This window comes from Haematobia irritans, chromosome 5 (assembly GCF_050003625.1).
Source record: "Haematobia irritans isolate KBUSLIRL chromosome 5, ASM5000362v1, whole genome shotgun sequence".
Classification (NCBI taxonomy): Eukaryota; Metazoa; Arthropoda; class Insecta; order Diptera; family Muscidae; genus Haematobia; species Haematobia irritans.
In genome coordinates, this window is record NC_134401.1 from 176,312,825 (window position 1) to 176,443,356 (window position 130,532).

The following is a 130,532-nucleotide window of genomic DNA, read 5'->3' on the forward strand; positions in this document are numbered from 1 at the left end:
CCATTCAGTTTGTAATCCAACACACTACCCACTGGGCTACGTAGCTGTTATTGTCATTAATAGAAAATTATCGTTATAAGTTATATTTTAAATAGCATAGTTTGCGACGCCCAAGAGCCGATTAAACGATTTTTTTTAAACAGAAACATAAATTTAGTTGGGCACCGTGGAGTAGTGGTTAGTACGTCCGCCTTGCATACCAAGAGGTATGCATAGACCGAACACCAAAAGGTTTTTTACATACACCCAGAGAAATGGTTGGTTGCAATTCGATCGTTACAATGAGGAAATGATGTCAGTAACTTATTTTTTGTTACAAGAACAATGTTTTGATTATTTTCCCCTTTATACATCCAACACGACCATAAAAAAGTTCACAGGATCAAAACGAAATTCCCATAACCATTCAATTGGTTACAATAAACAATGCCGATAAATTTGGTTTTATGCTGCATAAAATTGTTGAGCTAACCACCAGCATAGTGAGACCTACATCATGCGAATCAACAAATGGTTGGTACAACGTAAAGTTGAGTATACTAATAGAATCTTAGTTCAATTATAGGACGGGCGTAAGGTAGTTGTTGCAACAAATAAATATTTATATCAACATCGACATGGTAAATGGTATGACGCTACAAAATTTGCAAAACGGGGAACAGCATTTTCTTGATAATAGTCCGCAATACATTGAATAAAGTTTATCCCATAGAAAAGAAGTTGCCTTCAGGTAAGTATCGCACCGATTTATAAAAAAGGAATATTACAAAAGTTTCCATAAAAATTGCAGGCTTCATACACCAACAAACACAAATACTTTTTACGGCAAGCGAGCTTTTTTTATTGTATGAAGCATAGAGGAGGATTTATATCTAGAGGCTTAAGGAAGAAATTTCTGGCAAGTATATATTGAATTAGGTTCTGTAGTTTGACCACATAATTGCAACCTAATAACCATCATTGGTATACAAACATTACCTATAAAAAATTGTAAGTTGTAATGTAAATTGATCTCACATATATGTAGATCAATAGCCTTGTTGTTAACACTTTTTGTATTTATTTTCGTAGTTTATTATGATTGTAAATCTTGTAATAAATTAATAAAATCTCAATATAATCTGCCCTTTCATTTAATATTGAAATTTGGTTAGGATAATAATAAAGAAAATCGAGAGCGGTTGCACCAACAAACAAAACAATCAATATGAGATTGCGACAACAAATGCAAAGTTGATCCAACATACTATCATGCAGTTACAATTGCCAAATGTTAGTTGTGCTGACAGATATCATTGATAGTTGACGGAACCACCTGCTTTCGGTTGGCAAATAATTCGGTTGAGGCAACGAATCTGTTTTCTGAAAATGAAATAAAATTTTAAGGAAGTCACTAAATGTATATCTCTTTGCCGAAAACTAAAATTATGGATTCTACGTTCTTGAAAACATTAAAAAGCTGACCGATGAAAAAATGTTGGACAATTAAGTGGAACTGCTTCAAATAGTTTATAATAATTGGTAATTCAATATGAAAAATTAAATCAACATTTTAGTGAAGTCACTAAATTTAAATATTTTTGCAGAAAACTTAAATCTTTGGATACTACATTCTTGCAAACATTATGAAGCTGGCTGATGAAAAATGAATGGCTTATCAGAAAAGTTTCCAGAAAAATTTCAAAGTGCAACCAATTAAAATTGTTAAAAACTTGATATTATTCCATATCATTAACTTCTGGATGAAACTGTGCATCACATTGTCACTTTAATTTACATCCTATTATCAGCCTAAAATGGATATTATGTGAACTCCTTCTGCTGGAAGTCTATGCCAACACGCGGTCTATCACGTTCCTAAAATTTCAAATTGCCCGCATATTAATTAATTTCAATGCAGTTTTATGACACAAACAGGAATGAAATCGAATTATCTATGCAAAAGTGTTTGCAAATAATGTTTAAGATATTTAAAGTTTTGTTGTTTTGTTCTTATTTATTGATATGTTTAATAAGATATTTATTTTTCAATTAGTATTGTAGTATATTGTGTAATGTATTGTTATATATTTTATTTTGACGAAAATGAATAAATTATACAAAATTCATAGAATTTTGGCTTTGACTTTCAATTAGAAGGGGCGATATCATTTATACAAATTTTGGTTGAAAAGTATTTGCAACAATAGGGATGTTTTCTTTTAGCACTGGATATACTAAACAGTGAAGGACTAAAAGAAAACAGAGTACTCGTTTATCCAGGACATCTCCAAAAATATGCAACACTGTCATCAGCTGTTTAAAAACAATCACAGAAAAGAAGTGAAATCTTGCATTTTTAATGTATGAAATGCTCAAATTAGTAATAAATATTTACTGCTGCGATTATTTATGACACTGTACCACTTTGAATTTCTTGTTTTTCGATAAATTAGTCACAATAAAGTACTATTGTGAATCTAAGAAGCGTCAATTTATAAAAATACAATCTGGCAACATCGGCGCGACTTGCACCAAAGATAATTGAGTATAACAAGATTAAGCATTGTGCTCTTATAAAGAGAAAACAAATGTCAAGGTGTAGAGGGCTATGAGAAAAAATTGTTTTATTTGTCAATTTTTTCCAAAGCAGCTCTGCCCAGGAATAAATTTAAAACGGCAATATTCACATAAAACCATAATGAATATTCGCTTTAAAATACACATATGTTTTATTTTAATTTTCTACAATCGTTTTGGTATTGCTTTTGTGGGTTTTTATTCAGAAATTTATGAAAAACGCTAATGTTATAACATTTTCCGACGCAAACGGCAGTACATTTGAGAGACACGTCGACGCAAACTTTATGATATTTTGTTGGCAGAGTCCTCTGGTGCTTCAGTTTTGCTATGACAAGACTGCATCTTCTTCTCAATTATCTTTGCTTGCACTGATCCCAATAAAACATACCGTTTGAAAAATACTAAAATTCAATAATTTTCAAACATTTTTTCAAAGGATTAGGGTAATATTCAAGTTGAGAAATTGTTGAGAAAATCGCGTTCTCATCAAAAATCAGGCATTACCTTCAACAATAAAATTCAACACAATAGCAATAATTTCTCAATTGTAATCCTCAAATTGAAATGCATCGCTACTCAATAATTTCTCAAACAGTTTTCAATGTGATCAAAATAAAAAATTAGCATTGTTGCGAATACTTTCAAACCACAATTTGTATGAAAGTCAATCCTAGTTCTAACTGAAAGTCAACACTAAATTTCTAGAGATTTTGTAAATTTTATTATTTTTTCGTTAACAAATATAATAATCTAAAAAATAACATTAATAATATATAAAAATAATAATATAATACCAATCAAAATGTAATTATCTTATTAAACGTATTAATAAATAAAACTATGAATACAACTTTAAATATCTTAAACATTTTTAAATGTATAATTTCCTCCATAATGTTGGTGTCAAATAACTATTAATTAATATGCTGGCAATTTGAAATAATTACTATCGAGGAACTTGCTGGCTTGTGTGTTAGAATAGATTCCAGCAAGAGGAAATCACAAAATATCAAACTGATGACGGGATGTAAATTGATGTAATGCACATTTTCATCCAGAAGTTCTTGATATAGGAATTGTTGCACTTTGTTTTAATTGGTTGCACCTTGTAAGTTTTCTGAAAACTTTTCTTTGTTGCTCCCTTCATCGGTTTTTCATCGGCCAACATCTTCCAAGAATATACCATCCAATGATTTTAGTTTTCTGCAAAACAATCGATGATTTCCATTATGTTTTCATTTCACTTTTTATTTTGACTTACCAATTTGCATTTCTTCCAACTGACCACGTACTACGTACCACGTGATTTCCTCAAGAACGTTGGTGTTACAAAATTGTTGTTATTAAAATACTGGCAATTTTCAGGAACTTGATGACCAGATAATTGGAATAAATTTCCAGCAATTTCAATTCACAAAATAACAATTAAACCGATGATGCGATGTAAATTAAACTATCGATGTGATGCGAATTATCATCCAGTAGTTGTTGATATGGAAAAGAATAAATACCAAGTTTTTTTGGTTGCACTTTGATTTATGGAAACTTTCTCTTCTCGATAAGCCACTATCATTTTTCATCGGCCAGTCTCTTAATGTGTCCAAGAATCAGCATCCAAATATTTTAGTTGTCTGCAAAGAGATTTGATTTTAGTGACTTCCTTAAAGTTTTCATTTCGTGTTTTAGTTTTACTTACCAATTATTATAAGCAATTTCAATTGATTATTAAAAAATTTCCACATTTTTGTATTTCTTCCACGAACTTTGTTGTCCAAAGTAGTATTGAAAACCATGTGGTTTTTTCGTTGCATTTCAGGGTAGTGTTTTGTCAAAGTTTTCTCCAATTATCTTCAACACATTTTCAAAGTTTTCGTCAACATTTTGCCAAATTGGTTGTAATTCGCAAACAATTTGAAGATGTATTGAAGATGAGCTGTTTCAAGTCAAGTTGAATTTATGTTGAAAATGATATTTACCCTCAAACTGAAAAGGTGTTGCATTTGAAAAACGCTCATCCTGTGTTTATTGGGATGAGATGTTCTGGATAGAACACCAGTGCAACGGTGTTCTGGATAGCTTATACAAATGTTGCATTCAGTGCTAAAAGAAATCAGCCCTAATGTTAATTTTTAATTTGACTCCCATCGAAAATTGTTTGAGAAATTGTTGAGTAGCGATGCATTTCAATTTGAGGATAACACCTGAGAAATTATTGCTATTGTATCGAATTTTACTGTTGAGGGTAATGTCTGTTTTTTGTTGAGAAAGCGATTTTCTCAACAATTTCTCAAATTGAATATTACCCTAATCCTTTGAAAAAATGTTTGAAAAATTGTTAAAATTTAGCATTTTTCAGACGTTTGTGTTTATTGGGACTAGTTGCCTATGTATATGTAACCATTTCGTGACATTTTGCGATGTTGTCAATACATTTCGATGAAATAAACGTGAGAAAGTTCCAAAATGGCTGTTTTTTCCTTCAAAATATATTGTCAACACTATCATTTTTCAACGCGAAAGAATGGTTAAGTGAAATTCTTTTCGAGTCAACAAACGTAATACCCACCCTAAAGGTGGGTTCGAGTTTAGCCGCTAAAATCGTCATTTTTTCACGATTACTTTTCTTTAATAATCCATTTTAAGGAATACAAACTTTGCGAAAATTTGCTTTGGGCAATTCCCCATCAAGTTATAATAAAATTTGCAACAAATATGTGAAAACGTGATCTTAGTACTAGGTTTTAGGGTGGGTATTAAGTTCGAGTTTAGCCGCTAAAATCGCCATTTTTTCTCGTTTACTTTTCTTAATTAGTCCACTTTAAGGACTACAAACTTTGTGAAAATTTGCATTGGGCTATTCCTCATCAAGTTGTAATAAAATTTGTAACAAATATGTATAATTTTATGCTTTATTTTTACTGATTTAGTTTTCACTTTTGCGACTAAAGGTGAGTACTAAGTTCGAGTTTTGCCGCTAAAGTGAAAACAAAATCAGTAAAAAAGGCATAAAATTATACATATTTGTTGCAAATTTTATTACAACTTGATGAGGAAAAGCCCAAAGCAACTTTTCACAAAGTTTGTATTCCTTAAAATGGATTATTAAAGAAAAGTAATCGTGAAAAAATGACGTTTTTAGCGGCTAAAGGTAAGTACTATGTTCGCTTTTCGCGTTGAAATTTTCGCGGTTACTTTATTAAAACAGTTCAATATGAAGCAGATAAATTAACTCAATTGATGTGCAATTTCTTGTTCCTCTATATTTCGGCAAGACTTTACAGGAATATGTCTGTTTTCATTTATAATTTTGATTATTTCAGGAAAAGTAATCGCGAAAATAAAGTGATTTTCAATTCGAAAACCGAACATAGTACACACCTTAAACTCGAACTTTATACCCACTTTAATGCTTCAAATCTATTGGAAAATTTGTTGAAAGCAAGCAATTTGCAAGGCCATTTGAATTAATATTGAAAATGGGATCCACTATCAAATTGATATGGCGTCGTTACCTATGTAAAATGCTCATCCTTGTGTTTGTTGGGATAGATTTTATTCGGCGACACGGCACAAGCATCCGCGGTATTCCGCCGCGCATGGGTTTCCCATACGCACGTAATCAAGTGCTTGTCCATCGCATATCGCTGTGGTTATGTTTACACATGAACGGTGCCACTGTGCATCAGCGTGACTCCGTAGTGTAAACTTAAAATCCAAATAAAGGAAAATTAATACAGGCACTACAAAAACATCATCTGAATAATGGCGGGATTATTTGCTCCAGAATTCTTCTCCATCGCACCTCCTTTAATGGACTTTGAACAAGAACTGGTATGGTTTAACCTAACCGAATCGTTTGCCCAAACAGTGCAATACGAGAGAGTTACTTCATGCTGCAATACAAGGGAATTGATGGATTTAGCATTCGTACAATCTTTGAGTTTACAAGACCAAAAATTGCTTTTAAATGAGCTGGTAAAGAATCCTTTTTTTGTGTATCAAATACGTCTCACTCCTGACAAGGTATGGATCAATGAGATAATTGATTGTGTTCGCAGTACAAGGGTTATAATTTAATTTGTAGTTGCCACGTCTTGTGGAAAATAATCCTTTGATTTCCATAGAAATTCTTTTGAAACTAATGAACTCTCCAGAAATCACGGAATATTTTCATGTTCTAGTTAATATGGATATCACGCTGCATTCAATGGAAGTTGTTAACAGGTGAATATGTTGTACAAACGTATGAAAAAACGAACATCTAAACTTAATCATTTTAAGGGAATCTTTACCAGCCTCAAATTATCTATTTACATATGCTGTTTGTAAGTTCTTAGTTAAATTCGCATATACATACAGTTGTGCTCAAAATAATAGTAGTGCTGTGCTGAATTTTTTTTCTGCTTCTTCTATTCCTTCCACTAAAGGTTTATTTTATCTTTGTATTTTACTATATCATTGTTTGGAGTGTGCATAATAAAAAAATACCGTTGGTTTAACTTCTGATGCTATTGTTGTTGTAAAAAAATCGACATAAGAATCCCTTTGCAAGCTCCGAAACAAATAAAAGGGTTATAAGCTAGCTTACAAACAATTAAAAGACGAAAATAATTTAGCTGTCCATAGTCCAAGAAAAGTCACTCTCCTTTCAAAAAAACATGTATCGAAAAGAATAAAGTATGCCCAAGAGGATTTCCATTGGTCAGTACAGAAATGGAGGAACATTCCCCAGTACAGAAATGGAGGAACATTGGATGGATGAGTCAAAAATGGTGCTTTATGATTGAAGAGGATCCCGTCTATATGTTCGGCAACCTAAAAAAACTGAGTACAGTACCAATTTTACGACAAAAACTGTAAATCACGATGGTGCTTTAATTTATTTGCTACTACTATTATTTTGAGCGCAGCTGTATGTATATATTTGTAAAAATTTTCTTCAAATGTTTCACGCGACTAGAAAGTGATTCAATTTCTGGCCGAGCGAGTAGCAAACTCAAATACATATAGTGTTTTTCTATTGATTTCCTCCTTAAACACATCAATATTAAAATTTCTACAAAATAATTTTGCTTCCAATTCGTGCTACACTCATAGAAAAATACTACTGTTTTTCAGCAGACTGCTATGTTAGCAGTTTTTTTGTTAAACGAGTAATCTGATATATTGGAAAAGCAGACAGTAGTTTGATGACATTTTCTGCTGATTCGAAACTATAAATTCTCTTCGGACCATTTAATAACTTCAAAACAAAAGATCGTTATTAATTTATTCACGTAAAAAAAGGTTATTGCGAGGATAAAAATGTCAGCTATTTCAAGTAATGCAGTGATATTTCAGCAGAGATGTTTTAAAACATGTTTGCTAATTCAGCAGTATTTGTTTCAACTAACGAATGATTTTTGAAACAACTACATTGACTGTTTCCCTTTTTCAGAAGACAAAAACTGATATTTTATATATTTGTAACATATTTGCTGTTATGAATAATTTTTTGTTTTTGTGTATATTAAAAGTATTTATTTTATTTTAGTTTATTTTACTTCTTTTTAACAATTCGTGAAAACAAAAAGAAACTTCAGTTGTGCTTTAAGTGATTCCCTTCATAAATACTTGTAGTCTCACTAGCAAAAATTTTAGCAACTTTAGGAAGACATTTCGATTCACAATTTTTGTTCTAATAGATTAACCACTTCGGTCAACCTTCCCACGGAATTTCTTCACCTGTATATATCTAATTGCATTTCGTCATGTGAGAATGTCCGAGATAAATTCCAACAGTCCAGGTTAGTGCGTTTAGTATGTGTGTTCTTACAGTCTTTGATAAGAAACAAGATCATAAATGTAAAGGTAAGTTATAAATAAATGTAAAGAATTGCGAGATTTACCGAATTGCTTTCTTAGGAATTATTTATAGAAATCGAAACATTCTGCGTAGTTTTTAATCGTATTAAAGAGGCCGTAGCCTTGTATCGCCTACTCAAACATCTGGAAATGGGAGACCAAAATACGAACAATGGAGGCAGTACATCTTCATCATCGTCTAACAAAAGTGAAAAGAATGCCACAAATAAATAAAACACATCGAGTAATTAGACTTGTCATAAAATTTTTATTTTAAATTGATTTTATTAATAGGAATAGATATTATCGAAAATCTTATTAAAAAGGTATGCACTGTGTTAATTGTTAAAGAAATTGTTTAGGCGGACTCCAATTCAGTAGCCGTGCTGCAACATGATCGTCTGTAATACTCTTTTAATTTGAGAAGTGGTATTCAATTTGGACTTAAGGCCTAAAGCAAAGGAAACTGACAATATCTCGATAGCATGTTCTTGTAGAAGCAAGCACATCTCGCTTAAATTATCAATGGCTGTTGCAGCCACTGAAGAATTGTCATCTCGCAAACATTGAACGTATGCATTTAAAGTGCAACGATTAACATCCGAACGTCCTGGATTATGTTTTAAGTGACGTATAAGCAAAATAAACGCGTTAGATCTTATTTGAGCACTGGAGGAGAATATAAGTTCTAAGAGACGGTCGAAAAGTTCACTTAAAAAGTTGAAACGTTTCGATGTAAAACTTTCAATTTCTTGTAGGGGCCCTAAAATAGTATCTTCAGCGTTAGAATGCTTAACTATCTTTAATAAATTTGCAAAGTGCGGCGAAATAGCCGATGTCTTATTTAGTGACCCAGATATGGCGAATGTGACGGCCCCTCGAGAATTAATGTCTAAATTGGACAATTGATAATTGCTTGAAGAGTCGGGGGTATCTGCTTCTGTCGCTGATGTCTGTATTTTGTTTTCAACTGCTGAATACGACTCCTCAAATTCGTATTCCTGTTTTACATCTACATTGCTGGAGGTTGAAGTGTTCGATTTTTGTTGGAGAAGAGTTATACCTTGTACTAGCTGGTGCAACGAAGAAATTGAATTGTAACGATTGCCCAAATCCGTTAAAACATCTACGTACTGTTCAATAAACACTAGGGCAGAGGAAGGATTAGTGTTTATATATGACTGCAAGAGTTCTATCAATTTTATAAGTATGTGATATGCTTCTTTTACATGACTGTACTGCTGGAAGAATGTAAAGTAACATTTTAACGCTGATTGGAATTCTTCTTTGTAAATGTCGTCGAAGCATATTGGCTGTAATAACTCCAATGTCCTGAGTATTTGTATGAATCGATGCATGTGGTACTCATCTCGTATCATTCTCAAGCTCAAGTGGCCCCGACCTTGTATAAGAGACGACAATACACCTAATTGTCGTAAGAACAATGCTGGGTGAGAGGCTGCAATTTTTCTAATCAATAACTCAATGTCACTTGAGAAAGCTTCGAAATCTTTTTTCGTAAATAGATTACCCAAGCAAGTGATAAGATTAGAGGAAATCTTATCCGCCTGGCATCCATTAAGATTTTGAAGTTTGTCTGTGTATGAGTCTACCTGATGCGGTCGGATGAACTTTATAGACGGATACATTAAATACATTTGCCTCAAAACATTTAAACGTAATTTTTCAGGACTTCTGCATTGGTATACGAACTCGATGAATTTTATTAGATTGGAAGTAGACTTCCTGCATATACGGAAGAGTAAATTGATACGACAGCATAACACAAAGTGATATTGTGATGTGGATTTTAGCTCGAATTCGCCCTCTTTTAAGATAAATTCAGTGAATTTCATTAATTCCGCATCGGAAAGAAAGATTGCATTATCAGAAAGGTCCGTTTTTAGGACTGTACGATCCCTACCTTGCCACAATTTCGGATTATTGATAAGGGCTTGTACGAAATTAAGAACGGTGGTATAGTCTAAATCTGGTGCATTGCTTTGTAGCATGTATTCCAATGTTGATATTAGGGTGCTCCAATTGGACTCATGACATATCCAAGATAACAAATAGAAACGAAAATCTCCAGAGCTTTTCGAGAAAAGTAGAGGTAAATCTTGTTGCATGAAGTCGCAACATAGTTCAGGATCGTTAGCCGATAAAAGATCAACAAGCATTCCGTTACTGTAAAAATTTCTAGTTAAAGTAGGAGATTCAATTCTATGGTTCCGGAATTGGGAAAGCATCTGTTGTAATGTGATATTGGGAGCTTTTGTCATGCTTCTTCGTTTGGAAAGATCATGCCAGTTTGACACTAAATTCTTCATAGTATCAAGAAACATTGGCTGACAATTCTTTTGACTGTGCATAAAGGGTATAGATTTCAAAAATATTAAGGGTTCACTAATGGGCGTTGGATTTAACCTTATTATGGTTCTGAAAAAGGAGACTGCTTCTTTTATGTCCAATACGTTTAAAAGAATGTGGTTAAAATTGGGATGATTCAATATTTTACGAACTATGTCAATCTTTTCCAGAGTATGCATTTTGTGTAGTAAGATATGGAAATCATCTTCATTGAACTGATCTGGGTTTGACCAAAGCATAACTTTGTTTATAGACTCGTCACTGTCATAAGTACTCTTTTCTGCAGAATGAGCGGAACTTATTTGCGTTGGCTGCGTTTCTGGAATAAGCTCCTCCAAAATAATTGGTTCTAAAACATCGCTTCTTATCTTTGGATTATCCTCAACTGTCTGTGAATGAGAATATAATCCAAGCGCCCGAACAGTAACATGACCATTCTTTGCTCCCCTTGCTTGCTGTATTTCTATTAACTGAGCTAAATAAGCTTTGTTCAAAATTGCGTTCTTAACTGTTTCAAATTGCTCAATAACCGCATGATCCAAAAGGGCTAGCAATTTAGACATTGAATTGATGGGTGTTCCAAAGTTTTGAACAAATAACACAATTTGATCGGGTGTAAGTTCTCTGATAGCCGCCTCAATTAAACGATCGACTGAAGACCGTATCATCTTCAATTTAAGCCAATCCGGTAATAACTGTACTGGTTCTTGGGTCATATTTGGTATGAAAGCGATCGGAACATTCCCACCTACTGGAAACCAATAGTCCAAAATTGGAACTGACTCTGGCATTTGATTACTTGAATGGGTCAAGAGTATTATAAAGGCATGTATGATATTCAAATGCAGGGGCAATTGAACACCATCATTGAATTGAACCATTAGCAAGTCTGGATATTCATTCCACTGGTATGTCTCACGATGATCTCTTAATTTGATAATGTAGTTATTGAACATCACAAATAAACACTTAAGCGTCTGTAGACGATTTTCCTCCTCCAATTTACTTTGTTCGTCATGCCCCACTAATTCGCCACACTCGTATACCGGTATGATGTGTTGGAACATCGTACTTCTTTCCACAATTAATTGGGCCATATCGATAACATGGTCTAGCATATCTGTGACTGAGTCATCCAATGTGTTTGCGGCTATGAACTGTATATAAGACATTACCAAATCAGGTGAATTCTCCACTTGACAGGCCGATCTCAATTGGGGAATAATAAAGACGCGAACGTCATTAAAATGCGGTATCTGTGGAATAGAACTTAAAAGCCACTCATTGCTGCTCGTATCGGAACTCTTGAAGATTATCTTTAGGCCTCTAAGCGCAGATACTCTCGTTTGCTTGACTGTTGAACAAAGTCTTCTAAAAATATAATCTAGTATCTCACACACAGTATGCTTGTTGTAGGACGGATCCATGATAACGTTTCTCAAAAAGTTGACCAATTCCGCATCACGGCTATTTTCTTCATTGATAATGGTTGCATTAAACAGCAAAAACTCGCATAGACATTGTACTGGCAAATGGTTGAAATCTCCGTCACTATTTTGTACCAAATCCGATAGCCAAGGCATGGATTGTGAAGTTCCTTGTCGCTGAATAATATCAAGCAAAAGATCTGGTTTGCGACTTCGGCATAAAAGATGGCCAATTTTTAATGATTTATTTAATGATCTTAGCTGCTCGAAAACGCCGCTAGGTACTCGACGAGCAACACCCATTGGATCCATCAACATAAGTTGAGATGTGAGGATCGCATTTTCTTCGGTTATAACGGCTTGGGACGTTTGGGCGGCCAAATATGATTCAAATTCTACAATGTGATCGCGTTCCATGGGTATAATCTATGTGAAATAAAATAAATCGTGTTTAAACTTATGATATATGCTATTATACATTGGCCCTATTTCTGGGTAATGTTTCTATTATCTGTTATTTGGATTATTTGTTATTGGATATTCAAACTAATGTTCCAAGTCTATAATTTCCAGTAAACAGTTTATAAGACCAGTTTGTCTTAGTGTTTACCTGTAAAATTTGGTCTTAGTGTTTACCTGTAATTCCTCCTTGGACATCGCCGTTTCATTGAATTGATTTGTTATGCACATTTCCATTAACATCTTCATAGTTGGGTAATGGTTCCAGCAAAATGCACCAAATGTTGATGGATTGTGGGCTGAAATCATAAGCATGATTAGCCATGCTTTCCAATACAGAACTGTAATTGCCAATTTTGGGGGCTCATAATCCACGGGTAGGTTGATGTTTTCAGGATGATGGTATTCCGCCATACTGAATAGGAAATCAATTATGTCAAACTTATTGGCCTGAACGACAGGGCAACTTGAAATACGCATCGTGGATGCTCTCTTTATCAATGATATTGTTATGTCAAAGGTATCAGGGATTGTGAAGGGTATTTCTTTCGTGATACCGATTAATATTATTCGTATTAGCGTATCTTCATGTATTGGTGTCTCTGAAACCAATCTCAATAGTGTAGTTCTTTCTGGTTCCGACGGCCACTGGTCGTAGCGCGAATACTGTTCAGCATTTTCCAGAAGTAGAACTTTGTGTAACCCCTGGAAGTATTCGGCTGCTTGAAGCTTAAATAGGCCTGGAACAATTTCGTACATCCATGATACGCAATCCAACTGAATTTGACACATTTGGTTATAGAATTTTAGTAGTATAGCATTGTTAGCTGCATTGTCTTTTGAGACTCTCAAGGAAATGCTTGCCTCTCTGACCTGCGGCGAAACAGACAAGAGCATACAAAGGCAAGCTATATCAACCATAGAATGGAAAACACGATCGCGAAACTCGGAACTCTCGATTTGTTTGTTAAGCTCCGGCCGACCGTTTAGAAACACTTTGCAAAATACGACCAAATTTATGTCGTTGCGTAACATTCGCACCAACTCACGCAAAAAAACTCTCAATGTTCGGAGACAGTCTTCCCGTTGTAATAAAAATTCTTTGTAGATTTCAGCTAGATATTGGGCCGAATCGTCTGGAGCCGTCTGGAACATTGTAGCTGGAAGAAAATTACATGAAAGCATAAGAACCAAATGAAACAAAATAAGTAAATTTACCAAGCATTCCCATATTGTTTGGATTTCTAGTGTTTGACAATTCGTTCTGGACCACTAGCTTTAGCACGATATTGAGAATACCAGGTTCGAGGCGTATCATTTCCTTAATACATGCCATGTAGAAGTTAATTAGAGGCTTCGCTTTCAGACGCATTTTCACTAAAATTGCCAATACCTCGTGGTCTTTGATGTGATTAGCTCGAACATTGAAGCATATGTAAGATAGAAGTTCTTGAGCAAATTTTACCAATTTACCATTATGTATCCAGAGTTCTAATCGGGAAATACAGAGATGACGCACCTCAACCAGGCCAGAAGTAATGCACAGGAATTTAAGAAAGTTACGTGTATAGCACTCCTGTTGTTGACGTTTATTAAGTTGTTCTTTGATAGCCTCTGTAACATATTTTTCGACAATTCGCTCCGAATCGATATATCGGTTTTTTGCATCACAATAAGTATCATTACTACCGAGCTTAAACTCAGAAGGTTTTGCCGAACCACTGGCTTCGGAATTGTCGCAGGAATCGTCGTCAATATTTATCGGCAAGCTCTGTTGATTACCGCCGGATGCTGGTGTGCTCATAGTTGGAGTGCCAGCTCCAGAAGTGTTTCCATCTGATTGGAGGAATGTCAATTGTGGTTGGCGAGTGTTAAATGCCGCGGCAACATTTTTTATGAAGGGCGCACAAAGGCTATTATCCGACCAGAATCGATCATTGATAGCGTCATCGATATAAATTCGCATAAATATTTCTGGCCACTGTCGTTTATCGCTAAAGACACGCACCAATATATTACAGGCTAGAACATGGGAATATGAGCTTTGCCTCATTTTTAAATTAAAATCTCGTCGTAGTATGTGCAATAGACCTGAAGTAATGATATCATTCGAAAAATAGTCTGGGTGTACTTTAGCCATATACATAATACTCAACATTGCAATCATGTCGGGTTTCGATTTTGCATAGGACGATATTAGATTTTTTATGCAACCACAAATAAGACGCACCAAAGTCTCAGTGTCGTGTTGCTCCGCAGCTGTTTGGATAGTATCGATGATATCTACGGAATCACAATCCGTACCCATTTGTTCCCAAAGCTCATTCGAAGGAGCGACAATACCTACACTGTCACCACCGCTCCGTATAGTTGGGGTCAATTTTGGCTTTTTAGCGGCTGTCATCAAAGACGTAGTGGTCTCTCTTTTGCGATCTACGCTTGTAGACGACGATGGCTTAGCTATAGGCATTTTTCCCTTCGCTTCATCTCTGTATCCTTTAGAGCCAAGAGCAAAAAATTCGCTGCCAGCATGTGAGGAAACCTTCTTTGGTGCTCTTGTCGAAGAGGACGGCTGTTTACTGCGGTCCATATTTCACCACCAACAAAGATCTGATTTATAGACGTGTTGCGCCCTTCGGCTTGAAAAGGAAATTTGACTCCGATGATACAAAAAAAAAAATAAAGGCTCCTTATATGTCTCTTTTTCAGTTTGTGCAAAATGTTCGCTCTCCTTAGGATTTGTTTTTGACACTTCGAAATGTTTTGTTTTCCTAGCTACTAGTGTTGGGAAAGTAGCGAGTATTTGATTACAAGTACTCGTTACTGGCTAATTTTTTGAGTACTCGTTACAAATAAATGAGTACTCAGCATGTGCAATACAAAAATGCTAAAATTCAAATGTTTTCCAAACAACTAATTAATTAATTTCAGGTCTTAAAATTAATTTTAGTAATCAAAAGACCGACATAGATAACATCTAACTCAACATCAATCTTTTATTAATGCATAAAAATATTTGCCGATGATGTATTCCTACTTTATAAATATGAACGTTCCGATTTATTTATTTATTTATTTATTTATTCAGTCTTTGGATAATTCACACTATAATCCTTACAGACTCGCTAATTTCTAATTTGTATATATACTTCCAAAATGTTCTACTTAAAAATGTACTAATTTCTAAAATAAAATACATCCAGAATTTTATCAAAATCTTTTAAAGGAACGGATAGATCAATATTACAATTTAAATTTATTGAATTAAATTCTCTCAAAGCTCTTGTAATATGCTCATTGCAAGCATAATTATTCCTATGCATAGGTACATGAAAGTATTGGAAAAATCTTAAACTCCTAGCAGGAACATTGAAGCCAATTTCACGAAGCAAAGGCGGGCAATCAATATAACCGTTAATTAACTTATACAAAAATAATAATTAATCTTTCTTTCTCCTATTGGCCAAAGTCTCCAAATGTATGAGCCTACATCTGGATTCATACTCAGGAAGAGGTTCAGTAAAACGAAGACTTATTAGTGCAAATTTTATGAATTTCTTTTGCAATCTCTCAACTCTATCAGAAATACCAACAGTATACGGGTTCCAGACCATTGACGCATATTCCAACTTTGATCTGACAAACGAAGTATATAAAATCTTGCGGGTATATGGACTGATGAAATCCTTACTATTCCTTTTTATAAATGCAAAATTAGAATATGCCTTAGGCAAGATATAATCAATATGGGATTTGAAATTTAGCTTACTATCAAAATAAACACCTAGATCTAAGATCCTATCAATCACTTTCAAAGACTGATCATGAATGCAGTATTTCAGTATGATATTAGCGACACTTTGACTCGTTTTCTTGAATGGTCTGAACTCAACTCGCTTTGTGTGAATCGATCTAAAACTAAAGCCCTCTGTTTTGGTTTAAATGAGCTGTTTCTTCATGACTTTACAATTTCTTTAGGAAATACTCCAATTGATTTTGTTGATCATCATAGATGTCTTGGTGTTGTTCTTGATACGAGGTTGAACTTTGACCATCATGTCAATTTTGTATCAGGACGTGTTTGGGCAGCATTGCGACGTATATATGCTGCTAACATATATTTACCTCTTCATGTCAGATTTAGGGTGGCGAAATCTCTCCTAATGAGTCACATAATATATGGGTTGGAGATTATTTCGGATTGCGGTTCGAATGTTATGAACAGGATCAGGGTAATTGTTAAAACGATCGTACGTTTTGTTTATAATGTGGGTAGAAGGGAGCATATCACAAGTCATGTTAAGCGTTTTCTCGGTTGTTCCTTTGCTGATTTTGTGAGATTTAGAAATTTGTCTCGTTCTCTAACAAGTTGGCTGATAAGTCCCCGGTCTAACAAAGAAAAACACATTTTTTGTCAAAATTCGTTTTTATTATTCAACATAGTTCCCTTCAAGAGCGATACAACGATTATAACGACCTTCCAATTTTTTGATACCATTTTGGTAGTGCTACTTCGGTTTTGCCTCAAAATAGGCCTCAGTTTCAGCGATCGCGTCTTCATTGCAGCCAAGTTTTTTCCCTGCGGGCATCCTTTTGAGGTCTGAGAACAAGAAAAAGTCGCTGGGAGCCAGATCTGGAGAACACGGACTTTTGAGCTAGCGGACTTTTGAGTCTTTCCACGCTTCGGAGACGGTTCACCGGTCGCTGTCCACTCAGCCTGTCGATTGTATTCAGGAGTGTAGTGATGGAGCCATGTTTCATCCATTGTCACATATCGACGGAAAAAACGAGTTAACAGCTGCAAACACCGCTCAGAATCATCAACACGTTGTTGTTTTTGGTCAAATGTGAGCTCGCGCGGCACCCATTTTGCACTGAGCTTCCGCATATCCAAATATTGATTAATGATATGACCAACACGTTCCTTTGATATCTTTAAGGCCTCTGCTATCTCGATCAACTTCATTTTACGGTCATTCAAAATCATTTTGTGGATTTTTTGTGGTTTTCGTCGGTAACCACCTCTTTCGGGCGTCCACTGCGTTCACCTCCTCCGTGCTCATTTCACCACGCTTGAATTTTGCATACCAATCAATTATTGTTGATTTCCCTGGGGAGAGTCCGGAAACTCATTATCGAGCCAAGTTTTTGCTTCCACCGCATTTTTTTCCCCTCAGAAAACAGTATTTTATCAAAACACGAAATTCCTTTTTTTCCATTTTTTTCACAATAGCAAAAGTTGCTTCACAAAAGACGCTCTATCTCACAAACTAATTGACTTACAAACGTCAAATTTTGACACGAATCATTTGAAGGTTGGTACTATATAAAAATAATATGCATTTAATACTAGCGACGCCATGTATGTGTCAAACCGGGGACTTTTCAGCTAACCTGTTATATGGGAAATTTAAAATTCAAATAACAAACAAAAAAAAAATTACGATTTTAGCCGCTAAACTCGAACTTAATACCCACCATAATTCAAAAAAAAAAAAAATGAATCAAAAATAATAAAACAAAAACAAAATATTTTATTATCCACAAAGAGCTCACCATAAACTAATCAGTTAGGAGCTAACTCACAGTATTAACAATTTATTAACTTAAAGTCACCTCAATTTCCTACAGGGACATACATAATACATGTAAGTAACCCAGCAAAAAAAGCATTGCCAAAAAAGTAGTGAAAATGTTCTTTTTGGATCCGGAAGTGGTTCCAAATTGACGTAGAAGCGATGAATTTAACATGGGCTTGTCATAGGACGGATTTCCACTATTTCACTGAATTTGCATCACTTCTTAAGGTGTGAGGCGAATTTAGTGTTTTGGATGTGAATTAAGAAATTTTGTGATATATTGACAAATAAATGATTTTTAAAATTTTTTTATGATTTTTAATGCATTATAACGCTTGTCCGGAATGTTTGTCATCAAATATTTTCAAAAATTCGCAAATTTTCTAGAAAGGATTTAGCATTTTTTTCGGCTAAATTAAAATAATTTGTACCATTTTATTAATTCTTACCCCCATTTTCATAAAGCTCCGTTAGTGTTCCGTTAACTAACCAACTTTTAAACCGTATTATGGACGAAGCTGTCATCTTGCATATATATTCCATATGTCAGATAGGAACTTAACTGACGAAAATTTTTCAGTTAAAGTTAACTGGAGAGAAGATATTTGCATTTTACTTTCTGTTAACTGGCAGTTAAAGCCTAACGGAGCTACATGAAAATGACCGTTAACCTATTTGAAACAAAAAATTTTAAATTTTTCATTAAAAATATGAAAAAAGCCAGTTATAAAAAATTGACTCAAATGAACTTCCTGTGCAGTTAAAATAAAGAACATCTTTGGGAGGGCATTTTTGGAAGTTATTTTAAAGTTGTGTCTTGAAAAAACTTCAAGTTTTTTTTTGCTGGGTAAACAAAACAAATACAGTGAAATCTCCCATAACGGACACCCCCTTTGGACGGACACAGTAGCTATAAGAAATACATCGCAGCTACTCTCCCTTGAGCGGACGCTCTCTTGAACGGACGCGGACAGCTATTTGACAAAAAAAAATCTATTGTGCGGACATCTGCTCCCTTGAACGGACGCTGACAGGTATTTGACAAAAAAAAAAATCTATTGTGCGGATATCTAGTTCGTTTTTCGCTTAAGCGATTTATGGGATTCCCCAAATAATACAGCCACAAACGCATTAACAACATTTTAAATTGCATTTGTCATTCGTTAGTATACATTCGTGCGAGCCAGACATTGAAAATGGATAAAAAGAGGTCTATTTTGACACTACATCAAAAAGTAGATGTGCTTGAAATGTACAATAGAGAAAAATTAAGTGTGAGAAATTTATCGAAGCGAAGAAATTTATCTCTACATATACAGAGGCTATGGATAAGGCACGAGATCTTAAAGCGTTTGTCGAATACAAAGGAGATATTGAGGCTATGAATATACTTTCATCACTTGAATTACATTTTCAATATGTTATTGTTAAAACCAACACACGACAAACGACAATGAATGAATATTTATTGAAATAAAATATGTATTCTAAAAACATTGTTAAATATTATTTCTTTACACGATTTTTTTTTATTTTTTCTGTTAATGAATAAAACCTTTTGAATTCTTTGTTTTTTATTGTAACATAATCATTTAATCAACAGTCGCATTATGAAATAGTCTGCACTGATTTAACTTTTGGAGTTGTCTCTTGAAAGGACACCCCCGAAATGTAAAAAGCACGAAATATATATTATAAGATGGATCCTCTTTGGAAAGAAGAAAATATTATTAAAAAATACATAAAAGGTAGTTTTTGATTTTTTTTATTAAAGTAACGAGTTACTACTACGAGTACTCAATTCAAAAGTATAGAGTAGTAACGAGTAGTCAAAAGTAATCAAAATTCCCAACACTGCTTCAAGATGAAGGAAGACGAGGGAATACAAGATAAGTGGAGTACATACTCATTAGATAAAATGAACACTCGACTTGCGCCAACAAATGTATGTATAATAAACAAATTAAAATACAAAAAAGTGAACTTACTTGAAAGGGATGATGTAATAATTCGAATCTAAACACACTAAACACTTTTCTACACATTTTAATATAAATAAATAAAGCACACACAAGTTTGACCAAAAATTTCACTTTACTGCCAAATGATCGCAACACCTAAAACCAACTGAACTATTTATGCAAGGGCTAGAATTAAACTGCTTGTGTGATTGTTGAGTTGCTAAATAAAACCTGTTGAGCAAAGAGAGAAATCCGAATACTCACCACTTTGCACTCAATCATAATGGAAACGGAAACTCAATCGGCTTTAGTTCGCTCCTTTATTTCATAGTATTTGATTGGAGTGAAATAAAGAAAATGGTAAATAAATCTCGTTCCATAGAGTTCCATTCAGTTTTAAATTGTAACCAAATCAGAACAAAACAGGTAATACTTAATGCTTATCTCTTTCAACTAAAGAACAGGAAACGGAAACTCACTCAAACACGAGAGAGCAGAAAAGGCGAATTAACTTTCAGTCGAGTAGATAGTTGTTTCTCAGTGATGCCAATTTAGTTATTTTATAAATAGATCTAGCTATTTTTGATGTTGAGTTGCTAGAAAATTTCTGAAATTGCTATTGGCTAGAAATCTATTCATTTTTGATTTGAATTCTGATATTTTTGCATTTGTTCTTGTTTTGATTTCAGTTTAATAACATATTATGGCCAAATTTGGGAAAATTGAGTGATGTATATATATGGGAGCTATATCTAAATCTGAACTGATTTGGGCAAAATTTTGCAGGTTTGATTGAAACCACAGAAGGTTACCGATACATGTATATGGGAGCTATATTTAATATAAAGCCGATTTCCATGATTTTTGGCACATATAGGTAATACTATGGAAGATTTGAGTAAGATCTGGTATAAATAAGAGTTTTATGGTCAAATTTGGCACATATAGGTAATACTATGGAAGATTTGAGTAAGATCTGGTATAAATAAGAGTTTTATGGTCAAATTTGGGTGATACTATATATGGGAGCCAGAATCGATTTCCATGATTTTTTGCACATATAGTAAGTGCTATAGAAAATTTGATTTGGCCAACTTGGAGTACGATCGGTTGATACATAAGGGATTTATGGCAAAATTTGAGGAAATCGGGCGATACATATATATGGGTGATTTATATAAATCTGAACCGATTTCGATGAAAATTTTCACACTTAAAGGTGAGTATTAACTTCGAGTTTAGCCTCTAATTTTCACTAAAGTGAAAACTAAATCAGTAAAAAAAATCATAAAATTATACATATTTGTTGCAGAATTCATTATAACTTGACGGGGAATATCCCAAAGCAAATTTGTCACAAAGTTTGTATTCCTTAAAATGGATTATGAAAGAAAACTAATCGTGAAAAAATTACGATTTTAGCGGCTTAACTCGAACTTAATACCATATATATATATATATATATATATATATATATATATATATATATATATATATATATATATATATATATATATATATATATATATATATATATATATATATATATATATATATATATATATATATATATATATATATATATATATATATATATATATATACACTTACTTTGTCAATACCAGGAAATGTTCGGAGGTCGTTACCAGCAATGTTCTATTGCATCATATTAAAAACGGTTTATTTTTGTTCCATCTGACCATTTAACTTATTTCCAGTCACAAACGGCCCAATCTTTGTGGGCCTTACTAGACATTTTCTATTTAGGAAATATTGCAAAAAGTAAAACATGCACTCCGTATTGCTCCCCACTGTATGTATGTAGCCTTAAAAGTGTATTCAAATCTTACTTAATTTATTCAATATTTCATTATTTTTATTCATAATATATAGGCTTAGTTTAGAAGGATTTGTTATACTTTTTACAACATAAAATATCAATAAGACATAAATAATTTCTATACATGTTTATAGTACATTGTTTATATGATTTTATGAGTGCTTTAGTTTTGGGAAAAGTGAGAAAAACCAAAGCATATTTAAAACAGTGCATTCTCGCTCATTTGAACATTTTAACTTATTCTAAAAAAGATAATAATCTCAATTTTAAATTTTAGTACATATCGGTATATTGGAATAAATTGAAGATTGATAATTTTGTGTAAAGCGCATTTAGGAAAGTCTAAATTTAGCACTTTCGTCGGTCGTTTCTGCAGGAATTGTACATAGATGTTAGGATAAATACGTAGCGCATTATATGCAACACGATTGGGCGAGACATGGAGTTTTACTACGGGACAAATAACAATCAAAACGTTCTTTTAAAAAATTTAGTTTGGCTGGATGAGAATGACGAGGGCGAGATGGAGGTAGGAGGATGACTGTTTATTTTAATGAAAAATGTAAATAATTTAGTGATACATTTTTTTGTTTTAGTTTTGGGATGTGGATTCAGAAGACTTTACATTCTAGAGATAATTGTAATTTTAGCACTAACACGCATCAGACCGTACGCCCAGTTGGTTGGTTACACCCTTAGGAGGAGAGGTTTACTTGTTTGCAGGAACTGCTTGTTGACCCATGCAACGTCGGGTTTAATGAAACGGACTGCTTGTCCTTCTCCACATGCATTCTCTACACTATAAATGCCCTTAAGTAAGACGCTGCTGCCAGTTCCACAGGCCAAGGCACTGCCAGAATCAAATTGGCATGCGTCGAATTTGGTGGTACTACAAACTCCACTGTTATCGGCCCCACAATCACCTCGAGACAAGGGAGTAGTCGTGGTGACATGCATTATGGCACCCTCTTCGTGGACTGAAATAATAAATGCGTCAGAATTAAGGAGATGCGCATGACTACTGATCTTTGGACTTACTACTTAACGCTTGTTTGCCCCATCCTGTAGTGACGCAAGTTTCTGATGGACTAGGGTCTTTGTCGCTAATGCAAATGGGCTGAATATGCGACGCAAACTGTAGTCGTTGAGATAATTGTAGGACAGCCATATCGTTTGATCCACTATTAGAATCATAGCTTGGATGGATATCTAAACCCTTCACACCAACTAATTGGAATGGTAGTGGTTCGTCAGTGTTACCCAGTTGCCATTCCCCTGCTTTAACACGCAGGTCACCCACCGAAATTCTGTAAAATAGACAATGATGAATTAAGCATGATGCTATAGAAGTTTCCTCTTACCCCTGGACACACGAAGCTGTCGTTAAAACAACCGAATCGCCAATAATTGCTCCACCACACAACAATGATTTAGAGGACTCCTTTAAGATCATTGCTTGCCAGGGAATTTCGGCGAAGTTGGCGTCTATATCCTTAATTCCTTGAGGTTTTGTATTCTAGCAATAAGAACATTAATGGTTGAGAATGTATTAATGAGAATGATAAAAAAAAATCGCTTACTTTGTTCTTTTGTGCACATACACCAGCCAGATTAACAGGCCAAGGATCAACATAGTTAGCATCACGGCAACACTTTCCTGGCGCTCCAGTGCCTTCAATAATACAATCAGTTAAGGGAACTCTGAATGGGGTGATTTCAACTGGCGTTTCGCTAATAACACCAATCGAACTGCAGTAGTTTTCAGCTGTGCACACTAAGGCCGATGCACACTTTGCGGGTGTAGAACCAATTGATCCGATTGGACCAATGGGTCCAGGACCAGCTGGGCCGACGGGACCAACAGGGCCAATTGGACCGGGACGAGCTGGACCACCGGGACCAACCGGGCCGATCAGACCGGGACGAGCAGGGCCGACGGGACCAACAGGGCCGACTGGTCGAGCATCTTCCGCTACAAAAGATCCAGGTCGTTTGTTTGTTGGGAATATTTGAGGAGATAATTGATCTTCTCCTCGCATTACTATATTGTTTTGGTTTGATGATTCCTCACGGTGATCAACAGGAGGCAAATATTTAGGTGGTGAGGTTGATGGAATCCTGCGTGGTGGTGTGGGAGCTGTTGTAAAGGGCTGCCTGTAAGGAGTTTCTGTGGTCGATGGTTGTCTTGATGGATACCTTGCTTGAGTAGGTTGCGTTTGCCTCACAGGGGTGGGAGTTGTCGATTTAGGCTTTGCGGGCTGTGGTTTAGGTGTAGTCGTTGCTGGCGGCAAATAGTTATTGCTCACTGCAGTGGTCGTTCTAATGGGTTCTGGTGACGGATATGTTAGAGGCGTCGGGGGAGTCTTGGAAATGAAGTAGTAGAGTAGATGTGACCTATTCCAATTACAAAAGCTGTTTATATCTTACCTTCAAAACATAGCCATCCTCTGTTAACATCGTTGAGGGCACACCACAGCATACATTTGGCGACAAACATTTTTTGGACTGCAAAAATAAATCCAATTAGTTTAACTTGTTGACAATGATTCCTTGTATATGAAACAGTCTTAGAAAAACTTTTAGGTAACGATTTTGCTTTGAGATGATTGGTCATTGAGAAATTCATCCCCTAATAAGTACGTTTTTTTCTGCCACAGAAGAAATACACCATTACGATGTACTCATTATGGGAGGAAATATGGCATTCGCCACCAATCATGTGCTGTCTATGATTCTGGCAGTCTCTTCTCTGAATCGTCGTATTTCATATTAATATCAGGCGGGATGGTAGGGTTTCCATTAAATACATCAACGTTCCGCCAAATGAGCCATAATGGCTCTGCTTCGTTGACTGATGTAAGCGTTTAATGTCTTAACGACCCTAAGTGAATTCAGTCAGTGGCCGTCCAATGACTTGTAATTAAAGACATTATTAACACTTCACATATTTGGAAATATATTGTGAATGCCACAAAGTGCACTCATGAGGAATTATAATTATCACAGGCTTTAATGACGAATTTTACAGGCTGTGGGCATAAAGCTAGGCCGACAGCCACTAATTAAATGTTCGATTCTAATAGAGAAAACTTCAATGATTCTGTCAATGGCTAACTGTCAGAATGTCGGGTGTTATTTTAAAACAAATGGTAAGAAAGGAGTAATGCTAAAGTAGATAAATTGATTCATGTGATTTTTTCATATCAGAAATTGCATGCCAATGGCCCATGCATTTGATAAAGTAACTTTACGTACATCCAAAGAAATTTGTAAGAAGAGCCAACAGAAAAGTCTGCTAAGACAGCAAAAAGTCTGCTGAAAAAGGGAAGGCAGCCACTGATTGCTGAAATAGCAAACTAGCATTCTGCTATTTTTTTAGCTTGATTACACTAAAACATGTTTTATTTTGGCTGAAACGAGTAAAAATGTCATCTTAGGGGATATCAACACAATATTTTATTAATATATATAGTATTTGCCCAATGGCCCATGCATTTGATAAAGTAACTTTACGTACATCCAAAGAAATTTGTTAGTAGAAACAACAGAAAAGTCTGCTAAAACAGCAAAAAGTCTGCTGAAAAAGGGAAGGCAGCCACTGATTGCTGAAATAGCAAACTAGCATTCTGCTATTTTTTTAGCTTGATTACACTAAAACATGTTTTATTTTGGCTGAAACGAGTAAAAATGTCATCTTAGGGGATATCAAAACAATATTTTATTAATATATATAGTATTTGCCCAAAAATTTGAATATTTATCAAATTGAGCCATAACAGCTAACAAAATGTTTACTGATCGCATTTAGGAGCATATAAGTATATTACAATGCAAAAATATACCAAAAACAATTTTTGGTTCATAAATACACTTTGGGGAATAATTTATAACCTACAAATTTTATGAATTGTTGTTCGTTAGACCCTGAAGTGCAAAAATATAACAGCAAACATCGACTGCTGTTTTTATCAGACTTTTTTTCTATGAGTGTAGAACAGAGCTTCCCAACCCAATTTGCTTCGCGCCCCCCAAAAATTGTATCAATTTCGTTTCGCAGAAATAAATATTAACAAAAGCTGAAAATATGATTAACAATAAATAATTAAATAATTAAAAATAAAAATGTTAGTGAATATTAATATAAAAGAGTTTATCAATTAAGGTGGGTATTAAGTTCGAGTTTAGCCGCTAAAATCGTAATTTTTTCACTAAAGTGAAAACTAAATCAGTAAAAAAGGCATTAAATTATACATATTTGTTGCAGATTTCATTATAATTTGATGGGGAATAGCACAAAGCAAATTTTCACAATGTTTGTATTCCGTAAAATGGATTATTAGAGAAAAGTAATCGTAAAAATGACGATTTTAGCGGCTAAATTCGAACTTAATACCCACCTTTAGTTGGAAATTTGGCAATTGTTCCTTCCATTAGCTAGATTTTTAATATTTGGTACTATTACTGATAAAGTACGCCTCAAATTAGTTTCAACAGATAGTTTGACTTTATGTCTAAATGTGACGAAAATGGTTTCAAAATTTTTAAAATGCGTGAATACAAAAGTGGGTACTGGTTCTGATAATTTAGCAAGAAATTTAGCCGTTGCAAATAAAGTGAACGACTAATAACGGAAAACCTACAACAAATTATAGAATTGCATGTAACTCCTATTCTTTTCTCACTGTGCTTAACAGGTTGGCTGATAAGTCCCCTGTCTGACACATAGATGCCGTCGCTGGTATTAAATGCATATTATTTTTATATAGTACCAACCTTCAAATGATTCGTGTCAAAATTTGACGTCTGTAAGTCAATTAGTTTGTGAGATAGAGCGTCTTTTGTGAAGCAACTTTTGTTATTGTGAAAAAATGGAAAAAAAAGAATTTCGTGTTTTGATAAAATAACATATAAATGAACATTTCGAAATGTACGAATGGTATGCTCTTTTGTGGTATATTATTGATGTTTTGTTGAACTTAACAATTAGTGTTGTTTTAACAAATTTAATGATAAAAACCTGCTCAACAAAAAATGACGCTGCGCCCCACCTGGAACCTCGTGGTGCCCCCTAGGGGGGCGCGCCCCCCATTTGGGAAGCTCTGGTGTAGAATGACTTTAGATTAAAATATCTGCGATACTTCTGCATTTAGTTCTTTGGCAAATGCAATTGTAATAATTGGGAATGTAGCACAAACCAGTTAATAACATAACTTTCTAAAATGAGTCAAATTACCCTAAATTGTGTACGCCATAATTTTTGTATAGCAATAAAGAAATTTATTAAAAAAATTCTCCAATTTTTTGTTCAAAATTAAATTTTCTTAAATAACAGCAATTACAAGTTAAGGTCGGTACTATGTTCGGTTTTCGAGTTGAAAACCACTTTATTTTCGAGATTACTTTTCCTTAAATAATAGAAATTATAAATGAAAACAAACTTGTTCCTGTAAAGTCTTGTCGAAATCTAGAGAAACTAGAAACATCGCATCAATTGAGTTAATTTATCTGCTTTATATTGGACTGTTTTAATAAAGTAACCACAAAAATTTGAACGCGAAAAGCGAACATAGTACTTACCTTTAAACTCAATAAATGATTGGAATAAAGGTTCATGTTAACTTTTGTAACCTATATTTTCTTTATTTGGAGTGTGTTTGCACACTCGGTAAGAACAGATCTTATTGATGCGTGATGAGTTTGCAGTTGTCCCGTTAGTAGTAATAAGTTTGAATCAGAAAGTGTCTCTTTATGTACAGTCTGCAAGCTACAAAAAATATTATCCCATAGAGTTCATCAATTACGGGTAAGGTATGTATGAACGTTCTTTTATAGCAGTTTTGAACGAGAATTGTTTCGTTCTTCATCCACGATATTCGTACAAAGATTCGTTCATTCTGTTGTTGTTCTGCACTCCATGAAATATGATTACATTTAGAATTACAAAAGAATATGTTAGTTAACATTTTGCAATTTTTTCTGATTCAATAAAACGGCATCTTGGGTTTCAGTTGGAAACTCTGAAACGTTCTTTTTTTGGCCAGATTTGTGCAATGCAACACATCAAATCTACTCTGTACACAAAAACAACAATGCAAAATAATGCTGTTGCTTTGGTTTTATTTATTTAGTATTTCATTTGTTTGCCTCGAAAAAAGAAACAATCTATTAATCACACAGTAAACCCAAATTGAAATACAAGAAGGTAACCACTCTGCCATTGTTTTGGCATTCAAATGAATGAAATTTGAATGCTTCAGCAGATCTACGAATACCCACCCCACCCACTAAACTAGCGATGCCCTGCTATACCCATCATGCACGGAATCTTTGAGAAAATTTACATTGAAGTCGCTACGTGTTTATCAACAACTCCCATGTCTCTGTGATTTTGAGGCGTATCTCGGTTCCATTAATATAAAAAAGAAAAATTGTCCAATTAAAAAATGAGAGGTGTGCGCGTGAGTAAAACCGTACTTGAAAATTTCTACTTTTTTGAATATATACAAGATAGGAATGGTAATGTGTAAAGTTAGAATTTTCTACAAAGGGTCAATCCTACACTGAGAAATATATTATCATGAGGCCAAAGATTTCATGTCTTTAAAATACGAAAGTGAATTCTGCTTAGTATATGAGACGCAATTCTCTGTTATAAAGTTTTTTTGCTTGTCCAAAAGTCGATAAACTTTTCGATGAAGTCGGTTTGTCCTTATAGTTAAGTGATTCGACTTAAAATTGGGTATCCTAACATGAAAGAAAAAATCGTTTTACTAAGGTCAACTTGACTTTAATACTTCTGAAAAAATCTTCAAAATTAATGAAACCGTCTCTAAATTTGTTGAATTTTTGCATTTAAAGCATTTAAAAATAGGATCAGCATAATTTCTACTTGAAGTCGAGTCTTAATTAGGAATTTTTGTAAAAAAGTTGTAGTTAACACATGTACTTTGGTAGCACATGAAGAAAAACGACGAAAACATTAATAAATTAAAATTTGTTTCTTAGAATTAAATACGCAAAACTCAAATTAAGAAGAGAATTGTGTCCTTACTTCAATTCTCCGCTTCTTTGGCTCCGAGTCAATACCAAATCAAGACTGTAAAGACAATCTTTGGAACCGGACATCCTTTTTTCAGTGCAGTTTTGGCCAAATACCAAAAATGTTTTTCAGCCGCAGGTTATCCTATCTTTGCTATACTGGTGACATTTCTGAGCATTTCAAAGCTTCACTAAGTGGTTTCATATATAGATTTCCACATAGACGATCCGTTTCTCTCCGCGAAAAAAATGTGTCAGCTCCAAAGATTAATATTGTAGAATTTTGTTTTGATTTTTCAGTAGAAAGTCAGTTCCAAACATTTTAATCGGGCATTTGATTTTGTGTTGTTCATAAAGAGCAAGGTTTTGGTGAAAATTTGTTGTACAAATAGAAATTTTTAATTAATCGTCTGGTGCATCATTAATGTTCAAATTTTCGGTAAAATGTTGAAAAAAAAAAGAACGTAAACGTGATCCTATTTTGCTGTAAAATAGTTCTGTTGTCAGTAGTAGTACTCATTGATAAAAGAGAAGTTAGCCACCTGTGTAATAACAATGGATTGAATTGTTTAGGTGATCCTAAAACAATGGGTTGGCACTATAAAATTGGTACACCCAAGGTCTATTACGGAAGGTGCTCTCAGTATTACAAAAAATGTTCGCCGCCATACTTCCCTTTTTATTTTCAGTCGAATTGAAGCATTGTGGGGAACGTAAAACAAAGCAACAATAGAAATTTATCCATGTTTATTTCGAAACAATTTAGGTTCGCAAGGATAATTGAAGTAATTCATACACTTTTAGAAAAATATGTTCCGATATAAACAAAATGTGTTTCGGGCACAATTTTAAAACACAATATATTTAAGTGCAAACATGTAATGTTCCTAAACTAACACTAAATGTTTGGGACATCTATGTTAATATGTTAGAATATATTATGTTTGGGGCATGAATGTTTCATAAAAATCATATGTGTGAATGCAAGCATGTATAAATTTACAAATTTCGACTAAACATAGATATGTTGTGATATTTTATTCAAAGCGACAGAGAGAGTATAGAGAAAGAAATAGAGATGGAAACCGGGAGAGTTGACAAAAGATATCAACATAACACATCGAAAGAATCAAAAGAGAACAATTTCTGCACTGAAAAAAATATTGTCGTGAGGTCAAAGATTTCATGTCTTTAAAATACGAATACAAATTTTGCTTAGCATAGAAGACGCATTTCTCTAAAATAAAGTTATTTTCCTTGTCCAAAAATAGATAAACTTTTCAATGAAGTCGTATTGTCTTTATAATTAAGTGATTTGACTTAAAAATGGGTATCTTAACATGAAAGAAAAAATTTATAGGATAAGGTCAACTTGACTTTAATAATTCAGAAAAATTCTTTAAATTTAATGAAATCGTCTTTAAATTTGTTGTCTTTTTGCATCTTGACTACAAAGCAAAAAATCGTTCAAATATAGGACATGTTTTTCAAAACTTTATTTTAAAGAAGTTTTTTACTTCAAACATAGCATAATTTCTACTGGAAGTCGAGTCCTAATTTGGAAAATAAAGTTGCCGTTAACTCGTTTTTAAAGGACTTTGATAGCATATGCAGAAAAAAAGCTGAGTAAGCGAAAAATTAACATTTGCTTCCTAGAAGCAAGTACACAAAACTTAAATTTAAAAGAGAATTGTGTCTTAAAAGTATCCTTACTTGTATTCTCCGCTTCTTTGGCTCGGAATCAATACCAAATTTTTTAAAGTAAAGACAAAATCTTTGGAACCGAGTATGCTTTTTTTCAGTGTGTGAAACCGCTTGTATGTTGTTTCGGAAAACTGTTTTATGATACGGCCAAAAATTTTATATGCTTAAGTCTAAATATTATTTAATTTGAATAAAGAGAATGGACATTCGGAACCAAGAGAATAGACATTTGAAAAACAAACAGCATATGTTTTCGCCTTGAGAGCAGCATTTTATGTTATGTATGTGTGGACATGTGTTTTGTTTATCATTTTGGCATTATGGCACAATTTTTTTCTTGGTTCGTTAAAAGAAATCAGGGGTCTTCATAAAAATAACGAAAGGGCACTATACTCTTTTTAGAGTTGGGACAGTAAAATGAAATAAGGAGGAAATAGTGAAAAATTACACAGTAAAATGTATAAAAACAAAGTTTAGTTCCTCTTTATTAATAAGTAGTCCACGAGGAGTTGACGGACACCTTCAAATATAAAAGCGGGCATTAAGTTCGAGTTTTGCAGCTAAAACAATTTAAAAATATTATTTTCTTTAAAATGAATTATTAAAGAAAAATAAAAGGCATTTTAGAGCGATGGTGTTAAATGCTAGTAAAAAACTGTTCACGCCTAAATAAATTTATGTTTATATTATAAAATTATGTATGTTTTTACTCGACTCCACGTTCTTCTTTTGTTAGAGTTTTTGAATTCCTTCCAAATTTTAAAGTTTTGTACGAAAAACAGTTTTTTGTTACAAAATTGTTATTTTTGCAATAAAAAATAATATTCTATCCAAAAATCAGTAAATTTCGTTTATATCAAGCACTGTTACTGACTATAAATCTTTAATAACCCACATTTCCAAGTTTCATTATAAAAATTTAATATAGTATAAATATAAATGTGTAAATTAAAAAAAGTGTTCGGTCGGAGCAGGGCATATCATACTTTGAAGAAATACAGCTTGGTATTTGGTAGGGGGAGATGGCAAACCCCTCTAGCTACGCCAATTTCAATTATAAAATATATTTTAATATAAACAAATTTTATATCTTGAAAATATCTTCCAAAATACGTTTTGGCTACACCAAATACCAAAAGGTGGAGCTATCATGAAAGAAAATGTTTTATTTTAGAAAATTAATTTCATTAATTGCAACATGATAGGTTAGTTTTTTTTTTGTCAAATTGAAGAAAATTTGTTGTCTAAGGAAACTTTGAAGGGAAACAGTGGAGTTAAAACTAAGATTCACTTTTCTCGGAAATTACGTATACGACTTGGAAAGCATGTTTATTTTTGGCATAAATAGACTGAAAATAGCATTTTGATCTTGAAACATGTTTGAGGTTATCATATTTATTTTCTGCGTGGTAAAAGTTAAAACTATTTGAACTTGTCAGATGCTGCTCTAATTCTTATGACTTTCATCTTATGAACATTAGCGGTCTTCCACACTTGGGGTGACACCTTCTATTGTTCATTGTTGTGTATCATTGGGTGGGTCGATTGTATCATCTGCTTATTCTCTGATATCACTTGTGCTTAATCGAATATGAATTTGTAATTCACCAAAGCAAATTAAACAACGGTTTAAGCTACCTTGCTAGGCTACAGTATATGACAAAACGTAGAGTTAAGGTTACTTGTATTTAGGAAAATTAGCCTTTAGTTGAAACGTCACGGAATCATCAGTTCATGTATTTACATTGTCAGACTCTTCGTTTCTATTTCTTCCACTACGTATGTGTCTGGGTCGTTGGTGAGGCCCAAAAGCCAGTTTATAGCTTTCCATGCTCCAGGCAAAGCGTTTTTGGCTTGCTTGGTGCCAGTCTCGGCATTCAACGACCTTGTTACGAATTCTTCACATAATTCATGGGCTGTGTGTGGAATATCCATCCAGCTTGAAAGCAGCGCGCACTGCCGCACAAGTCTCGCCAACCTGCCGACGGGGTATGCAACATTGACCTATCGCCACCGTAATATTTGGACTATATCATACCTGTTCGCTATCCCCTTCTGGATAACATACCCGCATACGCGAAATAGTTACATTTGCAGTTAAACGCAAATTAGTATTATAAAATGAAAGGATGGAGCGAAATGAAAAAATAACATTTAATCAAAATAATTTTCTTATATACTAATTATTTTTGAGGGAACACCATTTAGGATACACCCAGAAAAAAGGGGCTCTAATGCCAACTGAACTTTATTTTAGTTCATGAAGATTACTCGATTTTAGTTAAATTTTGCACAATATAAGTAAATGTTCCTTATTTGAATAATTTTTTGCAAACTTTAATGACGTGACGTTGTAGGTGCTGTTACTTGTTTGTTGTTGGTTGGGGAACCAAAACATATATATATATATATATATATATATATATATATATATATATATATATATATATATATATATATATATATATATATATATATATATATATATATATATATATATATATATATATATATATATATATATATATATATATATATATATATATATATATATATATATATATATATATATATATATATATATATATATAACAGTTTTGGTATATATAGTGCACAATTTTACTAAAAAATGAAATAGTTCATATTTTCTTAAAATGGTAGAAGTATGCTTAAATTGAGTTCATAAGTCTCTCAAATGAGTAAATTGGCCAATAGGCTTTCGTATTACAATGAATAAATAAATAAACAAATAAAATGGTAAAAACTAAAATTTTACTTGGCCAAAGCGAATATTACAACAATAATATATTACTTCATTTTAGAAAGGCACGAATTCTTAAGATATATTGAGTGAAAGCTCTAGGGTTTCCGCTCTTTAAATATTTCAAGTATCGATAACAATAATTCAGTTGGATTGGTAATTCAAGACAATTCAAATATTTAAACGTTATTGAAGATTAATTCATTATGAGAGTATGTTAATTAAAATTATTCAAATCTTGCACTAATATTAAATTTTGGAGAACGGAGTTCAACATCACAAATCTGACATTTAATGAAAGGTTTATGTCGTGGTATTAACCTTTTTATAATTGAAAAAGGCATCTCCGACGAAGAAAGCCATTTTTCCCTTAATAAGGTATGTGAAATTTGTGAATTGTTCGATATTGTTGTTATTAATTTTAGTGCGGTGTGACAGTGATAATTTCAACTTACAACCATATATTCTGTTTTTTTATTTAATTTTTAAATTTAAATTTTTATTTCACAAATGTAAGTTTGTCTACGAGCCTTTGTGAACCAGATATTTTGGCAGCTATTATTTCGGTGTCATCTGCATCCGGTATGTTGTTTATTAATATTCCTTGCAAAAATATTCCTTCATTTTCTAAAGCCTCGTTAAATATTTTTGGGAATAAATGTTGACGAGCATATGGGACAATATGAATCCCTGTCTCACTTCTATTAATATTGTAATTTTGTCTGTAGTTTCACTATTTATGCATCTTACTTCATTCTCTTCAACTCCAATATTATTTATTAATATTATTAATTAATTAATTAGTTTGCCGTGTTGGACACTGTCAAACGCAAAGAAATGCATCATTATGGACACTTCTGCAAAACATATAATAATTTCCTTTAATTTAATACGCGAATTTTTGCTTTGTAACAAAGTTCAGAGAAGATTAACAAGATCTTCCTATGAGGATTCCTATTTTTTTTTTTTTTGGTTAGACGTTTTAAGTACGACATCTGTCAATGCTTTATAACCAAAGAAATTTTTCCTTACACAAAGGAAATGTGTAGAAATGAAATTTGTTCTTCCTAATTTTATGAAAACCTTTTGTACTTTTAATGGATATTTTGAGTTCTTTCTATCAAACTATTTCGATAAAGGGTGATATGGTCAAAATTTTGTCAATATAAACTTGACGTATTTCTTTCAATTTTGCATTTAAAAAACCTGAACACCCCTCATTTTGAAGGTGTGTGTAGAATTTTGCTCCTATTTTGATTTTGGAATTCACTCTTCAGTTGTAAAAATGCCGTCCAAGCAAGAAGAGCAGGGTATCAAAATTTTGCTCGCGCATCGCGAAAATCCGAGCTACTCGCTAAAAGTTGCCAAATCAACCGTTACAAATGTAATTAAAGTGTTTGGGGAACGTTTGTCGACAGCCAGGAAGTCTGGATCGGGGGGAAATCGAAAACCGGAAGCCGCTGAGACGACAAAGAGAGTTGCCAGTAGTTTCAAGCGAAACCCTAACCTCTCTCTCCGAGATGCCGCAAATAAGCTGGGTGTATCGTCTACAACCGTGCATCGAGCCAAAAAACGAGACGGACTATCGACTTACAAGAAGGTAGTGACTCCAAATCGCGATGATAAACAAAATACGACGGCCAAAGCGCGATCCCGGAGGCTGTACACGACGATGCTGACGAAGTTTGACTGCGTGGTAATGGACGACGAAACCAACGTCAAAGCCGACTACAAGCAGCTTCCGGGACAGGAGTTTTATACGGCAAAAGGAAAGGGAAAGGTAGCAGATATTTTCAAGCACATAAAACTGTGAAAGTTCGCAAAGAAATATCTGGTTTGGCAAGCCATCTGTACCTGTGGCTTGGAAAGCATCATTTTCATAGCTTCCGGGACTGTCAACCAAGAAATTTACGTGAAAGAGTGTTTGAATAAACGTCTGCTGCCTTTCCTGAAGAAACGCGGTTGTTCTACTGTTTTGGCCGGATTTGGCATCTTGCCATTACGGTAAAAAGGCCATGGAGTGGTACGTCGCCAACAACGGGCAGGTGGTTCCCAAGGACAAGAACCCTCCCAACACGCCAGAGCTCCGCCCAATTGAGAAATACTGGGCTATTGTCAAGCGGAACCTAAAGAAGACCAAAAAAAATGCTAAGGACGAGCAGCAGTTCAAGGCAAACTGGCTTTCTGCGGCGAAGAAGGTGGACAAGGTGGCTGTACAAAATCTGATGGCAGGTGTCAAGCGTGAGGCCCGGCAATTCGGATTTGGAAAAGCGAAAGCCTAACTGAATATTTTTCCTGAATTTTATACTAATTGAACTTGAAAAATAAATTTAAGTTAATTTTTTAAATAAACGATTTCACCGATTTACACGCGTTTTCCCTTGACCAAATTTTGACCGTATCACCCTTTATTTTTATGAGCAAGTTTCGTACTTCTTGTGAAAAGGCTTCTTACTTTTTGGAAGAGTTGTTTTAGAAAAAAGTTTGTTCTCAGAGGGCAATTGGTTATAGTGACATCAGTGAAAAATATCAATTGGTGGTTTCCGAAAATCGTTGCATCAAGAAGCCTTTGTTCAGTAGTGGCATTTCAATCCTCGTTAAAGTTGTTTTTTTTTCACTACACACAAAAAATTATCACCAAAATTTTTTCAATTAAACACATAATTGAATTTGGAAACGGATTCAATTAATATGTTAATTGATTCAATTAATTATTTAATCAAATCCGAATAAAAACCAATTAAAAAAATGATTGATATTTGTTACGTTTCCAATTAAAATATTAATTGATTCAATCAATTTGTTAATCAATTCGGAAATAATTTTCAATTACAAACGTGATTGAAAATTTTTCCGTTCCCAATTAAACATGTGATTGATACAATCATCTTTGTGATTGAAATTGAATAATTTTGAGCTATGGAAAGAGCGAAAAGAGAACAAGAGAATGGGTATTTATTCACATTGTTGAATGATGGAGAGATCAGTCTGTGGAAGTAACTCGTAGCGAACGGTTGGGTTTTTCTTTTTCGCGTAAATTGTAAAACATGATTGGCGACATTCTGTCTGCTGCGTGCGAAATGTGTGCATAAATGCATTGAACGCAACAACAAATCATAGCAAAGGGTTGAAATAAATAAAGTGTGCAACAACAAATGGCCACGTGGTAAAGGTTTGAAAAAATATATGGCAGAACGCATTTGAAATTACCTGTGTGGTATTGTAAAAATGGAAAACAATCTACGATTATTGAAGGTAAGCAATTGTGAAATGTGAATACCATTTTCCATTTAAGCCTGTTTACATTAAACGGACTAAAATAATATATTTTTATTCATTTCTTTTAACATAGTAAGCAATTTTATTTCGTGAAATTGACCAATCAACTCCATCGTTTTATAAAATATGTAAGAATATAAGAATATGTTTGCAATCAAAGGAACTTTTAAAATTGTAAATTTTTTTTCACTCCTAGTTTTCTTAAAACCAAGAGCGGTATGGGTTTGTTGGAAGAGTCACCTTGATGTTGCGAAGTAGCGTTTGGATTAAATTGCAGTTTTGTTTTACCTGCTTTTTCAGTTTGTACCCAAGTAGAGAGCAATTATATAATTGTAAAAAGTTCTCTTTTGGATTTAAAAATATGAAAAATATCCGACAATAATAAATATATGTATTTTCCATTTATATTTTTTTTCTATTACCAGAATTTCAAATCATCAATATAATACCAAATATTACATTGCTTTCCTATTATTTTTGTCTTTGATTGATTCAAATTTTAATAGACGATTTCAATATGTGGACATTTTGCAAAGGAATTGTTACTAAAATTAAATTACCGAGCTCCTTAATACACCTTTTTATGCTAGAAGACTACAACTGCAAAGGAAGATTATAAATCTGCAACCTGGAATTAAGAATTGAACTTGATATTCTATGCAGGTAATGTTAAACAGAATTAACTTTTAATTGAACAAAATTAAATTCGAATTATTCTGTTTACTTTCAGAAAAACTAATTTAGCTTACAGGCTGCTGATTTATTGCGCATCTAAATATGTTATTAGAAGGAACATTCTGATATGGTTATTATGATAAGGAAGATAATGATTTATAAATTTTATTTTTTCACCCTTTAGTTGTTATTGATAGTAATTGTATGTGTTATGTTAGAGCAAAACACACAAATGACAAGAACCAAATTTATTTATCTATTACATAATTAAAAAAATAATAAAATATTGAATATGTTTTATAAGAAATGCATATGTTTTTTATTTCAAATAAAACTAAATACGATTCTGGGGGCGTAATATAAATTTTTTGATTGAAATTTATAGCCAATTTCAATTAATTATTTAATTGAATCAATCAAATAGTCAAATAGATTGATTTTTGTCGCGAAATTAATTAAATTTTTAATTGATTCAATTAAAACTGTGATTGAATTTTATGTTAAAAATCAGTCACGTTTTTAATTGATTCAACACACATTTAATTGATTCCGTGACAAAAGTCAATTAAATTTTTAATTGAAAATCGTGTTGGTTTTCAATCAAAATGGGTGATTGATACTATCATTTTCGTGATTGAAGACATTTCAATTAAAAAAATGATTGAATCCGCGATTTTCGTGATTGAAATCAAAAAATTTTGTTTGTGTACTTTTGTTGTTATTCATTGTGAAGTAATTTTTGCATTTCGCTAAAGCCATAATTTACACTTATGCACCAAACAACATAACAATCGTAAAACACTAGGTGTCGGCTCGTGGAGACGCTGCAGAGAAGTTGCTGTGCTGCACACATGAAGACGTGCAACATTGAAAACAACATTATGCAATTTCATAACAACAACATCAGCATAAGAGGTAATAATGTGCTAACAGGTTGAATGCATGGTAGTGTGGCAGTGATGCTCCTCTTAGTGGAAGGCATGGCCCTTCAACAAATGTTCATAACAGAGACGTATGCAGGAATGGGATGAGCACCTGACTTGAAATGTTTTGCCCAACCAAAATCGATACAGCAATTGCTGGACAAATATGTTTCTATGATAAAATATTGTTAGTTTCACTGAAAAAAGCATGCGCGGTTCCAAAGGTTTTAGCTTTACACTAATGATTTTGACAATGCTTCCGAGCCCAAGAAGCGGAGAATTGATGTAAGGATACATTTAAGACAAAGATCTCTTTTAAGTTTGAGTTTTGCGTAATTGGTTCTAGGAAACAAATTTGAAATTATTTGTTTTTTTTAGCTTTTTTCCTCAACAAATTTAAAGACGATTGCATTAATTTTGAAAAAAATGCAACAAATTTAAAGACAATTTCATTAATTTTAAAGAATTTTTCTGAATTATTAAAGTCAAGTTGACCTTAGTCCAAAAGTTTTTTCTTTCATGTTATGATACCCATTTTCAAGACAAATCACTTAATTATAAGGACAACACGATTTCATTGAAAAGTTTATCGACTTTTGAACATGAAAAAAAAACTTTATAATAGAGAAATGCGTTTTCTAAACTAAGCAAAGTTTGTATTCTTATTTTTAGGACATGAAATCTTTGGTCTCACGACAATATTTTTTTTTCAGTGTACTCTTTTTAGAGTAGTGTCAGTAAAATGAAAACATTGGGAAACAGTGAAAAATTAAACTGTAAGATCTATAAAATCAAAGTTTCGTTCCCCTTTATTAATAAGTAGTCCAAGAGGAGTTGACGGATACTTTCGAAAATAAAAGCGGACATTAAGTTCGAGTTTTGCCACTAAAATTATTTCTCATTTTAGCGGAAAAACTCGAATAGGTAAAACCAGAATAACATTCTAACCTTTTTCGGCAAATTGTATTATAACTTGGTGGGGAATGATCCAAAGCAACAATTGAATAAGTTTATTTTATTTAAAATAAAGCAAACAATTGTTCAAACCTAAAAAATGTATGTGTTGGTTGTAAAATTATTGTTTAGAATTTAAATATAATGTGCCAGTGTTGCCAGGTAATTTTTGATTCTTCCCCCCAAATCTTAAGAAAAAAGCCCCTAAATTGGTCTAGACTTTTTTCAAAAACCCCCAAAAATTTTAAGTATGTAAATAGTACAAAAAAAGGTCCAAAATTTCATTAAAAATCCTGTAGTGATACACTTTAAAAATTAAATTTAACACAAATATATAAACTGAAACAAGATTTTTTCTGAGGAACAAAATCTTAGACAAAATAAGTTTTTTTAATGCTAAAAATTTTCTTTTGAAGTAAATAAAAATCATCGAATTTGTGACAAGTGGGGTACTTGTCACAAATTCGGGTTCGATTCCTGCTTCGACTGAACACCAAAAAGTTTTTCAGCGGTGGATTATCCCACCTCTGTAATGCTGGTGACATTTCTGAGGGTTTCAAAGCTTCTCTAAGTGGTTGCACTGCAATGTGGAACGCCTTTCGGACTCGGCTATTAAAAGGAGGTCCCTTTACATTGAGCTTAACATGGAATCGGGCAGTGATACGTGAGAAGTTCACCAATGTGGTATCACAACGGACTGAATAGTCTAAGTGAGTCTGATACATCGGGCTGCCACCTAACCTGACCTTGTTTTTAATTGTATCAAATATTAAATATGCCCCTTCAACAGATGGGCTTAAAAAATAATGTCATTGCATACTTGCTTGTATTTAGGAACATAGGTTGACTTCCCTTATTTTTTTCTCACAATTCATGCCAGAATTGTTCCAAATTTTGTTGAGAATTGCTCCACTTAATAAGATCCAAGATATTTTTTACTCTCTGTAATGTGCTTTTGAATGGTTATCGTTAACTTTAGGATTCGATGGAAAAATATTTATATATATACTCGACTTCACGTTCTTCTTTTGTAAGAGTTTTTAAATTTCTTCGAAAATTTCAAACTTTATACAAAAACCTTTTTTGTTACAAAATTTTTATTTTTTGCAATAAAAAAATAATATATGATTTGAACTCAGTCCATTTCGTTTATATCAAGTACTGTTCTTTTCTGACTTTAAGTCTTTTATAAGACACACTTTACAGTTTCGTAGTAAAAATTTAATGTATGTAATGTTTAACACCTTTTTGGGATATTCCGAACGTATCTGGAATTTATTTAAAAATATATATAAAAAAAATGGTGTCGGTCGAAGCAGGGATCGAATCCAGGACCCTTGGCATGCAAGGCGGATGTACCAACCACTGATCCACGTCGCCAACAAATGTATGTTTAACAATGTTATGTTGTTAAACAATGTTATGTTTGCATCGGCTCGTGGGCGCCGCAAGCTATGCTATATAAATATAATTTATAACGATAATTATCTCTTGATGACCATAACAGCTACAGCCCAGTGGATAGTGTGCTGGCTTACAAACTGTGTGGTCCGCTGTTCGAATCCCCGTCCGGCAAAAGGTAAAATTTAAAAAAATTATAAAATTGAATAATTTGTTTGTATTACAGAAAAAGGTGCTAAGAACTAAAAAAACTCGTGGACGTGAGAAAAATGTGAGGGCATATACAATTAGGCAGAAAAAAATTTTTGAGCACAATCTTCTTTGGAAAAAAATTCTTCTAAGCATTTTTGGGTTCAAAATATTTCCAAACATATATAATATTCAAATAATAACATATAGTTTTTTGGAAGACAACATTATTGAATTTGGATGGAAAAATACATAATGTTTGGAACTTAGACTACCCAAACATATTATATTGTTTAGACCAATATGCTTTCAAACATATATATTGGAGGAATCACAATGGATTGAATAGTCTAAGTGAGCCTGAAATTTAATCGGGCTGCCACTTTAACCTAACCTATATTGGAAGAAATCAAATATATAAATGTTTGAGCAATACCCAAAAATTTATATGCTTGAAGCAAAATGTGTTTGGGAGTATATGTTACAGAAGCGATTTTTTTTGAGGGTGTAGATTAAAGTTAAAAACATTCAAATATAGGCTAATATTTATTTCGAAGACGTTGCGTTGATTTGTAATTGTTATACCCACCACCATAGAATGGTGACGGGGGTATAATAAGTTTGTCATTCCGTTTGTAACACATCGAAATATCGATTTCCGAGTATATAAATATATATATTCTTGATCATATATATATATATATATATATATATATATATATATATATATATATATATATATATATATATATATATATATATATATATATATATATATATATATATATATATATATATATATATATATATATATATATATATATATATATATATATATATATATATATATATATATATATATATATATATATATATATATATATATATATATATATATATATATATTCTTGGAGAAATTCTAAGACGATATAACGATGTCCGTCTGTCTGTCTGTTGTAATCACGCTACAGTCTTCAATAATGAAGCAATCGTGCTAAAATTTTGCACAAACTCGCCTTTTGTCTGCAGGCAGGTCAAGTTCGAAGATGGGCTATATCGGATCAGGTTTTGATATAGTCCCCATATAAACCGACCTCCCGATTTGGGGTCTTGGGCTTATAGAAATCGTAGTTTTTATTCAATTTGCCTGAAATTTGAAATCTAGAGGTATTTTATGACCATAAAGAGGTGTGCCAAAAATGGTGAGTATCGGTCCATGTTTTGGTATAGAACCATATATAAGATTCGGCCCGGCCGAATTTAGTGCTGTATATACTTGTTTTTTTTTTTTTTGTAAATAAAAAAAAACTTAGTTGCGCAAGGTATTTTGTCTGTTAAGGTGAGTACTACGAGTATGTTCGATTTTTCCACCAAAAAACTAAATTAATAGTACAAATATATTTAGAAGACGATTATACTTTGATCAAGTTTTGCTAAATAATCGATGGAAAAGATCCAAGGTATGATTGCAAATAATTTTGTATTTCTAAACTAATTAATTAAAAAAAAAATAACCGTGAAAACAAGCTAGTTTTCAGCTTGAAAACTACACATAGTACTGAGCTTTAGACTCCTTCTTGCGCTGAATTCGTAATTACATGACGAACAGCTAGCTGGTGCACCATCAAAGCAACGCAACTTCGAATATGCCAAAACGCATTGTGGAAATTAGTATTAGGTAAGAATACGAGGGCGGTTCGGAAACTTCTTAGCCTATCAATGAAAGAGAATAGTTAGTTTTTCAAAAATATTTTTATTTTTCAATATAATCTCCTGAAACTTCAATACACTTAGTCCAACGCTTTTCTAGCAATTCTATCCCTTGATTAAAATAGTTTTCCTCAATGTCTTCAAAATAGTGGTTTAGAAATGTAATTGCATCTTCATTTGAGGTAAAACGCTTGCCAGGAATTTTTTTAGATTTGGGAACAAGTAAAAGTCACTGGGAGCTAAATCAGGAGAATAAGGTGGGTGGTCAAGCAACTCGTACTTTAATTCCTTGATTTTAGCCATTGTTAAAACACTCTTGTGCGCTGGTGCGTTGTCTTGATGAAAACTTATTTTATATTTATTTGTGTTTTAAGCCAGGACGTTTTTCTCGAATTTGTACATTTAATTGATCCAAAAAGTTGCAATAGTACTCTGAATTTATTGTTTTGCCCTTTTGCAGATAGTCAATCAATAAAATACCTTTGAAGTCCCAAAAAACCGTTGCCGTAACCTTACCTTTTGTGCTAGGCTAAGAAGTTTCCGAACTGCCCTCGTACAACTTCAAAAAAATTTAAATCTATCCCCAAGCTATTTAATTTCCTCATCATTAATAAGTCATAGAACTTACCTCCAAGTTGACAACAGCGTTGCTGAGAATCTCACCATTACGGCAATCTCGGGGAGATACACAAGCCATATTCGTTGAACAGGTGTTATATGGGATTGGTGTAGTTGGTTCGGGTGTGGGTGGATTATAGGTACAGCATACATTGCCTTCAGGAGCGCAATTCTAGAAGTAATAAAGAAAATAGGTCAGATAAGAAAAGTGATGCCATTGCAATATAAAAGAAATATCTCCTGTTGTTCTCAAACACGTTACATACAACTTTTTTTTAAACTTTAGGCTCATGTTTGACAGATAACGTAAAATGACCTACTGTTGAACACATAGTCAAATTCACATCATCAATCTTTCAGAGCATTTCCATGGTAATTAAATCTAACAACCCAATCCATTGCAATATAATTGAGAAGAGAAGCCAGTGCAGTGTCCGCCTTATTTGTGCCAAGAATATATCTGCCAGGCCCCCTATCCTCACTTATTCATCCGTTGCAAAAATTGTTTTGTATGACAACAGTGCTATTTTAGTTGGTACATAATTCTGAGTGTCTAGGTTTTGCTTTGTGTGTTCGTTTGTGACCACTGAGTGTAACAACAATTAATAACCATTCTATGTTTGGTGGCTCTCCTATTTGGCCATTTAAACAAACGCCCGTAAGTTAATTAAAAACGGGTTAAAAAGGTTAACCGAAAACCATACAGAAGAACAACATCGTAAAAAACGATGCAACACAACTAATAAATGATCTGTCATTGGCAATCCGAATGTTTGGACGTTAATTCTCGGAGACTGGTTGTAACACTTTACATTCAGAGTCCGCCACAGCCCAACAAATGCCACCGGGCATCCGAAAACCGACAAATGTTAGGCCGCATGCACCATTCGACCCCTGTGCATTGTGCGCGGGATTGCAATTGACCTCCCTCAACACAATATAAATAAATAATAGTTACAGCAACTGTTCATGTAATTAAGAAAGAGTAGATGTCTTTTTCGAGAGTTCTGGTGAAGGTAGGATGCTGATTGAAAAGGAGCTGCTTTGTAGCATGGCGAGATCCGTCAATTACGCCAAAAAAAAAAATAACGACATAAAAGCAAATGTACCTTTGGATTTATATGTAATATATACAAATTTAATTTGTTAATTTTCTTATTACACAGAAAAAAAAGTAGCTTGTATTTTGTAACAAGTATTGAACTTCAATTTAATTCTAGTTTTAGGTAGTTCAGTTTTCCAGAAATTTCTGAAATTAGTACTTTGAGCTCTTTTGTAGTTTATTAAAATCGACCAATACATAGAATATACAGTGAAACTTCTCAAACTTAGACAATCGGCAAGCCTCTCAGAAGTAAACAATTGTTGAAAGACGTTTGCTATATTAACACAAAAATCAATCTCTCATAACTGGATCACGGTTAATGCAGTTGGTAGAATTCTACCAAAAATGATAGATTTCTTACTGTTTGGTAGATTGGTAGAAATTTTGATGTTTTGGTAGATTTTGCAAAATATTCCTGTTCAACTAAAAGGTACTTAAATTTTCTGCAGAAATAAAATTTTGACAAAACATTTAAAATCCGACACATTTACAATTGAAGGGATATTTATACACCCAAAAAATTGTCACTAATAATATATAACATTGCAATTCTTCTTTCTAAGAAAATTAATATTCGTAGAAAATTAATATAACCATCAAATAATAAATTTACAGGAAACGGAAACAGCTCAAAGCTATGTTTATTACAAAAAATATATATGGCTTTCTTAAGTAGTATGGGTAAACATTATACTCTTCTCGTTTTTCATATGATTCGTTACATTATTTTTAAGTGCAAGCATATAATGTTCATAAACTAGTAAAACATGTTTGGGACATATATGTTAATGTATTAGAACATATTATGTTTGGAACATCACATTTTCTTAAATATCTCTGGATGCAAACATATATAAATTCAGAATTTTCGTATTATATGTGTTTAGAAACGTCAGATAGTGAAAGAGAGATAAATATGGTGATGGAGTGGAGATAGATAACAAAAACATCAACGTAACACAGTGAGAAAACTAAATGAGAATGGTGCTCTGCTTGAGAGACATATTTTTTATGTTGATAAATAAGCTTGCATTCATCAACATCAAAAATATGTTTGGAAGTCAATTATAAACTTTCTTTAATACTGGGAAAATGCCTCTTCCGACACTTGTTAATCGGTCTTCTAAACACTTCTGAGTACACTCAAAAAAGTGAACTCTCTATTTCACTAAATCCAATTTAACTTTATTTTAGTTCATGGAATTATTATGTTTGGAGAAAGTTTCTTTCACTCAAATAATTTTTTGCGTACGTTAGTTAAATTAACTAAAAAATGGGGAAAAAATTATACATAAATTAAGCATAAAGATTTACTAAATTCGTATTTCTCACAACATAGTTCATTATTCATGAACTTCGTATGTCACTAAAGTCATTCTTGCAATTTTGAACTCCAATTTTTTCCTTCAAACTACAAAATTTTCTTTAACAAATGAAAAAACTTAATTATGTCTAATAAATGTTCTTGAATTTGTTGAAAAATATTTACTTAGTTTTGAGATATCGGCGTGATACCAGCATTTGTAATACTGTTTAGTTAAAATTTACTAAAATTAATCGAAAGTTTTCTTTTCTGGTGGGTTCACTGTTTTTTCAGTGTAGGCACTCTGAGAAGCGGACACATCCCAAATGTGGACAAAATGGGGGCGACCGTGGCTGTCCCCTTCTGAGAGGCATGACTCGATATGTTTTATGTTTATATGCCTCGTTATTTCCATGATATCCACAAACAAACATGACAGAAGAAGTAACGCTCCAGCATCGCATAGTGTTCGAGCATCTGAGGTCTGATTTAATACCATCAGTTGTATGTGGTACTTCCCAGCAAAAAAATTGGAAGCTGTTCCCAATGATGAAGCACCCAGTACTAGCTTTACTAATGCGCTTTACACACTATCAGTTATTCTGGACGACAGTGCTCGTGCCGAACATATCCCATATATTGTGCACATTATAAGTTAAGTCCGAAGGCATAATCGATACTGCTGCATGTTTATGCACTTTTAGAAAAATATGTTTTTCATGTGTTCCGATATAAACAAAATGTGTTTCGGGCACAATTTTAAAACACAATATATTTAAGTGCAAACATGTAATGTTCCTAAACAAATACTAAATGTTTGGGACATCTATGTTAATATGTTAGAATATATTATGTTTGGGGCATGAATGTTTCATAAAAATCATATGTGTGAATGCAAACATATATAAATTTACAAATTTCGACTAAACATACATATGTTGTGATATTTTATTCAAAGCAACAGCGAGAGTATAGAGAAAGAAACAGAGATGGAAACCGGGAGAGTTGACGAAAGATATCAACATAACACAGCGAAAGAATCAAAAGAGAACAATTTCTGTGAAACCGCTGGTATGTTGTTTCGGAAAACTGTTTTATGATAAGGCCAAAAATTTGATATGCTTAAGACTAAATATTATTTAATTTGAATAAAGAGAATGTACATTCGGAACCAAGAGAATAGACATTTAAAAAAAAGCATGTGTTTTCGCCTTGAGAGCAGCATTTTATGTATGTATGGACATGTGTTTTGTTTATCATTTTGGCATTATGGGCACAATTTTTTTCTTGGTTCGTTAAAAGAAATCAGGGGTCTTCATAAAAATAACGAAAGGGCACTATACTCTTTTTAGAGTTGGGACAGTAAAATGAAATAAGGAGGAAATAGTGAAAAATTACACAGTAAAATGTAGAAAAACAAAGTTTAGTTCCTCTTTATTAATAAGTAGTCCAAGAGGTGTTGACGGACACCTTCAAATATAAAATCGGGCATTAAGTTCGAGTTTTGCAGCTAAAACAATTTAAACAGTTTATTTTCTTTAAAATGAATTATTAAAGAAAAATAAAAGGCATTTTAGACCGATGGTGTTAAATGCTAGTAAAAAACTGTTCACGCCTAAATAAATTTATGTTTATATTATAAAATTATTTATGTATGTTTTTACTCGACTCCACGTTCTTCTTTTGTTAGAGTTTTTGAATTCCTTCCAAATTTTAAAGTTTTGTACCAAAAACAGTTTTTTGTTACAAAATTTTTATTTTTGCAATAAAAAATAATATTTTATCCAAAAATCAGTCAATTTCGTTTATATCAAGCACTGTTACTGAATATAAATCTTTAATAACCCACATTTCGAAGTTTCATTATAAAAATTTAATATAGTATAAATATAAATGTGTAAATTAAAAAAAAAAGGGTTCGGTCGGAGCAGGGATTGAACGCACGACCCTTTGCATGCAAGGCGCACATGCTAACCACTGCTCCACGTGGCAAACAAATGTATGTTTCTGTTAAATAATGTTATGTTTGCATGGGCTCGTGGGCGCTGCAAACTATGCTATATAAATGTAACGTATAAGGATAATTATCTGCTGGTGACTATAACTGCTACGTAGCCCAGTGGATAGTGTGTTGGCTTACAAACTGTATGGTCCTCGGTTCGATTATCCGTGCAGGCGAAAGGTAAAATTTAAAAAAAATTAAAAGTGAATAATTTCTTCAACATTATTTGTATTACAGAAAAAGGTGCCAAGAATTAAAATATTTCGTGGAAGTGAAAAAACCGAGTATGTTAGGGAATGAGCACAACCGTCTTTGGGAAAAATTCTTCCAAGCATGTAATATTTTTGGGCCCAAAATGCTTCCAAACATATAATATGTTCACATACAACAAACATATTAATGATTCGGCAGTATCCAATAATATATGTGCTTCCTGCAAAATATGTTTGGAACATATGTTAAAGAAGCGATTTTTTTTGAGGGTGTGGGATCGATAACACATTTACCGATTATTTAGTCATCGCCGACAAGTCGTATCGATCCGACACACTGTAAGAATCTTTACAAACACCGACATTCCGTCCGGAATAACTGATAGTCTGTAAAGCGCATTAGGGATGTAAATAAGTATTGGTACTCTTCAACGACCTGCGATGGTGGCTACAGTATATGTTTTATGTTTATATGCCTCGTTTTTTTCATAATCTCCACAAAATGCACATGAACATGACAGAAGAAGTACCACTGCAGCATAGCATACAGTTCGAGCATCATTCGCAGGTCTGATTTAACACTCTCTGTTCGATTTTGTACAGTGGTATGTGGTAGATTTTGGCCACAATAAATGTTTTGAGATTCTGAATTTGACACACGTCAGTAATAAAAAAACAACACTTTTGGTCAGCCAAATAATAATTTAATATAGAGAAGCAAAACGTCACATATTTGTATGTCGTTTCCATGTGTAATGGGATGTATCGAATTAAACAGTTGCGTTGGGTATGATTCAAGAATTGCTATCACAAAAAAATGGTCTTTTCCTTTTGACATATACTAACAATGTGATCTACAGATAGACATATATAAAGTTAACGTAAATTTTAAACGTACTATTACCATACAAATTCCTTCGATAAATCTACAGTAAATTATTATGAATAAACCTCCAAAAAAGTGAACCAAATTTTTATAGCTGATTTAAGTTTATTTTAGTTCGTGAAAATTGGTTGATTTTAGCCAATTTTTTTTGCTTACTTCAATGTGTCCTTCAATAAACTATAAATGAAAAAAAAGTTGTATAAAATGAAGTACAAAATTTTATTAAATGTGAAAATATTTAATATTTTTCCTAAAATGTTTAAACCCTTAAATGCACAAGATAACCGATTCTTCCTAAAACAATATAATATACAAAATGATTAAAAACTAACATTTGCATACAACAAATAATTTATGTTTTTTTATAAATAGAGGTTGTATCTTAAAAAAAAAAAAAACAGTTTTTACAATTCACAAATACAATTTTTTTTGTCAAAATTTGATTTTCAGTTTTGACTGCAAATTACTCAGAAGTTCTACAAAATTTCCGGGAAAAACATATTTTAAAAATTGAATTCAGTTAAAATTTTAGGATGTTAGCATCTTTTCTCTTTGTATCTTAAAAGAATGCGCACGTTATTAAGGGTTAAACTTTGTACACATGTTTCTGAAATGAATAAATTTTCCTAAACTTGTGTTTGTGTTGAACTTCATATAGCTCTAAAGACATTTCAACTACAATATTTTCCTTCAAAATATGAAATTGTCTTAAACAACAAAAGAAACATTTTTATTTTTAAAAAATTTTCTTCAATTTGAAAAAAATTATAAACTTAATTGTGTCATGTTGCAATTAGTAAAATATTTTAGTTCAAATTTTCTAAAATAGAACTACATTTTCTTTCATGATGGTTCTTTCATGGTTCACATTTTTCTGGTTGTAGGCAATAGAATTCGGAAATTTCGAAATAAATTTGAAACTATTTTATAAACTTTCATGTCTCTAAGAAAAATCTGTTAGATATAAATATTAGCTTTGAGGAATAATCTGTGTTATAGTCATCAATTGGCAATTTGAACAAAAAGAAGACCTCTGGGATACCCTATTGCGATTGCGATTATACCCACCCTATTATTTATAATGTGTTTTCGGAGAAAAATGCAACTAAGTTTCTGACAATTTGTTCTACACTTCTGATACATGATGACGATGCATTACATTCGGATGAAAAAATTGTTTTTGCCCAGATATGCATGCCAGTTCATTCAATTCACCAAAATACTGGTTAAATGGTCGGCAGCCAAAGATCAATTATTTACACCTTCAGAACTCTAATTAGACTCAGGCTTTACTAAAGCTACGATCGTCACCGGCTACAGTAAAAAATGGAAAAAGAATAACATTCAATAGATATATATATATGTATGTAGATGTTCACTCAACAAAAAGGAATGGATGTATGGATGATGCTTTATAGTTCTTTGTTGCTGTTGAGCGTTTTGTCTATTTTGTTTGATTCAAGATTGTATCGCTTTTATATGGCGTTCCATTTGGTGGTGTGGTGATGCTGAGAAGCTGCTGTCTGCCAAGTGCGCTGTCGCCGATATTGATACGATCATTTATGTATTTATTTACATATTTATATTTGTTGTCATTGATTAATATGGCAATTTATTTATTGACAGTTTAATGTTAATGTGAGCATAGAATTGCATGTCAACGGTGGAATGGGCAAGGCCTCTCCCCCTCAAATAGACATGTCAAATTCATTGGCCGTTCAACCTAATGTAGGTGTAGGAAGACTTAAGCAAGTAAGTAAGAAAAGAGTTCTGCTGGTATTTTCAGAAGGACATTTGAAGTGGATATGTTTTCTCGTTTATTTATCTCACATTGAAAGTACTCATTTTATTTTAGCCCTTAATAGATATGGATATTCAGTTCACATATGTTTTTCTGATTTATTTCCTCGGCCAAATATGGAAAGCATTACTCAAAGCAATTTATTACAATATTAATATTAAAATCAAAACGAAATGTCTGAAGTGAACCTTTAGTGGTCATTGTAACGGTAGCATAATTTCGAGTCTGTTGATATATTTTCGCTATTTGTAGATTGTTTTCGCGGATTATGCCATGATGGATGCAAAAATAAACAAACGGAAGCAATCACCCAGAAAAAAGTGCCTTCGAAACAAAAGGAAATTTTTTTCATCAATGTAGTTTATCCATTTTATTTCCATTAAGGTAAATTTTTGTGAGAAATAATAAAATTTACTCGTTTCAGTAAAAAAATCCTAAACTGGAAGCAGTTAGGAATAGTTCATTAACTAGAATAAGGCATGGAATTTTACTCATACTGTTTTCTTCGCTGGGTATAAGAATTTACTACTGAACAAGAAAATTTTATTCACCGATAACAAAGCATTCGTAAAAATAAACAAAATCCGAACTAAAACCAAGTTTCCTCAAAATTAGTAAAATTTCTTATAAAATGATAATTGCGACTTCCTTTATAATAGAAAGTTTTTCATACATACGAACAAAACTTGGCATAGAAAAATATTTTAGTTCATTCATACTAAGAAGTATGCAATCCTTTCAAAACTTAAGGAAACACACTTGTTAGAATATAGGAAATTTTCCTATATTTCTATTGTCTACCTGTAATCGATACCTGTCATCGTAATCGATGTGTTTGCGCGTGGGTGTAATCGATATGTTTGCGCGTGGGTTGTTTTTTTAGTTGGAATCGCGTTGTTGTGGTATACGGAGAGATTGTTAAAAAATAATATGGTAAAATAATATAATAAATAACAAATAAAATATATAAAATATTTGTTATTTTAAATTAGTGAAAAAATGTTCGTTTTTTGAAAATAAATCTATCAATGTTCATTTCATTTGTCTTCATTTTGGAATCTTCAATTATCAGGTAATATTCGGTGACGCTAACCTTTTGTATCAAAAATGGTTTATGATTTTTTATATTTGTAGGTATTGAAATTCTAAAAGGAGGACAAAATCGTAAGGCAGCAACTTATTAAAAGTGAAAAGTACAAGAAGAAGAAGAAAAAGTGCGTTTTACAGTTGATCACATGGAAATTGAAAATAGTGGAATAATAAACTAATATTTCAAGGACAGTCGATGCTGTTGATTCTTAATATATATATATATATATATATATATATATATATATATATATATATATATATATATATATATATATATATATATATATATATATATATATATATATATATATATATATATATATATATATATATATATATATATATATATATATATATATATATATATATATATATATATATATATATATATATATATATATATATATATATATATATATATATATATATATATATATATATATATATATATATATATATATATATATATATATATATATATATATATATATATATATATATATAAAACTTGTCTTTTATTGAAGATAAAATTGCTTATATAAATAAATAAAATTATATTTAAAAACGAAGGTAAGCAGTTCTAATTATGAAGTAAAAGTTTTACCACAAATATGTAAGATTTGTCCAAATGAATGAAAAAATTTCAATAAAATCATTCCATATATGAATTCAAATCAGTTAATTTTTTTCATTCTGTAGTATAGTGGTACATAAATATAGGAAAATGTTAACTAATATATGGAATGCATTATACCTAATTTCTACGAAAATCACATCGTTCAAACAAATAAAAATGTCTTTGGCGCTATACGAAGTTCAACTTTCTTCACAATGAGTTCATTTTAACTTAAAGAAGGGGTCACTTTTTTCTGGGTGATTGATGTAGTTTATATACATCAAAGACAATACACTTTACAAGATGGGAAATTGGCTGCTGAGAACATCAAACCAATGGCGGCACTAGGTCCCTACTTGTCGTTTACGCGTTTGGTTCGACACATTAAAATAAAATAAAAAATATCTTGGAACAAACGGGAAAATATAACTTTTACTTTATTGCCCAAAATTTAACATTTTTCAATTCAAAAATTTAAGTTTTTCATTTAAAAAACGCAAATAAAAAAATTGCAAACATGTATGGACCTAGCGCCAATGCAACATTTGGCATGACGCAAGCCAATTTCCCGTCTTCTAAGGTTTATTGTCTTTGATATACATATATAAATATATATTGATTGATTTTCACAAATATGGCGATATACAGCAAAACCTCTCAATCTTGGACACTCTGAAAAGCGAACACCTCTCAAATGTGAACAATTGTCGTGAGACCTTTGCATACTACCTTATTAAAGTTAACCTCTCATAAATGGACACCTCCCAGATGTGGATAAAATTGAGGCGACCGTGACTGTCCACTTCTGCTTTCATTGTATCCTTATTTGCTTTCGATATCATTAAAATTTGTCACAAGGTTATTCTTGGTCGTACACGCAAACACTTAATTTCTTTTCTTGGAAACGAAATGTTTTGCATTGTTGTTCAAATTATTTCTTACAGGTCAAACGAAGTTCACTTACGACAAAAAGTGGCAACTTGTTTATTTAGATTTATTTAAGAGGGTTACCACTTGTTCCAATCGATGATGCATGACCTGACTGATCAACATTTTCGATCTTATAAGGATGCCAAAAATTGGGTAAATTCTCAAACAATTGAACAAATCAACCATTTTTAATTTGCGCTCCCAACATTACTGGCATTGTCAAGAATTTTGTGTTATAGTTGCTTAGTGTTATTAGTCAACATTTTTACGGGAATTTACGTGTCAATGAACACATAAAGAACGAACATAAAACTATCATATGCATGGCGTCATTTTTAAGTATTCCAGATTCGTGGTTACACTCACGACATGATCCAACAATCATTCCATAATGAATTGCGTGGGAGCTCTATTGACGCCTCAACCGCTTTTTTAAGAAAAGCCATACACACCAATTCCAATGGCATTTATCATTATTTATTTTTATTGTTTCTTCTGTGTAATCTCGTCATCGCTTAACAAATAAATCGTTGCTGGATATTTATTTGTCCATCGATGGATAATTCAAACACTAATGTGGTTCTCGTTTCTCCAGCGTGAAATTGGAATTTTCCTTCAAATAATAAAGTCTACGCGAATCTTGGATGGCGCGAGTAAATTTGTTATGTCTGCTGTGGTGGTCACATGAATCAACGAACACATCTGACAGTGAAATTATACAAACAATAAACACCTATATTGCATGCTTCTGTTTGGTTTGTTTGGCGGACTATCTTCGATGAGAAGTCAGCTTCACATATCGGATACGGTCATAATTATTGTTTTATGATTACCTGCTGTTGCTGCGCAAATATGATTTGTTCTGAAGTGTAATCTGAGGATTATTAGTGAAAACATCAAAAACTGTGAGAAAACGCCATTTGTATGCATTAATGCTACATTTCATTGAAATTGGTGCACCCAAAGGGGAAATTACTAAACAGAGAATAAACAATAAAATAGGGGAACCCGGTATTGGAATCACTTTTGCGGAATTTCAAATTGTGTAAATTCACACATAAAAATTATGGCTTCTATGATAATATCTGAGCTTTACACAAATTAGCATTTCCACGCGAATTGGTTGGAAGCCTCATTGCATTTCACAATAAACGCCATCCAAACTACAGTGGACATGGCAAGCAGTAACAACATTACACACAAAAAAATGATTCTCTCCTGCGAAATTAAATTTTAGACAAAAGACCATCGTTTGCCATGTTTATGTTATAGAATTGGGCAAAGGTTGACGTCTTTTTCATGGATGTGAAAAGAACTAGTTACATTTTTGATTTCTAATTGCATCTTCTCCCCCAGCAAAAAAAGTAGTGAAAATGTTCTTTTTGGATCCGGAAGTAGTGCACATTTGGCGCAGAAGCGATGAATTTAACACGGGCTTGTCACAGGACTGATGTCCACTGATCCGAATTCAGTGTTTTGGATTTGAATTAAAAAGTGTTGTCATATTTTGCGAAATAAATACTTTTTATATTTTTTTTTATCATTTTTAATGCATTCTAACGCTAGCCTGAAACGTTTAACCTAAATATTTTGAAAATTCGTAATATTTCTTGATTTGATTTAGCATTTTTTTGTCAAAATTTAAATAATTTGTACAATTTTATTAATTCTTACTCTGTTTTTAAACTTTTTGAAACAAAAAAGTCAAAATTACTCATTAAAAATAAGAAAAAAGCGAGTGACAACAATTGAATTAAAAGAACTTCCTGTGTAGTTAAAATAACGAACATCTTTAGGAGTGCATCTTCTGGAAGTGCTTTTAAAGTTGTGACTTTGGAAGAATTTCCAAATTGCTTTGCTGGACCATAAATATACCATTTTACGTAGCTCTCATCAAAATTCAGTCAATTAGACATTAAAAATAGGAAAACAGCGAGTTATAAAAATTAAATTAAAAGAACTTCCTGTGTAGTTAAAATAAAGAACATCTTTGGGAGTGCATCCTCTGGAAGTGCTTTTGAAGTTTTGACTTTGGAAGAACTTCCAAATTGTTTTGCTGGGCCATAAATATACCATTTTACGTAGCTCTTATTGTCACTAATACACAAATATCCCTATAGCCACACTCTGATATTGGAAGTATATATCCAAAAAGGTAGTTGGTTCTTCAACAATAACTTTAGAGACTAACTCTAACTTTTACTTGCAAAACGTACTAGTTTAAAAATGTAAACAGTAGACACACCCTCACAAAAAATCGCTTCTGTAACATATACTCCCAAACATAGTTTGCTTCAAGCATATACATTTTTGGGTATTGCCCAAACATTTATATGTCTGATCTCTACCAATACATAATATGTTTGAAAGCATATTGGTCTAAACAATATATGTTTGGGTAGTCTAAGTTCCAAACATTTTGTATTTTTGCATCCAAATTCAATAATGTTGTCTTCCAAAAAACAATATGTTATTATGTGACCATATAATATGTTTGGAAGCATTTTGCACCCAAAAATATTATATGCTTAAAAAAATTCTCCCAAACAATATTTTGCTCAAAATTTTATTTATTTATTTATATATTTACAATCATAATGAATTATGAAAATAAACAGGTAATATAGGTGCTAACAACATAGGTTTTCGACCTGAATGCCCAAAATTTTGTTTCTGCCCAATTGTATATTCCCCGACATCTTTCTCACTTCCACGAGATTTTTTAGTTCTTAGCACCTTTTTCTGTAATACAAACATTGTAGAAGAAATTATTCAATTTTATGATTTTTTTTATTTTAATTTTACCTTTTGCCGGACGGGGATTCGAACAGCGGACCACACAGTTTGTAAGGATCAAAGAAGTAGCTGATCAATTGCCCAAGGAAAAATAAAATGTTAATTTTGTAATAACAAGCAACAACCACCAACTTAATTCAATATCGCTCCCTGTTAAATAGCGCTCCAAGCTACTAAACACATATATGTTTATAGGCTATTTCTAAATTAATATATGTTTGCATCCAAGCATATTATATTTACAAACATTTTATGTCCCAAACATAATATGTTCTAACATATTAACATATATGTCCCAAACATGTTATGCTAGTTTATGAACATTATATGCTTGCACTCAAAAATATTGTGTTTAAAAATTTGTGTTCCAAACATATAATGTTTATAGCCAAACATATGAAAAACAGTCTTTTTCATCCGTGCAAGTGTAGTGGTTTGGGTTAGGAATATAATTGGACCTTTTGAAAGCCAAGGGTATGTATAATCCTATTTTAGTTTGAAAGTAATAAAAATTATTTACGGTTCTACATATTAATATTAATTTATCTTCTTACAACGGAATAGTAAATTCGAATATAAACAATAACCTGGCATTTTTTCTCAATAACTTAAGAATATCAATTCCCTTCATATTCTTATCCACACGGATGAAAAAGACTGTTTTCATATGTTTGGCTATAAACATTATATGTTTGGAACACAAATTTTTAAACACAATATTTTTGAGTGCAAGCATATAATGTTGAAAAACTAGCATAACATGTTTGGGACATATATGTTAATATGTTAGAACATATTATGTTTGGGACATAAAATGTTTGTAAATATAATATGTTTGGATGCAAACATATATTAATTTAGAAATAGCCTATAAACATATATGTGTTTAGTAGCTTGGAGCGCTATTTAACAGGGAGCGATATTGAATTAAGTTGGTGGTTGTTGCTTGTTATTACAAAATTAACATTTTATTTTTCCTTGGGCAATTCATCAGCTACTTCTTTGATCCTTACAAACTGTGTGGTCCGCTGTTCGAATCCCCGTCCGGCAAAAGGTAAAATTAAAATAAAAAAATCATACAATTGAATAATTTCTTCTACAATGTTTGTATTACAGAAAAAGGTGCTAAGAACTAAAAAATCTCGTGGAAGTGAGAAAGATGTGGGGGAATATACAATTGGGCAGAAACAAAATTTTGAGCATTCAGGTCGAAAACCTAAATAAATAAATAAAATTTTGAGCACAATATTGTTTGGGAGAATTTTTTTAAGCATATAATATTTTTGGGTGCAAAATGCTTCCAAACATATTATATGTTCACATAATAACATATTGTTTTTTGGAAGACAACATTATTGAATTTGGATGCAAAAATACAAAATGTTTGGAAGTTAGACTCCCCAAACATATATTGTTTAGACCAATATGCTTTCAAACATATTATATATTGGAAGAGATCAAACATATAAATGTTTGGGCAATACCCAAAAATGTATATGCTTGAAGCAAAATATGTTTGGGAGTATATGTTACAGAAGCGATTTGTTGTGAGCGTGCAAGAAGTTCGTATCAAAATTGTAAAAATATGTAAAATAATTTATTTGAACATACAACAAGCGTACATATAAGGCTAAAGTAATAATAAGTATAGTTTTTTGCTTTGTAGCATATCCGACAAGAATCAATGGGTAAGTAACATACACGGATGAAAAAGACTGTTTTTCATATGTTTGGCTATAAACATTATATGTTTGGAACACAAATTTTTAAACACAATATTTTTGAGTGCAAGCATATAATGTTCATAAACTAGCATAACATGTTTGGGACATATATGTTAATATGTTAGAACATATTATGTTTGGGACATAAAATGTTTGTAAATATAATATGCTTGGATGCAAACATATATTAATTTAGAAATAGCTTATAAACATATATGTGTTTAGTAGCTTGGAGCGCTATTTAACAGGGAGCGATATTGAATTAAGTTGGTGGTTGTTGCTTGTTATTACAAAATTAGCATTTTATTTTTCCTTGGGCATTTGATCAGCTACTTCTTTGATCCTTACAAACTGTGTGGTCCGCTGTTCGAATCCCCGTCCGGCAAAAGGTAAAATTAAAATAAAAAAAATCATACAATTGAATAATTTCTTCTACAATGTTTGTATTACAGAAAAAGGTGCTAAGAACTAAAAAATCTCGTGAAAGTGAGAAAGATGTGGGGGAATATACAATTGGGCAGAAACAAAATTTTGAGCATTCAGGTCGAAAACCTATGTTGTTAGCACCTATATTACCTGTTTATTTTCATAATTCATTATGATTGTAAATATATAAATAAACAAATAAAATTTTGAGCACAATATTGTTTGGGAGAATTTTTTTAAGCATATAATATTTTTGGGTGCAAAATGCTTCCAAACATATTATATGTTCACATAATAACATATTGTTTTTTGGAAGACAACATTATTGAATTTGGATGGAAAAATACAAAATGTTTGGAACTTAGACTACCCAAACATATATTGTTTAGACCAATATGCTTTCAAACATATTATATATTGGAAGAGATCAAACATATAAATGTTTGGGCAATAGCCAAAAATGTATATGCTTGAAGCAAAATATGTTTGGGAGTATATGTTACAGAAGCGATTTTTTGGGAGCGTGTATACAGTAGCAATTCTATACATCTGGTTGTGAAAGGAATGTGATTACTACGAAGCCTCAAAATGTGTCAGTTTCTTATTTACGCCAAAAATAAAAATTTGGAAAGAACATTTTATTTGTGTTAAAAGGTTGAACTCGTAGAAATTTCAAATCAAATTCGTTCGCTATGCTGTTTTCAAATTCAAAAGTGTTTATTGTAACAGAAAAACTGTAGTATCACTATGAACTGAATTTGGAGGGGGAATGGTGTAATTTAAAATAAGAAATAACCTTCATATGGTAAGTCGACAGTTAGGGAGCCACTTCAGTTTGAGTGCTTTTTTTATAGGAAATAAGAATTCAAAATGATGCCTGTCTTAATTAAAGATTTACTCGAAGCAATTCAAGAGGCAATTGATGGTAAACGTCATGATACTCGTAAGCGTTTCGCTTCCTTTTCTAATTGCCCGCAATCGATTGCATCTGGCGAAGGTTTGAGTCAAGTATCGTGCTGCTGAAAACATCACAGTTTAGAATGTCTATTAAAATCTCATTGTGATACCACGACTTTTATTACGACTATATTCCATTTGTTTTATTTTTTGGGAAATATCCAAGGGTGATGGCCAAATAAAATTCCTAATTACGTCTCCATTTTCGATTGCCGTCTGGTCACTGTGGAAGGGGATTAATGTGATTTAAATGAAGAAATAGCCTTCTGCTGGCAAGTCGTCGGCGGGGGAGCTACTTCAGTTCGAGTGACCATAGGTTTTCATCAATTCAAAAGCACAAATGTTGATTTCCGCATGACGCAAGCATGAGTGTCGAGAAATGGGTTAATTAAAATGTTAATAGCAGTTGGTTGCTCATAAAAAAGACAAAGCACCCAAGATGGCAATAAAACGACGACTGCAAGGCTTATAGTCATCGTTGGTCAGTGATGTTATCATTCGTCTACAATGCGTTATTAGGAATCACCTATCTAACACCTCTTCTATGTTCGGTTGGGTAGTCATAATCGTTTCCCATCAGCACCACAATATACGGTGAGCATTCAAGCGGAGCTCGACCTTTTAGAATTCTGACAGAGGAACATCTGAGAGTTTAGAAAATCTTCTCAAACACATAAGCACGCGCGATTTTATTGTTCACCACTAGAATTTACACATAGGTGTGTATCTCAGGGCTATTTCCACAATTATGACGCTAGTGGCTGCGAACCTTAAAGTAAATTTTCAACAGGAAATTCGCTGTGGTGGCTATGTGTGGATATTTATGCGCTTATGTCTGCGTGGAAGATCATAATAAGGTGGTGGTTATTAATAGCGATGATACTAAAGCCGTTTTAGTTTTGCCCGTTTCGAAAAACAAAAGACCAAACCTAGCCATCCAAGAAAAAATGAACGAAAAACTCATTCAAATACGAGTTTGTTTGGAACTTTTTTGTTAAATGGTTTCTATGACAATTACATTCAAATTATTGTCAGTAACTCAAGCTACGAATGAGCTCTTATCATACCATGGTATTCTGAGATGATTTACTTCGTAGAACACAAATCTTCACAACGCCAGATACCAGTTGTTGTTCGTTGTTTTTCTTTTTTTTGTGCACTCAGCTTATCCCCCTCCCCCCCCATAGGCTGGCAGCCCATGTATCGCAAATTTCAACATGAGGTGTTTGGGGCTGGTTAAATCATAAAATATAAGTATGTAACGTCCAGTTTCCGGTTGTCCAAACTACGGAAGAATATTAGTTACAGCTACATTTCCATGATCTAAAATGTCAATTGGACACTGTAGGATTGGACCAAATAACATTCAGCATTTGTGATAAAACCTGCTCGACATTAATATGCGTCTTGGAAATGGTGCTACACGAAATAGGCTTTACTAATATGTTGTTCCAGATTACGGTTTGTTTTGTTGGAAGATGTCAAGTTATCGAATGAAGTTAAAGGTTATGATTTCATAGGCCAAACCATTGGCAAATGGATCAAATATTATAGACATATATGTAAGTGTAATGCCGGTGGAAAGTCAATGTTAGATACATATATTTACGCGGTGACGGATGATTCTTTCGTTTTAATGAAAAGGCAAGAGAAACTTTTGAAAATCGAGAGAATTGTCATCCAGTATTTCTAGCATTACAAAATTGTGTCATTGTTTTTTTCATACCTAAAAAATCGTTGCCAAGGTTTCTTGGGTTTCCCCAATCGATGTATGCTGCAAAGGCTTTATCATCAGACAACCAAAGTAATTGCAAAAGGGTCCTAATAAAATATGAACAAACAGAGTTGTGTGGCTACTAAGGCAAGTCATTTATGTTCGTGGGTTGCTCCTTATAAGATTCTTATGTAATATTGACCCACTGATCCGTTGACCCAGAGCTTTGTATTGGTGTATGTGGATGACATATTTGTTTATGGAATTTGCATAATGGGCTATTTTCGTTAGTGGTCGCCTGAGAAACCAGTTTTGCAATTAATAATTAACTTACTTCATCCAGGAGAGCAAATAAAAAAAGAAACTACCTCACACTTTTTCACAGAAAGGTTTGGCTGGGTAAACCGCTAATTGTCATATTGAGTGTTATTATCAAAGAATGCGACAGCCGATTCTAACTGATTTAAAAATCGACTTAATTACACAGCAGGAAAGCGTAGCCGAAACGGCAACGAAAATGTTCCCGAAGTTGAGCAAAAGAAGCTATGGATTTAAATTGCGCATGTCTATGGATTTAAATTGCGCATGTCATAGAGCGTTGCATTGATTTCGTATTAGTTATTCATATGCGACGCTGTTTCTTTATTTCAGATTTAAAAACAAAAACTAAGATAAACGTAAAAAATTTGAATTATTCCAGCCATTGAATTGAGTTGAGTCTTAAGTAAAATAATCTATCATTCCGTCATTCTAAAACCAATAAAAGTTACTCGATTACTCCGGCGGAGTTACAAGCAGTACTGACAGAATTATCCCTTGGTTAACGGTGATATATAAAGGATGTATAAACTTAGCATATATTCCAGAAAAGTGGAGGGAAACAAAAGCCGTTTTCATACCTAAAGCAGGAAAAGACTCTCACTCGAGTGCGAATGATTTCCGACCAATCAGCTTATCCTCATTCCTACTTAAGACTCTGGAGAGAATTATAGATATTTATCTTAGAACTAGCGTCGATTCAAGTTTGCTCTCGAAACGACAGCATGCATACTCGAAGGGCAGGTCTACTGCATGAACTAGTCAGCTTTATCGAAAGCTCACCATATGTCAATGAATACACAATCGTGGCGTTTCTAGAAATCGAGGGGGCATTAAATAACATCCATCCGAGCTCGATATTAAATGGACTGGATGTTGATCAAGGTATACATAGGCTGCTAGACGAACTGCTAATGAGGAGACGTATTTCAGCCACACTAGGACAAGCAAACATGCAAAGGTATGTGAACAGAGGCACTTCCCAAGGAGGAGTTCTATCACCTCTTCTTTGGAATGTTGCTATAAACAACCTTCTGGTTTCCCTAGAAAAAGAAAGGATAAAAGTGGTGGCGCAGACGATGTGGCTCTAGCAGTCAGGGGAAAATTCCCATCCACAATCAGAGATGTTATACAAAGAGCCCTCCGGATGACTGTGAAATGGGCGAAAGAGAATGGTCTTGGAGTAAATCCTGTCAAGACAGAATTAGTCATGTACTGCAAAGATTGCAAAACTCCCAGGAAGTTTTGCGATCTTTGCTGAACTTTAGGCTTAATATTGAAGAATGGGCGAGGAAAGCCACGTTAGCAAAAAGGCAATAGGAAAAAAGTGGGGACTAAAACCGAAAATTGTGCATTGGCTATACACGGCAGTGGTTAGACCTATAATGCTATATGGTGTTGTAGTCTGGTGGCCGGCACTTCAGAAACCGACTTGTTTAGATAAAGTTCAGCGTATGGCGTGTTTGTGTATTTCAGGCGCATTCAGTAAGACAGGAACAGATTCCCTTAATGTCATGCTGCATCTATTGCCTTTAGACATTTTGGCCAGTCAGCTGCAACAACGGCTGTGCGGTTGCGCGAACTATCGCTGTGGTCGGAAAAAATGTACGGGCACAGTTCGGCCCTTAAAATAATGCCACATGTGCCTAACGTAGTGGATTACATTCTGGCGAAAAAAAAAACTTTTCGACAAAAAGTTTGAAACTCTAATTCCCAACAGTGATGTGTGGTGTACACAGACCCCGGGGAATAAAAGATATATAGATTAGATTTCTACACTGATGGATCCAAATTGGATGGACAAGTGGGTTTCGGAGTATATTCTAAAGATCTGGAACTTCTAATAGCGAAAAGATTACCTAATCACTGTAGTGTTTTTTAGGCTGAAATATTAGCAATAAAAGAGGTGTCGAATTGGCTGATAAGTAATGTTCCAAAAATTGTTGGCATTAATATATACTCAGACAGTCAATCTGCAATAAAATCCTTGGACTGTGTGTTCCTTTACTCGAAAACGGCCATCGACTGCCGCAAATCTCTCAACGAGATGGCTAAGCAGTACAATATTCACTTAATATGGGTGCCTGGCCATAGGAACATATCGGGGAACTGTCAAGCAGATGAGTTAGCAAGGCTAGGAACTACCTTACATATTCCAGGGGAACTAGAATCTGTTAGTATGTCTCTGGCAACCTGCAAGCTCTTACTGCGTGAGAAGGCCGTCATGATGGCAAATGTTCGATGGGAGAATTGCAAAGGTTGTAACGACACCAAGCAAATATGGCCCCATTTAAACTTGAACCGCACACTAGATAGTGTTCGCAAGACGTCAAATATCACTTGTGATAACTATGCTAATAGTAAAATTTAAACCTTTTAAACCCCAAAAATACAAATGACGGTGGTCAAAATCGTCTAATCCCCTTTTAAACTCCAAAAATTTAATATTTCTAAAAATATTTTTTATCCCATTTATCCCATTATATCCATTATACATTGAAGGCTATACACTATGCCTTCATATATACAAATTGCGGCGCTGGAATACATTGTTTGCCCGAGCTTGCATTACGAAATTCATCCATGAAGATCTTCTTAGTATCGTTAATGCGATGAATGTTTGTAGTGAGACCAAAACAAACAAACAAACATATATCGAAATTAAAATTGGGTTGATGTAAAAAGGGGGCTTTAACCGGAAATTAACGGTTTTAAAAAATGAAATTGCTACTGCTGCGCGTAAAGTAAGCCAGTGCCTGTATGAAAGGTCTATAGCATAACCAATACCCGTGAATGAAACACCTACCAATCCATCAATCCCACAGCACACACATCGGTAGGAGGATGTTTGCGCCTTGGATTTCGGCCTGGTTATCTGCATAAATTTTATAAAAATCGTTGAATTGATAAGCATTCATTGCAAAATGGCTCTATTCGTTTTTTTGCTGATTTGGAATCTTGTTATTGTTGTTTGTTTGTTTTGAAAATATTGTATGGGTAAAACCAAAATCAATTCTGATTATGTAATTGAGAGGCACACACACAAATATGCACTAAGGGGCTACCAAAAGGTATCCAAGCACATTTATTTTAAATTAATCATTGGTGCTGTTTTAGTCGAAAAAAAATCCGTAAGGAAAGAAATAACAATAAATAAATTGTGGAAACCCGTTTGAAACCGTACACTTGTACCATCTTCTACCCTTACACTTTACCCGCCACTTATTGGCTTTAACGAAACACTACTGTTCATTCAGGAGAGGCAAATAAACAAAAGTGTATCCAATGGGTCAGTTATGGTGCCAATAGCTTCTTAAAATTTCGATAGATGTTTTGAATGAATATGCTTTGGAACATCCTTCTTGAATTTGTATTTTAACTATTGGCTATATTTAAAAGTCTTTCTCACCTGTACTTTGGGTAGTTGTTCTGTAAAGTATCCGTTAATGCACTTGTCTTTGGGTACACATTGCTGCGCCCGTCCTCGACACTCTAGCAATGTTGGTAGATACTGTTGGCCCACAAAAGCTGCAGCTCTCTTGCTTAGCATCGAAATAAAAGCAGCAGCTGGATCCGATCGGTAATCTTCCTCAGGATGGGAGGCCAGTCCATTTTTGTATTCGCCATTCAGGAACATATTAGATGCATATTGCGAGCCATGTACCGTTGAGGCGGCCAGCGATAAAACGGCCAGTATGCCGCCAATCGTTATCGAGCGACAAGGTGCCATTGTTGTTGTATACTCTCCTTCACCCGCCTAGTACAGTTCTTTCGGTTTAAGCAGTATTGTTGCTAATTATCAACTGGAATTGAGGTATAATAAAAAACATTATTTATTTATTAATGTGAAATTAGAATGTCATTAACGATAAATTTGAATACATTTTTTTTTGAAAAATGGGGTTTCCCAATTTGCATTGATTGCCCACAAACTGGTATGATATAAGGCATTTGTGTTTTTTTATCTGGAGCACAATACGGATTTATTGAAAGCTATTTTGTCGATTTTGATCAGAGAGAAAAAGAGGAATACTGCCAGTATTGTATAATAGTGTGTGTTAACCAAGTTCCACCAATCATTTACAGCACATTAAGAGCATGACATAATATTCCACAACTTAATGAAGTTTACTTAGTAATAACATGGTTTTAATACACTAAATGTATGTATGGGACAGCCGTTTATTATCACTTATGATATTGCTAGAAAAAAATGTTCAGACAAAGTTTTTATCCCTGAACGTGGCATAGGCATTTTTCTTTAGAAAAAACATCCGGTAAAAGCATAACTTTATTCAACATTGAAATACGATACTTTTTCTCAAATTCAGACAGGCGCAGATTGATGTTTTCGTAGAATGTGCATCTGCAATAGTTTTGGAAAATTTCGACAGAATTTTCCAATTCTGCGCGGACGAAAAAGACTTTTTTGCATACACCTAAAAAAAGTGAACCCACCATGTAAAATAATGTAGGTTTATTATAGAAAATTTGAACTAAAATAGTTTTAATTGCAACATTTTACAAATAAGTTTACACTTCTTTTCAAATTGTAGAAAATGTATTAAAAATAATAAATGTTGTACATTTGTTTAAGAAAATTTCATATGTTGGAGGAAAAAATAGAATTAAATATTGTTAAAATGACTTTAGTGCTGTACGACGTTTAACACTGGTAAAATGTTAGTAAAATTTACAAATTTGAGAGACCTATGAACTCAATATAAGCAAACTTCTCCCATTTTAGGAAAATATGAACTATTTTATTTTTTACTAAAATATTTGAATACAACTTTTTTTTCTTATTTGTAGTTCATGTTTTTAGAGTTAGCAAAAATTATTCAAATAAGAAACATTTGCTCACATTGGGCAAAATTTAACTAAAATTAACTAATCTTCATGAACTAAAATAAAGTTCTGTTGGCAATAGCGCGCCCTTTTTTGATTGTTTGTTTCGGTGTAAAAATTATATGTTTGGAACTCAAATTTGCTTGAAATATAATATATTTGGGAGTATATGTATGTTACAGAGGCGATTTTTGTTTTTGAAGGTGTATACACCCAGAAAAAAGTGTCTTCGAAACTAAAGGAAAAAATGTTCATCAATTTAGTTTAGGCATTTTATTTCCATTCAGTTAAATTTTTGTGTGAAATAATAAAATTTACTTGAAATATAATATATTTGGGAGTATATGTATGTTACAGAGGCGATTTTTGTTTTTGAAGGTGTATACACCCAGAAAAAAGTGTCTTCGAAATTAAAGGAAAAAATGTTCATCAATTTAGTTTAGGCATTTTATTTCCATTCAGTTAAATTTTTGTGTGAAATAATAAAATTTACTTGTTTCAGTAAAAAAATCCTAAACTGAAAGCAGTTAGGAATAGTTCATTAACTAGAATAAGACATGGCATTTTACTAATACTGTTTTCTTCGCTGGGTATAAGAATTTACTACTGAAAAGAAAATTTTATTCACTGATAAAAATAAACAAAAACTCAAATTTGGTAAGATTTCTTATAAAATGATAATTCTGACTTCCTTTATTATTGAAAGCTTATCATAGATACGAGTAACACTCGGCATAGAAAAATTTCTTAGTTCATTCGTACTAAGAAGTATTCAATCCTTTCAAAAATTAAGGAAACACACTTGTTAGAGTATAGGAAAATTTCCTACATTTATTTTATCTACCTGTAATCAATACCTGTCATCGATGTAATCGATGTTTTTGCGCGTGGGTTGTTTTTTTTAGCTGGAATCGCGTTGTTATGGTATACTGAGAGATTGTTAAAAATAATATAGTAAATTAATATAATAAAAAACAAATGAAATATATAAAATACTTGTTATTTTAAATAAGTGAGAAAAATGTTCGTTTTTTGAAAATTGGTTTATAAAAAAGTAAACACCAGCAGTATAACAACCCCTTCATTCGACTTCATTTTGGAATCTTCAATTATCAGGTAATATTCAGTGACGCTAACCTTTTGTGAAAAAATTAGTTTAGGATTTTTTGTTTATATTTGTAGGTATTGAAATTGTAAAAGGTGGACAAAATTGCTACAACTTTTTCAAAGTGAAAGGTACTAGAAGATATTTCAAGGCCAGTTGATGCTGTTGATTCTAAATAAATATATTTAATATATTAATAAAACATGTCTTTTATTGAAGAAAAAATTGCTTATATAAATACATAAACTTGTATTTAAAAACGAAGGTAATCATTTCTAAATTTGAAGTAAAAGGTTTACAACAAATATGTAAGATTTGTCCAAATGAATGAAAAAAGTTCAATAAAATCATTCCATATATGAATTCAATTCAGTTAAATTTTTTCATTCTGTAGTATAGTGGTACATAAATATAGGAAAATATTAACTAATATATGGAATGCATTCTACCTAATTTCTAAGAAAATCACATCGTTCAAACAAATAAAAATGTCTTTGGCGCTATACGAAGTTCAACTTTCTTCACAATGAGCTCATTTTAACTTAAAGAAGGGGTCACTTTTTTCTGGGTGTACTTTCAAAAATTCGTATAAAGGTCAGTCGAGTTGCGTTAAACCTTCCGTAAGTGAAACATATTTTTAAAATACTGATATTAAAATTATGGACTTCTAAAAGGGAAGAGATTGAGCCAAATACACTGAAAAAACAGTGAACCCACCAGGAAGAAAACTTTTGGGTAATTTTAGAAAATTTTGAACATTTTTAGAAAATTTTAACTAAACAGTATTACAAACGCTGGCATCACGCCGATATCACAAAAATAAGTAAATATTTTTCGACAAATTCAAGAAAATTTATTAGACATAATTAATTTTTTTCACTTGTTAAAGAAAATTTTGTCGTTTGGAGTTCAAAATTGCAAGAATGTCTTTAGTGACATACGAAGTTCATGATGGACGCTGTTGTAGTAAAATTTATAAATTTAGAGAAATGATGAACTATTAGGTGAGAAGTACGAATTTAGCAAATCTTTATGCTTAATTTGTGTATAATTTTTTCCCGTCTTTTAGTTAATTTAACTAACGTACGCAAAAATGATTTGAGCAAAGGAAACTTTCTACAAACATAATAATTCCATGAACTAAAATAAAGTTAAATTGGCTTTAGTGAAATAGAGAGTTCACTTTTTTTTGAGTGTATTATAAAAATGTTTGTAAAACTTTTAAGTACATAAAGCCCATCTTAAAACTTAACTTACACTACGAGTATATAAAATTCTTAACACAAAACGCATCACAGTCTGATTTCAAAGAAAACTGAGTGAATATACCGTTTTCTTGAAATTAATAGTGATGATTGTTAATTAACGACCCGTAGCAGTATAACATATGTAATTAATATCTGATCCAACATTCAATGACACCATCACCCATAGCTACCAATATGGATTGATTTATAAATGAGTATTGGTAAGAGTGCTTATCGGTCTATCTACTGCAAAGTGTGCCATTCTTCATCTATGAAACTTGTTAAGTTGTGTAAATTTCATTTTCGACATGTCGTTTACGCGCCAAGGCGCATCCAGTGGCTCAACACAATAATTTACTTCCTTCTGCGTTTTGGCATCGGAATGCTACATCTTGATCTATAGATGTACAGCATACAAACCAGAGGCGAGCGCGTGACTAGAATCTACAGTAAACTGTTGCGAATATAAGGCAAGTTATTTGGAATCAATATGATATCTCCGAATGAATTACTCAAAATGTTAGTGGATTGAATGAAAAGAATTTTATTATAATTGAATACTGTGTATTATGTTATTATAATAGTTAATTTCGTAATATCGTAGTTTTGTAATTAATATACAAAAAATGAGGGATATATTGCATGTGATTACGCAAATGTGTATACCATAAGACACTACTTCGTAGTTTTTTTCTCCGCCGTGGAATCAAGGTCGAAGAAGAAGCTTCATTTCTTGATAGAGTCCGACTGAAGATATAAATTTACTTTGGTTTACGCAATGCTTTTAATACATATTACTTCAATATAGAGCGATCTCTTGATTTAGTTTAATTCTAAGTTTAGATTATAGATTTAGATTAGTGACTGAAATTGAGAATTCTCAGAATGCTGAAGATGAAGAAGATGTCAGGATAATATGACGTTTTTATAAATCTGATCTATGTTTTTTCACTATACATAAACAGTCCAGCGTTATATGTATTCTTCAAGACAGTATTCTAGGTCTGTTTTACTTCTTATTCTATATAAATGACATAAGAATTGTTTGGCAAAATACAATTATTTGGTAAAATATTTCTATACATTAGCGTAGCTAGACAATTTTCCTAGGGGGGGGGGGGGCTATAGCCCCCCTAGCTAAAAATTTATAGACTGAACTTATAGGTTCAATTAATGTTTTATTTCATAAAAATAGACATCAAAATCAAAAAAACTCGACAACTAATTTATAATAAAGCAACTAAAAGTAGTTCCACACTTTCCCCAGCAAAAAAAAAATGGTAGTTGTTCTAAAGGCACAACTTTAAAAGCACTTCCAAACATGTCCTCACAAAGAAGTTAATTATTTTAACTACACAGGAGGTTTTTTACTTAATTTTTTCATATTTTAATGCGTGATTTTTTGTGTTCTTTTTTCAGATAGTTTAAAAAAGAGTACGAATAAATTAAATAGTACAAATTATACAAATTTTGCCACAAAAATGCTAAATCCATTATAGAAAATTGATAATTTTTGAATGCTTTAAAAATCATAAAAAATATAAAAAATTATTATTTGGGAAAATATCATAAAATTTTTTAATTCACATTCAAAACACTGAATTCGGATCACACCTTAAGAAGTGATGCAAATTCATTGCAACGGCTGTTGAAACTGTGGACATCCGTTCTACGACAAGTTTATATTACATTCATCGCTTCTCCGCCAATTTTGCACCACTTCCGAACCCAAAAAGAACATTTCCACTTCTTTTTTGGCAACGCTTTTTTGCAGCATTAATAAGATATTAATTTATGAAAGAATAGTTTTAATGTCAATTACTATTTTTTAATTGATTAAACCAGACTAAACAAAATAATAAATGAGCTTTTATTATTCAACTAAATCATAAGATCAACCATAGCTTTATTTCAATAATATCAGACTTCAAACATTGCCATCGGCAACTCCTACCACAACCCAAGTAATTCGATTGTGCATGAAAGTCTTTAGCGGAACTTTGTACGGTTGTATATACTTGTTTAATTTTTATAAAAAATATAAAATCGTAAATAGGTTTTCAAATTCTGAGGGGGCTACATTTTTTCTGGGGGGAGGGGGGTCTAAGCCCCCTCCCCAGAGGCCTTCCTACGCTTATGTTGCTATATGCGGATTTTATTTATACTATACCCTCACAAGCACGAAAGTGAAACCACCAAACAAAGAATTGAGTGTTCCACTACTATGAAGTTCGAGTCCTTCTGATGCCTTTCCCTTTTTATTGTAAGGGAAATCGCTTTTTTGCTAACAAAAATTGAAGAGATCCTATTATAATTGTATATTTTAAACTTTTTAAAATATATATAATTTTTTGTCAACGAGCCACCAACATGACATAAAACGCATACATAATCCAAATATTATAACGTTTTGGAAAAAAAGCACAAGTAAGAGGCACGAGCCAAACTGACCATCAGTTTGTGTGAACGTGAGAATAATTCACTCACGTCTGCATCCCTAAAGCTAGGGGCAATTTCTGCTGGGAATGCTTGCATGTCTGTTTAACAGCTTGTCAAAAGTCTTTAGTCTTGTGGCAGGCACCTCCATCTAATAAAGTTGCTCAACAAATTTGTCAAAATATTCTAGCATCAGTGGTTACATCTGCAAATTACTGTCTGTCCGTTGTCAGACGCCAGACAACATGCCAGACAGAGTGCAGCAATCTGTATATCATCGTTGTGGCAAATATCAGAAGCTCGTGTCTACATACTGCTTGTTTGTCTGACGTTTGCGACAACCGACACTGTCAAATAAAGAGGGTGTATGCTGCGGGGCAAAGACAGTTTTTACATTGATATTCTGTTTTTTTTTTTGTTTTCCAACGATGGGGAAACCAATTATCACCAACTGGAAGCCGATGGATAGGAAGATGTTTTCGAAGTGTTGAATGTTAAAAATCGAATCTCCAAAATTTTTGGAGAAAACGTAAATACACATCCATGCAATAAAAACATAATCGTACAGTCAGAGAAAAATGTCTACATACTGCTTGTTTGTCTGACGTTTGCGACAACCGACACTGTCAAATAAAGAGGGTGTATGCTGCGGGGCAAAGACAGTTTTTACATTGATATTCTGTTTTTTTTTTGTTTTCCAACGATGGGGAAACCAATTATCACCAACTGGAAGCCGATGGATAGGAAGATGTTTTCGAAGTGTTGAATGTTAAAAATCGAATCTCCAAAATTTTTGGAGAAAACGTAAATACACATCCATGCAATAAAAACATAATCGTACAGTCAGAGAAAAATGTATAACATAAGTACATCTTTACTGGATGGCATTTTTACCCCAAAATGAACGAGAGAGAGGACAACAGGTTGAGAATTTGCAAGTTTTTGCACAAAATATTTTGTTGTAATTTACTTTTTATCTTGCACATACAATTTTTTAAAAGAAAATACAAGTCTGGTTAGCATAGTAGCATTCTCTTAACATGTTTGCACATGCATACACTGGCTCACATAGGTGGTATATGTTTATTAGGAAGTCTAGATCGAATCTTAGACGACTTAAGCTGATACGTACGGGTGCACATATTTATAAAGCATTACGTAAAAGACTTACCAAGCATTGCTTGGCAGAATTTGCGAATTACCTAACAACAACAATAATACAGCTCGAAGCAAAGATGAGTGGGGGTTGTTGATGGTAGTGGAGAATATTTTATGTCATCCGTCGGTGACAACTTAATGAGATTGAGCTCATAATGTCATAATTACAACACGGTGACAACGTAATATCCAACAAAAGTGTGAAAACTGGCATATTGGTATATGTGTCCAATATGCTCATGTATTAGTTTGTTTATTACTCTTTAATAGGGCTGTCATTCGGATTGATTTTTTATAAATCCCGGGATTCGGGATTTTAAAATATAGATTCACTGGATTCCGGCAATTTTTCTTGGGATCCTGAAATTTTCGGGATTTTTAAATATTTTAAATAATGACAATGCACATTAAATACAGTTTAATTGAATTTTATTAACAAAAGAACATAAGAGTAAATTAAAAAGCAATTTCAAATTGATATAATACTTAACGAACACCTAGTCCAACTCAACAAGAAAAGAAAAACAAAAAAATATGACAAGTAAAGCAATTTCATATCGCTATCTTATTCAGTAAAACATTTTAGTGACTTGGTTATATTAAGTATATTTTCGTACACTTGTGTTAATCTTTTCGTATTTCATTGGTTTTAAATAAAAATATCAAGCCATCAAAATGTTTATCACCTTATCGTTTACTTCGATTTTTGATGAAATTGTGCTTTTTATAGTATACCTCAGCGGGCTAGTAAGAAATTTGACATTTGTTGAAACTTCTTGACATTAACGACATCACTAGGCTTGGCATGTTTTGATTATATCATAACAAACCAAAAGTAGTTTTATTTGTTAAAGAAATGAGTACACCAAATTATCAATTGTTTTTCACCATAGTAAATTGATATCTCACCATAGTAAAAAGTTTCAATTTCGAACAGGCCCTTACTCAAGGTGTACCATAAATGTTTATTAAATCAATTTGTCGGGTAGGAAATCTAAGAGCAGTTTGCATTGAATGAAGAATCCACTTAATTAATAAATAATGCTAAAAAGCCACAAATTTGAAATTTGTCGGGTAGGAAATCTAAGAGCAGTTTGCATTGAATGAAGAATCCACTTAATTAATAAATAATGCTAAAAAGCCACAAATTTGAAATAGTTTTTTTGGGATCCCGAAAAATTTCGGGACGGGATTTATCCCGGGTGACAGTCCTACTCTTTACACCTTTGAATTCAAATAATGCTAAACACAGGATAGGAGAGTGCTAATTTTTAAATAGCGTCTTTATTATTGACCCCAGAGAATCCCACGACAAATCATAATATTCTTATATGGAAGAATTTTGTCCTTGTCGAGGCAGAGAAATATTTGCCTAATGTAAGCATGAGGTAAATCAATGGTAATTATGATATTTATCATATAATTCAATGTGACTGCAGTCTTTTTTGCGTCCGGAATATAAAATACAATATAATTACAATTAGCGCCTTACCTGAAATTTGAATATTTTTCTTTTTTTTTTTGATTTCTCGAAAGAAATTAAAAAACCCAAAATCAACAGCTAAAATTAATTTTAGTTTCAAATGCTTGTGATTTTTTTTATTATAAACATAAATTCGCATTAAGCAGAATGTGGTTATTTCTTTAATGGGTGTTATTGATTGTAGGGGATGACTATGCTATGAATCACGCTCCAGTAAGAGATTTTGTTGTTCTTTATCTACGTCTTTGACAACAAATTAATAAAGCAGCAGCGTTTAATCATAAGAAAGAATGTCGGCTGGAAGAACCCAAAAAAAGAAACTATCAGATAATAATAAATAAATAAAAATAAAACCATATGACCGACTAAGTCGAAAAGTATGTCATTCTCTGTTCGTTCAAAACTGCTACCAGCATACATATTTATGAGAGTTGATTAAAAATACATTTCTCTAGTAGTTTCTGAGTACATTAGCGCGGTATGTTGTAAAATATCAATTCAGGCAATACCTTGTCGTTTTACATTTTCGAATTAATAAGCAAATTAATAAAAAGAATCGTTTGACGTTAAGGTATTTCTGTAGAGCAATTAAAGCAGTTATAGTGCCAATCGTATCCATGTTTGTATTCACCGAATATTATTGATCTTTAGACTTAAAGAAACATAGTCGGTTCAAAAGGATTTGCCTTACACTAATGATTTTGGTATTGATTCCGAGTCAAAGAAGCAAAGAATTATACTTAGGACAAAAGTATTTAAAATTAAGATTTAAGGTAGATTTCGAGCCTAATGTGAATGGGGCACAACGCCTTCATTGAAAAGTTTATCGACTTTTGGTCACAGAAAAAAACTTTGAATCAGAGATATGCGTCTTCTATGATAAGTAAAATTCGCATTCGTGTTTTAAGGACATGAAGTCTTTGTGCTCAAGACAATACAAATTTTTAAATACAAAAGAGAAAAAATCACTTGCAGCGATAAGAAATTTCCCCAAAACCAATATTTCTTTTAATTACATAAAGTCGTAATAAATAATATTTCTCAATTTGAAAAGATGTGGTTTTCGTTCTACCCTAATGTATGAGAAAACAATAAACTGCGGTCTAGGTTTTAATGAAATGAAATAGAAAGTAGAAAAAGTAACCAACAAATCTCTTTTCGGCAATGTTCAAAATGAATCGAAACGCAAATTAAACAAATCAGCCTTTGGTTTTAAATTGAACTATTTCGACTTACGAAAGGTTTGTGGTTTTAAGACAACTCTTAGTTCATTGGAACTCCACGCATAAGACATAGAAAATTAGAAATTATTTAACATTCGTAATTTTCCATACACTCAAAAAGGTTTACTTCGATCCAAAAATTTTGACTTCCATTTCAGGATTTTTGGATCGATCCAAAGCCAAATATTTTAGGGAAGCAACACATCTTTAAATCTACATACACAAAAATCTTTCACGCAGGAAAAAAATTAAATATATTTAGAAAAAAATATTTCGTTATAAAGTATGTCGTTTAAGGGCAACCAAATTCAAATTTATTACAAACGTACTTGAAGTCTATTTAATTTGCTTCCAAAGAAACTTTTTAACTACAAAGGAAATTTTAGAAATTTTATGATATATTATTTTAATCCCAAATAAATTCGATATTGGTCAATATTTGATTAGAAAACGGGTATCACAGGTTTCGATGTAAAAATTTAATATAGTACTATTCACATCCGATCACCTTTTCGAAATCTTGCGAAAACTTTTCGAATATATAAATTTACAGTACGCTTGCCATTTGTAAGAAAGGAGTCAACTTTTATTAAACAAAGATTCTTTAGATCGGCTTGTATGTACCCAACAATCTGGTCTATAAATAGAAAAGCTTGATTGTAGGCGTTGCTGCGCATTGATTGCTATAGCGATAAATGTGTGTTGATGACAATAAGAGCTGCATAACCCAGTGAATCGTGTTTGCTTACATCCGCGGTTCGATTCTCCGTCTGGACGAAAGATAAAATTTCAAAAATTATAAAATCGAACAAAAATAGGCGTAAGTACTACATAAAGCAAGTAGAAGTGTGAAAAATACAAAGAAGATGTAATTAGCCAAAGTCATTACTTTTTTCCAAAGAAACTTCCTTACAGCGAAAAATAAATGGTAAACGATGGTTGTTTGTGTAATAATTCGTTTGCGAAGAAATAATAAGTTTTTGCGTGTATATACAAAGAAAATGTGGTTCGCCGTTTACATCAAAATGCAAAACTTACTTCATTACACTAAAAAAAAACAAAATAGCATAATGTATATGTTTTTAACTATATTTCGTATAAAAAGAAAAGCGAAGACAATGATGATAATAAATATATGTAATAATATAGCTTTATTTTCAGAAATCAAGTTTTCATTGTGTTTTCTTTTCTGAAAAAAGTGCTTTGCCTTCATTTTGTCGGTACAGAATGCTGCTGTCATTTCAGCGGGCAGAAAAAATTCAAAGTACCAAACAGGGCAATCGCAGCCCTCTCGTTTGTGGGCAGTGCAGAAAATGTCCGGTTTCTGTTAAAAAAACTCCTCAGATGGTTTTGGTGTATTCTTTTCAATGGTTCCAATTATAGTCAATGGGAAATATATCTTGTGTGTATGTGTATTTGTTAAGAATGATTGAGCTACAGGGGAAACCAGTTTGTCAATCATTTTACGTTTCTCCGTACCATGTGTAATCTCTACTAAACAAATAAAAGACTAAATCCGTCAGTTGGGGGAAAAAACCCAAAATAATTGCCACCAGCGTTTTTATTCTAATCTGCGGGTTTAAATCTGATGCAGCTATTATTAGAATTGACAGAGTACCGAAAATATTCAACCGTATTGAATTAACATTCGCAAAACTTTTAAAGGATTCATACACATGGGAAAACATTACTTTATATACAAGTACTTGCTTCCATTGGCAAAAATGTATGCAGAGAAGGGAGCATTGGCGCAGTTGATAAAAAAATAATCTGAAAGTAAAGGACTTTACTTTTTTTACTTTACTTTACTTTCTGTTCTAAATTTTCAAAAAGAACCCCCTAGAATGAATTTAGTCAGTTCCAAGTTTGTTTTTTTTTTTTGGAATTTCTATCTAGCATCATTATCATAAAACTGGTAGCACAATCCATTGTACCCGCCGTTTATTTGTAGAAGAAATGAAAACAGAACAAATGCGAATAAACAAAAGCAATGAGTGGTATCCGTCCATCCATGTATTCTGTAGTATACATTTTGCTAATATTAAAACAAAACAATGTCGTTCCATTATCGAAACATGTTTTACTACATAACTGACGCACAAAAAAATATTTCGTCGTCCATCACAAAGTAGGATAATACAATTAAGCAAAAATTAATTAAGCAAAAATTAAATTTGGTAACTCTTAGACAAGTTTAATGAATTCGATTTAAAAACAATCCAAATATGCAAAAATGTGCATTAATGTCCTACATAAATAAGGGTGGAATTTTGCAATGTCAAGTATTTTTTAAAACGTTGGGTTAGATAATTCGATGTCAATTTTTGTTAATTTTCAATTAATGAAGATCAAATTTAACTAATCCACCAATCGACTTTATATCAATCCATACATAGATCAAGGCAGACCTACCAGTAATGAGGATTTGTCGTTATTTTGTCAAGTTTGTGGCACCACAATGTAGTGAATTTTCAACTGTTGATTTTTTGAAAATGTACTTATAATGAAGATCAAAATTGGCTAATCCAGCAATCGACTTTTAGCAATCCATACAATTTATAGATCGAATATTAGATGTTACCAGTACTCCGAAAAACAAACATGCTCGGCTTTAAAAACATGCTTTGACTTTACACTAATAACTTTGGTATTTATTCCGAGCCAAAAAATCGGAGAATTGAAGTAATGATACATTTAAGACAAAAATTTGAATTTATTCGTTTTTTCTGTTTCTTTCCTCATGTGTTATCTAAGTTTTTTTAAAAACGTGTTAATGGGAACTTTGATTTCCAAATTCATCTCGACTTCAAGTAGAAACATAGTATAATTTTGTTTCAAGTAAAAACCGTATTTAAAGTAAAGTATTGAAAAAATTTCCTACACAGGAAAAAGTGAGCTGTGTTATAGGAAGAATGAACTAACACGTGCGAAAATTGAACTAAATAAATATTGTTTTGCTATAAAAATAAGTTAAATTTAGTGATAGTTTAAATACGTTTTTTTTTTGTATTTTTGAACGCTTGTTCGCTTTGTAGTCAAGACACAAAAACTAAACAAATTTCAATACGATTTCATTCATTTTGAAGATTTGAAGTTGAATATTCTTTCTTGTAAAGACACCTAGTTTTAGATGAATCACTTAACTATAAGGTCAAAATTACTTCATCGACTTTTGGACAAGGACAGAGAAATGCGACTTCTAAGCTAAGCAAAATTCGCATTCGTATTTTAAGGACATGAAATCTTTGGCCTCATGACAATATTTTTCCACACTCAAAAAAAAGTGTACTCTCTATTCCACTAAAGCCAATTTAACTATATTGTAGTTCATGATATTATTATATTTGGGGAATGTTTTATTTACTCTAACAATTTTTTGCGTAGTTAGTTAAATGAACTAAATGACGGGAAAAAATTATGCACAAATTAAGCATAGAGATTTACTAAATTCGTATTTCAAAATAGTGCATTATTTCTTCAAATTTGTAAATTTTACTACAAAACTGTCCATCATGAACTTCGTATGTCACTAAAGACATTCTTGCAATTTTGAACTCCAATTTTTTCCTTCAAACTTCAAAATTTTCTTTAAAAAGTGAAAAAAATTGTTTCTTCAAACTACAAATTTTTCTCTAAAAAGTGAAAAGTGAAGTGTTGCAAGTAGAGGATGCTGATGAGGAATGTGGTAATTCCGAAACATCCAACCATCTTGCAGTCTATAGGGTTTTGCCCAAATAAATTTGACAAGTATACTTTTCCTCTGTTGGTTAAGCTACACTTGTAGTTTAGTCAATGCATGGTTTTAAGCTAAAATCAAAAACAACAATAATGATAAAGTGAAAAAATTATTTATGTATAATAAATTTTCTTGAATTTGTCGAAAAATATTTACTTATTTTTGTGATATCAGCATGATGCCAGCGCTTGTAATACTGCTTAGTTAAAAATTTCTAAAATTAATCCTGGTGGGTTCACTGTTTTTTCAGTGCAGTATAATATCAGCAGCATTGCGTAAGAAAAAAACACGGAAAAAAATGTTAGGGGTTTCATAATTTTGGTATAGGAATAGCCTTAACTTATCAATATTTCATTTTTCTAGTAACAAGGGTCTTTAAAATAATGTCTCCTGTTTTTGAAAGATTACCAGCTCATGGAATAGAACGAAACTCAATAGTTTAGAAGAGTTTTTATAGTTCTGATCAAAAGACAAAACACAATTCAATCGAGAAATCCAAATTATCCAAATGGAGTAAGCGTATGCTGAAATGAGTATAATCATGACCTTCATGACTTTGAATGTTAAAGGCACAATTCCCTTATTATTGATCCAAATAATTTTTAATTGAAATTTCTTCAATAAAATAAATTTCTTTAGTCACTCTAATTAAACAATTAATTGATCCAATTAAAAAACTTCATGTTTATGACTGATTTTTTATATCAAAATTTGTTGAAACAATTACATTTTTAATTCAATTGAAATTTTAATTGGAAAATTATTTGTGTAGGATATAACCACATTTAAATATTGTCCACTTTCTACTATATTAAAAAGCAACAGATTAAAACACCTTTTAATTGAAATGTCTTTATATCAAAGAAATTTGTCCTGAATGTAAAAGGATATAACCACATTTAAAAATTGTCCACTTTCTACTATATTAAAAAGCAACAGATTAAAACACCTTTTAATTGAAAAGTCTTTATATCAAAGAAATTTGTCCTGAATGTAAAAGTGTTCCCTCAATTGCATATTATATAATCCAGCAATTAATAAATAAAAAAGACTGCTATAGCCAGTAGTACATGTGATACCATTCAAAGTTTAGTTGCTACCTGAATAAATCATTTGTTAAGAAGCAATTAGTGCATATTGTTAGTTTCCATATGAAATTTTGTATGTATTCTCATCTATTCTCACAAACACACATAGATATCAAATGTTATCCTTTTTCGCTGACAGTTGTCAATTATTCGCAGTCTATTATGTTAAGTGTCACAATCACTGTTAAACTTTATAAATACACATGGTCGTTTATTGTCCACATTTGAATTTCCTTCTTTATTTTTGGGAAGTGGAAAACATTTTTCACAGGGTTTTGCACATTATTGCAATGGAAACCGCACATAGGCACAAATAACATCACATTAAAATTAAGATATAAAATTCCTTTACCTACTCTCTACTTCGACGTTTTTTTTTAATTCACAAGTTTTCTTTTTTGCTTGAATTGGGAGGAGACAAAATTTCAAGATGTTTTCGTTTCGATTTAATGTCCGCCGCGCGTACAAATACTTTGTGATTGTGGGTTATCTGTGCTACGCCTGCGCCTTTTATATTCGGCTGCTTTAGATGGGTGAAGCTTTCGTTCACCAGCACGTTAACGTTTCTACTACGTTAACTGTCGGAGACTATCTTACAGATTAGCAGAATAATGTCTCTCCAGATCGTGTAGAGCGAATGAGATGTGGACCCCCTCCGTCTTTGAAGTTATATTGTTTTGAGGTATTTTATGCTTCACCCCAGGTCGTTCTTCCCCAACTACTGTGGTTATTTGTTTTTGATACAGTACACAATATGTGTGTTATGTGGGGGATCCGACTGTATTGTAGTGGCGACGATGCTATTGAATTTCAACAAGTCAAGTGCTTAGAGTTGTGCTCTGGCTATGGAAAAATGAAGATCTGCTTTTAGTGCTGCCAACGTAAACTTTAGCATCGGCGCGACATATTGAGAGAAAAATGCTTGACAGATTTACATGTCCATCGATAGGCTTTGTTGGTTGCTTCTCTCTGCTGTGTAAGGCGACCGTTTGAGCAGAACGGCAATGCTTATTGACGCCTGCTTCGTAGAGGTCGTTCTCTTAATTATATTCGAATTTTTATCTTCAGCTGATACTATCAACGCGGCATAGCTGGCTGACCGCAACAGACACCAACGAAAATTTTGGCATGTTAACGATTTGAATTTATTGTTATTTATTCCTTGTTATCCAGTTAACAAAGCTCACCACACACATATTTAGTCAGTAAAAATTCAAAACGATGCTCATTTAAACATTGTCTAAGAATCGTTTAAACAATTTTTTGAGTGAATCACCTGCTGCGACGCCGGCTTTGTGTGTGGTTAAAAGGCAGGGTGGCTAAAAGTTTTACATCTTTTAACCGATCAATTCAAACCAAAATAATTTAGAATACCGGAGTGATTAACCTTGATTTGATTCCTCGGAGGCTTCATAAGGAAAAAAACATCACCCAGCAAAAAATACTTCAGCAGTAAGAGTTTAGTTGCGCTTTTTGGTATACAATAAAGTAGGCAGTGCATCCACACTGCATGAATCTGAGCAATATTTCTATTAAAATGAGCAATTATATCAGCGCTATGTAGAAGCTGCTCGAAATCAGGACATCGCCCATAACAATCAGCGCCGATTCGGTTGTTTTGTAAACAGTTGGTACTGCCTCTCTCCCTTACAATCCTGCTGAAATAGGGCTCCATTTTTTGCTGGGCAATTAGTTTTATCCATTTTATTTCCATTATGTTAATTTTGTTTTTTGAAAAATAATAAAACTAATCACTAAAAATTTCCTAAACTGAATGTATTTAGAAAAGTGTAGTTCATTAGTAGAATAAAGTATGAAATGTTACTAATCCTGATTTTTTTCTTGGGGAGCAAGAAATTAATTAATTAATTCATCAATAAAAGCCTAACTAAAACCGGGTTTCTTCAAATTTAGTAAAATTTCTTATAAAATGATAAATCTGACTTCCTTTATTATAGAAAGCTTATCCTATACATACATATATGAATAAAACTTGGCACAGAAAACTATTTTAGTTCACTTGCATTTTTTCAAAATTAGAACTGCTTGCTTACGTTTTTAAATACAATTTTATTTATTTATATAGGCGCATTTCTTCAACAAAAGACAGGTTTTATTAATATGTTAATATGTTTATAAATATGTTTATTAAGAATCAACACCATCAACATCAACTGGCTTTCAAATATTAGTTTATTATTGCACTATATCCAATTTCCATGTAATGTTACCTTTTCTCAACTATAAAAGGTAATTTTTGTGACTTCTACCTTTCAGTTGCTGTCTAACGATTTTGGCCTCCTTTTACAATTTCAATCCCTACAAATATAAGAAAATCATAAAACAACTTTTTTAAAACAAGCGGTTAGCGTCACTGAATATTACCTGATAATAAAGATTCCAAAATGAAGTCGAATAGAGGGGCTGTTAATCTGTTTGTGTTTTCTTATTTCATTCTTCCTTTATACACCATCACGCACGTTTATAGACTTATATTTTTTGTTGTTGATTTTCAATAAATTTGAAATAAAAACCGAAAGTGAGTACATTCACTAATTTAAAACAACACATATTTGATATATTTTATTTGTATTTTCTCAAACAGTGCCGACTATTATGACTAGGTTTTATAACGCTCAGTACACCATAACAACACGATTTCAACTGAAATAATCAAACCACACGCAAACTTATGCGGACATATCGATTACATCGATGACAGGTATCGATTACAGGTAGATAAAAAATGTAGGAAAATTTCCTTTTTTCTAACAAGTGTGTTTCCTTAAGATTTGAATGGATTGAAGTACGAATGAAGTAAAATATGTTTGTTTCTGGATTGTTTGTATTACAAAAAAAGTGCCGAGAACTAATTACATCACGTTTATGTGAGAAAAATATGAAGAGAGATAAAATTACACCCAAAAAGTCTACTTGGATCCAACCTTCCTTTAAGGATTTTGGCATTGATTCCAGAGATAATGCTTCTTTAAAACAATGACATTTTTATGGAGCTATCGACACTGAAAAATATTGTCCTAATATAAAAGATTATGCGCCAAGCTTATATTTATTGTGCGCATACTTTTTTCGAAGCAAAGAAATGTCGACATTAAAAGTTATTTTGCATCTTTGGCATAGAGTTTTTTGGGATTACGCACTGAAAAAAATATTGTCGTGAGGTCAAAGATTTCATGTCTTTAAAATACGAATGCAAATTTTGCTTAGCATAGAAGACGCATTTCTCTAGTATAAAGTTGTTTGCTTTGACCAAAGGTCGATAAACTTTTCAATGAAGTCGTATTGTCCTTATAATTAAGTGATTTGATTTGAAAATGGATATCATAACATGAAAGAAAAAAATTTTGGGCTAAGGTCAACTTGACTTTAATAATTTAGAAAAAATCTTTAAATTTAATGAAATTGTCTTTAAATTTGTTGTCTTTTTGCATCTTGACTACAAAGAAAAAAATCGTTCAAATATAGGACATGTTTTTCAACACTTTATTTTAAAGACGTTTTTTACTTGAAACACAGCATAATTTCTACTAGAAGTCGAGTCTTAATTTGGAAAATAAAGTCGTCGTTAACTTGTTTTTAAAGGACTTTGATAGCATATAAAGAAAAAAAGCTGAAAAAGCGAAAAATTAAAATTTGCTTCCTAGAAGCAAGTACACAAAACCCGATTTTAAAAGAGAATTGTGTCTTAAAAGTATCCTTTGGATCGGAATCAATACCAAATTTTTTAAAGTAAAGACAAAATCTTTGGAACCGGGTATGCTTTTTTTTCAGTGCGTGAATAGCTTTGTTAATATACCGGGAAAAGAAAATGAAAATTCGATAAATGAGATCTGTACCTAATTTAAATCCTAGATTTAAAGCCAGATAGGTCGTTAAAAATGTATTTCTTTAAAGGAAGCCGCATCTTTGACTCGTAATCAACATCAAAATCCTTAAGAGAATTTTTTTTGAGATATCCCGTTATTTTTAGTTTTTCGCTTTTTTTTCACTAAAAAAATTATATCTCGAGTTAGAAATGTCCGATTTGTTCACTCAATTGCTTACAACTTTGTCACTTTTGGTCGTTTTTCTTCGTATTTTTATTCTTCTAATGTTTGTACATTTCCACCGGAAAACGGTCACTGGAAAACATGATTTGTTTGAAAATTTACCTTTTTGCCACTTAACTTGTGACAGATCCAATTATACACGAGTATTCGTCATCTCAATACCTTTCATTTAAGTACCAACAACGATATAATCGGACATTTCTAACTCGAGATATAATTTGTTTAGTGAAAAAAGATAGCAGAATTTTGTTTAAGCATATAATATTTTTGGGTGCAAAATGCTTCCAAACATATCATATGTTCACATAATAACATATTGTTTTTTGGAAGACAACATTATTGAATTTGGATGCAAAAATACAAAATGTTTGGAACTTAGACTACCCAAGCATATATTGTTTAGACCAATATGCTTTCAAACATATTATATATTGGAAGAGATCAAACATATAAATGTTTGGGCAATACCCAAAAATGTATATGCTTGAAGCAAAATATGTTTGGGAGTATATGTTATAGAAGGATTTTTTGTGAGGGTGTAGCATCCAAAGATTTTAGTTTTCTGCAAAGAAATTTAAATTTAGTGACTTCTCTAAAGTGTTGATTTAATTTTTCATATTGACGTACCAAATATTATAAACTATTTGAAGCAGTTCCAGTTAATTGTCAACCATTTTTTCATCGGTCAGCTTTTTAATGTTTTCAAGAACGTAGAATCTATAATTTTAGTTTTCTGCAAAGAGATATACATTTAGTGACTGCCTTAAAGTTTTATTTCATTTTTTATTTTCACTTACCTATTTTTATAAACTATTTTTTTAATTTCTTGCAATTGACCACGAACTTCGTTGCACAAATAAGTATTGAAAACCACATGGGTTTTTCGTTGCATTTTAGGGTATTTTTTGTCAAAGTTGTCTCATATTATCTTCAACACCTTTTCAAAGATTTCGTCAACATTTTGGCAAATTGGAAGTAATTCGCAAACAATTTGAAGATGTATTGAAGATGAGCTATTTTAAGTCAAGTTGAATTTATGTTGAAAATTATATTTACCCTCAAACTGAAAAGTTGTTACATTTGAAAAACGCTCATCCTGTGTTTATTGGGTAATTATTATTAATGCAATTTCCGTCCCATTCATCTTTTCTCCAACCCACTGGTCAAATGTGTATCAATTTGAGTATAAGCTGACACATATCCCAACAACATTGTTTGTTTCAACATATCTAATTAAAAAACATCGTTACTAAACTCATCTACTCTCTTTCGGCATATATCCGGTGGAATTGAGTAGTCACTCCTAAAATTTACATCATCTAGTTTAATAGTATGTTTTCCTATGATTGAATTTTCAATTGAATTTCTGTTTGGGTTTTTCTATTTATGACATTAATTCAACCAAATACAACACAGTTTGGAAATTAACAGCAACTCTTGTTTCACCCAAAAGCTGTTTGTAAAAAGTATATACGTATATAAGTTCGACCGGGCCGAATCTTAAATACCCATCACCATGAATCAAATATAATTGTTTCCTTTGAAAACTCTTCGCCGTAGCGGGTTACTTGGAAATGTATCGAATTTCAGGAGGATTTGATGACATATGCTCTGGCAAAGAAACATATATACCACAACATGGGCCGTCAAATCTGGAGATCAGTCTATATGGGGACTATGCCAAAACACAGGCCGTTTCACACCATATTCTGCACCCAAAATACATCTAGATTTTGAATTTCAGGCAAATCGGATGTTTAGTCTCTGAAGAAGTCATGTCAGGAGATCGGTCTATACCATAGAACGATTCATACTATAGAACCCATAGAACGATTCATACTATGTTATGCTCGGATAAACATTGCGGTGTCAAGATGCTCTAGATACCAAATTGGGTGGTCGGTTTGTATGGGGGATATATCAAAATCTGGACCGATATAGCCCAACTTCGAACGTGACCTGCCTACAGACAAACGGATATCATTATACGGAATGACAAACTTATATTCCCATCACCAATCTATGATAGTGTGTAGAATTAGTGAATGAAGTTGTGTTATGAACAGTTCGGGTACTCAATTACCCAACAATGCTGTATACTATTTTTATTTGACATGAACCTTCTTTTTTAAGGCGAATGACAGTTAAAATTTGGTTAAAGTGGATTTGGGAAGTGTAATGTGAATGAGGTCGTAAATCATTGGAAAAGGATAGTGTACCAAGTGGGTTCAAGTTTATTCAAACTATGAAAACAAAACCAAAAAATTGAATTCTTTTTCAAATTATTTAGTAACATAAGCCGCCATGTGTTATCTAGATTATTTTCTGACAAAATAACCATAAAGCAGTTTTGTTATGGCTCGTTATTTTTTCTACAGTTCTTGATACGGTGGATCAATTAGGGTTCATTTGTAACCTGATAAACATTACCATTAAATGACCAAAGCAATTCCGCTTCACTAAGCCAATAGACGCCACCGGTATTACCAAAACCATTACCATCAAAATCGTCTTTGCCAAAGGTCAAACCCCACTTGAACTTGAAAAAGTTGACTATAACTAAAATGAAAAATAACATTAACATTTCAACACAAATAACATTGTAATAAGCCATACAAAATTATGTCGAAAATTGAAAAAAATCGCTCAATAAAATAAATGCCGTAAGCAACAACATAGACGACGCTTAATATTTTGACGGACCTAAGTGCTTGTAACGTCGTTAAAATATAATAGATATATTTGAAGTCATCGTAAGATGACTCGCTGATCAATTCGGACTATGTCTTGTGATTTCCTAAACTAAAAGCAGTTAGAAATAGTTCATTAACGAGAGAAAGGTATGGAGTTTTACTAACACTTCTTCTCGGGGAGTTAGAATTTACAACTAACAAAGATATTTTTATGCACTTATAATGAAGTATTCATAGAGGGAGCGGTCTTTTTAAAAAAGCTGTTTTGCTACCAATTGTTAAAACAACAAGTCATTCTTGAGATTTCAAAACCAAGGCAAGGTATAAAACTATTGTAAACATGACGATGATATTTTCTTTTCATTTCGTTTGTTCTATAATTAAGTGCATTTTCATGTAACGCCAAGAAGAATCAGTCTGAGACCCATCGTTTAGTATGCCGATCCTCTGTGGGTCTGTCTGTTCATGTATTTTTGTGTGCAACGTGCAGCTCGCAGTTTAAGTGCGATTGTCCCCAAATTCTGCATGGGTCTTACTTTGGCTCAAAGACAATCGATATTGGTATTGTAGATACCTCTACAATCGATATTGTAGATACCTCCTTATAATCGGTTCAGATTTAGAAAACTATTGTAAACGTGACGATGATATTTTCTTTTCATTTCGTTTGTTCTATAATTAAGTGCATTTTCATGTAACGCCAAGAAGAATCAGTCTGAGACCCATCGTTTAGTATGCCGATCCTCTGTGGGTCTGTCTGTTCATGTATTTTTGTGTGCAAAGTGCAGCTCGCAGTTTAAGTGCGATCGTCCCCAAATTCTGCATGGGTCTTACTTTGGCTCAAAGACAATCGATATTGGTATTGTAGATACCTCTACAATCGATATTGTAGATACCTCCTTATAATCGGTTCAGATTTAGATGTAACTCCCGTATACACCTTTCGCCAGATTTTTTCATATTCATTCTTAACGGCATTTTACTCCAGTTAACTTAATATTATACACAGAGAATACATTTAACATTCAATTTAAGTGTGAAGGGAATTAAGTCGAATTTGATCCAAATCGGTTCAAATTTAGGTAAAGCCAAATATGGCCAAAATTCTCACATTTTAAACAATTTCAGTGATGATTTCGCCATATTGTAGTCATATCTTACGCACTGTAAAGACAGACTTTTCACAGATCGGCTAAGACACAGATCGGCCGACCTATATTTGTTTTGATTTCGGTTGGTCCATTTATTTGTCAGATTAGCCCAACAAAAAAGCAACACCATAAAAGTATGTTCATTCTCACTATTTTTGGGAATCGTACGAAAATTTTCTTTTGCTTTAGTTCATATTGAACTTATGTGTACGGTCATGGAACTTTACACCCACGTTTAGTTCATAAAATGTTTGAGACATACTTAAAAAAAAAAGTAAATTTCATTAAGCTGTGGAAAATTTCGAATAAAATTTAACTACAAACAAATAATTTTTTCAAATAAAAATAAGTTAAATTTAGCGTTAGTTTAACTACGAATTGTTTGTCTATGTATGTATATGAACGTGTAAAACAAATTGGCATTTTAAATGTGTCCATGAGTGCCATGAATCAAATCAATATAGCTGATATTGGTCGTAGAGATAACACAATTATTATTATCTTTTTTGTCCGTTATACTATTTATTATTACACCAATTTTTTAGAAATGTTTTTAATTTAACCCCGAATGATAGAGGCTAAACATTTGACAATCAATTGAAATAAAAATCATACAACAAACAACTCCCTTGACATGTGAATGACTTTTCTTTTTTATAACTAAAGTTAATATGATTTTTAACTACACTCAAAAAAGTTTGCAATTCATAATGGCAAAAAAGATTGATAATACTACAGTTTTTGTCTGCTGAAAAAGGAAACCCGTTTTAAAACCATCCGTTAGTTGCAATAGCAAAAAAGTAGTCAGTGTTGCCAATTATTGAGTAGCAAAAATAGCTACACGCAAAGAAAAAAAACGTTTGGAAAACGTGTACCGAAAACGTTTTTCTTTTGTTAGAGTTTTTTGAATTGCTTCGAAAATTTTAAACTTTTATCACCAAAAAAATTCGTTTGTTACAAAATTTTTATTTTTTTCAATAAAAAAAGTTATTTTTGAAATAACAACACAGTCCATTTCGTTTATATCAAACACTGTTCTTTTCTGACTTTAGGTCTTTAATAAGACACATTTTACAGTTCAAAATTTAATATAGTACAATGTAATGTTTAACATTTTTTCGGAATCTTCCGAATATATCTGGAATATATGTAAAAAAAAACAAAAGCAAAAAAAAAACTTTGGCCGAAGCAGGGATCGAACCCACGACCCTTGGCATGAGAGTCGGACGTAGCTACCACTGCTCCACGGTGCCAAACTAAATGTTTGTTTCTGTTAAATAAACTTTGTTTATTCGGTTCGTGGGCGCCGCAAGCTATGCTATATAAATATAACTTATATGGATATTTATCTATTGATGACCATAACAGGTACATAGCTCAGTGGTTAGTGTGTTGGCTTACAATGTGCATGGTCCGCGGTTCGATTCTCCGTCCAGGCGAAAGTTAAAAAAAAATTTTTAAATTTTTAAAATCGTATAATTTCTTCTACATTGTTGGTATTACAGGAAAAGGTGTTAAGAACTAAAAATCCTCGTGGATGTGAGAAAGATGTGAGGGACAATGCAATTAGCAAGAAAATAATGTTTTTTTTGAGATAGTCTTTATGAAATTGTTTTTACATCCTGGAAAAGAATAAACGTTTATCACAAAAAGTATATACTTTTCTTCCAAATACACTTCCTTACAGCGAAAAGCAAATGAGAAACGAACTTTGTTTGTCTAAAATTTCGTTTGGGAGGAAAGAATTATTTTTTTGCGTGTACACAAAGAAAAAAATATAGTACAATACAATAAAAACAAGAAAAAATAGTCGAATGAAATTTCTCTATTTATGTCAAAAATATGTTTATTTTGACCATAGTACTCATATATGAGTACACTTTAATCTTATAACTTTGAATTTGAAAACTAAGGAACTTTTATGTTTTTGTCATTGAAAAAGAAAATTCAATTTTAATGTATCATGAATAAAACTTCGAACAATAAAGATACTTTTAACCCTTTCGACCCTAAAGTTGCCTGTGGGCAACTTTTTGTGTGTTTGAAACTAACTGTCGGCGTTGTTTTTGTTCATAAAACTATAACGGTATCGAAAACTATAAGTGTTTTGAATAAAATAGTAATGTAGTTGAATAAAAAAAGAGCTTATTTGGTTGTCAATTAACAATTTTTTCATTAGTATGCACGTGCCTGAAGAAAAAAATATTTACGAAGTTGGAAAAGGGTTTATACACCCATAGAAAAAAGTCTGTTGTTAATAGCTGTCTGCTGTTTTTCAGCAAACAAAATGCTGTTGTTTTAGCAGTTTTTTTGCTAAAACAGCAAACAATCTGTTTTTTTTTTGTAACATACTGCAGAAAAGTCAGCAATTTGCTGAAATTTTCTGCTGATCCGAATAAAATTATAAATTCACTCCGTTCAAATGGACAATAGTAAAATTATATAACTTCAAACATTAACAACAATTAGTATATTTTGATTATGCAATAACATTTGTGAACAAGTAACCCTTTTTAGTAATTTACATTTTAGTTAAAACATTTTTTTAATTAAATGGACCCTGGGATTTGTGTACGCTTAACTTCTATGAATATATGGCTAACATAAATATTTGTCCCGAACCACAAATCTAACATGTCAATGTCTTCGGTAGTCGATATATGACTGCTCTACAAAAGACTAATTTTATTTATCGTGCAGAAAATCGCAGAAGAACTCAACTTGATGAAGATCTACTAAAAGGACTCTATATTTTTGTAAAGTATTTTCCAATAAGAGCTGGTATTTTCGTATTCGAAGAAATATTTAATGTTTTGAGGTAAATGGTCGGATGTTTATTTCGTAATAAATCGAAAAGTATGCGGTTGATAATGAAAAGCAATTTCAACCAAATATATTCAGGTGATTTTTATCGTTGAGGCTATGATTCGACGCTGGGTTGATAGCATTCTTTCACATGGTTTTAAAGTAAATTTAACACGAGACAAGCCGGGAAAATGGAAGAAAATGGTTAAAAATGTTTATTTTGTGTTGTTTTGGAATGTATTTTCCAACATTTCTTTTATTACGGAGATTATATTTGGTAAGTATTGTATTTGTCATTTAAGAAATTTGCCATTCCTTTTGTTTTTAATAATTTGTTTTAATAATTTTTAAATTTCAAAATTACTATTATACATTGATATATCTAAGCAACCGTCGTGCAATGGTTCATGCCCGCTGTGCATACAAACGGTTATGGATTCAGTCCCAGTTTCGACCAAACACCATAAAGTTTTGCAACGGTGGATTACTCCCTCTGTAATGCTGGTGACATTTCTGATTGTTTTCCTTGTTCAATGAAGATTCCTTGTCTTTGAGCTAAACATGGAATCGGGCAGCACTCAGTGACAAGAGAGAAGTTCAACACTGCGGTATCATAATGGACTAAATAGTCAAAATGAGCCTGAAATAACGGGTTGCCACTATAGCTAACCTAAACTGTACCTGAATGTATAACATTTGGCAAAGTTTACCTTAAATGTGAGTACGAAAAACTAAAAATATAAGGATATCTCAGAACTGCTTCATTAAAAAATTTAACCTCTATTTTCGAATTCTGGAGATGAAAATACATAAAAGGCAACCTGTCATCAAATGTACATTTTAGTGTAAACTAGTGTAATTACTAATTGCTTTTTTTTTACTTCTATCCATTACAGATTGTTTTAACATTGTTATGTTTTATCCGCGTGTAGAAGGTCAAAGAAGAAAAACATACGAAAATAAATCCTGGACAACATTCCAAATCAACTTCCAATACTTCGATGAAATTCAATTTACTTCAATTTCAATTGTTTATTGTATTCATAGTAATACATAAATTGCTTACATCTGATATTCTAACTTAGAGAGTATAAGGGTATTTCCTGTTTCTGCTAAAATATTACACTCATAGAAAAAAGTCTGCTAAAAACAGCAGTCGATGTCTGCTGTTATATTTTTGTACTTCAGGGCCTAACGAACAACAATTTATAAAATATTTAGGTTATACATTTTTCCCCAAAGCATATTTAAGAACCAAAAGTAGTTTTTGGTATATTTTTGCCCTGTAATATATTTACAAGCTCCTAAATACGATCAGCAAACATTTTGTTTGCTGTTATGCCTCAATTCGATAAATATTCAGATTTTTTGTCAAATACTATAGATATTCATAAAATATTGTTTTAATTATGTTAGGATAGCTCCTAAGTTGACATTTTTATTTGTTTTAGCCAAAATAAAACATGTTTTAGTCTAATCGAGCTTAAAAAATAGCAGGAAATGTTTACTATTTCAGCAAACAGTGACTGCTGTCCCTTTTTCAGCAGACTTTTTGCTGTTTCTTTTCTGCTGTCCCTACTAACAAATTTCTTTGGGTGTACAAGATGCGATGAAAGATTATTTAATTATTAATAGAATGGAAGGTAAAAATTTTCCAAAAACCTTTTTTTTTAATGCTAAAATTTCCTAAAAACTACTTAAAAACTATTTTAAATACTAAGAAGATATTAGATCTACAATGTGATTATGTACAGATACTATACATTTGGAATTAAAAATTTCAGATAATCTATTTATCTTAACTGCTATGAGATCAATATCTGCAATTTCATGTAATCGAGAAGTAGAGTAGCTTCGTGGTAGATTGTATATCAACTTTAGTAATTTGTTTTGTAGCACTTGAAGTTTTTGTAGATAGCAATTTGCACTTTTAGCCCATACGGGGGCAGCATAAAATATAACGGAACAAAATATACATTTAAAAATTAACATCTTATTATCGATACTTAATGTCGGTTTCCTGTTTATAAAAGGATACAGGTTACGAATCAGAATATTACATTTGTTGATGATATATGAGATATGATCTTTGTAAGTTAATTTCGGATCTAAAGTAACACCTAAATACTTTACCGATTTTTCCCACTCAATTTCTACACCACGTAAAACAATACAAGTCTGTGGTAAGAAGCACAATGTTCTCTTCCTAGTAAAGAAAATCGATTGACTTTTTTCACAATTGACTGCTATCTTCCACTTATTGGAATAGTCATTTAGCACAGTGAGTGCAGATTCCAGATTGGATATTATGTCCGAGGCTAATTTAGCAGAAGATAGTATTGCAGTGTCATCCGCAAATATCGATGTAGTACAATTCTGTAAATCTGGAATATCAGATGTGAAGATATTATAAAGTATAGGCGATAAACATGATTCCTGAGGACACCCAGCATTTATATAGAACAATTTCGAATTTAAGAAACTCTTTATAATCAGTATTAAATTAGTGGGAAACTGAAGTCGTATTAATTTATAGACTAAGCCATTATACCAGACGGAATCAAATGCTGCCTTAATATCTAACAGAACCATTCCTGTGGAGTTTTGTCTCTCAAAATTCGACTTTACTATGTTTCGTATTCTGACTAGAGGGTGTACGGTGTTATGCTCCCTACGGAATCCGAACTGTTGTGGGGGAGAATGTCCTTTTCGTCCAAAAACTCTATGATTCTGTCCTTAATGATCTTTTCCAATAACTTGCTCACGGAAGACAATAAACTTATTGGGCGGTATGATGGCATGGATTCTTTTATAATGGCATGGATTCTTTCAAAATTTGTGCCAGATATAGAGAGATCTGGAATTGACTTGAACTCATTAATTGTGTTATTAACAAGGTTTTCTGTAACTGTGTCGCTAAAATTAGCTAATTATGGTTTTTTTGAAATGTCTCACCCAAAACCTCACATTTCTCCTCAGTTGTACAATAACGTTTATTGTTTTCCCTTAAAATTGGGATTGTTCTTGTTTTGTTTCTAATAATTTTTGTCAGGTTCCAAAATGGCCGCGATGATTTGTCTAAACTAGACAATACTCGGTTCCAAGACCCGTTTCTAAATTTTTCTATTTGCCACTTTATGACGGAATTCAATGTCTTAAATTCATATTAAATTAGTGGGAAACTGAAGTCGTATTAATTTATAGACTAAGCCATTATACCAGACGGAATCAAATGCTGCCTTAATATCTAACAGAACCATTCCTGTGGAGTTTTGTCTCTCAAAATTCGACTTTACTATGTTTCGTATTCTGACTAGAGGGTGTACGGTGTTATGCTCCCTACGGAATCCGAACTGTTGTGGGGGAGAATGTCCTTTTCGTCCAAAAACTCTATGATTCTGTCCTTAATGATCTTTTCCAATAACTTGCTCACGGAAGACAATAAACTTATTGGGCGGTATGATGGCATGGATTCTTTTATAATGGCATGGATTCTTTCAAAATTTGTGCCAGATATAGAGAGATCTGGAATTGACTTGAACTCATTAATTGTGTTATTAACAAGGTTTTCTGTAACTGTGTCGCTAAAATTAGCTAATTATGGTTTTTTTGAAATGTCTCACCAAAACCTCACATTTCTCCTCAGTTGTACAATAACGTTTATTGTTTTCCCTTAAAATTGGGATTGTTCTTGTTTTGTTTCTAATAATTTTTGTCAGGTTCCAAAATGGCCGCGATGATTTGTCTAAACTAGACAATACTCGGTTCCAAGACCCGTTTCTAAATTTTTCTATTTGCCACTTTATGACGGAATTCAATGTCTTAAATTCATAGTAGTCATCAATATTTTTATAACGTAGCCAGTCACGGTGGTACGAATTTCGCCTGGTGATCAGAGATTGAATAGTTCTTGGCAATTTTCGTTTGAATGACTTAAGTTGTCTCAATGGAAGAGTAAATGAGATTGCTTCGTCGATAGTTTCAGTAAAATGATCCAAAGCTGAATCAATCTGCTTCGTTGTAATAAGATCATACTCAGAAGGTATATTAAGAAATATATTTATATGTCTACCAAATCTTAAAAAACTTACGTACCGTGTCCCCATTACTTCCGTCCAAAGACAATTTAACAGGCAGGTGATCGGAACCAAGGTCATTTATAACTTCAGCCGTAGTCAATTGAACTGTGAAGTTAGTGATAAAAAAGTCAAGGGTGGATCCTTGGTGATTAAGTCTTGACGGTATATAAGTACTTTCGTCCGGATATATGAAATTCAAATTATAGGAGTTCTGTTTCTTGTATAAAATGTTACCCCAGCAGTTAGCTCGCGAACAGCCCCATGACTGGTGTCTACTATTGAAGTCACCCCCAAGAATATAACTTGCACTTCGACTCAGTTTATGAATATATGACATAAAACTTTGTTTACGAATGCCATTATTACCAACTCGGCCGCCTGGGAAATAACAGGAATATATATCTATAGTGCCAGAATCATCCATGATTCTAATACCAATATTTTCTATTAATAACGTATCTACTATTGGTAATAATGAATGAGAGATGTGTTTTCTAACTATTAATGCTACTCCACTAATTAAAAACTGAAATAATTCAATACTTTTGGATTTGACGCCTCTTGCGTTCCAAGTAACAATATTTAGCGTGTTCATCATTATGACAAAAATTTACATGCAAGTGTTGTAATAACTTCGAACTGTTCAAGTTTGTTTCTACAATTTCTTAGATTTGTACACTGAAAAAACAGTGAACCCTTTTCCATTGCAAAATGAACTAAACTGTAGTAATATTGACCATGATTTAGACCTTAAGATTTTTTCAACTTGTCTAGTTTATAATTCTCTTAAATTTTAGTTAATCTATAGCATTGTATTTTAGTTCATTTTTACAACACCATAAGATTTATATACCCCTACCAAGTTAAAAAGTCAGTATTATTTTGGTTTACTTGCTTATTTTTTGGGAAACCCGATAATAAAAATTGATTAACAGTCTTTTTAAAATGTCGACGACTAAACTATTTTTAAATCAATCATTCCACAGTACAGAGAAATGAAATAATTAAAGGAACAACAAACCGTTTTACTATTATGAAAATTTTCATACAATAAAATTAAACTTTCTTTAATTAAAAGTACTTTATTACAAAAATTTATGATGAAAGTTTTTAATACAATGTTGTTGTGAATGAAAATTATGACCACGTGGAACAAGAAAGTAGTTTATTTTAACTCGCTTTTTGGACATTTTGACTTTTCCTTAGTTTTTTTATTCATCGTAAGTATATTTTCACATATCTTGCTGAAAAAATGGAAGGAATAATGAAAATTGTTAAAAATTAACATGTAATAAAATATAATTTTTTAGCTCTTTAAATTAGCTTGTAACTTACGATATTTGGGGGCATTTAATTAAATGATGTAAGGAATTCAACTTTTCTTAGATAAACGTTCCTTATAAAGTTTGTACCTGAAACAATTAGAGAAATAATGAATTAAGTAATATATTAACTCATAAATTGTGTTGTTATCGATGTGAAGGACATAATACAATAAATATTCTTGTTCAAAGAAAGCCAAAGTTTTAATATAAAACTTACCAATTCTCTATTACATTGTACGCTGAGGTTAAAAATTTATCGAAATTCATTTGGGGTTACTCTGAAATTAAATATTTATTTTTTAAATCAAATAAAAAACATTAAATTTGTTTCCAAAAAATCTAATTAAAGAAATAATATGCATAAAAAACTAAATATTCTGGTTAAAAGAATGTTAAAGAACGCTTACCAATTCATCAAAATGTTTCCAAATTGTTATTCTGAAATTAAATATTTGTTTTTTACATTAAAAATATTAAATTGGTTTCCAAAAATATTTGATTAAAGTAATACTAAAATAAGGTATTAAAAACATGTAATTTTGATAATAAAAAGGTCATAAAAACGTAAATATTCTAGTGAAAAGAAAGCTAATTTTTAAAAGAAAACTTACCACTTCTCTATTAAATTATACGCTGAGGAGATATTTAAAAATTTGCCCAAATCCATCTGGGGTTGCTCTTAAATTAAATATTTTTTTACAAGAAAGAAAAACATGAAACTGGTAAAAACAAGTAAGGAAAGTCTAAAGTCGGGCGGGGCCGACTATATTATACCCTGCACCACTTTGTAGATCTAAATTTTCGATACCATATCACATCCGTCAAATGTGTTGGGTGCTATATATAAAGGTTTGTCCCAAATACATAGATTTAAATATCAATCGATTTGGACAGAATTTGATAGACTTTTACAAAATCTATAGACTCAAAATTTAAGTTGGCTAATGCACTAGGGTGGAACACAATTTTAGTACAAAAATATGGGAAACATTTAAATCTGAAGCAATTTTAAGGAAACTTCGCAAAAGTTTATTTATGATTTATCACTCGATATATATGTATTAGAAGTTTAGGAAAATTAGAGTCATTTTTACAACTTTTCGACTAAGCAGTGGCGATTTAACAAGGAAAATGTTGGTATTTTGACCATTTTTGTCGAAATCAGATAAACATATATATGGGAGCTATATCTAAATCTGAACAGATTTCAACCAAATTTGGCACACATAGCTACAATGCTAATTCTACTCCCTGTGCAAAATGTCAACTAAATCGGAGTTAAACATTGGCCTCTGTGGTTATATGAGTGTAAATCGGGCGAAATCTATATATGGGAGATATATCTAAATCGATTTCAACCAAATTTGGCACGCATAGCTACAATGCTAATTCTGCCCCCTGTGCAAAATTTCAACTAAATCGGAGCAAAAAATTGGCCTCTGTGGTCATATGAGTGTAAATCGGGCGAAAGCTATGTATGGGAGATATATCTAAATCGTTTTCAACCAAATTTGGCACGCATAGCTACAATGCTAATTCTACTCCCTGTGCAAAATTTCAATTAAATCGGAGTAAAAGATTGTCCACTGTGGTCATATGAGTGTAAATCGGGCGAACGATATATATGGCAGCTATATCTAAATCTGAACCGATTTCAATCAAATTTGGCACACATGACTATATTACTAATTGTACTCCTAGTGCAAAATTTCAACCAAATTGGGCCAAAACTCTGGCTTCTGGGGCCATATAAGTCCATATCGGGCGAAAAATATATATGGAAGCTATATCTAAATCTGAACCAATTTCAATCAAATTTTGCACACTTGACTATACTACTAATTGTACTCCTAGTACAAAATTTCAACCAAATTCGGCCAAAAATCTGGCTTCTGAGGCCATATAAGTCCATATCGGGTGAAAGATATATATGGGAGCTATATCTAAATCTGAACCGATTTCAATCAAATTTTGTACACTTGACTATACGACTAAGTGTTATGTTTGTACAAAATTTCAAGCAAATCGGTATAAAACTCTGGCTGCTGGGTCCATATTAGTGCATATCGGGCGAAAGATATATATGGGAGCTATATCTAAATCTGAACCTATTTCTTCCAAAATCAATAGGGTTCTATTCTGACCCAAATTAGGAACATGTGCCAAATTTGAAGGCTATTGGACTTAAATTGCGACCTAGACTTTGATCACAAAAATGTGTTCACAGACAGACGGACAGACGGACATGGTTATATCGACTCAGGGACCCACCCTGAGCATTATTGCCAAAGACACCATGTGTCTATCTCGTATCCTTCTGGGTGTTACAAACATATGCACTAACTTATAATACCCTGTTCTACAGTGTGGCGCAGGGTATAAAAAAATAATAATAATTAGCAAATAATAATATACATAAAGAATATTATTTTTTAAAAGAAAACCACATTGAAAAAAGAACACTTACCTATTTATGATTAAACTATACGCTGAGGTGTAACAAACAATTTTCCAAATTCATCTGGAGTTACTCTGAAATTGAATATTTATTTTTTACATTGAATAATAAAAATTAAATTAGATAAAACAATTTCAATATACTTTCCATTTCAGCATTTTTTTCCTAAATATTGAACATGTTTAATAACTTTTCTAAGCTACCGATCATCACTTCGCCATTATACACCTCATCACTAAAATATTAATAACTTTCATTTAAAAGTTTTAATAAACAAACACCAATATATGTCTCAAAAAAACCAAAATATTCCATACCTTTATATTCCCTTGTTACATACTTGCTAAAAAGGTGCAACAGCCCACACCAACGCCAACTATACAACTGAAGCATGCCAAACAAAACCAAGCAAAACCAAAACATTTCTACAACAACAAAAACACATGTGCCTTCATTGAAAACAACACCTCATCCAGACAAATAATCCATTCGCGAATAATAAACACACACACACACAAACCACTAAATGAACAAAAATAAAAACAACCCCACGCTCAGATATACACAACATCCCCATCACTCGCTACCATTTCTCATTATTGCATTGCATGCTCTCACTCTCAAAAAAATTTCAAGTAACATCATCTTTACATTACACATATTCCACTTTGACGAGAAAGATCTGTGTACTATGCATTAGTTCATCGCATCTGTCCACAATTTACTCTAAAACAATACTCTTAAATGCATATCAGTATAAGAACGATGAAACGTTTAACTTAAAATTTGCAAAAACTTCATGAAATGATATCTACCCATTTTTGACGAAAATGTCTATAAATTTAATTACATGTGAACTAAAAATATTCCATTGAGAAATGTTGTACCAACTATTATTAACTATAGGAATTGCTAGTAAGAAATTGCTATCCGCTTCCAAGTTCAATTTTCGAAAAAAAATATTTTCTCATACAAAAACTCTTTATAGTAAATTACACTTATTATTTAGAAAGTATTTTACATTTCATAAGTAGTTTTATAGTATGACGAAAGAATTTTTAACTACCAGATAAGAAAATTTTTAAGGAAAACGATTGCCACTTAAAATTTGTAAAATTTCCTTTCGAGTAGTTAATTTTCGTTAAAGATACGAAAAATGAACTAAAATTCTGGAAAATTCTTGTAATAAATTATTGTAAAAATCTTCTTAAATTTACGAGACACTTTTTTCTGTGTAATTAATTCCATCGTAAGTGCTTGCAATTGTTGCATTGAAAATAACTCTCCTGAATTAGACATTTCATTAGAATTGAACCCAGTATTGCTGTTGTTGTATTGATTATTCTTCCCTTGACGTGGCCAGATTCCAATCGTTCCTGGGCAGTTTTGGTGAAGAGCATTAGGAAAGTTGGAGTTGTTATTTATGACATTGGGAGTGTGCACGCTCTTTTGTTTATGGCTATGCTTGTTTCTCTGCTTAAGCGGTAAGTAATGTGATTTACTAGGGCAGTTATCGTCGTTGGATTTATGAGGACCGTTGCAATTGGCACATTTTATCAAACTCTCTTACACTCCGATGTTTTATGATTACCAGCACAGTTAGCGCAATTTTACTTTGCAGTGACTTGAGCCATGGCCATACATTTGCCAATTGTGACACTGTGTTATACGATTTTTGTTTGAGGTTTGAAAATTCCATTTGACTTTCACGTAGTCAATAACCAGGGCTACCAATAAAATTTCAAGAATAATCGTCACTTTTTTCCGAAAAAATCGTCATAATCGTCACTTCCATTTTAAAAATCGTCAAAAAATCTGCAATGTTAATAATATTAAAACCAAAATAATTTTTTGATTAAAAACAAAACCATTTATTTCATATAAAGAAAAGAAAAATTAACACAAGAAAATCATAATGAATTCAGTCTTGTATAAAAATAAAATTAAAAAAAACATTTTTATACAATGCTATGAAATTCAAAACATAGTATAACAAATATTTTTTTAATATATAGTTTCACTTCAGTAAGTTTTTTATTTAAAAATAAAAATAAAGAACTTTAATATTTACATATATGTTGCCCGATTTTCCAAAATTTGACAATTTGCACACATTTTATTAAAAATAAAATTTTGCAAAATTTTGACAAAATGTTCTACCGATATAAAGGCTTGACAAAGTTTTCTATAGAAATAAAATTTTGCCAAAATTCTCTATAGAAATAAAATGTTGACAAATTTTTTATGGAAATAAAATTTTGACAAAATTTTCTATAGAAATAAAATTTTGAAAAAAAAAATCTATGGAAATAAAATTTTGCGGAAATTTTCTATAGAAATAAAATTTTTACAACTTTTTCTGTAGGAATAAAATTTTAAGAAAATTGTCTATAGAAATAAAATTTTGACAAAAACTTCTATAGAAATACATTTTTGACAAAATTATGTACAGATATAAAGGCTTGAGAAAGTTTTCTATAGAAATAAAATTTTGACAAAATTCTCTATAGAAATAAAATGTTGACAAATGTTTTTGATAGAAATAATATTTTGACAAAAATTTCTATAGAAATACAATTTTGACAAAATTTTCTATAGAAATACAATTTTGACAAAATTTTCTATAGAAATACAATTTTGACAAAATTTTCTGCAGATATAAAGGCTTGAGAAAGTTTTCTATAGAAATAAAATTTTGACAAAATTCTCTATAGAAATAAAATGTTGACAAATGTTTTTGTAGAAATACAATTTTGACAAAATTTTCTAAAGAAATACAATTTTGACAAAATTTTGTATAGAAATAAAATTTTGACAAAATATTCTATAGAAAAAAATTTTGACAAAATTTTCTATAGAAATAAAATTTTGACAAAATTTTCTATAGAAATAAAATGTTGACAAAATTTTCTACAGAACTAAAATGTTGACCAAATTTTCTATAAAAATAAAATTTTGACAAAATTTTCTATGGAAATAAAATTTTGCAAAACAAATCTATAGAAATAAAATCTTGCCAAATTTTTATATAGAAATAAAATTTTGCCGAAATTTTTCTGTAGAAATAAAATTTTAACAAAATTTTCTATAGAAATAAAATTTTGACAAAATTATCTATAGAAATAAAATTTTGGTAAAGTGAGGTATAGCTCCTACATGTATGAAATCTCTAGCAAAAACTTGCAATTGCTCTATCTGACTATTGTCAAATGTATTCTCTCTTTTGGTGGCTCTAAATGTGTAAACGAACTGCTTCTAGTCCAAATTTTTGAACCGAACTAATATCGTCGTTTTTGGTGCAAAAATCGGAAAATCGGCATATGCTATTTTTTGAGTAAAAAATCGTCAAAATGCCGATAAATCGGCAAAATTGGCAGCCCTGTCAATAACTGAGTGATTTTGTCGCAATTCTCTCATAGTTATTGTTTTTCGTTTGAAATATACTACATAAATGACGAGAGACTCATATCTTGTCTTTTTATGTACAATTTTTACATCCATACATTCCAGATTTTTGGCAATTAATTTTCTTTTAATAATCATGCACCCAGAAAAAAGTGACCCCTTCTTTAAGTTAAAATGAACTCATTGTGAAGAAAGTTGAACTTCGTATAGCGCCAAAGCCATTTTTATTTGTTTGAACGATGTGATTTTCGTAGAAATTAGGAATAATGTATTCCATATATTAGTTAACATTTTCCTATATTTATGTACCACTATACTACAGAATGAAAAAATTTAACTAATTTGAATTCATATATGGAATGATTTTATTGAAATTTTTTCATTCATTTGGACAAATCTTACACATTTGTGGTAAAACTTTTACTTCATAATTAGAACTGCTTACCTTCGTTTTTAAATACAAATTTATTTATTTCTATAAGCAACTTTATCTTCAATAAAAGACATGTTTTATTAATATATTGAATATATTTATTAAGAATCAACAGCATCGAATCTCTTTGAAATATTAGTTTATTATTCCACTATTTCCAATTTCCATGCGATATTATCAACTGTAAAACGCACTTTTTCTTCTTCTTGTACTTTTCACTTTTAATAAGTTGCTGCCTAACGATTTTGTCCTCCTTTTACAATTTCAATACCAACAAATATAAAAAATCAAACATTTTTGTTCCAAAAGGTTAGCGTCACTGAATATTACCTGATAATTGAAGATTCCAAAATGAAGACAAATGAAAGGGTTGTTATTCTGCTGGTGTTTTCTTCCTTTATACACTATCACGAACATTGATAGATTTATTTTTAAAAACGAAAATTTTGCTCACTAATTTAAAATAACAAATATTTTATATATTTTATTTGTTATTTATTATATTATTTTACCATATTATTTTTTAACAATCTCTCCGTATACCAAAACAACGCGATTCCAACTAGAAAAAAACAACCGACGCGCAAACATATCGATTACACCCACGCGCAAACACATCGATTACGATGACAGGTATCGATTACAGGTAGACAATAGAAATTTAGGAAAATTTCCTATATTCTAACAAGTGTGTTTCCTTAAGTTTTGAAAGGATTGCATACTTCTTAGTACGAATGAACTAAAATATTTTTCTATGCCAAGTGGTGTTCGTATGTATGAAAAACTTTCTATTATAAAGGAAGTCGCAATTATCATTTTATAAGAAATTTTACTAATTTTGAGGAAACTTGGTTTTAGTTCGGTTTTTGTTTATTTTTACGAATGCTTTGTTATCGGTGAATAAAATTTTCTTTTTCAGTAGTAAATTCTTATACCCAGCGAAGAAAATAGTATGAGTAAAATTCCATGCCTTATTCTAGTTAATGAACTATTCCTAACTGCTTACAGTATAGGAGTTTTTTTTACTGAAACGAGTAAATTTTATTATTTTTCACAAAAATTTACCTTGATGGAAATAAAATGGATAAACTATATTGATGAAAATTTTTTCCTTTAGTTTCGAAGGCACTTTTTTCTGGGTGTGGGATCTTGGGAATAGAAGCCAAATAAAAGAGCCTTTTAAGGTTTATCGTCCTTAGTGGCATGAGTGAAAAATTCGTACTTATCATCGAGTATTTTACACACCATATCAAGATCATTCTTTGTGTAGCAAAATAAATTAATTCCAATACAAGTTTTCCGAACTGCGTAGTTTGTTACATTAGCAATCTTGAAAATTTCGTGTATTTCTTCAATTTTACACTTTAATATTGTAAGTGGTGGAATATACACTTTAGATTCATTTGTCATTTGACCACCCTCTATTTCATCATCATCATCTACAGTTTGTAGGGGAGCGTAATAGTTATTATTGTGCGCCCCACTTGTCGTGGGCATATCAGTTTTTGTTTTTCTCTTTTTCATTTTGTCTTGATGTGCATACACATCGTCATTTTCGAGAGTTCGTTTAATTTTGTTACTAAACTATTTTTGTTTTTTTTCCTTTCTACAAATTGTTTTTGGGGCAATTATGCTTAGTTATGAACAGTATTTACAATACAGATTATTGTTTGTAATATCACGAGCAAATACGTCTTGCTGTAGCGAGAGCTGATTATGAACTGTCAATTTATTTCACACATTTAATAAATGTAGAAGTTATAGTATTAAACGATTTACGGGTTTATTTCAACATTTCGTTAAAAAACGACAAATTTTGTTGCTGGGAAAATAAACATTTGTTGTTGTTATAGCAGTAAAAATGTTAGCTATTTCAAATAACGCAGTTTGCTACTTCAGCAGCGATGTTTGTCAAACACTTTGTAGCAATAAGGTATCCTTTGGATTAAGAAGACATATGTATATTACTTATAACACTTATTCAAAAAAAAAAAAAAAACAGCAGGTGAGAATTTTTTTAAAGTTTAATTGCCCAAAGTTGCCTGTGGGCAACTTTGGGCAATTATGGTAGCAAAATTACATATATTTGGACATGAGACCTAGAGAAAAAAGGTTTGAAAAACAATGATATTGAACAAATTTTTAACTTCGATTGGGATGCGGCGATGATGTGGAAGACATATCTGCAGTGTCGTGTTCCGACAGTGAGTGTGATTCTCGTGAATCACGAGATTTGTCGTAAATTACGAAAATGGTCGTGAATCGTGCGTGAGCGTGAATTCCTACCCACATGGCGTGCATAAGTACAAATATTTCTTCGTGAATGTGCTTGAGCGTGAGTGAAATGGCGTGAATTACGAAAATTGTCGTGAATCGTGCGGGAGCCTGAGACATAAACGTTGTTCGTGCGTGAGCGTGCGCGAGTATGTCTTTTCATTTCGTGAATTTGCGTGAATTACTACCACATGGCGTGCATGAATACAAATATTTCTTCGTGAATGTGCTTGAAATTACACTCACGCGCGCACACAAGTATATCTTTGCTGTAAAGATAACAACAAACCTTAAAAACTCCAATAAAACTTAATACGTCTATCATTACAAAACAAACTATTTTATAGTCATAATTGCGCAAAGTTGCCCACAGGCAACATTCTCGAAATTTAGCGATAAAAAATTAGGGTCGAAGGGTTCCACTAAAATGAAATATCAAACACTGAAAAAAACAGTGGACCCACTAGGAAGAAAACTTTCTGTTAATTTTAGAAAATTTTGAATATTTTTAGAAAATTTAACAGGCAACATTCTCTACCGCCTAAACGAATGGGCGTGGCGACCCGAAATTTAGCGATAAAAAATCAGGGTCGAAGGGTTCCACTGAAATGAAATGAAATATCAAACACTGAAAAAAACTGTGGATCCACCAGGAAGAAAACTCTGCTAATTTTAGAAAATTTTGAATATTTTTAGAAAATTTAAACTTAACAGTGTTAATCCTCTAATGCCCCAATTTTTTTGCCATCTGATTAAATTTTCAATGTTAACGACACAGAAGAGGGAACTAAGCAAGAAAAATGTATACCGTAAAATTCAGCATATGCTGCAAAGCCTCTTGAATAGTTTCAAATATGTTTTCTTTTTATTTTGCCCATTTTTGTTGTCCTAAGGTGTGTTTTACTAAAAGCTTCTTTATTAAATGAAGCCCGCCTGTGCATTAGAGGCTTAAAAACGCTGTCATCACGCCGTTGTCATTAAAATAAGTAAATATTTTTCGACAAATTCAAGAAAATTTATTTGACATAATTTGTTTGAAGGAAAAAAATGGAGTTAAAAATTGCAAGAATGTCTTTAGTGAACTATTTTGTGGAAGACACGAATTTAGTTCATCTTTATGCTTCATTTGTGTACACTTTTTGCTCGGCTTTAGTTAATTTAACTAACGTACGCAAAAACTTATTAGAGTAAAGGAAACTTACTCCAAACATAATAATTCCATGAACTAAAATAAAGTTAAATTGGCTTTAGTGAAATAGAGAGTTGACTTTTTTTGAGTGGAAAGTTAGGTATAGTGTCAATGCGATATTTCAGGCTTACTTAGACTATCCAGTCCATTGTGATACCACAGTGGTGAACTTCTCTCTTATCGCTGAGTGCTGCCCGATTCTATGTTAAGCTCAATGACATGGGACCTCCTTTTTATAGCCGAATCCGAACGGCGTTCCACATTGGAGTGAAACCACTTAGAGAAGCTTTGAAACATTCAGAAATGTCACCAGCATTACTGAGGTGGGATAATCCACCGCTGAAAAAGTTTTTAGTGTTTGGTCGAAACTGGGTTTGAAACCACGTCCCTATGTATGCAAGCTGGCATGCAAACCATTGCACCATGTGGCTCCCAAAAAAATTATGTGTATAACAAAATAGAATTAAACGTATCGAATCATATTTCTTAACTTAACTCATTCGACTTCTGCATTTTACAAAAGCAATAGAGGAATATTTATAACAAATTCAGCTAATAAAATGAAAGGATTATGGTCTGGGAATTTTTGTACTTTACCACCGCTCACCAAAACACCCAAAGAAATTCGTTAGTAGACACAGCAGAAAGTCTGCTGAAAAAGGGAAAACGGTCATTGTTTGTTGAAATAGCAAACATAGTCTGCTATTTTTTAAGCTCGATTACACTAAAATTTTTTTTATATGGCTGTAAATCACAAGAAAGTAAAGACCATGTCTTGTATTTACCCAAAAATCGGATTATTTATCAAATTAAGGCGTAACAGCAAACAAAATGTTTGCCGATTACATTTAGGATCTTATAAGGATATTAGACAAAAAAAACTATTGTCGACTCTTAAATATGCTTTGTTTGGTAGACCCTGAAACCTAATGAGCTGCTATCCATTTTGGGTTCGCTTTAGCCCACTTTAGACTCTGCCCATAGGAGAAAAATTCTCAAACACCGCCCGAAGGCCGGTAACCTATAGAGTATATGGTAACGATGGGAATAAAATCGAACTTTGAAATGCTGACAGAGATGGACCACATTAAAATATCGCATGTGCAACCCGAAATTATATAATTTTATGCAGATTTCAAAAATCCGTATTAACTAAGGTTAATTTATATTTTCTATAAATAAGAATTACATTCTGTTGTTTACTATTAACTTTTACTAATTTGCAGTTAAAAATCAATTAAATAAAAAAACCGAGTGTATTAGCTGTGCCAAATGATTTTTTGAATGTACCTCGGTTCATTTTTATAATTCCATTAGGTTTAAAAAATTGCAAAAAATTACACCGAAAATTTGCAATTGATTAATTTATCAATAGTGGCAATTTTTTTCTGTATGTTGTTGAAATCGTCGAAATGTGTTTCAATCAGTTCAGATTTATATTAATCTCACAATTTCATTACGTCGTAGAAAAGTGAATTTCGAATCATTTATGTATACTGAAAATGTGCAACTACACTCTATGGTTCTTTCTATACAATGATATTACATTTACATTTCTGCAGGCGGGCAAAGGAATTGGGAAAAATAGTTAACTTTTTACTTTCGTAAATAAGAACAATTAAAACAATTCATGCGAACTGCCTCTGAAGTTGGGACAAAAGAATTGTGAAAATTTGGTTCAATTTGCTTGCTTTTTGAAATAAAAACACTTGTTATTTATGATTTAAAATAGGAGCCTTTGAAATAATAACTTTGATGTAAATCTAAATTGGCTTTGAATTGATTATTGAATTTGTTATTTATATGTATACTAGTAACCAGAGGAAGACAGTGAGTAGGATAATTCAAATCTTTCACCCCTAGTTGGCTTTGATGAAGACAAACTGAAGACCAGACGGCAAAGTAGCCGAATAAGTAGACTTCCCCGAAAGTTTTTTGATTATATTACTGGTTTTGGAGCAGATATAAATTTAAATAGCGTTCCAACAAGTTATGAGGAAATGTCTACAAGAGACGACGCTGATAAATGGATGAATGCTGTGAAAGAAGAGCTAATGTCCATGCAAGAGAATCACGTGTAGGATATCGTACCAATACCAAAAGAAGCAAAGTTATTGAAGTCTAGGTGGATTTCAAAAATGATAGTCAGGGCCATCCTTCAAGATACAAGGCTAGTCTGGTCGCCAAAGGATTTCAGCAAAAATATGGAGTCGATTATTGTGAAACGTATTCTCCAGTTGCAAAATTAACAACAATACGGGTAGTCCTACCAGTGGGAATCCGAAGACAATACGATTTTCACCAACTTGATTTGAAGACAGCTTTTCTGCATGGAGACTTAAATGAAGTTATTTATTTAGCTCGTCTACAAGGTCTGGAAAAACAGGATGGTTCTAAAATAGGAGCCTTTGAAATAATAACTTTGATGTAAATCTAAATTGGCTTTGAATTGATTATTGAATTTATTATTTATATGTATACTAGTAACCAGAGGAAGACTTCCCCGAAAGTTTTTTGATTATATTACTGGTTTTGGAGCAGATATAAATTTAAATAGCGTTCCAACAAGTTATGAGGAAATGTCTACAAGAGACGACGCTGATAAATGGATGAATGCTGTGAAAGAAGAGCTAATGTCCATGCAAGAGAATCACGTGTAGGATATCGTACCAATACCAAAAGAAGCAAAGTTATTGAAGTCTAGGTGGATTTCAAAAATGATAGTCAGGGCCATCCTTCAAGATACAAGGCTAGTCTGGTCGCCAAAGGATTTCAGCAAAAATATGGAGTCGATTATTGTGAAACGTATTCTCCAGTTGCAAAATTAACAACAATACGGGTAGTCCTACCAGTGGGAATCCGAAGACAATACGATTTTCACCAACTTGATTTGAAGACAGCTTTTCTGCATGGAGACTTAAATGAAGTTATTTATTTAGCTCGTCTACAAGGTCTGGAAAAACAGGATGGTTCTAAAATAGGAGCCTTTGAAATAATAACTTTGATGTAAATCTAAATTGGCTTTGAATTGATTATTGAATTTGTTATTTATATGTATACTAGTAACCAGAGGAAGACTTCCCCGAAAGTTTTTTGATTATATTACTGGTTTTGGAGCAGATATAAATTTAAATAGCGTTCCAACAAGTTATGAGGAAATGTCTACAAGAGACGACGCTGATAAATGGATGAATGCTGTGAAAGAAGAGCTAATGTCCATGCAAGAGAATCACGTGTAGGATATCGTACCAATACCAAAAGAAGCAAAGTTATTGAAGTCTAGGTGGATTTCAAAAATGATAGTCAGGGCCATCCTTCAAGATACAAGGCTAGTCTGGTCGCCAAAGGATTTCAGCAAAAATATGGAGTCGATTATTGTGAAACGTATTCTCCAGTTGCAAAATTAACAACAATACGGGTAGTCCTACCAGTGGGAATCCGAAGACAATACGATTTTCACCAACTTGATGTGAAGACAGCTTTTCTGCATGGAGACTTAAATGAAGTTATTTATTTAGCTCGTCTACAAGGTCTGGAAAAACAGGATGGTTCTCCATGTAAGCTTATCAAGTCGTTATATGGACTTAAACAATCACCGATGTGTTGGAATGAAAAATTCAACAGTTTCATTTTGTGTCTTGGATTTACCAGATCTAAACAAGATTATTGTTTATATACCAAAACCGAACCTAAAATTAGACTATTTATAATACCCAGCAAAAAAAGCGCCGCCAAAAAAGTAATGAAAATGTTCTTTTTGGATCCGGAAGTGGTCCCAAATTGACGCAGAAGCGATGAATTTAACATGGACTTGTCATAGGACGGATGTCCACCATTTCAGCAGCCGCTACTCTGAATTCGCATCACTTCTTAAGATGTGCGGTGAATTCAGTGTTTTGGATGCGAATTAAGAAATTTTGTGATATTTTGACAAATAAATAATTTTTAACTTTTTTATGATTTTTAATGCATTATAACGCTTTTCATCAAACATTTTCAAAAATTCGATATTTTTCTACAAAAGATTTCCATTTTTTCGGCTAAATAATTTTTACTGTTTTTCTCTTTTCATCCTATTTGAAACAACAAAAAATTGATTTCCCATTAAAAAATATGAAGAAAATTGACTCAAATGAACTTCCTGTGCAGTTAAAATAAAGAACATCTTTGGGAGGGCATTTTTGGAAGTTCGTTGTGCCTTGAGAAGGACTTCCAAATTTTTTTGCTGACGATATGTTAGTGATTGGAAATAATTAGGAGAGCATTAACAAGCTAAAGGATAAACTCTCAAAGAAGTTTAAAATATCAGACTGTGGGCCGCTGAACAATTTCCTTGGTATAAAATCACAGTAAACAATGGAACCTTGCACATTTCTCAAAAAGATAGTATAGTCGGTTTCAAATCAACCCCACTGAATCTCATTGGCAACATCTGAAAATAATTGTGAGTTACTTAAAAGGAACGATGGAATATAAATTATTCTATAAGAACGAAAATGATGAGCCGTTAGTTGGATATGCTGACGCCGACTGGGCATCAGATCAAAATGATTGCAAATCTGTGAGTGGGTTTCTTTTGGTGTAGCAAAAAGCAGCAGACAATTGCAATTTCATCATCATAATGCTGTCCTCAAGAATCGATATATGTTTTTCCGTGGGTTGAGTCGGTTTCAAAACAACCCCACTGAATCTCATTGGCAACATCTGAAAAGAATTGTGAGATACTTAAAACGAACGATGGGATATAAATTATTCTTTAAGAACGAAAATGATGAGCCGTTAGTTGGATATGCTGTCGCCGACTGGGCATCAGATCAAAATGATCGCAAATCTGTGAGTCGGTTTCTTTTGGTGTAGCAAAAAGCAGCAGACAATTGCAATTTCATAATCAGAAGCGAAGTACGTGGCTTTGAGTTTAGCTGCAACAGAGGATGTATGGCTCCGAGGCTTGAAGAGTTTGGAAAGCAAACGAGTCAAACATATTGATATAAAGCATCATTTCTTGAGAGACCACGTAAGAAATGGATTAATAAGTGTGGAACCAATTAATACACAAGATCAATTGGCAGATGTTTTTACAAAATCATTAGATATTGGACGTTTTTCTAAGTTATGTAGCAATCTTGGACTGGCTGATTGAGAGGGGGTGTTGAGGTATACAGCTGCAATCGATACACTTGTTATTTATGATTTAAAATAGGAGTCTTTGAAATAATAACTTCGATGTAAATCTGATTATTGAATTTGTTCTTTATATGTATACTAGTCTCTGTAAAACCTTCAAACTTGAATTTCTTTATACAAATTAAATCGTCTAACGTGTGACAAAACGCTTCATGTAATATATATACTATGCAGAATTTATTATCTATCAAAGTTTGAATTTTTTGAAATAGCCATATATAACAAATAACACTTTTTGAAAGTGCCACATAATTGAACCTTGTTATTTGAATAGTGAGAGTCTACGACTTGATAAGCGCCCGTCGTGATGTAAGGCATTTTGAACATCTTTTATATCAGGCAAATTACTGATATCTCCGCGGGCAGCCATAGAAACAGGTGTTGATAATATCCGTTTTGCGACTCTCTGAATATCAGCAGAAGTTATTTTGTCTGAAAAGATATATATTAAATACAACAAATAAATACACTAAAATTGTCCTTACCGATTTCATTTATAAAGTGTTCAGGTCGTTTTCGATGGCCAGTAGCTAGTACTTGACGCCCGACATCTTCAAACACCACTGGTCTCGATTCCAGATTCATCAGTAGCATGGACTGGAGTTGAATTTTTGATCGACTTAGTTCTTCTCTTCCGGGACTGGAAGCCATATTTACCAATTCCCGCGTAATGACTTCAACCATATCTCGAACATTGTTGGGAGGTGCACTGGCATGTATACAAAAGAGTCCTGTATCAGTGTAGGCATGATTGTAGGCTGTGGCACTGTACATCCAGTGATATCGATTGAGAACATTTGTGTACAATCTTGAATACATGCCCTTGCCAGGTCCGCCAGCAGAAAATGAACCACCCCCTCCCATCATTATGTTAAGAACACAGAGAGCTACAAAGTCCTGATCTTGGTGTGAACATCCTTCTAAACCAATAACAACATGTGCTAGTTCGGGTAAACCAGCAGCAGCGTATATTGGTATTTCACATGACTCTTTCTGCAGTCCTCCCGTGTATTGAGCGACAGATGAGTCTACAGATTGCGCGCCAGTTAATTTTACTTCCTCTTTATCCCAAATTGCTGAATCTTTTACAAAGTAATTTTCTACGTGCCGCACCAACTCATCGTGGTTAACCTAAAAGGTAATTTAATGCGTTTCAAACAAAATATTCAAAATAACGTCAGATTGTATTAAATATAATACAATCTAAACATGCTAAGCTTATAGCTAAAAAATATTTTCTTACCCCAACACCAGCAATAACCATTCTCTCTGGAGAATGATGATACTTAAGATAGTTTATTAAAACGTCCCGATTTATTGCTTCTAAATTTTGTGCAGGACACAATTTCGGCAAACCTAGCGTATTCTCCCTGTATGCAGCGGCGTGTATCATATCCATTAATATTGGTTCCTGTTCAGGACGCATACCCAATGTCTCCAGTTCAAATTGAATAGCGCGTCGCGCCAATAAAACCTCATCCTCATGAAGAGTCGGCCTTAATGTGACATCTGATAAAAGTCTTGTTACAGATTCAATAGCACGACTGTCAATACTCGCAGCATATATCAATGTATCACGCGAACTTTGACAATCGCAAATTCCTCCATTTTTTTCGAGTTCCTTTAAAATTGCATCTTTGTTTGGGAAGTTTATAGTTGACTGTAAAAGTCAAAAGTATCCATTATACTCATCGTGGGAAATTTTAAAAAATAAAGGATTAAGGATCATCGAAAGACATATTAATAGAAAATATTCCAATAAAACATTTGTGTATTGCGAAGAGTATTCGTGTCTATTTACGTACATATATAGGCATAACAGAAATTATAAGCGGTATTATTTTTTTTTTTTATTATATAAACTTGATATAAATATGAGATATTAATAAACAAATGATTAAGATTCCGTGTAATATTGGTAAATTGAACTTTTGCTATTAATAAAAAATAATGAATGATATATCACAGACTTCTAAACATAAATCATGAACCACAGTCTTTTTGGCAGTTCCTGGAAAATGTCTAGCTTTAGGTTTTCTCACTTCCGCAAAATGTAACGAATAACTTCACTCTAGACAAACCAGTGGAGTCATGTCGATTTTGGGATCTATGAATTGATACCAACTCATATACATACATAGCAAAACGTATATTAAGATGTTTTTGAAATTATTTGTCTAGAAAGACATTTGTAAAATTTTAGGTTTTAAAAAAAAATTTTCAATAACGAAAATATTTTTCGAAGCTCTTAAATGCGACCAGAAACATTATGTTGACTCTTATGCCTTAAAAACGATTCAGATGTTTTAGCACATACACATGCTAAGACAAGTTCTTAATATATTTTTCTTGTGTTACTGTAGCCATTAGATTACTTTTTTGTTTCTTTCTGCAAAAGAAAACCATGTTTTAGTGCATTCAAGATATAAATGAACAACCAATGATGGGTAGCAAACAGTTACTGCAGACTTTTTGCTATTTTAGCAGATTTTTCTGCTACGTCTACTAACAAGTTTCTCGGGGTGTAAAATCCAATAGAGTATTTTATTGAGATATTAACGAAAATGTAAAAGTAGACGAGAAAAATAACTCATTTTAATATGAACCTGGAACCAACCATAATATTCACAGGAATCTGATATTTAAACAGATGTTAATTAAAATTTGTGTTGAGCATTATAAATAAACTACTTATTCCAAAGAGTCAAATGTCTGTTTTAAAAATGTATACTCATCGGATCATTTCCAACATACCAGGAATCTGAATTTTTATGGAGTAAATGACCTAGCGTTCTTCCGTTCGAAGAAGTACGTACTATAGTCAAGTTATTTAAAACTTACATTGAAAGCCAATTTTTCCAGAAAATGTGAAACGCCACTGGGATATGTTACTTCATATCGAGGTCCCGAGTCTATAACCAATCCCACCGTACAGAATTGACCAAAACGTGGCTCCGAGGCAACTCTTAGTCCATTTGGCAATATGGTAACTTTTGTCGTACTACTCTCCTCCAGGGGCTTGGCATACTCCACAGTGGCTTGATTTGGTAGAGGATGTGTTAAGGGAGGCAATTTTGTAACTACTTCCGTTGATGGTTTATTTACTGTATAAAGTCCGTCAACGTTTTTACGTAAAGCACCAGTTATATTACCTATCCCGGTACCGCTGCCTATTTCATTAGTGGACGTTTCTGTGGCAAAGAGCCGCCTTTTCACAGCACTGCAAAGAAATTTGACGTGAAAATGTTATCCAACACAACAGCATACTCAACTACATGCCTATGCCAGGAATTTCTCAATGAAAGTAAAGATAAACGAAGCTGCATTCTTCAGATTTTAGGGCTTGTAATAATAACCACTTATTTCTGTATGTTTTATCAGACGTCAAAGATGAAAACGACTATGTAAAATATTACTTTGAATTTTACTGTCAAACTAAGAGAAGAAATAATCAAACCCAGAGATGTAGAAGTCGGTTTTGTAGTTCTATACGAAAAGCATGTCAAAACTTTACGGGTATTCCAAGTACTAACAGCTGATTGTGAAAAGAATACAAACCAGAGATGGAAATGCAAATATCACTCAAAAAGGTAATTACTATGTTCGCTTTTCGCTTTTAAATTTTCGTGGTTACTTTTTTAAAACAGTTCAATATAAAACAGACAAATTAACTCAATTGATGCGCATATTCTTGTTCCTCTAGATTTCTGCAAGATTTTACAAGAATGAATTTGTTTTCTTTTACAGTTTTGATTATTTGAGGAAAAGTAATCGCGAAAATAAAGTGGGTTTCAACTCGAAAACCGAACATAGTACCCACCTTAAGGTGGGTATTAAGTTCGAGTTTAAGGTGAGTATTAAGTTCGAGTTTAGCCGCTAATGCCTAGTACTAAGTTCGTTTATGGGAAAAACGAATATCTTCATATATCTCTGTAAATAGGGTCTCAAACCCAGGAATGTTAACTTATTTATGCGAAATAATATACCTGCCTATTTTTTCGTGCGAAAATTCCAGGGTTGTATAAATATTCGCTTTAAAATGCTCAAAACAAAGATTTCGCATTTATTCCGCGCTAACCTTTTTTAAGGCCGGTACTATGTTCATTCTTGCGAAAAATTTTTATGGAAACCATTATTTCGCACATAGAAAGCGGCGTTTTTTTAGGTAGCTTGGAGCGCTATTTTACAGGGAGCGATATTGGATTAAGTTGGTGGTTGTTGCTTGTTTTTACAAAATAACATTTTATTTTTCCTTGGGCAATTGATCTGCTATTCCTTTGATCCTTTGTATAGTTTCGGAACAAAAATATGGTCCGTGTTTGATTTATAAACCCGCACAAATAGATTTTAATAAATAAATTATTTCTTAATTCACAATGACGTGCTATAAACGTCAGTTTTTCAACACGAAAAAACAAAGTATCACAAATGGAAAAAATTTCGCAAATTTTTCGCATTTTTTGGTTTTGTATGGAGTTTCAACGCGAAAACCGAACAGAGTACCGGCCTTTATATGGAGTATAACAGTTTTTCGCGTGAAAACGTGATCTTAGTACTAGGCTTAAAGTGAAAACTAAATCAATAAAAAAGGCATAAAATTATACATATTTGTTCCAAATTTTATTATAACTTGATGGGGAATAGCCTAAAGCAAATTTTCACAAAGTTTATATTTAAGCTGAGTACTATGTTCAGTTTTCAAGCTGAAAACCAGTTTGTTTTCATGGTTACTTTTTTTAATTAATTAATTTAGAAATATAATATTATTTGCAATCAATTCCTTGGATCTTTTCCATCCATTATTTGGCAAGACTTGATCAAAATATAATCGTCTTCATAAATATAATTGTACTTTTAATTTTGTGTTTTGGTGAAAAAACCGAACATAGTACTCACCTTTATGGATTATTAAAGAAAAGTAACGGTAAAAAAATCACGATTTTAGCATCTAAACTCGAACTTAATACACACCTATAGCCGCTAAAGGTGAGTATTAAGTTCGAGTTTAGCCGCTAAAATCGCTAAAGTGAAAACTAAATCAGTAAGAAAAATGCATGAAATTATACATATTTGTTGCAAATTTTGTTATAACTTGATGGGGAAAAGCCCAAAGCAAATGTTCACAAAGTTTATATTCCTTAAAATGGATGATTAAAGAAAAGTAATCGTGAAAAAATGACGTTTTTAGCGGCTAAAGGTGGGTATTAAGTTCGAGTTTAGCCGCTAAAAACTTCATTTTTTCACGATTACTTTTCTTTAATAAACCATTTTAAGGAATACAAACTTTGTGAAAATTTGCTTTGGGCTTTTCCCCATTAAGGTGTGTACTATGCTCCTTTTTCGAGTTGAAAACCACTTTATTTTCGCGATTACTTTTCCTTAAATAATCAAAATTATAAACTAAAACAAACTTATTCCTGTAGTCTTGCCGAAATATAGGGGAACAAGAAACTGTGCATAAATTGAGTTAATTTATCTGATTTATATTGAACTGTTTTAATAAAGTAACCGCGAAAAGCGAACATAGTACTTACCTTTAAAGGTGAGTATTAAGTTCGAGTTTAGCCGCTAAAATCACTAAAGTGAAAACTAAATCAATAAGAAAAATGCATGAAATTATACGTATTTGTTGCAAATTTTATTATAACTTGATAGGGAAAAGCCCAAAGCAAATGTTCACAAAGTTTGTATTCCTTAAAATGGATTATTAAAGAAAAGTAATCGTGAAAAAATTACGTTTTTAGCGGCTAAACTCGAACTTAATACCCACCTTAAGTTATAATAAAATTTGCAAAAAATATGTATAATTTCATGCATTTTTCTTACTGATTTAGTTTTCACTTTAGCGATTTTAGCGGCTTAACTCGAACTTAATACCCACCTTAAGTTACAATAAAATTTGCAAAAAATATGTATAATTTCATGCATTTTTCTTACTGATTTAGTTTTCACTTTAGCGATTTTAGCGGCTTAACTCGAACTTAATACTCACCTTAAAGGTGGGTATTAAGTTCGAGTTTAAGCTGAGTACTATGTTCAGTTTTCATGCTGAAAACCAGCTTGTTTTCACGGTTACTTTTTTTAATGAACTAATTTAGAAATATAAAATTATTTGCAATCAATTCCTTGGATCTTTTCCATCCATTATTTGGCAAGACTCGATCAAAATATAATCGTCTTCATAAATATATTTGTACTTTTAATTTAGTGTTTTGGTGAAAAAACCGAACATAGTACTCACCTTTAGCATCTAAAATCATTTTTTCATGGGCTAATCCCCATCAAGTCATAATAAAATTTGCAACAAATATGTATGATTTTATGCCTTTCTTTTTCTGATTTAGTTTTCAATTTAGCAATTTTAGCGGCTAAACTCGAACTTAATACCCACTTTTAAGCTGCAATAATAATTTTGGAAAGATTTAGTTCAGAAAATTTGAAAGAAATGTAAATTTGATTGTAAGATGGTTTGTCGGCTTAGCCGTCAAGCCGCCGCCGCCGGAGGCAAAAATTTATTGTGAGCCGCCGCCGACAAAAATGGGTTGGTTTCATTCTCTGGTCCAAATCCATAGTTGCACAACTTTTTCGGACAGTATGTGAAATTCGACAGTTAAACAAATTCTTTTATATGTATTTTTGGTATATAACTGTTTTCGCACATTTAAAGGAATGTGAATACAAAAGGAAAACTAAACGAAAGACGGTTTATTTGTTATTAAAATTGTGATATGCCTCTTTTTGGAAATTGCGGAATTGGTACGCTGTTCGCGGCTGGGGCTTAGCTCGCCGGATGGGGGAGTTCTTCTTCCGCTGAGGCATCACAATACGTGTTTGCGTACCATAATTTCTAAATTTGAATTAAAACTGACCGTTACAGATTAAAAAAAATAATATGTAGCCGGAAATGAAACGTAAAATTCAAAATACTCTCGACGTTACCTTTTAAATTCGATTCTGAATTCCGGTTCTGGGGACAGATGTCTTTGTCCCACCAGGCTTAGCCCACCCCATATGACTTTGCAGTCATCCACTTTAAAACAGTCTGACCAGGAAAAAAGGTGGGGACGCGCTAACCGCATGGTCGGCCTACCTGCGACATCCCTGTGTTGTCAGAATTCGGTAAAAAAATGCACTTCTGTCACTGCCAATATGACTTACCAATCTCATTGTGCGAGTAACATGTCACAATAAATCGTACAAAAAATACGAAAAATAAATGAAAAGTGAAATTCATTAAATCATGTAAATGGATATGAGAGCAGCCGTCACAAAATATGTATATTTAAATCAATGAGATACATTTTCAATAAAACAAAATTAATTAAATTGAAATATTTGCGTTGTTAGAAACCAGATCTGATGCATTTCTTATGACATTGCCAACATTTTATTTTATTGTGGACCTGCTAACATTTTTTGAATTTGACGGCACTTCTGAGAAAAAAATTTGAATAAAAATATATAAATTCTTCCATGTGTAACATTTATACGTTCAAAATCACATTGCGCATAAAGAGATGTGTTGTCCCTGCCAACATTTTTTGAATTTGGGGGCGCTTCTGAGAATCCCCACTACGTCGAAAACAATCATATACGACATCAAAAACTCGTCGGAAAAGCGCCGTCACTATTGAGAAGTTGTACCACGCCAAGTTACTACGAAAAAGTTTCTCATCAGTGCAGTTATTAGGTGCCTATTTAGATCAATTTCGAAGGACGCCAATAAGAACCCCTGCAAACTATCAGAAAAAGTGCATTTTAAGATAATTGTAGAAGAATCATTGTGGTCAAGTAAAACACGATTGTGTAGATGTTTATTGATTTGATTAAACATTTATAATTTCTTATAAATATAACATTCTTCGGTTTATCTCATCACATTTAACATAATTTTTTGCATTAATAAAAGAATGATGTTGAGTTTTAAGTAGCAAGTTACATATTGCAGCGTCTATCAGCCAGTTTGTTTATTTTCGATGGAGACAGCGTGCCTGGAAAAATATTTGAAAAACGATCACTTTATTCTATTTGGAAAGTCGAAAATTGTTCACCATATACCTTTCACAATTTTAAGCGTAATATCTATGTTTTCAGAACTTCATTTTCGTTTTTATTTAAATAAAATATAACAAGCTGGTTGCGCTTGGCGTTTCACAAAAAAAAATAAAATGGCTCTTCTAACAGTAGTGATGGCAAAATACTTTCATGTACATTTTGTACTTATTGATATGCTTCCCCCATCACAGTTCGCGATGGTTGTGGTGACATTTACGAGTCTGTGGTAGCGATGAGGATGAAATGGAACTTGGAAATGCTGGCAGGGGTGTTAAAAGTTGCAATTTTGCTATATTCTGCTGATGTACCATCGCCAGCCAGTTTGTTTATCCTTCATCAAGACAGCATGTCTACAAAAATATATGACTTTACTCCATTTGGAATGTCGAAAATTTTTCACTAACCCTGCCAGCATTTCAAAGTTCCATTTCATCCTCATCACCACCACAGACTCGTAAGTGACACTGCAACAATCGCCAACTGTGATGGGGCTAAGGCATCAAAAAGTATGAAATGTACATGAATGTATTTTGCCATCACTATTGTTACAAGAATCACATTGCACATAATGTTTTACATTAATAAAGGATGTGTTGTGTTAAAAGTTGCAATTTTGCTATATTCTGCTGATGTACCATCGCCAGCCAGTTTGTTTATCCTTCATCAAGGCAGCATGTCTACAAAAATATCACTTTATTCCATTTGGAATATCGAAAATTTTTCACCAACCCTGCCAGCATTTCAAAGTTCCATTTCATCCTCATCGCTACCACAGACTCGTAAGTGACACTGCAACAATCGCCAACTGTGATGGGGCTAAGGTATCAAAAAGTATGAAATGTACATGAATGTATTTTGCAATCACTATTATTACAAGAGCCATTTTATATTTTGTTAAACACCAAGCGCAACTAGCTTCTTATCAGTGATACCATGCGTAGGGAAAAATCCTTTTTTGTAGGGATTTTTTCCTAAAATTACATCTGTAGGGAAAAAGGATAGATTTTTAATTTTTTCTACAAATGTAATTTTTCCAGTTTCCAGAGTTTACTAAATTTTGCAACAAGAAGAGTACTTTTCCTTAATATTCCAGATATTTGAAGATACAACATATATGGTAGTCAAAGCTTCAACTAATCGAATACGCAATTCACCGTTAACGATGTTATTGTAATGCGGTAACTTTAAAAGATGTTTTTTGCATTGGTATTTAATTACAAATGCGTAAATAGATTTCATTTGCAGGTATGAACGCTTCCATTAAGGTTCATAAAAAGGTGATGGCTTCCACAACTTGCTGCCTCTATTCTCTATTTTCTAATACAAAGATCACTTGCAGTGCATACGCGGATTCGTGTATATAAATGTAGGATTACATATTATTACAATACTTATTCGAACCCATTGGACAAGAAGATTAACCCTTTCACTACCGAAGTAAAAGTAGCCATTGAAAATTATTTTTTTCTTCAAAACTAGTTTATTTTAGTGTTAAATAGTACAAAACGACAATTTTTGGGTGTGTACTTACGTTAGTGTGTGTGTAGTAAGATGTCCACTTGAGTGGACATTGGTAGTCAACGGAGTCAATTCACTTGTAATTAAATTTATTAATGTAATTAATTTTATTTAATATGTATCTTTCTACTAAGTTTAAAAATAATCTTTCCTTTCTTATTTTTAGTAGGTTTATAGTATGAAATTAGTCCCTAAATAAGAAAAATATTCACATTTTCATTTTATGCTATTAAATTAACTATATTCATTTCATTATTCCTATTCAAAAGATAATGTTATTCATTTTTCTATTCATTTCGAAAACATAAAAAAATTGTTTTGCTACCACTAGATATATCTTATTTATATAGTATATACATGTATTAGAATGTAGTATTATTTCATATGATAGGTGTAAAAACATAGATTTCGAAATTTTTGGTATCTCTCCCAAAAAAATCTGTCCACCATGCTTACAAGGGTAATGCATAGACAATAGATTTTACATAGATGAGCCATGGGTGTCAAACTATGTTTGACAGTTCGGAAGATTAAGAATAAACGGAAAAATAAGAGCACGCTTACATTCTCTTTCGTTTCCTTTTTTGTAGTTTGCCAATTTTACACAAAATTAGAACGTTTATGATGCACCAGTGGATTTATAAATAAATTAATATATTAAAATTCATATTTGAGCAAAGAATTGTGACCAAAACCGCGAAAATACAAAATTTAATTTTGATCAGCATTTCTGTTTACGAACAACACAAAAGCAAATGCCGGAAAATTAATGTTTGGAACTGACTCTTAACGAAAAAATCAAAACGAAATGTCAGAAAATTAATTTTTGGAACTGGCACATTTTTTTAAAGGGAATAGTGGATCATCTATGTAAAATCTATTGTCTATGGGGTAATGTGCAGTAGACCATCTCAAAGTCGTGCACATTACTCTTATAAGATTTGTTGGAGTATGTTAACGGTATTGTTTTATTTTTACACTACAAATATTATATAAAATGTTTTTTGTTTTGCGACCATGAAACTGAGATTTTTGAGTGCTTGATGCTTACTTCCTTAAATTGGGTCGAATTCTATGAAATCTCAAACTCATCGAAATAGTTTTACAATACATATGGAATTTGAAGTACCCTACATAAACTCTGTTTTACAATAAAGTCGAATTTTGCAATTTCATGTTACATATTTTTGTCTAATACTATTTAAATGGCTGTATGAACTTTGCAACCTTTGACTACCGATGTCCACTATAGAGGACATGACTTAATCGACTTAAGGCCGGTACTCTGTTCGGTTTTCGCGTTGAAACTCCATACAAAACCAAAAAATGCGAAAATTTTGCGAAATTTTTTCCATTTGTGATACTTTGTTTTTTCGTGTTGAAAAACTGACGTTTATAGCACGCGCCATTTGCAATGTGAATTAAGAAATAATTTATTTATTAAAAACTATTTGTGCGAGTTTATAAATCAAACACGGACCATATTTTTGTTCCGAAACTATACAAAGGATCAAAGGAATAGCAGATCAATTGCCCAAGGAAAAATAAAATGTTATTTTGAAAAAACAAGCAACAACCACCAACTTAATCCAATATCGCTCCCTGTAAAATAGCGCTCCAAGCTACCTAAAAAAACGCCGCTTTCTATGTGCGAAATAATGGTTTCCATAAAAATTTTTCGCAAGAATGAACATAGTACCGGCCTTTACCCTGTATATACCGTACACCCAATTTGCAATTTTTTATGTCCTTTTTGTTAAACAACACTTCCTATCATACAGAAAAAATCAACAATTGTATACTATAAATAGGTCACCATAACTGCTCAAGGGCAATATCAGAAATTACAAAAAATGGGGATTTCACGTTTTTCATAGAAAAAACTTGAATAAATTGACGAAACACATATTCGACTATATAAAACTGGCAAGTTAATATTAGAAGGACCCCCTTAACATACTCCAACAAAAATTTTTAATAAAACTTACAAGGATAACGAATAATCAACGCTCAAAGTCATGTCCTTCCAGGTGGACATCAGTAGTGAAAGGGTTAAGGGAATTAGTACTATCCCTGCCAGCATTTCAAAGTTCCATTTCATCCTCATCGCTACCACAGACTCGTATGTGACACTGCAACAATCGGCAACTGTGATAGTATTTTGCCATCACTATTCGCATGAAAGTATTTTGCCATCACTATTGTTACAAGAGCCATTTTATATTTTGTGAAACGCCAAGCACAACTAGCTTCTTATAAGATTAGCTATGTAGGCGTTCAACCGATCGCAAATGTCATCAACATTGGGCCCAGATGCCAAGATTGTACAGTCATCCGCATATGATACAATCTCGACGCCGTCAGGAGGGGGTGGAATTGAGGACATGTAGAGGTTAAACAGTGCCGGAGATATCACCCCACCTTGGGGAACTCCCTGTTTAACTCTACGCGGTCTTGACTTTCAGTCCCTGAATTCCACGTACGACTGGCGTCCACACATATAATTCAGCACCCAACGCTTCGCTCCTGCCGGTAGGGACGTATTCTCGATGTCCTCGAATAATGTGGCATGGTTGACCGTATCGAATGCTTTCGATAGGTCAAGCGCCACGAGGACCGTCCTGTGACACGGCCTGGGCTGGTTAAGTCCCTTATTAATATGTGTCGAAATGGCATGTAAGGCTGTTGTCGTACTATGTACCTTACGGAATCCATGTTGATGGTGGGCAGCTGGAAAATTCTCCACAAGGCTGGGGAGGAGTAATGCCTCAAGTGTCTTGGCTACTGGCGACAGAAGGGATATCGGTCTGTACGATTCACCTTTGCTCGAATCTTTGCCCGGTTTCAGTAGTGGAATCACCCTTCCCATTTTCCAGACATCGGGTATAATGTGTGATTCCAAAGACAAATTGACGAGTCTGGTCAGGTACTCAACTCCCAGTATTCCCAGATGCTTCAGCATTAGCATTGAAATTCCGTCAGGGCCCAGCGCCTTAGATGGTTTCGCGCTGTTGATGACATTGGTAACTTCGACTGCAGTAAATTGTGGTGTGTCATCGGCTCGGAGACCACGTACACGACGGGTGGCTCTCCTTTTCGCTCTATCACTCTCGGGATGCTCGACAAACTGTCGGTTGAAGTATTTGGCGCACCTCTTCGGATCAGTCACAGTCACGTCGCCAAATGTGACTGAAATCCCATCATCCCTTGTGGAGGGGTTCGAGAGGGCTCTAACTGTTGACCACAATTTACCAGTTCCTGTTCCTAAGTTACATTGCTTCAGGTGCTCTAACCAAGTGTTCCGCTTGTACTCGTCGACTATATTACTAATCTCTAGATTTAGTTCTCTGATTCTAGGATCAGCAGGGTTAGCACGACGGCGTTCATCACGCTCGTCTGCGAGTCCCACCGCTTCGGCTGGGAAGTTGGGCCTCACTTGGGCAATTCGACCAGCGGGTATGAAGCGAGCGGCTGCTGCGTTGATGATGTCCCGGAACTCCCTCTGGGCAACATGAACATGTGAGGGGGACGGGAGCTCACTGAAGCGGCGATCGGTGTATTCTCTGAAGCCTTCCCAGTTGGCTTTCTTTTGATTAATAAACGTCCGGCGTTCAGAGGTTATGAAATCGGAGGGTCAGTTGATGGTGAGAATTATGGGGAGGTGGTCCGAACCCAATGAAATGACGGGTTGCCAGGAGACGTCATTTATCAGACCAGGCGATGCTAATGATAAATCTGGCGAACTGCTGCAGTCACCCATAATTCTCGTGGGGGCCTCTTCGTTCACCGTGCAAAATGTGGAGTCGTCTATCTGCTCTGCCAAAGCTATGCCCCTCTGGTCATTACCCAGGAGAGAATGCCAAAGTTCATGGTGGGCATTAAAATCTCCTAGAACCAATCGGTTATGCCCGCTCAACAACCACTCAATGTTTGGGCTATAAACAGGAGCACAGCTACCAACCGGCGGTATGTACACATTGTATAGCTCTATCTCGGCAGCCCCACACTTAACTGCTACCCCCATACATTCCATGTACGGGTCATTAGTGTCTAGCACAAGCGTGATAGGTCTATACTGCACGGAACGGTGTAATATGAAAGCCAGGCCACCACCTCCATTTCTTGTGCGATCCTTCCGTAGGACATTGTACCCATCACAATGTCGTAGGCTGCAGGTGGGATTCAGCTTTGTTTCCTGGATCGCCGCGACCCTTATACTTTTCCGATTCATAAAGTCTACGATCTCACTAATCTTACCACGGAGCCCGTTGCAATTAAATTGCAAAAATGATGCACTCTCCGGAACTGGTACAACAATATTCGGTGTAAGATGCTGCGGCGGAGAATATTGTTGTGCGGGAGAAGTCGGTGGGGTCACATAATCAGATGACCCACTGCTGCTGTCATTGGCACAGCATCCTGCCACGAAGTCAAACCACCATCTTATGGATACACAACCACCACCCAGGAACGTAAGGGTTGATATACATAATCTAGAGCGCGAGATCCAGCGCTATAAAAGAGAGCCTCTAGATCAAGCAGCGTACCAGGCAGGTTTGAACAGGATTCATGAGGATACTGTAGCTGAAGCGGTGAGAAGCTACAAGGTTAATCCTGTTCTTGGAGTCCGACCACCGCCCATAGCACCGGAGGAAAGAGACCTCCCACGGCAGACTAGGGTAGTTTTGGCCCAATTAAGATCAGGCAAGTGCAGCCGCCTCAATTCCTACTTATCGGTGATTGATAGCAGCGTAGCTGACGTTTGTCCAATTTGCAACCAAGGGCCACACGACACACGTCATCTTTTCTCTTGCCCAGCCAAACCAACCCGACTTACCACCAGATCACTCTGGACACACCCCATCTTAGTCGCAGAGTTCCTTGATCTGCCAACAAGCTGATGTACCAAGCGTATAACATGAAATGGATGAGATCACAATAAACTGTTACAACAACAACAACAGCTTCTTATAATTTATTTAAATAAAAACGATAATGAAGTGCCGAAAACATAGTTATTTCGCTTAAAATTGTGAAAGGTATATTCCCTGCCAACATTTTTTGAACTTGGGGGCGCTTCAGAGAATCCCCACTACGTCGAAAACAGTCGTATACGATATCCAAAACTCAAAGTTCCATTTCATCCTCATCGCTACCACAGACTCGTATGTGACACTGCAACAATCGCCAACTGTGATAGTATTTTGCCATCACTATTCGCATGAAAGTATTTTGCCATCACTATTGTTACAAGAGCCATTTTATATTTTGTGAAACGCCAAGCACAACTAGCTTCATATAATTTATTTAAATAAAAACGATAATGAAGTGCCGAAAACATAGTTACTTCGCTTAAAATTGTGAAAGGTATATTCCCTGCCAACATTTTTTGAATTTGGGGGCGCTTCAGAGAATCCCCACTACGTCGAAAACAGTCGTATACGATATCCAAAACTCCTCGTAAAAGCGCCGTCACTATTGAGAAGTTGTACCACGCCAAGTTGCTACAAAAAAATATCGCATGAGTGCAATTATTAGGAGCCCTTCTGGATACATTTAGAAGGACGCCAGTAAGAGCCCCTTCAAACAATCAGACAAAGTGCATTTTAAGATAGTTGTAAAAGAATCATTGTGGTCAAGTAAAACACGATTGTTTAGATGTTTGTTAATTTTATGAAACATTTATAAATTCTCATAAATATAACATTTATACGGCTATCACATCACATTTAACACATTTTTATGCATTAGCATAAATGCTAATGCATAAAAATGTGTTAAATGTTATATTTATGAGAATTTATAAATGTTTAATAAAATTAATAATCATCTAAACAATCGTGTTTTACTTGACCACAATGATTCTTTTACAACTATCTTAAAATGCACTTTCTCTGATTGTTTGAAGGGGCTCTTATTGGCGTCTTTCTACATGTATCCAGAAGGGCACCTAATAATTGCACTCATGCGATGCTTTTTTGTAGTAACTTGGCGTGGTACAACTTCTCAATAGTGACGGCGCTATTCCGAGGAGTTTTGGATATCGTATACGACAGTTTTCGACGTAGTGGGGATTCTCAAAAGCGCCCTCAAATTCAAAAAATGTTGGCAGGGATTAAGTTACTGAAAAGGACTTGGGCATTAAACCGTCAGGCTAACATAAAAATAGTAAATGTAGGAATATCTTCAAAAACTGCTTTACAACTGTTACATTCACAACAATTTTTAATATTTTGGAAAAATGCCGTCTAGTGAAGAAAATAAAACCATTCCAACAAAATTTTAAAAATAGCCTTTTTGACCAAATTGTCTCACTGTTGAATTAAAGGGTTGGCTAGAGGCGGTCGAAAATGACGATTTTAAATATCAATGCATTGCTTATGGAAAGTTCGTAAATTGTAGAAATCTGACCTGAAGAAACACGCGGCCATTAAAGTTCACAAGAAAAATGTTAATAGTGTTAAATATGAGCAATGATGTTGCAATGCTCGAAATCCGAACAAAAATGTCAATATTCATATTATTGAACATTTGGTCCTTTATTGAAGGATATAATCCCTGACTATTAATTTTAAAGAAATTGAATTCAATACAAAATATTTGTTCTTTCAAAATTTGTTTGAATTTAGTACCGTAGGGGAAAATGTACACCCAAAGAAATTTGTTAGTAGGGACAGCGGAAAAGTCTGCTGAAACAGCAAAAAGTTTGCTGAAAAGGGGACAGCAGTCACTGTTTGCTGAAATAGCAAACATTTCCTGCTATTTTTTAAGCTCGATTAGACTAAAACATGTTTTATTTTGGCTAAAACAAATAAAAATGTCAACTTAGGAGCTATCCTAACATAATTAAAACATTATTTTATGAATATCTATAGTATTTGACCAAAAATCTGAATATTTATCGAATTGAGGCATAACAGCAAACAAAATGTTTGTTGATCGTATTTAGGAGCTTTTAAGTATATTACAGGGCAAAAATATACCAAAAACTACTTTTGGTTCTTAAATATGCTTTGGGGAAAAATGTATAACCTAAATATTTTATGAATTGTTGTTCATTAAGCCCTGAAGTACAAAAATATAACAACAGACATCGCTGTTTTTAGCAGACTTTTTTCTATGAGAGTAGGGAACAAATGTTGGGCATAGGGAGAAAAAAGCGAATTTTTAGGAGCCGCGTAGGGAATTTTCAAAAAACTTCCTGGCATCTCTGCTTCTTATAGTTTATTTAAATAAAACCGATAATGAAGTGCTGAAAACAGTTATTTCGCTTAAAATTGTAAAAGGTATATTGGTGAAAATTTTTTGTTTGTTTTTCAGATATTTTACAGACACGCTGCCTCCATCGAGAATAAAAACACTGGTTGCAACATGTAACTTCCCACTTGTTAATCAACATCATTCTATTATTAATGAAAAAATTATGTTAAATGTGTTGTGATAGTGGTATAAATTTATATTTATAAGAATTTATATATGTTTAATCAAATTAATAAACATCTAAACAATCGTGTTTTACTTGACCACAATGATTCTTTTACAACTATCTTAAATTTAAATCGTTCTAAATTTATTAAAAAAAGGCACCTAATAATTGAACTCATGCGATACTTTTTTGTAGTAACTTGGTGTGGTACAAATTCTCAATAGTGACGGCGCTTTTCCGACGAGTTTTTGATGTCGTATACGATTGTTTCCGACGTGGTGGGGATTCTCAGAAGCGCCGTCAAATTCAAAAAATTTTGGCAGGGAATATACCTTTCACAATTTTAAGCGTATGGGATGAAATCGAGCTTTGAAATGTTGGCAGAGTAAGAATACATTGAACATAATGCGTTAAAAAAGAATTATGTTGATTTATAAGTTTCAATTCTGCTATATTCGGCTATCAGCGTCTATCACTCTTGATGGTGACAGCGTGTATGGAAAAATATATGAAAAACTATCACTTTATTCCATTTGGAAAGTCCAAAATTGTTCACCAATATACCTTTCTGGCTATGTTTTTACTTTTAATTCCTCAGTCTAGTGTAATTGTGTTATTATTTTGTATAGTTATCAGCAAAATATGTTTAGTTCATAGTTTCCATCTGCAAATAAAATGCATTGCAGAAAAAATCAGCTGTTTAAATTTTTCGATCAGAAGTCCGAAAAAAGTTATCTCATGTGTGAGCCAGAACAACTAAATTGTTGTGTGGTGTACACTGCGGCGAGACCCAGAACAGACATGATTAACCCTAGAAAGCTTATCCTACTGAAAGTCACGGATAAGCTAAACATACGTCTGTGGGACGTGTCCTAGTTTGTCATCACGTGGACAAAATATTTGAATTTTTGTTTTAAATTTTTGTACTTACACCGATTCTATATACAAATCCTTATCATTTAAACACGTTTTTTGCTAAACTTTTATTTATTATGTAGCAAAAAAATCACATTTTCGGTACTCATTTTCATGAGGGAGAGCAAAAAACTAAGACAACGCATACGTCTCTCAGACGTAGATAAGCTGTTTAGTGTTAAAATTTTTTTGTAACATTAAAAAATGTTTGGAACTGAAAGAAAATTAGTTCCATTTCACCATCGTATGCACATGTTCGGTCGATATTCACAAAATATCCAAAATCCACTTTAACTAGATTTGCCTTAAAAATAATGGATTTCAAATCTACTTTTAATAGATTTCGTGCCCAATATGTGTGAGGTATACATTTGAAATTAAAGTAACCCCAATAAACACAAATGTTTGAAAAATGCTAAATTTCAACAATTTATTAAACATTTTTCAAAGGATTAGTGTAGTATACAAAAAATCGCGTTCTCAACAAAAAACAGACAATACCCTCAACAGTAAAATTCAACACATTAACAATAATTGCCCAAGTGTTATTCTCACATTGAAATGCATCGCTACTCAATAATATCTCAAAAAATTTTCGATTCGAGTCAAATTGAAAATTAAAATCGTTGCAAATACTTTTCAACTAAAATTTGTATGAATAATATCCCCACTTCAAATTGAAAGTCAAAGCCAAAATTCTATGAATTTTGTATAATTTTCGTCAAAATAAAATATATAATAATACACTACACTACATAATACACTACAATACCAATTGAAAAACAATAATCTTATTAAACATATCAACAAATAAGAACAAAACAACAAAACTTTAAATATCTTAAACATTTAAACACTTTTGCATTGATAATTCGATTTCCTGTTGGTGTCATAAAACAGCATTAAAATTTATTAATATGCGGGCAATTTGAAATTAGAACGTGCTGGACCGCGTGTTAGAATTGATTTCCAGCAGAAGGAATTCAAAAATATCAATTTTAAACTGATAATAGGATGTAAATTAAACTGACGATGTGATGCACATTTTCATCCAGAAGTTGTTGATTTTAACAATTTGGTCAGCTTCTTAATGTTTGCAAGAATGTAGCATCCAAAGATTTTAGTTTTCTGCAAAGAGATTTAAGTTTAGTGACTTCTCTAAAGGGTTAATTTAATTTTTCATATAGACTTACCATTTATTATAAACTATTTGAAGCAGTTCCAGTCAACTGTCCAACATTTTTTCATCGGTCAGCTTTTTAATGTTTTCTGCAAAGAGATATACATTTAGTGACTTCCTTAAAGTTTTATTTCAAATTTTTAATTTCACTTACCTATTATTATAAACTATTTGGAGTAAATTTAGTTATTTGTCTAAAATTTTCCATTTTTTTTTATTTCTTCCAATTGAACACGAACTTCGTTGCACAAATAAGTATTTAAAACCACATGGTTTTTTCGTTGCATTTTAGGGTAGTGTTTTCTCAAAGTTTTCTCATAAAATCTTCAACACCTTTTCAAAGATTTCATCAACATTTTGGCAAATTGGAAGTAATTTGCAAACAATTTGAAGATGTATTGAAGATGAGTTGTTTCAAATCAAGTTGAATTTATGTTGAAAATTATATTTAACCTCAAGCTGAAAAGTTGTTGCATTTAAAAAACGCTCATCCTGTGTTTATTGGGACTGTCTTAATAAAGGTTGGAATTCATATTTCATAAAAACATCCTTGCAATAATTATGAATTTTCAATTATGCAATTACAAACGTGGGTTACATAAGGTGAAATGTGTCGTTGTTGATAAAAGTATACTCAGTCTAACGGAATGTCGGTTTGCAGAATTATGACAATCATAAACCCGTTAAAATCTGGAACCCACGACTATGTATGTCGCACAGGTCGAATACTATTTGGTACCATAGTCATTCACATTACACTTCCAAAATCCACTTTAACTAGATTTCAATTGTCAACAATTCATTTTAAATGTTTTTCATTAAACAAAATTATGCTTTTCTCTCTTTTTCTTATGCGTTTTGAACAGTTAAAA

The 130,532-nt window shown here is 32.7% G+C and overlaps 4 protein-coding genes and 4 long non-coding RNA genes across 10 annotated transcripts; 2 read left to right on the forward strand and 6 right to left on the reverse strand.

Moving 5' to 3' along the window:
- Positions 1-289: 289 nt before the first annotated feature.
- Positions 290-1,120, forward strand: LOC142241391 (uncharacterized). Its single transcript, XR_012723610.1, has 2 exons — positions 290-730; positions 791-1,120. It is a non-coding gene; the product is annotated as an uncharacterized LOC142241391 (long non-coding RNA).
- A 2,331-nt stretch (positions 1,121-3,451) lies between these two features.
- LOC142239277 (uncharacterized) lies at positions 3,452-4,591 on the reverse strand. The gene is made up of 3 exons (XR_012722974.1): positions 4,259-4,591; positions 3,824-4,193; positions 3,452-3,765 (listed from the first exon to the last, which is right to left on the reverse strand). It is a non-coding gene; the product is annotated as an uncharacterized LOC142239277 (long non-coding RNA).
- Positions 4,592-6,198: 1,607 nt separating this feature from the next.
- Not11 (CCR4-NOT transcription complex subunit 11) lies at positions 6,199-8,671 on the forward strand. Its single transcript, XM_075313540.1, has 4 exons — positions 6,199-6,585; positions 6,647-6,786; positions 8,247-8,412; positions 8,467-8,671. Exons 1-4 carry the CDS (start codon positions 6,325-6,327, stop codon positions 8,638-8,640), a joined length of 741 nt encoding a protein of 246 aa, XP_075169655.1. The 5' UTR covers positions 6,199-6,324; the 3' UTR covers positions 8,641-8,671.
- Positions 8,655-15,419, reverse strand: IntS1 (integrator complex subunit 1). The gene is made up of 3 exons (XM_075313539.1): positions 13,881-15,419; positions 12,840-13,822; positions 8,655-12,629 (listed from the first exon to the last, which is right to left on the reverse strand). The coding sequence occupies exons 1-3, from the start codon at positions 15,250-15,252 to the stop codon at positions 8,781-8,783; spliced, it is 6,204 nt and encodes a 2,067-aa protein (XP_075169654.1). The 5' UTR covers positions 15,253-15,419; the 3' UTR covers positions 8,655-8,780.
- A 6,633-nt stretch (positions 15,420-22,052) lies between these two features.
- Positions 22,053-103,591, reverse strand: scaf (inactive serine protease scarface). 3 transcript variants are annotated; one of them, XM_075310026.1, is made up of 8 exons: positions 103,575-103,591; positions 64,586-64,979; positions 43,305-43,466; positions 24,470-24,547; positions 23,623-24,405; positions 23,404-23,558; positions 23,081-23,349; positions 22,053-23,019 (listed from the first exon to the last, which is right to left on the reverse strand). In XM_075310026.1, exons 2-8 carry the CDS (start codon positions 64,904-64,906, stop codon positions 22,730-22,732), a joined length of 2,058 nt encoding a protein of 685 aa, XP_075166141.1. In that variant the 5' UTR covers positions 64,907-64,979; positions 103,575-103,591; the 3' UTR covers positions 22,053-22,729. The 3 variants fall into 3 exon arrangements, with proteins under 3 accessions (XP_075166141.1, XP_075166140.1, XP_075166139.1); XM_075310025.1 differs by lacking the exon at positions 103,575-103,591 and adding an exon at positions 79,857-80,066; XM_075310024.1 differs by lacking the exon at positions 103,575-103,591 and adding an exon at positions 79,853-80,065.
- Positions 103,592-110,721: 7,130 nt separating this feature from the next.
- LOC142238309 (mitochondrial-processing peptidase subunit alpha) lies at positions 110,722-114,067 on the reverse strand. The gene is made up of 5 exons (XM_075309915.1): positions 113,846-114,067; positions 113,408-113,786; positions 111,810-112,226; positions 111,052-111,697; positions 110,722-110,998 (listed from the first exon to the last, which is right to left on the reverse strand). Exons 1-5 carry the CDS (start codon positions 113,890-113,892, stop codon positions 110,829-110,831), a joined length of 1,659 nt encoding a protein of 552 aa, XP_075166030.1. The 5' UTR covers positions 113,893-114,067; the 3' UTR covers positions 110,722-110,828.
- A 4,286-nt stretch (positions 114,068-118,353) lies between these two features.
- LOC142237784 (uncharacterized) lies at positions 118,354-118,730 on the reverse strand. Its single transcript, XR_012722572.1, has 2 exons — positions 118,625-118,730; positions 118,354-118,557 (listed from the first exon to the last, which is right to left on the reverse strand). It is a non-coding gene; the product is annotated as an uncharacterized LOC142237784 (long non-coding RNA).
- Positions 118,731-129,174: 10,444 nt separating this feature from the next.
- Positions 129,175-129,938, reverse strand: LOC142241338 (uncharacterized). Its single transcript, XR_012723583.1, has 3 exons — positions 129,815-129,938; positions 129,674-129,749; positions 129,175-129,608 (listed from the first exon to the last, which is right to left on the reverse strand). It is a non-coding gene; the product is annotated as an uncharacterized LOC142241338 (long non-coding RNA).
- Between the last annotated feature and the right edge of the window lie 594 nt (positions 129,939-130,532).

What these genes read in the sequence shown, in the direction of transcription:
- Not11 (XM_075313540.1), top strand. Translation starts at nt 6,325, where the DNA reads ATGGCGGGATTATTTGCTCCAGAATTCTTCTCCATCGCACCTCCTTTA. An exon ending in TCAATGGAAGTTGTTAACAG is followed by an intron (nt 6,787 to 8,246) that starts GTGAATATGTTG and finishes TTGTTCTAATAG; the next exon opens with ATTAACCACTTCGGTCAACC. An exon ending in ACAAGATCATAAATGTAAAG is followed by an intron (nt 8,413 to 8,466) that starts GTAAGTTATAAA and finishes TTGCTTTCTTAG; the next exon opens with GAATTATTTATAGAAATCGA.
- IntS1 (XM_075313539.1), bottom strand. Translation starts at nt 15,252, where the DNA reads ATGGACCGCAGTAAACAGCCGTCCTCTTCGACAAGAGCACCAAAGAAG. An exon ending in AAACAATATGGGAATGCTTG is followed by an intron (nt 13,823 to 13,880) that starts GTAAATTTACTT and finishes ATTTTCTTCCAG; the next exon opens with CTACAATGTTCCAGACGGCT. An exon ending in TGTCCAAGGAGGAATTACAG is followed by an intron (nt 12,630 to 12,839) that starts GTAAACACTAAG and finishes TATTTCACATAG; the next exon opens with ATTATACCCATGGAACGCGA.
- scaf (XM_075310026.1), bottom strand. Translation starts at nt 64,906, where the DNA reads ATGGCACCTTGTCGCTCGATAACGATTGGCGGCATACTGGCCGTTTTA. An exon ending in ACGCTGTTGTCAACTTGGAG is followed by an intron (nt 24,548 to 43,304) that starts GTAAGTTCTATG and finishes TTATTTTTGCAG; the next exon opens with TCCAAAAAATGTTTGTCGCC. An exon ending in TATGTGCACAAAAGAACAAA is followed by an intron (nt 23,559 to 23,622) that starts GTAAGCGATTTT and finishes TCTTATTGCTAG; the next exon opens with AATACAAAACCTCAAGGAAT.
- LOC142238309 (XM_075309915.1), bottom strand. Translation starts at nt 113,892, where the DNA reads ATGCAGCTTCGTTTATCTTTACTTTCATTGAGAAATTCCTGGCATAG. An exon ending in TGGTTATTGCTGGTGTTGGG is followed by an intron (nt 111,698 to 111,809) that starts GTAAGAAAATAT and finishes ATTACCTTTTAG; the next exon opens with GTTAACCACGATGAGTTGGT. An exon ending in ACACTTTATAAATGAAATCG is followed by an intron (nt 110,999 to 111,051) that starts GTAAGGACAATT and finishes ATATCTTTTCAG; the next exon opens with ACAAAATAACTTCTGCTGAT.